Source organism: Mya arenaria, chromosome 2, assembly GCF_026914265.1.
Source record: "Mya arenaria isolate MELC-2E11 chromosome 2, ASM2691426v1".
Classification (NCBI taxonomy): Eukaryota; Metazoa; Mollusca; class Bivalvia; order Myida; family Myidae; genus Mya; species Mya arenaria.
The window spans coordinates 32,659,100-32,791,677 of NC_069123.1; the positions used below are offsets into that span (position 1 = coordinate 32,659,100).

The 132,578-nt window shown below is 34.9% G+C and overlaps 4 protein-coding genes across 4 annotated transcripts; 2 read left to right on the forward strand and 2 right to left on the reverse strand.

Annotated features, from left to right (window-relative positions):
- Positions 1–2,863: 2,863 nt before the first annotated feature.
- LOC128244555 (coiled-coil-helix-coiled-coil-helix domain-containing protein 1-like) lies at positions 2,864–16,807 on the reverse strand. The gene is made up of 4 exons (XM_052962553.1): positions 16,483–16,807; positions 13,090–13,205; positions 4,835–4,973; positions 2,864–3,495 (listed from the first exon to the last, which is right to left on the reverse strand). Exons 1-4 carry the CDS (start codon positions 16,637–16,639, stop codon positions 3,386–3,388), a joined length of 522 nt encoding a protein of 173 aa, XP_052818513.1. The 5' UTR covers positions 16,640–16,807; the 3' UTR covers positions 2,864–3,385.
- Positions 16,808–20,683: 3,876 nt separating this feature from the next.
- On the forward strand, positions 20,684–32,473 carry LOC128218868 (N6-adenosine-methyltransferase non-catalytic subunit-like). The gene is made up of 10 exons (XM_052926612.1): positions 20,684–20,786; positions 22,976–23,052; positions 24,750–24,825; positions 25,546–25,605; positions 25,744–25,831; positions 26,549–26,639; positions 27,076–27,214; positions 27,974–28,066; positions 30,494–30,610; positions 31,784–32,473. The coding sequence occupies exons 1-10, from the start codon at positions 20,721–20,723 to the stop codon at positions 32,318–32,320; spliced, it is 1,344 nt and encodes a 447-aa protein (XP_052782572.1). The 5' UTR covers positions 20,684–20,720; the 3' UTR covers positions 32,321–32,473.
- Positions 32,474–33,905: 1,432 nt separating this feature from the next.
- On the reverse strand, positions 33,906–47,307 carry LOC128242777 (cytochrome b-c1 complex subunit 2, mitochondrial-like). Its single transcript, XM_052960095.1, has 14 exons — positions 47,167–47,307; positions 46,865–46,924; positions 45,524–45,682; positions 45,174–45,238; positions 44,818–44,874; positions 44,288–44,421; positions 43,696–43,793; positions 43,349–43,520; positions 41,129–41,195; positions 40,238–40,379; positions 39,438–39,518; positions 37,842–37,918; positions 37,510–37,663; positions 33,906–34,299 (listed from the first exon to the last, which is right to left on the reverse strand). The coding sequence occupies exons 1-14, from the start codon at positions 47,206–47,208 to the stop codon at positions 34,204–34,206; spliced, it is 1,404 nt and encodes a 467-aa protein (XP_052816055.1). The 5' UTR covers positions 47,209–47,307; the 3' UTR covers positions 33,906–34,203.
- A 1,563-nt stretch (positions 47,308–48,870) lies between these two features.
- LOC128207850 (uncharacterized) lies at positions 48,871–110,855 on the forward strand. Its single transcript, XM_052911021.1, has 33 exons — positions 48,871–49,007; positions 52,193–52,356; positions 52,586–52,663; positions 53,110–53,235; positions 54,280–54,483; positions 55,260–55,322; positions 55,755–55,814; positions 56,433–56,525; positions 59,951–60,034; positions 60,485–60,547; positions 61,226–61,285; positions 62,365–62,553; positions 65,054–65,234; positions 66,859–66,956; positions 77,606–77,810; positions 78,673–78,764; positions 80,085–80,180; positions 83,342–83,525; positions 84,164–84,255; positions 86,646–86,741; positions 95,536–95,719; positions 98,363–98,439; positions 99,381–99,612; positions 99,887–99,975; positions 100,464–100,647; positions 101,054–101,142; positions 102,380–102,563; positions 103,287–103,372; positions 104,406–104,625; positions 105,338–105,480; positions 107,294–107,374; positions 107,649–107,804; positions 109,212–110,855. The coding sequence occupies exons 1-33, from the start codon at positions 48,971–48,973 to the stop codon at positions 109,245–109,247; spliced, it is 4,026 nt and encodes a 1,341-aa protein (XP_052766981.1). The 5' UTR covers positions 48,871–48,970; the 3' UTR covers positions 109,248–110,855.
- The last annotated feature ends 21,723 nt before the right edge of the window (positions 110,856–132,578 follow it).

Below are 132,578 nucleotides of genomic sequence, written 5' to 3' on the forward strand. Positions count from 1 at the left end.
TCTAATTTTTTGTCAGCAATCTTATATTATTGGTTTGCAGATATTTACGCCAAAAAATTGCTCTTTCAAAGACAAAAAATAAAAAAAGTTGTTAAAATGGTCAATCTGTGAGAGTGCAGCTTTAACATAGTGTACTAGATTTTACCTTATATTCACTTAACCAAGACCTAATAAAAACAATCATTCTGAGCAAGTTGCATAATGATCCGATGATTTTGTTTTTCATTTAAGCACTCAACTTTCAACCAAACGATGCGAGAGGTATGTACCAGGCGCCATGTATGTGTTTTCGAGTACAATACATATTATAGAGTGATATATAAAACATTTCATACCTTTGTCAGACGGCTTATTTGTTTGCAAAATCAACAAGTTGGCAATCTTCTGGCATTCCATGGTAGTAGATCTTTATCTGGAGAGATAGTCGGACCTCAAGCAAAGACGTCTAATGTAAAACCCAGCTTAAAGTGCACTTGATGGTATATTCCTGTCAATAATTATGATTTAATCAACAAAATTGTGCTCTATTTTGCAGGCAATGGAAATTCGTGAGAGTGTATCGTTGATCCCGATCAAAAATATTTGTATCACGTTACAGTTATTTAGAACTTTGTGATTGTTTACGCATATTTCTATTCCGCAAATAATACAGGATTCACATTATTGGGATTCACGTAACTATTACCTTGATGACATGGTACTAAATAGCCCTTTTTACTCATAAAATGGTGAAAATGAGTTAAGTCCCACTGCCCCCGGCGTACCGAATACACCGTATTTTTTCTATCCAATTTATATATACAAGTATGTATAACCATTTTGAGGAGTTGAATACCGAATAAAGCATACCGCTTACAACTAAAACACTCTAGTCTACCACGTTCGACAAAGGATGGCTTCATCGTCAGAACTACACAAACTAATTTCATCGTAAACATCAGAATCTTATTATGAATTTGAAGTCTCGCATCGTTTGTTGAGGCTGAGTATTCGAAAACTAGTTTAAACCAATTGACGCCTAGTTGTCATATCCGTACGTTTTCCGTACGACTTGTAAAATCGTACGATTCCACCATCTTCGTACAATCGTACAGCTTCTGTTAATATATGACTACGGGCCACGCAATATGTTTGAGAGGATCCAATCGTATGATGGTCGTACGATCATCGTAGACAAGTCGTGCAAGGCGCTAGGACGTACATCGTAGGATGCACGATAACGTGACTTGGGCGAATTGGGTGGGGGGGGGGGGGTCGCGCCGAGTGCCCCTCCCCAGATACGCTGGTGTTTATCGTTTTTGAAGCCACTTAACTAGCAATGTATTATAATATCATATTTTATTCAATTTTACAGACATATTGTCGTTAAAATTTCACTCTTGGGACCAAAATCGTGTATAAATATTGAAATATTCATCATCAGAAAATGACTCATTATATAAATACCATTGATAAGAACGGGCTACAGACTGGCATCCCCAAGGAACATTCGTCGTGTTGTGCTAATGACAGCTAAGACACGACTGCATCGCACTTAAACATATCTGTTAGTTTTTCGCATTTAAGGGTGTATAATAATCACATCTTCGTTGTTAGTTCAGCGTTTATTTGGTAGTCCGGTTACGCTGTTTCGTGGTATTTGCTGTCATTGTTTTATGGACTTTCAATACATAGAGCACATCTTCTGCAAACTTAATGATAACTTTATATGTCTAGAAAATGCAAAATTTGCATAATAAGCGATAATCTATACATTTTAAGCATTAACTTACTTTAATTAGATATTGGTAACTGCGCCCGTTTGCTTAATTGATTATTTCAGAATTGCAAGCGTTTTGTTGACATCATTCGAAGTTTAAAACCCGGGTCTTTTTTAACTTGAAATACTATAATATCCGGGAAGCGCATATGATAAAACTCATATTCAATTTGGTTGAATTTCAAATAATCGTTGTTGTTGAGTTAATAAAGTTCTGCCCGCGTCCTATATAAATGGCTTCCCTCATGTATTAGTCACAGTTCCTTCATAATTATTTATAAACCTGGGTAAACTTTTGCATTTTAAAATCGATATTTAGAGGGAGGGGGCGTTTCTATAGGATTTGACAACAGAGTTATGGCCCTTGACATAATAAAGATGAGTCCATGGTATTTAGTGTAAATCTTGTCTAAAAAAGTACCACTAGGCTGATATATATCACTCACATGGAGTTTCAGTCAGATCCGGGAAGTGATGGCATTTACTTTTTTTAAAAACATATGCTACACAGAGATCCTTATGTGCACTTCATCTCCAAAAGGCCGGGCCGGACATTGATAAAAACTTAACAGGTTTGATTTATACCAAGTCTAGTGGTGCATGCCTTCAGGAATATATGGAGATTTTTTCACAGAGTTATGGCCCTTTATTTACACTAGTGTACAATTGAGATTCAAGAAATATCATTCTGTGTCAAAGCTTCATGTAAGGGGAATTTTCATAACTCCTGTGATAGTTCTAGTTGAACAGGAATAATATTTAATTTATCACAATTACTTTAAGTAACATACTACTTTAAGTAACAAAACAATTGTTTCCAATGTTCATTACCATTGTGTGCATTAACATTTTATCAATGAAAGTACACATTAGGCTTACAGGAGGGTTTCAGAAATAAGCAGAAAATAAATATTAATATTTTCAACTTCACTCTAAGAAAATCTGCCCATTGGCAAATTAAATATTAGCTCATATATACATTTATAGATTTATACACTAATCTATAGTACCTATCAAGTTTGTTTTCTGTGCGTACAATACTGTTCATCTTAAAGACAGGTATGATTTTGGAGCAAAGGGTCATTATAAATAAGCAAAACTGTATTAAATGGAACTGTAAATTTATTCTTCATTTGCAGTTGCAACAAAATTGCCAAAATGTGAAATAAAGAAATCATGAAGGCAATGACATCAGTGAATAGATCATTCCTCATAACTTCTACTACAAATTTAACCTATGGATGAATCCAGTAAAAGTTCACCTACATGGATTTTAATGATGCGACCATAACATTTAAACAGGAATATACAAAATCAATGTTTAGCAGTACACGCGTACCCAAGTGACTTTAAACACCATTCAAAGGCATACAAAGCAAGTATTTAAATCTTATTATTTTCAAATTTCATTTTTATATATTGTCAGTATTTTACTATTTTTGATATTTTTCATACGATAGCTATTCAATTTAAAGCTACCATCAATCTGACTTGCACTGGCGTAAACTACTATTATTATTTTTTTATAGTATATTTTGCATTAGAATTTTAAATAGATGTAATACAAAATAAAATTCTTATCCTCAATGAAAATAAATCCTAATATGTGTCAATGTTATGTTATCCTCAACCTTTTTTTAACTTCTTCAACAAGAAATCCTGGTACCTCTCGTGAACTTGATTGGTGTCGGTTTTCCCTTTGAATGTTCGAGGTTTTGTCATTGGTTTACCAAGTTCTGAAAATATCGAAGAAAAAGTTTGATTGTAAGGTAAAGTGGTTAATTTAAGAAAGGAACTAATCATTATCAACTTTTTTGGCTTTTATGATAATTTTATTGCGAATATTGTACAATCGGTATTCAGGATAGAATTTTAATGATATTGCCAAAACACTGGTAGTCTGGTAAATGTTACAATCACAATAAATAAATAATCTTTCAATATCTTTCTGTATCATGTTTGAAGGTGTTTTCTTTGTTGTCATACATACATTAAATCCTATACATAAAAACAGGAACAAGTTGGTGGAGCCGAACAGTGCTTTAAAGATGCACTCTGAAGTTACTCCAAAATAAGATTTATCACAATTAATACAATTGTTTAAAATTATCAAAAGGGATGAATTCATGGCAAAAACAATGGTTCTAATGAAGGATACCAAATTTTGAAAGAAAGCACAGTATTTCTACATTCACCAATTATTTTATATGTTTGCATTTTCACCTATTGAATACAGCCTACACTCTTGTTATCAGTAATTAATATTTTCCATAAATGCATTATTAAGTATTTAAAGTAGTTAAAGGTTTCATCATTCAAAATTTATGTTTGTTATACATGTACAATTGTATTGATTTTGAATAAGAGTCACTTTAAATATCATACACTATTCACTTATATTTGCGCCCGTTATTGAACGTTGTCGTTGACAACATGGTACAAAACAGCTACTTTACAGACAGCCTTTTTGATTAAAATTATTTACTTGTGCTGAACTTGTGTGTTACTAGTATTTAAATTACTGGGGTTGTGGGTGCAGTATATAAACTATTAAAAAAATCAGAATCAGCTAGTCAGCACAAAACTTGTTCTACATTACTTTATCTTGTTTGAAGTTGAATAATGTTTACACCATATGCTTCATTTAAAGTCTAAACCCTAAACAAAAATAAAATTTCAACTTTACTGATAAGCCTTGCAACTGATAAGCCCATCCCCCCCCCCCCCGCTGTGTGTGATCTTATTGTATACTTTTTTAGCAGGGACTGAAGGCAAGAGAATAATGATGGGCCCATATAGCTTTTTTATACAGCTAATGAAGATAGAAATAACTACCAAGGCCATTTCCATCAAGTGACCAAATTGACTTGCCTATGAGAATGTTGGAACCCATGACACTTTTTTGAGAGGTAGACAACCATACACGTCCAAACCACTTTCACACTTTCGAAAGTTTCCATAAGTCAGGTAAAATTGTCAGCTAGTGTTTCAAACACAAAATATAAACTTGAACAGAAATATAAATAAAATTCAACTTTACTGATAAGCCTAATCAGTGATAAGCCTCTGTCTCACCGTGTGTGATCTTGACCTCATAGGGTGGTTGAGAGTACATGGAGAGAAGTCTGTTGGCAATTTTTGGATTCAGCCTCTGGTTAGCACCTTCACCTAGCTCTGTCTGCTCGCTGAACGCAGCCGCTGCTTCAAGTTTAGTCTACAAGTAATAAATAGATGTTGTAAAAGGACATGGAGAAAGGTTTATTGGCAGTTTTTGAGTTAAGTTTGAAGTCGCTGGCAACACCAAGGTCGGTGTGCGGGCTTAACATCATCACAGCATCAAGTTTGTTAAATAATAATGCAGTGTTCAAAATCAATAACAAAAGCTGTACAAAATGCATTTTCATTTACTATGGTTATTCAAGAACACATGACAATGCGGTTAATAGGGACTGAAGACTTTCAAGTTAATAATGGTGGTTAAAGATTTCTTTTGAAATAATGATGGTTTAAGATTTTCATGATGATAATGCTGATTCAATATTCACATGGTGATAATGAGGATAAAAAAATCCTTACAAGCCTAGTTTAATCCATCTATAAGTGACCCCTCCCCCAAAAATACAAACAAACAAAAAAACAAAACAACAACAAACAAAACAACAACGTTTATTGTACACAACCTCTGTGCACTGATCTTAAACTAATTGCCTTATTGTCTTATCAGATCTCTGATCTGAGTATCCAGCTGCAGCCTTTTATGGTTTTTCAAGATTTCCATGGTGATAATAGTGGTTCAATATTCCCATGGTGGTTCATGATTTCCATGGTGACAATAGTGGTTCAATATTCCCATGGTGGTTCATGTTTTCCATGGTGACAATGGTGGTTCAATATTCCCATGGTGGTTCATGTTTTCCATGGTGACAATGGTGGTGCAATATTTCCATGGTGGTTCATGTTTTCCATGGTGACAATGGTGGTGCAATATTCCCATGGTGGTTCATGTTTTCCATGGTGACAATAGTGGTTCAATATTCCCATGGTGGATTATGATTTCCATGGTGACAATAGTGGTTCAATATTCCCATGGTGGTTCATGATTTCCATGGTGACAATAGTGGTTCAATATTCCCATGGTGGTTCATGATTTCCATGGTGACAATAGTGGTTCAATATTCCCATGGTGGTTCATGATTTCCATGGTGACAATAGTGGTTAAATTTTCCCATGGTGGTTCATGATTTCCATGGTGACAATGGTGGTTCAATATTCCCATGGTGGTTCATGATTTCCATGGTGATAATAGTGGTTCAATATTCCCATGGTGGTTCATGTTTTCCATGGTGACAATAGTGGTTCAATATTCCCATGGTGGTTCATGTTTTCCATGGTGACAATAGTGGTTCAATATTCCCATGGTGGTTCATGATTTCCATGGTGACAATAGTGGTTCAATATTCCCATGGTGGTTCATGTTGTCCATGGTGACAATGGTGGTTCAATATTCCCATGGTGGTTCATGTTGTCCATGGTGACAATGGTGGTGCAATATTCCCATGGTGGTTCATGTTTTCCATGGTGACAATAGTGGTTCAATATTCCCATGGTGGATCATGATTTCCATGGTGACAATAGTGGTTCAATATTCCCATGGTGGATCATGATTTCCATGGTGACAATAGTGGTTCAATTTTCCCATGGTGGTTCATGTTTTCCATGGTGACAATAGTGGTTAAATTTTCCCATGGTGGTTCATGATTTCCATGGTGACAATAGTGGTTCAATATTCCCATGGTGGTTCATGATTTCCATGGTGACAATGGTGGTTAAATTTTCCCATGGTGGTTCATGATTTCCATGGTGACAATGGTGGTTCAATATTCCCATGGTGGTTCATGATTTCCATGGTGATAATAGTGGTTCAATATTCCCATGGTGGTTCATGTTTTCCATGGTGACAATAGTGGTTCAATATTCCCATGGTGGTTCATGTTTTCCATGGTGACAATAGTGGTTCAATATTCCCATGGTGGTTCATGTTTTCCATAGTACAATGGTGGTTCAATATTCCCATGGTGGTTCATGATTTCCATGGTGATTAAAGCGGTGCAATATTCCCATCGTGATAAAGGTGGGTTAAGATTTCACTGGAAATAATATTTTGTCAAGAATTCCATGATTATTTGAAATGTCCCTTCACCAATGAGATCGGCGGACAAATTATGATTAAATAATTCTGACAAAAACGACTGCCAAAGTTCCGTTTCGTCATTAACAGAATTTATAAATAGTCAGCTGTTCGCACTCACAAGCTAACTAGTTAAGAGACATTCATGCCAACACTAATATAGTTATTTTCCATTTCTGCCTTACTAAAACAATGTTATTTGCGGCTGGGCATAGGGGCTAACTTATTGGTATGATTTTTTTTTCAAATGTTTTCAACACAAAATAAATACAAATTGTGAGTAGTAAGTGTTTTCCATACAAAAGTTCAAAATCATTATTTTTTGCCTTGTGTTGGTGTATCCTTTGACTCTGCCAGACTATGTCAAATTCTGGTAGTCTCAGACTGCTGGTTATTTCACACAATGGTATTTAAGCATTATGTACCAAAAGCACCTAGTAAACGAATTGCAAACTTCACTAAATTTCAGATTACATTTCAATCTTCCTCATTCACAGGAGTTTCTTGAAATGCCACACAGATTCAATGGTATCACAAATCATGAAATCTTTCTCGATTCCAGCAATCTGTTTATGTGTTTGGCTGTCAATACCCGATTCCTTTCATTAATTTATAGTTTCATGATTTACTAAGTCTGTTTTTGCATCCATACATTACCTGGAAAAGTTCTATGTCGGGAAAATATTTGTAAAGGACAAGCATTGTGGGTAATTTAACGTTCATATTATAGGAGTAGATGTTCTTTGATGCTTACATTAACTAAAAAAATGCTGTAAGAAAATATACAGTTCAACTTCAACAGTGTCTGTATACTAGCAAGTGCGCACATGTGCTTTTGCTGAATAACACATTTAATAAGGTGACTATAAATTAATTGCTTGATTTTGATCACGGCCCACTCCCTCTTTTTCTGCCATTCATTAAATTTTATTGACTCAAATAAAAATGATGAACTAATGTTTGTATTTGTGTATCAGTCCGGAACTGTTTGGGAACGGCGTTTATTCATACCTACAGTGTCGATGTATGACATTCACGTGTAAAAAAGGAAAATTGACATGTATATGGTCCTTTATGCAATAAGGAAGAGCGCGATACAAATTCAACGGTGAAACAGTCACCTAATAAAACAAGTCAACCCCCGCCCCAATATAAAACAAGAGATGTTTGTCAAACATTATGCCCCCCCCCCCCCCCCCCCTGAGCGCCATGTTGTCAGGATTATATGGACAATTGAATGAAATATGCATGGACCAAAATGACAGCTGATTTGTCACTGACATTGGATGCTGTTTAGGCAGTTTTATGATTATGACCATTCAAAGTGTGAGGATAGAGTGTGTTATGACCATGACCTTTGACTCTATGAACTCAAAATCCATAGGATTCATCAGCTGATCACCAAAAATCTAAATGTCAAGTTTGAGGGCCATGGGTGCATGCATTGACAAGTTATCACACTGACAAAGCTTTTTTCGCTCAAGGTCACTGTGACCTTGACCTTTGATCTGATGACCCCTAAAATCATAAGGGGTCGTCTAGAGGTCAGACACAACTCCAAGTCAAGTTTGAGGGCCATGGATGCAGACATTGTCGAGTTATCACTCTAAACATCTTCGCATTCAAAGTCACTGTGAACTTAAGGGTCATCTTCTGGTCAGGCCCAACTTCCATGTCAAGTTTGATGATCATAGGTTCAGGCATTGTTGAGATATCACTGGGAGAAGATTTGTTAACTTTTTGCGTTAAAGGTTACTGTGACCATGCCCTTGACCCCAAAAGTCAAGAGGGGTCATCTACTGGTCAGGCCGAACCTTCATGTCAAGTTTGATGACCATAGGTCCAGGAATTATCAAGTTTGCTTTCAAAGTTACTGTGACCTTGACCTTTGACCCCCTAGAATCAATAGGGGTCATCTACTGGTCAGGCCCTACCTCCAAGTTAAGTTTGAGGGCCATGGGTGCAGGCATTGTCGAGTTATCACATGACAACCATTTACCATTCAAGGTCACTATGACCTTCACCTTTGGCCCAATGACCCCTAAAAACAATACGGGTCATCTACTGGTCAGGCCCAACCTCCAAGTCCAGTATGATGGCCATGGGTGCATGCATTGTCGAGTTTTGACTCGGACAACCTTTTATCATTCAAGGTCACTGTGACCTTGACCTTTGGCCCGATGACCCCTAAAAACAATAGAGATCATCTACTGGTCAGGCCCAACTTCCATATCACGTTTGATGACCATAGATGTAGGCATTGTTGAGTTATCACTCAGACAAGGTTTAAAATAATCTTACCATTAAAGGTCACTGTGACCTTGACCTTTGACCCAATGAGCCCTTAAATAAATAGGGGTCATCTACTGGTCAGGCCCAACCTTCATGTCAAGTTCAGTCGGACAAGCTTTGGTCTACCGACGGACCGACCGACCGACTGACCGACATGTGCAAAGCAATATACCCCTCTTCTTCCAAGGGGGGCATAAAAATATTAATTATATATTGGCCTAAAACCAATTAATGATTGAATGTAATGCAGATGCTTTCGTCAGAAGCTTTCGTACTCTTTTTTAAATCAGAATCAATCCGGCAATTGATTGAAACCTCAGCCTTAACACCAAGAATATTTGGAAATATTATTATGACCGGAATACACATTTGTGGATGTGGATTTTTTTTTTAAACAAACTGACAAATTGCTTTCCTTGAAGCTAATATTTGTTTTTATCTTAATCACATAATTCCAAAGCGATCTTGCACAATATGTAAATGACGACATTAAAACCATTAAAAACGTATCTATCAGATCAAGAACTCTCCCACACATACCAGAAATAGCAAAACGCTCATCAATAGTGGACACCTATAATACTTAGCAGAGACAAAAACCAGATTCTGTACGCATTACGCTAGCAGAAAATAATTCCCTAGAGCTGACCTCAATGCCCATTTATCAAAGTCCCCCCCTCCTCCCGCCTCTTCATTCAATTTCATTTAAAATCTTAATGGCAGTGTTAATGCACTTTTATATTAAACATCCCACTGCCAGAAGCCAAGCAATAGCTCCAGTAAGTTGTTTTTGTTAATGAATATTAGCTTCTAGTGTGAGTAATGTTGATTATGACAAGGCCAGTTATAATTCATGAATGGGTTCAATAAATCATCGAAAATGCCTGCAGATTTCCAGATACAGTCAACATTTCCTGTAGCCTAAGATTCTTTAATCTAATAATAAATCAATCACCCGGGAAGGGGCATTTACACTGTGTTATCGTATTTATGATAAATTTGTCATCTTAAGTTTTTTCCTTGTATTCGTTTGGACTAGCTGAGGAATTAAATTGAATATTGACCTCCTCAGGGAGGCTAATAAAGAATGTCCGTCTTTGACACAACTTTTGCTAAAAAGGATAATACTAATAAATAAAAAGCAGAAGAAGATTTTTGCTTCACAATAAAGTGACCGAACAAAACACCAAAGGCAGAAGTTGGCAGGGAATTGAATTTTCTGCACCAGGAAAATCCCTGACAAAATTTACTGACTTAAACCCCATTCCCATCATGCAGAAAACATTATTCCCTGACATAATTTACTGACATACACCCCCATTTTGAAAGTGCAGAAAATTACATTCCCTGACATTATTTACTAACTTATACCCCCATTTCCACAGAACTATAAATTCATGAATCCTGCACACACACCCCCACCCCACCCCATCCCCCCAAATTAACAGCTTTAGCTTAAAATTCCTTGGGTGAACCTTGCATCAATGTCTGAACATACATATCTATCAAGTTCAGGTTTAAGAGGTTTAAGGTGTGTTATGGTAAAGTTTATTAAATTTTGAAAGTGAAATTTGTATATGGCCTGGTAATCCCATACCAAATTGGATTTTAAAACAATATTGAAATTGGCCAGGTAACCCATATGAAATTGGCCTGATAACCCATATGAAATTGACCTGATAACCCATATGAATTTGACCTCGTAACCCATATGAAAATGACCTGGTAACCCATATGAAATAGGCCTGGTAACCCATATGAAATTGGCCTGGTATCCCATATGAAATTGACCTGATAATCCATATGAAATTGACCTGGTAACCCATATGAAATTGGCCTGATAACCCATATGAAAATGGCCTGATAACCCATATGAAATTGAACTGATAACCAATATGAAATTGACCTGATAACCAATATTAAATTGGCCTGATAACCCATATGAAATTGACCTCGTAACCCATATGAAATTGACCTGGTAACCCATATGAAATAGGCCTGGTAACCCATATGAAATTGGCCTGGTATCCCATATGAAATTGACCTGATAATCCATATGAAATTGACCTGATAATCCATATGAAATTGACCTGATAATCCATATGAAATTGACCTGATAACCCATATGAAAATGGCCTGATAACCCATATGAAATTAACCTGATAACCAATATGAAATTGGCCTGATAACCCATATGAAATTGGCCTAATAACCCATATGAAATTGGCCTGATAACCCATATGAAATTGGCCTGGAAACTAATATGAAATTGACCTGATAACCAATATGAAATTGGCCTGGTAACCCCATATAAAATTGGTCTGACAACCCATATAAAATTGGCTTGGTAACACCATATGAAATTGACCTGATAATCCATATGAAATTGACCTGATAATCCATATGAAATTGACCTGATAACCCATATGAAAATGGCCTGATAACCCATATGAAATTAACCTGATAACCAATATGAAATTGGCCTGATAACCCATATGAAATTGGCCTAATAACCCATATGAAATTGGCCTGATAACCCATATGAAATTGGCCTGGAAACTAATATGAAATTGACCTGATAACCAATATGAAATTGGCCTGGTAACCCCATATAAAATTGGTCTGATAACCCATATAAAATTGGCTTGGTAACACCATAAAAAATTGGTATTATAATAATAATATAATTGGTATATACACTATATGAAATAGGCCTTGTAACCCCATATACAATTGGCCTCATTATTAAACTTCATATGAATTTGGTCTGATATCCCATATGAAATTAGCCTTGTAACCTAATATAAAATTGGCCTGATTATTAAACTTCGTATGAAATTGGTCTGATAACCCATATGAAATTAGCCTTGTAACCCCATATAAAATTGGTCTGATAACCCCATATGAAATTGGTCTAATAACCACACATGGTATTGATCTAATTACCCATGTGATATAGGCCTGGTAAACCAAAAGCCCAGAAAGAAAATGAAATCTAGTTGCATTCATTGTCAACAACTTAAAAAACTTGGGTAGTAGGTACTGATTTGTGCATTCTTTATTAGCAACCAAAACCCTTCAAATGATACCATTATTCATAATTATACAGTCTACAGAGGTCACCAGACATTTAAACTTTACGTATATATAACCGACAGTTAAACCGTCAATGGAACTATGAATCATTCATCCAGCTTAATGATGTATGAAATACCTTTTAATATAAACAACATCGCCTACACTTCATTGCAATATCTGAATCAATATAACACCATGCTGCCTTGTGAAAATTCCCAGGTACATAATATATGAATCATAGGCATTCACTAATTAAGAGTTCTTGCATTGAGGTGACAAAGAATTCATATAAAAGGACCATGTGCAAGTCATCTATAGCTCTTCTGTACATATGTCACAAATTGGCATTGGAAAATGGCAGTTGAATGAGTATTGAAGAATGTGGCATGTAGAACAACAGGATCTGTATGAAAAAACTATAAACATCTTTCAAGTATCTCTTTTTGTGATGTGGTCTAAAAACAAAATATGTCTCGTTCAGGTTACCCGACCCTACCTACGAAATTTTTATAGTCAGTTGGTAACAAATTTTTATTTTTTTTATCTTTATTTTTTCAGTGTGTGTTTCAATATGTAGATTAAACATTTAAAGCTTTATACAGAATATTAATTTACCACAATTCTCCAATGATTACGATAAGGTTCTTACATGAAGCCTTATAAAAAAATTAAAAAAAATAATAAAGCAAAGCTAGCCTACCCTACCTGTTTTTGAAAAGGATGAAACCCTAATTAAACTAAATTTATTGTATTGGCCTGTTCATGATCTTACCCGGAATTTCGTCAGGCAGAGGGCATACTTTGCATACTCGTCCTGACAGGTGTTCTCTTTAAACTCATTCTTTTTCCAGCATGACAACATCTGTTGGAGAAGATCCTGACATGGGTCTGAAATAATAACAAAAGCTGAGTTTTGCTACTGCTTCATGTTTCATGGGATATACATTGCATAATCAGGCCTAAAAAACTTCTGGTAAGGTTTTAGCCATGCTTTAAAGGAAAAAAAAGACAGGGTGTTGAACAAACAGGACATGATGTTGTACAAATAGGACAGGGTGTTGTACAAACAGGACAGGGTGTTGTACAAACAGGACAGGGTGTTGTACAAATAGGACAGGATGTTGTACAAACAGGACAGGGTGTTGTACAAATAGGACAGGATGTTGTACAAACAGGACAGGGTGTTGTACAAATAGGACAGGGTGTTGTACAAACAGGACAGGGTGTTGTACAAACAGGACAGGGTGTTGTACAAACAGGACAGGGTGTTGTACAAATAGGACAGGGTGTTGTACAAATAGGACAGGGTGTTGTACAAATAGGACAGGGTGTTGTACAAATAGGACAGGGTGTTGTACAAATAGGACAGGATGTTGTACAAACAGGACAGGGTGTTGTACAAATAGGATAGGGTGTTGTACAAACAGGACAGGGTGTTGTACAAACAGGACAGGGTGTTGTACAAACAGGACAGGGTGTTGTACAAATAGGACAGGGTGTTGTACAAATAGGATAGGGTGTTGTACAAATAGGACAGGGTGTTGTACAAATAGGATAGGGTGTTGTACAAACAGGACAGGGTGTTGTACAAACAGGACAGGGTGTTGTACAAACAGGACAGGGTGTTGTACAAATAGGACAGGGTGTTGTACAAACAGGACAGGGTGTTGTACAAATAGGACAGGGTGTTGTACAAATAGGACAGGGTGTTGTACAAACAGGACAGGGTGTTGTACAAATAGGACAGGATGTTGTACAAACAGGACAGGGTGTTGTACAAAAAGGACAGGGTGTTGTACAAATAGGACAGGGTGTTGTACAAACAGGACAGGGTGTTGTACAAATAGGACAGGGTGTTGTACAAATAGGACAGGGTGTTGTACAAATAGGACAGGGTGTTGTACAAATAGGACAGGGTGTTGTACAAATAGGACATGGTGTTGTACAAACAGGACAGGGTGTTGTACAAATAGGACATGGTGTTGTACAAATAGGACAGGGTGTTGTACAAATAGGACAGGGTGTTGTACAAACAGGACAGGGTGTTGTACAAACAGGACATGGTGTTGTACAAACAGGACAGGGAGCTGAGGGACACAAGATCACATTGTATTGGGCAGTGAATAATTAAAGCATTATACATTTCATACAAAATGCTTGAAATTGTGACTCATAGATATAGAAAACATTTTTCTCATTCTTATGCAGGACTGGTGCTGATATGAAATATGACATTTGTGTTCCTAGCTTATGTGACAAGGTAATCCTTTTGCTTATTTATATACATTGTTTTAGGAAAGGGCTGTTACTGAGGTTGGACTCATGGGCAAATCCCTTTGCAAGTCCTTTTTAATATGATTTTAAACAATGTAACATTGTACCATTTCTGTTGTTTGATGATCTTTTTTGTCATATAATTATATTGCGTAAATGAATGTTCATGTAATAAATTATGATTAAAATGCAATCCTTCAAGATATTCAAAATGTATCAGGGTTTTTTAACTTGACATGAAGATACAGAAACTTGGTCTTGTACTGTATATATGAAAATCCAAATATTGTAGACTGCTACCATGCGACATATTATGACATCACTCTGACCAAACTCCCATTAGTAATAGGCATATTATTGATATTTTTCGAATATTATTTAAAAGTTATATTGCACAGACATACAAATAGATATTATCCCTATTATAAATTATAATGCACCCATATGATACCATTATGCACTAGTCAATTGTAACCACGCCCCCCAAGTTCCATGGGTATACAAGGGGTAGTGAGGGGAAATGGGTCGTTATTTACCTTTCCAGGTGGCCTCGCAGTGCCGGGTGAATATGGTGATTTTGTTTTCACACCAAAAATAGTGCGGAATGGGCCTTACATTAGTCCAAATAATTGTACGTTGACGGATTTTTTTTAGATTTTTGATATGGCAAATCCTTCACGTACAAATTGTTTAGTATCAAAAGTGGGTAGTTGTTCCGATCAGGATTCCGGGTTAAAGCATATAGCGTCTATAAAATATCATAAAAACAAGAAATATTACCAGATAATGTTATTTTATATTAGTTCCGTACACAAAAAATAAATATCCAACTTCTGATTATGAGTTTGACGGCTTTTCTTCATTTCATTCTGTCAAAACATAACGATATATACATGAAGGGCACCTGCAAGGCTTCAGGGCACAGTTTTAAATCTCTCGGAACATTTCGGCCATGGCCGAGTTGTTACGATTGTATAAAGAGGTCTATCTCGAAGCGGAGTTATTACGATTGTATCGAGTTGTTCCCCTTCGCATAATTGTTGTTTGTGTTAGTCAACTTTTGTTTTATTGCAAAGGTAAACAACTTGTTTTTATGCATTAAATGCTTGTTTAGTGCAAATTAACATTTCACTTACATGGTAAAATATGAATATTACTCTTTATGATCAATTTCAACAATAAAATACTTCACTTAGAACAATTTCAATATTTTTAAAACACCCCTGTTTTTTGCACATTCCCGTTTAGATGTTAGGGATTGGAAGAATCCCGTATAACACGTCTATTATTTAAGACTAGGCCTTACATAGGATGTCCCCGGGGTGCGTTGGCATTTCACAAGGACTTTACGAGCACTTTGTTCCCACAGAGCGGGAAATTTACCTTGGATAGGCTTGACAAAAAGTCAAAGAGTCCGCTATACCCCTGACCTGGGGCGGGGGGGGGGGCATGGTTACAATTGACTGGTGCATTACTTCATAGTCTTTTGACAGTAACATACCATATAAAATAACTCAACTTGGTAACATGAAGCAAACTTTTAAAAGTATAACATAGTTGCTTTATTTGCAACAGCAGATGATGTTTTTTCTTCTTCCACAAGGGGATTCAGAACAATATAGGAGAATTAGTTATAAACTACAACCAAAATGCACAATTTCGGGCCATTTCGGGAAATTGGAGTGCCCACAAATCCCCCTGCCAACACTTAAAACCAAATAAATTATGATTCAACTGGAGGGGCGCAAGTCAAAAGGTTGCACCACTAATCTAACGCCAAATCCTGGAACTGCCCCTGTTTTCTTAGTCAGTATTCAACATTTAACATGAACATGATAAACCTGATCCAGTTCAAACGGGTTTATTGACATTTTTTTTATCAGAAATTTACCTTTAAGTGCAGCAACGTTTGCCACAGCAACTTTGTTTCCAAGAACGTTAGGTCTTGCTATCATTCTATGTCGATAAGTTGGACTCTGAAACCATTTTGTTTTTATATCGCTACTGTTCCTAGCTTTCTTGAGTAGCACATCTGTTAATTTTGTCATTTTACTAAATAGTTCGTTCCGAATGGTCAATTTTGTTTCACTGAAGGCAGCTTGTAGAGTTAAGACATTTAACTACATGTTAAAATGTATATTAACTACTTTGACATTGAATTTGTGAATTGGTATCGCGAAAATATATGATATCAATCATGGGCGACCGCTTTATGATAGGGGCCTTTCTAAAACGCGGCGCATCCCGGTATCCTGAAGTTCTTTTAGAAGTCCCATATTATTGTAATATTCGTCCGTATTTAACTGCACGTGGATTGCACGTATGCTTAGATTCATTTACTCTGGGAGTAGGATTTTGTCATTGGTCCCAGATTCACTTAATAATTCATTTTAATCAGGAGCATTTGCCTCTGATCTACTCTATATATGGTTAAGTTGGCAAACATTTTTTCTGACTCTCATGTCGACATTAGGGCACTCTATTTCAAGTTACATGTCGCCGGGTAATTCCAAAATATTAACACCTCAATTTCTATTTCTTAAATATTAGGTATCCTCAATCTTAAACCAGCCCAACTGCGTTCATACCCCGAAAATAACCTAAATCGCCCAATTAAGTTTTTAAATACACTGAAATGCCTAGGTCGCAATAGAACTAAAACAAATAAATAATTAAAGAATTGATAAAGTAGGCAAACAAAAGTAAGTGGGTAAAGTTGGCTTCAGCATTTCGTCAGGAAAGCTCGAACACTGTTTGACAGCATATTATTTACTTTTTGTACCTTGATACAATCATTATGAGACTGTATAGATGAGCACATACTAAGAGTAGTTTTAAGTCTTGAAATTTACTAAGGTTCGCTATGTCCTTTGAGAAGTTGGCACTGCTCCGGTTGAATTTATTCTTGTACAGGTGATGTCTGTACCTGCATGGTCGTTTAGTACTTAATAATAGTTTATCAGGTTATATGTTAGTAGTAGTTCCACATTGTCGTCAATTTGATGCTGGCTACGATTACATGCTATAAACATTTGGACAAGTGTGAAGTAAACCCAATGAGTGTAGATTGGCTGGTTTATTGGGACGTAATCACTTGGCCATAACCTGTCTGTAAACGTGGCCCTGTAGTATAACATTCCATCACAACATTTTCGAAAAGAATCAATTATCAGGGTTTTTTCCGGCATAAAGGGAGGGCGAAGAAGGAAGATAGAGGAGATGAATATATAGAAGATGAAGGGATAGAAGAGGACGGATAATAGAAGAGAGGAAATATGTGAGAGGACAGATAGGAAAAAGCGAAGAGAAGATGAGAAACGGGGAGTGAGATTAAGCAGATTTAAGAGGTGTGGTGAGGAGGAAAATGGAGGAATAAGGGTGGGAGACAAGGTATGAAGATGATGAAACGAGAAGGATGATGAAAGGGAGGAGGACGGGTGAGATAAACGGTTAGAAAAAGAAATGAGAAGTAGAGACCATACAGGAGAAGACCGATGAGGAAAGAGAGGAGTGAGATATAAGGTAAGAAGAAGGAGAAACGAAAAGTAGAGATTGACGAAAAGAAAAGGGGTGAATAAGAGTGAGAAATAAGGTAAGAAGAAGGGATAGGGTGAAATAAAGACCATAAGTGCTAGTAGTAGTAGTAGAGAACGGCGATTGGATAGTTCTCGTAGCATGCGCGACCACATACGCATGTACGATGGTGACTGAGAGTCAATGGAAAGGCAGAAGAGAAGACAGATCTCGTACCATGCACGACCACACGTACGAGTGGTGGCTCTGAGAGCCAGGCTCGAAAACCAGCACCGCTAGTTCCCGTACAAATATGTCCAAGATTAGAAACCTTGGGAGGTTGTGTCATAATATAAAATTTTGAGGTTTAAATGGCGGATTTCTATATCTCTTTCCGTGGAAATAGTATTTGTATATAGTTAGCAGAGGTGCACAGAAAACCTACATGTTATATTATCATATTTATAGAGCTTTAATTTAGAGCGATAATTCTTCAAAATTGAGGGCTTTGTCCTATTTTATCTATTTAGTTATTTTTTTATGCTTTCCGGTTTTGTTTTCTTCAGTCTATTTATATTATTAATAAACGTAATACATATTCTATTAATAAAAGGGCGTTAGGCCATAACTATAAAAGATGCGAAAAAATGGTCATGGATGAGAGAAGCTTTGAAACTTAAGTTGTATATATTTGTTGTGCGTGTTTCTACTACAAATTTAAGTAACTGTAACTATGCTAAAATATGAATAAGAGTTAAAATAAGAATTCTTCTGTTAACAATTAGTTAAAAATATGACTTGTGAATGCTATTTTTTGCTAAAAGGCGTCAGTAACGCTATTGAAAATTGACTGATTTTAGGCTTGGGTTTATAAAATAAGTTCAAAAGTGTATTGTTGCGTGCTTGTTGATGAAAGTATATAAAATAATTTAATTTGAACAAAGTTTGCAAAAAAATAATAATGCCACCATTAAATCTGTAAACATATTATGAAGATGTTAGTTTATGAATAATTTAACAATGTCTATTTGGGGTGAAGTAATGTTATAAACAATAAAACGTGGCTGCGATTATAAACATTCATTTTGTATTCGCTCTAGGACACCATATTGATAGGGAGCCTTTAGGTAAGCGTCATTTTTTTGAGCGAGCATGTTAAAATATGACAATTTTATATCTGATGGGTTCTCCAATAATGATGTACCCTGATATTGGTCGGTTTGGTACATTATCACGGTTCCCAAATAGAAATACAAAAATATGCATGCCAACCTACCATATTTTTGGAGATGTTAGTGCAGACAAAGAATTATTTTTATATATATATATATAATCGGGGGGGGGGGGGGATTTAATTCCCAGATCCATGGGCTTGACAGGTTTCATGGTGGGTCAATTCATTTATGACGATTTATACCGTGGTTAAAGTTTAACTTGTCATTGTTTTACCATCATGTATTACAACTATGCGTGAATTTGAAAATAGCATATGAAAATAAAATGCATACAATGGACAAATTCATGAATATTTTCATAGAACTTATAATGCGAACGTTTAAAAATCCTGCTCACATCTTGTATCCGTGTTGCAACCATGGTGAGATTCCCTGTTTTTACCTGAATTTGTTCAGTTAGGCTCGCGTGTTGATACAATTATTATGTCTTTAATATCTACTGTAATAAAAACAACCACTCAAATAAGATCAAATTACTGGCCTTATCATTTGAGAAACAAATGTCTTAATTATTATCTGACTATAATTAATATTGCGTACTTGCATGTCAGGAAAATATAGTTGCGAGTGCATTGATTTTTTATATGATCTTTTGATGAATTGTGTAATTTTTCGTTGGTAACCCTTTTACTTATTAATGCAAAAAATCTGACGTATTTTTAAACTATCTATTTATAATGAACTTCAGGCTAAATCATATTCATAATATTTGGGGTGACATTTTGTGCACTATAAATTTGTTGGTCTAGTGTTTGAAATTGAGTTGTTCGACGTTTCGCACGTTGCTGACGTCTGTCGCGCGCTTTAATACGCAACCAAAAGTACATACGTAACCTGATGAAATAATATTAAATTAACACTCAATCTTATGAGTCTCACGTTTTATAGACACAAAAAGTCCTAGCAATATAATATAATATTTTGAAATGTTGCGTGCCATTTTCAACGCTTATCATATCCTTTAAATTCGATCTATTTTACATACATGTATGATAATGTATATGATTATATCTTTATCGAGACTCTGTCATAAAAAATATATGTACAGGTTTTCTGAAATATAAACACCACTATATGGAACAAGTTTACAATAAATTACCCTATTAAATTTATTATTGATTTTTAGTAGGAGGTAGTAGTTCTAAGTGGCTTCATGGGCCAAAAAATTGTTCATAGGTCCGTGATGGTTTAGGCAGGACTGAAAGATGTTATATGTAATATGCATCTTTTACTAAAGTTTCACTCTTTGTTACTGTATTAATTGTGTATGTCTGGAATATTTGGATCCCGGTTTTATCTTCACGATTATCGGATTACCAGTATTGTATCCGACATTTTGTATTTACGACATTGTCGATCCGGTGAGGCGACAATTTGCAAAATGAGTTGTCGACTGAAAGAGTTAAAAGAACGGTCACAAAAGAGAAAAGAACTGCTTGCAAAAGCTGTAAGAGATATCTTGTTCATTTCAAGCCAAGTGTCATTGTTTTTTTAAGCTATGTACATGTATTTCTTTCAACCTAGGTGTCCGATTTATAAGGTTATCCGAAATTATGTCATTTGCTAAAGTAAACCTAAGTTAATCGAACAACAGTTGTATTATCTGAATGTGTCAAAGCATTTGATCAGACGTCTTCAATCACTTTAGCAATAAATACCCATTTTAATGTTTCGATACAGTGCGTATGACTGTTGCTTCGGCTCCCCCGAGTGTCCCTGATAAAACTTTTTTGCAGCTAATACGGCACGATTAAAATACCATCCAGCAAATTTACATTGGGGCAGTAGAAGGGATTGGTTCGGGAGGGGGTCTCTCCCTCCCTTGGGGTGGAGGAATATGCTTGGGTTACCAATACAAAATATTAATTTTATAATAAACTTCTAGTAAAAAACATGGCTGTAATGTAGTCTAAAATAATAGACGTGTTATACGGGATTCTTCCAATCCCTAACATCTAAACGGGAATGTGCAAAAAACGGGGGTGTTTTAAAAATATTGAAATTGTTTTAAGTGAAGTATTTTATGGTTGAAATTGATCATAAAGAGTTATATTCATATTTTACCATGTAAGTATAATAAAAGTCCAATAAAACGAAAGTTGACTGACACAGACAACAATTATGCGAAGGGGAACAACTCGATACAATCGTAATAGCTCGGCCTCCTCCGACAAAGCTTCGAGATAGACCTCGTTATACAATCGTAACAACTCGGCCATGGCCGAAATGTTCCGAGCGATTTAAAACTGTGCCCTAAAGCCTTGCAGGTGCCCTTCATGTATATATCGGTATGTTTTGACAGAATGAAATGAAAAAAAGCCGTCAAACTGATAATTATAAGTTGGATATTTATTTTTTTGTGTACGGAACTAATGTAAAATAACATTATCTGGTAATATTTCTTGTTTTTATGATATTTTATAGACGCTATATGCTTTAACGCGGAATCCTGATCGGAACAACTACCCACTTTTGATACTAAACAATTTGTACGTGAAGGATTTGCCATATCAAAAATCTAAAAAAAATCCGTCAACGTACAATTATTTGGACTAGGCTGTAATGTTACATATTTTATCTATATTAGATATTCATTGAGTTTTGGGATCAATAACTTGGTAATCAAAAGCATAGACGTGATCATTAATGGCATATATACATATAAATTCAAGCATTGTTTAAAAGCTGTACTTACTGTTTAAATTTTGCTTAAAAAGCTGACACAACCACACTTGTTAACTTAGGTACACAAATATTTTTCATGAAAAATAATTCAAATCTAGGATATTAATTTTACCTCATCACAGTGTATCCAGGAGAGATTCTTAAACCACTGAGCGTTAAATGAACGCTGTTCTGGCTTCTTTTTTTTCTGGATTTTAGAAATTGCTACCTTGATTAGGTGTAGCCATGTTAACATTATGAACAAATGTTGAGTAGAGACAAAAAAACATCTTTCTGTGAGTTAATGCAATAAAAGATTGTATTTTCAAATATTTTAATATATATTATTAAGTTAACAATAATAAATAGAATACCTGACATGACTGGTGACACATCCTTAGATCAATAAGAGGTAACATTGATGAACCTCTTGTCCAGATATTTTATGTGCTAGATTACCAGTAGTACTTTTCAATGATAACTGCTATTTGCTTCACTTGTTGGACCTTAGTAGTATACTGTAAAGAAACCCCGCAAAAACACAACCTACACATGTACCTTTCCAGATTTTTTTACCAATATGAGGGATGTCTGGAAAGTTTTGAGACCTCCATATTTTAAAACGTTTTTAATATAAAACAAACAAACAATATATAGCTGTGTATATAGACTGTTCACAAGTTTCATTTTGAAAAATAAAATTATATAGTCTCATATTAAGAAAGGAAAAGGTTGTCAAGACCAGTTGTTAATGGTCAAAGGAAGTAGACAGGTAATTCGAAGATGTCGGAAAAACTTTAATGTTGACATCACGCAGCGTGCTGTGACCAAACACTGTGTTGGCAGCGTGATGACTCCTACAAATACTTATACCTTTCTAGCACAGGATAAATCAAAGCCAACATGTTCAAGGGTTTTGGTATTTGTGCTAGCATGGACGTTTTAGTGACATACTCTTATCCTTTTTTTCAGTTTGGTGTTGAGAAACCAGAGGACCTAAAGAATGTGTTAAAAAGCAAGGAAGAAATAAAACAATCTAAGGCTGCAAGGTCAGTCAAATGTAAAGATGGACTCCTCTCGAAAAGAATGTTTGTTTGTTTCTAAAAAAAGTCCATTAGCTGCATGATCCTGATATGGTTGCGATACCCTAGCTCCATCTGAAAAGTCCACTTGGTTGTTTAATGGTTGCTATTCTCTAGCCCTATGTGAAAAGTCCACTTAATTGATTAATGGGTGCTATACTCTAGCCCTATGCGAAAAGTCCACTTGGTTGTTAAATGGTTGCGATACCTAGCCCTATGCGAAAAGTCCACTTGGTTGTTAAATGATTGCCTATTATCGTAGCTCCATGCGAAAAGTTCACTTGGTTGTTTAACGGTTGTGATACCCTAGCTCCATGCAAAAAGTCCACTTGGTTGTTTAACGGTTGTGATACCCTAGCTCCATTTGAATAGTCCACTTGGTTGTTTAACAGTTGTGATACCCTAGCTCCATTTGAATAGTCAACTTGGTTGTTTAACGGTTGTCACACCCTAGCTCCATGCAAAAAGTCCACTTGGTTGTTTAACAGTTGTGATACCCTAGCTCCATGCAAAAAGTCCACTTGGTTGTTTAACGGTTGTGATACCCTAGCTCCATTTGAATAGTCCACTTGGTTGTTTAACGGTTGTGATACCCTAGCTCCATGCAAAAAGTCCACTTGGTTGTTTAACAGTTGTGATACCCTAGCTCCATGCAAATAGTCCACTTGGTTGTTTAACAGTTGTGATACCCTAGCTCCATGCAAAAAGTCCACTTGGTTGTTCAACAGTTGTGATACCCTAGCTCCATGCGAATAGTCCACTTGGTTGTTTAATGTACTCAATGTTAAGAACCAATACACACAGAGACATCTTTCCTGGGTTTAACCAGTACTGAGTACAGGACACCATTCCTGGGACTACCTTTTTAATGCCAAGTGCCAAGCAAGGAAGCTACTGTTACCATATTTTAATTGTATGGCAGTGGCGTAGCTACATATAGGCCTTGTAGGCCTGGGCCTACAACTTTTTGGTAAAATGACAAAACTTAAATAACCCGGAAATGCAATAAAAACTAATAGCTACTCAAACACTTTGAACGACTTAAAAGTTTGTTTTATTTTAACCAAAGCAAGCTTGGTGTTTATTTAAACTACATGCAGGGTGCATTGCTTGATTTTATTGTGATCATTGCAAGTTTTATTAAGTGTGTGTAATGTGCATATAACAGTCCCCAACTCACATAGACTCATCGGGCCTACAAGTTTTTAAGGCCCTAGCTACGCCCCTGTATGGCACAGCCAAAGATTTAGCCCAAAATCTACCACACCTAAAGCGAGTGATTAACATTCAGCTATTTGGGCAGTTTGGATGTTTGATTTTTTGGGGAAACATGTTATAGTAGACCAACATGTAATTATAGCGAACAGGAATTTAGGTTTGGATAAACCCTTAAACTTGAATGTAAAAATATTTAAAACTACATGATTTACAATATTTGATTGTTGTATTTTATTTCCTGTTTTTTTTTTTCTTATTAAAAAACAAATGGTATTAACAACTTTGTGTTAGTTTCCTTATTATTTAAATATAAATTTGATTTTTCAGAAAAAAATATATTATTATTTTTTAATTATTCTGAACAAAACAGTAGACTTTGTTCATTTAAGATCAAAACTGTTTATATCTGTAACATTTATTTAAAAGATTGGTTTCTCCTGTTTCAGTCAAGATTCCTCTGTAAAGAAAAAAGCTAAGAAGGAAGACTTACCTAGTGATGATGGCGCCTCTGGCTCTGGGGCGGTAAGTTGTCCAAGGTTCACTTAGTATCTGATAGAATTAGTATTGTTGCTGATAAATATGAAATTCTGAACCAGAGGGCCTCAATCAGTTCTATGATTAAAGCTTTTAATTTAAAAGACTTAAGAAAAATAAATCTCAACTTTATATTTGACCTGTTAGATGGTGAAGTGATACTCGTATTTAAAATCATTACATACACATGTATAACAAACATTTTGAGTGATAAACCTTCAACTACTTACTGAATAAAGCATTTATGGAATATATTAATAACTGATAACAAGATTGTAACCATACAGATGAAAACGCACATATATTAGATACTGCCGGGTCCTAAAAGATTGAAAGTGACCAACTATTGTCTCATATTGAAAGGTAGAAATACCGTTTTTTCTGCACCTTTCTTTGAAAATAAACAGGTTATCTTTCATAAGAACCATTGTTTTCAATATTTATTCATCCTTTTTGGTAAATTAAAACAATTGTATTATTTGTGGTACATCTTATTTGTGAGTAAGAGTGCATCTTTAAGTACATCTCTATAAACCATACATTACCTTATCATACATGTATGTTATCATGGACATATCTACCAGGTTTATAGGTCTGTGATGATATCTAACGTTCATATTTTCATATGTGTACATTATCATACATGTGCATTATTATACTTGTTGCTGTATACTGGATATATATTTATGTTTTTACTTTTTTTTGCAGAAAAAGGAGCCTGAATTTGAAACAGAAGAAGTGTACACAGACTCAAGTGCTTTTTTAAAGGTAAATTCTTAAACTCACTGACAGTGAGTCACTGTTGTCAAATGTGTTTTTCATAAGCAGCCAATGATATTGGTAAACTGGGTAAAAATCCACTGATGTTTATCGAATAAAGGCATTCTCTCTTTTTGTGTTTTGCAGGGCACACAGAGTGCAAACCCACACAATGACTACTGTCAGCATTTTGTTGACACGGGGGAGCGGCCACAAAACTTTATCAGAGATGTTGGTAAGTTAATGAAGGCCTCTTTCAGTTAGTTATAATGGGTGTTTTTTGTTCTTTCTGTATATGCATGAACTGAGAAGGGGCAGGGGCATTGGGGATCTAAGAATAATTTATGAAAAACTTAGTTGTGAAAGGATGATTTATTGAAAATTTAACTCTCAGTCAAACACATAGAATCGTTACAGACCTAATGTACAATGATATTTTAGTGCTTGTTATCTGAACTTCGGTAGTTCAAAAGCATTTATAGTTGTATGAGTTTTTTAAAACAACACTAAATTATTTTGGCAAAAGAAGTATCTTAAGTACATTATGATATGGTTAGTTACTGCTTTTTTTTAACAGGGAGGTTGTATTCAATCTCAATGGGTTTTTCTAATTAAATTGAAATCTGCAAAATCCACAAGAGTAGAATACGGTCGCCCAGTTTAAAACTATGTACTAATAAGCCTTTAATGGTATGTATTTCATGTAGAAAGTGGAAACATTGTTATTTACATTTTAATGACTACCTTGTTTGGTTTTTGACATTTTTCCACACACAATAGTACTTGTTATGACATCAGCAGAGTGATTGACATTGTTGGAACACAGACAAATGCATCTTATGATTTGCGTTGCTTGCAGATGTATGGTGCATATAATTAACAACGAAAGATAATGTTATAATGTATCGTTATGTCTAAGCTAAAATCTGTATCTTTTGTTTGAAATTTTCAGGTCTGGCAAATCGGTTTGAGGAATATCCCAAACTGCGGGAATTGATCAGATTGAAAGATGAACTTATTGCCCAAACAAGTATACCACCAACGTATGTGCTTACTCTAAAGTTTTAAAGTCAGCCTGAGAAACCAGTATACCCCCTGGTACCACCCATGTTCTAATAAGGGTGTAGGAAGGCTTGGTTTCTGTGTATTATCTATAGGAAAAAAAATTGGTCTCCAACCCGACCTTAATTTTTGGCACCTGAAGCAATGTTTTTGCATCTGATCCTTTTCTTTTGGGACAAAACTTTTACAAAGTTTATTGCACTGGAAAGACGCATACATGTACTGTTTTTATAGAGTACCGGTACTCTAAAATTTGTCTCAGTTTTTTGTGTGAAAATGATATACAGACACAGCTTGACATTAAATAGAATCCACAACCTACAGACTTTATTTATTCATATAAGTGAAATAAAAACAACAACATATTTATCTTATGTTTGGTTTGAAATACTTTCATATACGTTTTATATAATACAGGTATATGAAGTGTGATTTGGAGACATTTGAGCTGTCGGAGCTCCGCTGCCAGTTTGATGTAATTCTTCTGGAACCCCCACTTCACGAGTATCAACGTGCCCAGGGCATGGTGTTCGACAAATACTGGGATTGGGATGAGGTATAGTGTTTAAGAAAGGGAAAAAATGTTGATCGAGTATTATCGAAAATTGATTGTTTTGTATTGAGGTCGTCATTAAATCATTTGCATAATGCCTGAATCATTTAAAGCTATGTGGCTGTATTTTTTAAAAACAGAAAAATATTTGTAGAACAGCAGTATATTTTTTTTATATTTATCTAAAAAACTTAAGCTTATCAGTAAAAAATACTTCAAAATATTAAAAATACCGCAAAAGAATTTGCTTTCATTTATGTGAAGCTTTTAATTTTTTTCAACATTTTTATGAACTTTCCATTTTGATAAAATAATTGAAAATTGATGGAAATGGCTTGATTGATGATCGATTATGATATTGGACTGATTTTCAATCCCTAGTACGAGACAATTTCTATGTTGTATGTACAAACGTATTATTACTCAACATAAGACTATACTTTCCAAACCTGTTTTTGGAGTACCAAACACAGGGCAATGTGTTGATGACAGTTCATGAATAAGATACTAAGTTGCTGTATATACAGTATAGTGTAGCTTGCTCACAAAAATAACAAGAATTGAACAGTTATTTAAGGTAATAACAATCCTACTGATTCAAACATGATTCTCCTTTCTAAATTAAAAGCAACACTATCATTTAAGTCTTTTTAAGCTTGATCTTTCAATATTGCACGCGAAAATTGGAATTTTTCATTCAATACCATTAAAAAACAAAGTTATGCCTTTAACAAATATAACAGTTTCTCTTTATTTTCCCAGATTGAGAAACTAGACATTCCCTCTGTGGCAGCCCAGCGATCGTTTATCTGGATTTGGTGTGGGAATGCAGAGGGGCTGGAAAGAGGCAGAAAGGTACAATGTAATTTTAGCATGGCCCTTAGATAACACTAAATCAATATTTAATGGTCACTATTAAAATGTATAGTTACAGGGTTTTAGCAAGGTTTTAAAAAGGACAGGGTGCTGCAGAAAACTAAAAGGCTACACTGGACTTCAAAAAACTTACATATTGTAAACTTGGCAAAAAAACGTGAGAAATATTTTTAACTTTTAGGAGGTCTATGTTTTGAACAGCTGCCAGATATATTGAGTGTGTATATATTTATAATCATGAAATAAGCTTTTCAACAAAACATTTGAATTATTTGATTATCTAAAAAAATTCAATTCTAAAATGCAGAAGAGTGCACATGCTGGTGCCCATGAGGACAAAGGTTGCTACCAGAATAGGACAGGGTGTAGCATCCTCTGAAAGCTCATTAGTTAAAAGCATAAGATCTCTGACTGGGGATCAAATAATTAAAACTTTGAATATATTTTTTTTATCTAGACACAATAATAGCATATCTTTTTTATAATCACTCAAAACAGAAGTTTCTCATGACTTGGCATTTCTTTCAAACATTTCCATCAGACTTGAAAGCTTATACCATTTTTTGCTCGACTTTTCGAAGAATAAGGAGAGCTATACTACTCACCCTGGCGTCGGCGTTGGCTTCACACCTTGGTTAAGGTTTTGCATGTAAGCACCTTTAAGTCATTATCTCAGTAAATACATCAGTTATTGCATTGAAACTTTGGATATGTATTCCCAACTATCTTACATGCTAAATTAATGAAGTTAGATAACAATTATTTGAATATAATGCAAATAAAAGGCCTTTATTATTCGACTTAGAAATTCTGGTTAAGGTTTTGCGTGTAAGCACACATAGGTTAATATCTCAGCAACTACTTGAGGTATTGCATTGATACTTGATACAATGGTACTCAACCCGCCAACCTACTAAATTAACCAAGTTAGATAACTCTAGTTTGCATTTAATGCAAATAATTGCCCTTTATTATTCAACTTAGAAATTCTGTTTAAGGTTTTGCATGTTACCACATTTAAGTCAATATCTCAGCAAATATATCATGTATTGCATTGAAACATTAGATATGTATTCCCAGATAACACTTTTTTGAATATAATGCAAATTATGGGCCTTTATTATTTGACTTAGAAATTCTGGTTAAGGTTTTGCATGTAAGCACACATAGGTTAATATCTCAGCAATTACTTGATGGATTGCATTGATACTTTATACAATGGTACTCAACCATCTACTTAAATAACCAAGTAAGATAACTCCAGTTTGCATTAAATTAAAATAATGGCCCCTTTTTTATTCGACATAGAAATTCTGGTTAAAGTTTTGCATGTAACCACTTTTAAGTCAATACCTCAGCGAATACGTCATGTAGTATATTGAAAAAATACACACAGGCTCCCATCTATTTAACCTTCTTATTGAATCAAGTAAGATAACTCTTATTGAGACTTTATACAATGGTATTCAACCACCCAACTTAATTGAATAACCAAGTTAGATAACTGTATTTTGCAAATAATGGCCCTTTATTATTAGACTTAGAAATTCTCGTTAATATTTTGCATGGAACCACATTTATGTTTATATCTCAGCACACCATGTATTGCATTGAAATCTAATCTAACAGTGATCCATGCATGTTTCGCCAAAACTTTTCAATCCTTACATTGAAAAGCGGCGGAATAGTCGAGCGCGCTGTCTCTGTGACAGCTCTTGTTTTATAATCACTCAAAACAGAAGTTTCCCATGACTTGGCATTTCTTTCAAACATTTCCATCAGACTTGAAAGCTTATACCATTTTTTAATGCGTACTATGTGGAATTAAAAAACATAACATTAAATCTAGAATGGCAATGTTGACTTTCTCAAAACTTTACGCTACAAAATATTGAATTCACACAACAACAAAATAATTTTTAAAATCCTTATCAAACTTGGTTGTAATGCTTATTTACATACCATACTATTTTCACTGAATTTTATCAACAGCCAGATCACAGCCACATCATACCCTTTACTCAGGTTTAACAGCCCTTCACTTTTCAATTTTAACCATGTAGCATTCCTTACTCAATCATATTTTATCCAACCATTACTAAACTTGATAGCAATGTTAATAGACAAACTTTATCCCTCAAGTTTCATATCCTGTCAAATTGCAACATTCACTTAGAGTATTAGACTTTAATTTTCAAATTTAACCATCCATCTGAGGATAGATATGAAGAATTTGGTCCCATCTCCATTTGTATAGAATAATGTTTGGAGTAAATTTTTCAAATTTATCCTCAATTACATCAGTCCTAATCATAATCAATGACTGTTTAATCATTTCCAGTGCATTCCAAGCAGTCGACAAAGTAGATTTTTGTTTTATTTTCATATTTCTGTTCCATGTTGCAGTGTTTGAAGATGTGGGGATATCGTCGATGTGAGGACATCTGCTGGATCAAGACAAACATACAACGACCAGGGGACAACAAGAGCCTGGAGCCAGGGGCAGTACATCAAAGAACAAAGGTAGCTTTAAATATAGAGCTTTGAAACTGGGGGAAATGAAAACGTTAACAAGACTGCTTAGTATGTAAAACATCAATTTCTAGCTTTTGATTACTTCAACCACTCCTAGATGTGAAAATTTAATGAATCATTGTTTGTAGCTGAGGTTTTATTTTCTGGTATTCATTCGCATATTGCTTAGTCATAGTTTTCTCATATTAACGCCTAGATAAAAATCGCCCCTGTGATAGTTAAGAGCTACATGTCATTATGATAACATGTCGTGATTAACACAAAGAATAAAAAATGAATTAGACTTGGAAACAAAAGGGTCACACTAAATTATATTAGCTTTATTATGTAAGGTTTATGTAGGAAAGATATTAATAATAGATATTAATCATGAATTAATAACTGCAGAAATGTGATTTGTCTGAAGATTTCCACAAATCTAATTTCACTAAGATAAAAAATAAATCATTTACCGGTAATAAAAACAACAAAAAAACCTTAAAAACCAGTAAGCTTCAACCCCTTTGACCCCCACTGATGGCCTCAAGCGCCCCCAGAACTCATCACCAGAAATGGTCAAAGCCTTCGGCTGTCAGATCAATCACATCCCTGTGATGGAAAATGGTCAAAGTCATATCTAATGGAACGATAATGAAAGTGGACCATTAGGGCTCAGTTTCAATAAATCAAAAGGCTTACAATTGTACAATTACAGACAGAGTCTCGATTTCGGTGTAGCAGAATACTGAATTTCAATGAAAATATTGTAAGGTCATTTATGGCATAGATTCTGTCCGTATAAAGGTGTACCCAAACCCTTAAAAGCAGCGGTTTACGACCAAGATATCTTGTTGAAACAGGCGCCAGGCAATTCTCGGTTGTTACATGATTGAACATTTATATGAAAAACTACAGAAGCAAGTCCAGTAGTCAAAAGATTAAACATAAACTCCTATCAATGGCACTAAGGGAATACTGAGCCAGAAATACTGAACAACAACATACACATTCACAAGCCAGAATTGATGGATAGTGATAAAGGGTGGTGTGTAGGTAGCTTATGTGTTTATTAAGGATTGTTGGGTATCGCCTTTGGACGGTCAGTGAAATGCAATTTTACTGGGGTTGTAAACTAGTTTATGTGCTCAACCTCACCTCACACTTGTATATTTTCTTTTAAAGGAGCATTGTCTGATGGGCATCAAGGGAACTGTCAAGCGGAGTACAGATGGTGATTTCATCCATGCCAACGTTGACATTGACCTTATCATAGAGGAAGAGCCGGAATACGGCAGCAAAGAAAAGCCGGTCGAGATATTTCACATGATCGAGCATTTTTGTCTAGGTCGTCGAAGGCTTCACCTCTTTGGCAGAGACAGCACAATCAGACCAGGATGGCTTAGTCTCGGGGATGAGTTGACAAGCAGTAATTATGATCGGGAGAATTATATGAATTACTTCAAAACGGAGGCCGATAAGACTACAGGGTGTTCGGAAGAGATTGAAAGACTGAGGCCAAAATCTCCAGTATCAAAGAATAAGCAGATGGGTGGACCCCAGCGGGGAGGTAGAGGGGGTAGGGGAGGACCACAAAGGGGTGGGGCCATGGGAGGGGCCCAGGGCAGAGGGGGGCGTGGCATGGGGGTCAATAGGGGAGGCCCAGGGAGAGGAGGCATGAGAGGAATGGGGAGGGGACCACCAAGGGGTAACTTCAGATAGAAAGAGAATGATGACCTCGATCATATACATGTGTTGTAAAGATAGACAATGACTTTTTAGGAGATTATGTTTTTGTATTGTATATTAAAATATTTTTGTAGTGCCACAAATTTGTACATATTTAAATTGTATCATAAAGGAATAAAAACAGCCTCATCAATCACTTTTTCTTTTCTCTGAATAACATACCGTATACCCATTTTCAATTTTATTCACAAAAATTGGCCCCCAAAATTTCACAATTTTAGAGGGTAAAAAAACTACTTTGTTTACCCCGGTATATATTTTGTTGCTATTTTTACAATTCTAAAGCACCTTCTATTTGTACATGTTGCAACATGTTCACAGCCATGATACAAGTGTTTTGAATGAAGTGATGGATGCTCCCTGAATGCCCATGGCAGCAATTTTAATACACATATCAGTAAGATGGCTGTCTGCTGCATTTTTATTGACTGGTTAAAACACTATAATATGCAAAAGAATTTGCAATTTCCGGGAATGAAATTATAATTGTAATAAGCGAATATCGAATATTGTATAAGCATGAATATGGATATTGAAGCTTTTTATATTTTATAGTGCAAATATATTCTTGAAGATGGGGAAAGAAACATCCTGTACATTTCAAGAAAAGAACTGAAATGGTGACCACTTGAAGTTAGCAATGATATCAAAATGTTACAATTTATTTTTATTTTTATGTATTTTCATGTTCAACTCATTTGACTTTCATGATCAAAACAAAAGAAAACCTGTAATGTTATAGCACAGACTCAAAACATGAGTGAAATGTTCACACTTTCAACTGCCAGGGGAATTTGTGGCCACATAGCTATTTATTAAAAAAACAAGAACAGTCTATGCTGCCTAAAGAGCCCAACCTTTAATTGTAATTCATATGTACCATTACATAGGTCAAGCTGTTCTCTAGTTTTCAGACAATATTTGCTAAATAACATTGGCTGCAACCTTAACACTTAAATAATGCTTCAAACAATAGAGGTAAAGGACAACCTACTAAAGAAGTTTCATTGCCCTAGAGGTCAAACCATTCTCTAATAAAAGTGTGGCCAAACTTTTATACCACTATTGGCTGTGACCTTTCACCTTCTGACCCCTAAACCAATATGGGTCATCTACTGATCATGTACAATCTACTCCTGAGGTTTCACAATCCAAAGTTCAATGAGTTTTTAGGCAGAATAAGTTGACCTTATCCCAGATACAAAATCTACCACATTCATGGTCCTAGAGTGGTTAACCAAGTTCTCAACTTTATATTTCTAAACATAAGGGGACATCTACTTGTAAAGTACAGTCTACCATAGAAATTCCTTAGTCATAGAGCTGTCGAGTTTTTGAGCACACAAAGTTGGCCATGACCTTTGACTAATAAAACAATGCAGGGGTCATCTACTTGTTAAGGGCAACCTATCAATGAAGTTTCATGATCACATGTCAAACTATTCTGGTGTTATTTTCCGGCAAAGACTTGGTAAAGCCAGTTAACAAATGCACAAATGGACTCGGTTATTAATATGTGTAAATTTTACATAATGCAGGAGATGGAATTGAAAACAACTTTTAACAATAAATTATTTATTTCATAAAAGATGCATCGCATTCAAATGAATGCAATAATTCACAATTTTAAACAAACACTGTCATACTACAATTAGCACAAATGTTTACCTGGAATTTAATACCTTTACAGAAAAAGAACAAAGCACACTTTTCAACGGCCAAATAGGATCCAAACTTTTATCCAAATCTTTAAATTTTGCCGTAAATGTCCAAAAAATATTTTGTTATCATACTTCAATCACAGCTTGCAACACAATGAAATGAATTGTCTATAGATCTAGTTCTAGTATAGTTTGTCAGTTTAAATCCTTCAATTCGTCAAGGTAAGGTACGCCTGCCAGATTTCCGATAGATGACATCGTGAACTTTCCTGCGGAGAGCTGCTTTGCTACCTGTAAATAGGAATACAACCATGAATACAAAATAGAAGTCGTGTTTAAAAGGAAATTACTCATACTTAGTTCTATACTTGACTGATTTGCCCCTGCCCCAGATAAGTAGATCCCAATTTTTGGCCATGCTGGTAATCCTTATTTTGCCCATGGGCACAGATAAAAACTAGAAGCGCCGCAATGCGACGAAACCAGGTTTTTGTTATGGGCAATCAGAAATTATAGCCAATTAATTTGTTGTATGACTTTATCTTTACTTTAATCAAAAAGAGAAGTAACTGAAAATTACTGTTGGCGGAAACCATTTTTCTATTTTTAGTAATAGTGACCTTGACCTTAGCCCCTCCCCACTCAAAAGCAATCCCAAGCTAGCTCTTCACATAAGCAACTTACACACCAAGTTTCATCAATATCGGTCAATGCTAACTAAAGTTATTGGGCAGAAACCATTTTTATGCGATGGTAATGTGTACGTAGTATGTGCATCCGTGCGTCTGTAAACAATTGCTTGTGAACACGATACAGTCTTCAGTTTTGATTGTATCTCGAAGAAACTTGTACAGTATCTAGATATCCATTAGAGCTGGGTTCCTTTCGAAAACCAAGCCAGATCCACCCATGCATGCCTAGATTATGTCCCTTGATAGTATAAAAAAATGCTGTTGTGTAAACAATCCGCCCATGAATGCCTAGATTATGGGCCATGAAAGTTTTAAAGAAATGCTTTCTATTTTTAGCCAGGTCTGCATGAGCGAATTCTATTTTTAGCCAAGTTTACATGTACATGTAAATTCAAGTCTAGAGTTAAGATAGACAATTTGCAAGTCTTGGATTTTGAGAGACAATTTGCTTTTTGCTTCTGCAGTTGATTTTGTGAATTACTCTGCCTTGTTCTTGTTCAAAGCCCAAAGGCCATTTTTTAGCTTTAAGTTCTGTAGTTTGTGCATTCATCTTAACAAAATTGGTTGTGAATGTTTAAGTTATGCTATTGGTGTCATTACTGGCCACACCCAGGGTTCACAGGTTTGGTAAACATAAATCTGGAAAGGTTTGAAAATCTTTTTGTGTGTTGTGCACATCCATCTCAGCACAATTGATTGTGAATGTATGTTCAAATTGATCAACGTTGTCCTAGGATGCCCTTGACTTTGACCTTTTGACCAACTTTTTTTAACTTTTAAAACTACAGAATTTTTTACTATGAGTACAGTTTTGAAAGCAATTTTTTTTATCAGATGACTTTTACTTGGCACATATTAAAATAGTTCATGAAACTAATCTGCTTACAATACTTTCTGGGCTCAGATGTTGAATGTGCTACGTTTTCAGGTAACCCAAACACAAATCATAAACTATATGTCTGTTGCCTTTTACCCATACATACATGCTGTGGATTGATATGACCACAAAAGCCATGCCAGTAGAGCATGGGCCCTTTTGGGCCTCTTGTTCTATTTTAAGTAACAGTGACCTTGACCTTAGCCCCGCCCCCCCTCAATAGCAATCCCAAGCTAGCTCTTCACATAAGCTACCTACACACCAACTTTCGTCAATATCTATCAATCCTAACTAAAGTTATTGGGCAGAAACCATTTTTCTATTTTTAGTAAAAGGCAACCTTGACCTTAGCCCCACCCCCTCAAAAGCAATCCCAAGCTAGCTCTTCACATAAGCTACCTACACACCAAGTTTCATCAATATCTGTCAATGCTAACTAAAGTTATTGGGCAGAAACCATTTTTCTATTTTAAGTAACAGCGACCTTGACCATTTTTCTATTTTAAGTAATAGTGACCTTGACCTTAGCCCCTCCCCACTCAAAAGCAATCCCAAGCTAGCTCTTCACATAAGCAACTTACACACCAAGTTTCGTCAATATCTATCAATGCTAACTAAAGTTATTGAACAGAAACCAATGTTTGATGCCCGCCCGCCCGCCCAACGACAACCTCATTCTAATAACCCGGTTTTCGTTGAAAACCTGGTTAAAAATGGTACCCATATGTAATACAAGAGCTGTCACAGTATGTGACGAATGCCCCAGAATGTGACATTGACCTACGAACAAGGTCAGTACATGAAAAGTTGATCTTGCCTTCACGTGTCAAAAACATATGGCAAGTTATTTTAAATTGCCTCTGAACATAAAAAAATACCACCCATACTTGACAACCTACACTGTTATGTCCTTATATTCAGAATTCCCTTGTGAATAAACACTTAGTGTATCTTTCATCTAAGAGGTAGGGACATGGGTCTTGCACACCACACGTCGTCTTCGTATGTGGAATAAATGTAGCAAGTGATTTTAAAATCTGTCCATACAAGGGAAAGTAACAGCCCTGACACGACAACTTATACTCTATGTCCTTATATGCAGCACTCCATTGTGAATAAACACTAAGTGTGACCTTGACCTTTGAGGCAGGGACACGGGTCTTGCACGCAACACGTCGTCTTGGTATGTGGAACACATGTGGCAAGTTATTTTAAAATCTTTTCATACAAGGGTAAGTTACAGCCCGGACACGACAACCTATACTCTATGTCCTTATATGCAGCACTCCATTGTGAATAACCACTAAGTGTGACCTTGACCTTTGAGGTAGGGACATGGGTCTTGCACGCAACACGTCGTCTTGGTATGTGGAACACATGTGGCAAGTTATTTTAAAATCTGTCCATAAAAGGGAAAGTTACAGCTCGGACACGGCAATCTATACTCTATGTCCTTATATGCAGCACTCCATTGTGAATAAACACTATGTGTGACCTTGACCTTTGAGGCAGGGACACGGGTCTTGCACGCGACACGTTGTCTTGGTATGTGGAACACATGTGGCAAGTTATTTTAAAATCTGTCCATACAAGGGAAAGTTCCAGAGCCGGACGGACGGACGGTGCGATTTTAATATGCCCACCTTCGGGGGCATAAAAAATGTATCTTATATCCGTAAAACACCCTACACTCAGGTTGGGATGAACCTATCTTTCACTCGCAGCCATGGAAGATAACTTATATTCTTTAATATGAGCAGCCTGGGGATGCACTGTCCCAGAATGCACTGGGTTTTGTTAATATGATGCCTGGGACTCCAAATATTGCTCCTGACCCAAGGTTGTGAAATATATGAGTCTCAAGGGATGAACTTGAGCAGTTTGAAAATGAATTACTGAATTAACCTTTTAAAGTTAAACACAAGAACCCACCTTGTTGACGTCAGCTGCCGTAAGTTTGTTGATCTGAGAGATGATCTGGTCTGGGGTAGAAATTGGGAGCCCTGCCAGGGACTGTTCCGCTTGGCTAAACATACGGGCTTCCTTGCTCTCCAGGGTCATAGATACGGCAGTTGCTAGCTTTGTCCTTAAACATATTCATCTGGATGCAGTGAAGCAAAGGGAAAAATATGTAAACAAGACCTTACAGTATGAAATAAAATACACAATAACTCCCTTTTACTACCTAATTCAAACACACCATACAGCTTTAAATACCCAGTACATGTATAAATACCCAGTACATGTAAATCAGTAAGACTTACTTTCCGGCCTGCAGTTCCGCATCTGTGATGCCATTTTTCATAACATTGGCAAACGCCTCAGTGGTTGCACTAAGGGCCTGGAAAACAAATTGTAGAATTTGCATTGACCATTCCAAACCCTGAATTCTCAAACAATCCTACAGCTGCACTGTCTCACAGTTTGTATGTTTTGACACTCCTTCAAACATTTGTCCCTGAATCAGCCGATTTTGGCATCAATGTCTTTAATTTAGTCATATTAGATAACTCAAAATAGAACAGATATCAAATGTTTGGTAAACTACTGAACATTTCATTTTTCTTAAAGCATTAGTAAGGCTTTTTGCCATAAAACATCAACTTTCATATGAAAATATGATAAACTGAGATCTGATCTTATTTCAGCAGTCTTGTATCACTGGTTTCATTACACAAAAATTGGCCATTCAAAGATAAAAACCAACTAGAAATGTGTCCATAGGACACGGATGCCCCCACTTCGATTTTTTGTCACAGAAAATAAGCCATAATGATTATTCAGGATAATCTGAGGGCCCTAACTCCTAAATGATTAAAGCGATTTCCATGGCTATCGAACTTGATCAAGATATTATGGTCACAAACATGTGTTAAAAGTTTGGTGAGGATTGGACAAACAGTTTTCAAGAATTAGATCGGAAACAATCTTCGGGACGTATTTTTCAAGTCTTTTTTTGCAAATAAAGGGCCGTAACTCCTAAATGACAAAAGCGATTTCCATGGCTATCGAACTTGATCAAGATATTATGGTCACAATCATGTATGTAAAGTTTGATGAGGATTGGACACATACTTTTCAAGAATTAGATTGGAAACATATATTTTTGAAGTATTTTTGGCAAAAAAGGGCCGTAACTCCTAAATGACTAAAGCGATTTCCATGACTATCGAACTTGATCAAGATATTATGGTCACAAACATGTGTTTAAAGTTTGGTGAGGATTGGACAAACGGTTTTCAAGAATTAGATCGGAAACAATCTTCGGGAATTTTTGGCAAAAAAGGGCCGTAACTCCTAAATGACTAAAGCGATTTCCATGACTATCGAACTTGATCAAGATATTATGGTCACAAACATGTGTTTAAAGTTTGGTGAGGATTGGACAAACGGTTTTCAAGAATTAGATCGGAAACAATCTTCGGGACGTACGTACGTACGGACAAGGGCAACCCTATATGCCGCCACTTTGTGGGGGCATAAAAACATTGTCAAACCGACAGATGTGTGAGAGTCCAGCTTTAGTCACATTTTTTTTTGGTATGTTTTGTGTAATATTCTCATTTGTTTCATTAAATTATATTTATTATAATCATTGTAGATACGTTATTCATACTATATTACAAGTTTGTTTCAAGAGGGTTTAATATTCCAGATTTTTCCAAATAGATCTTTAAAATTCAAAAATCTAGCTAAATTTTAATTTGCCAACGATCAAATAATGACTTTGCGATTTATAAAGCATACAAATAGTATTTTCTGCATTTTTTTTTTAAATTTTAAAATTAATTTTAGTATTTCTTTAATGTCTCAAATGAATAAGATATAGCAAATGAAACTAGAAGGTCTAATTCACTCACTGTGTTGATTGAGTCACTGGGTGCAGCTACAACGAAGCCAAACAGTCCTGAATCTGAGTAGTTGATGTTCAATGCATTTGTCTGAAATGGAAAGGAATAATATGTGTAGTATATATTATGCATAGGTATCTATTTATCCATGGGTCGATTATTCTGAGTTTTGTTTGTTCACAATGCGATCACAGGTGTATCCAATAAACCAGAACAGTAACGATTCAGAAGATAACAGCTATTTCAACTTTAACTAAATTCTGAACATTCGGCCCATGGTTTATAGAGCAGCTAGTCATTTGTCAAAATTCAAGAAGCCTATTTAATGCATCGTAAATTCTCAGAAGTTAAAACCCAATTTTTCCATTTATAAGAATGCTCTGCCTATGGTGTTAAAAATAGTCACTGCTCTTAAGATGGCTGCTGCACTTAAAATCTCATATTAATTTATTTATTTAAATTTAAGTTTGCAGGAACAAAGATTTTTATTAGAATTACCAAAGCTCCACGCAAGTTTTGAGGAAAATACTACTCTGGGCAGTCTTTTGATGATTTTTTGGTTCCCAACATTTTGGTTAAAATTCCATTCCCTATCTTCAAAGATTGAACAAAATTATTGCAGGTCTAATGTTAATTAAAAAGTTCAACAATTATAAGCACATTGTGTACTGTGTTTTAATATATTTATTTTACATAAATTTGCAGTAAAATGTGTTTTTTGTTTGTTTCTGTCACGTTGCAAAATTCCCCCTAAATTCAACTTTTTGAGGGCCCCGGTCCCATTCCCCAAAGGCAGCCTTGTTACATACATCAAACACTGTGTCCCCAAGTGCCTTGGAGACAGCTGTATTCAGTCGAGGCCCTTCTGGGTTGAGGCTGTACTTGATACGTCGACCCTGTCCCAACACTGCCTGCAGAACACCGGCTGCAAGAGCCTCCTGGCTGCCCAGTCTGAAATGTACGAGAGGGGCTAGTTTAAAATATACAATAACAGCAATCAAAATAAGACTTATGGATGAACAAGCCACAGTTACACCAGGGCTGGGCATCAATGCTACAAGCTAAACCAGTTTAAAATATACAATAACAGCAATCAAAATAAGACTTATGGATGAACAAGCCACAGTTACACCAGGGCTGGGCATCAATGCTACAAGCTAAACCAGTGCAAATCATGATCACTGCAATATATACAATAATAATTTTATTTGGTAGCTTTCCATTTAGTGTCTACCCATCTTTTTTTTGCTACAATTCCTAATGAAAAAGAGTTATGGAAGGGTGCTGCACACTGTCCTTTTTTTAAAACATGCTTCTGCCCTAACGGTGCCCTGCATGGCACCTTCAAACTGCAGAACCGTCATAGAATTAAAAGCTAAAGACAGTCAAATATATAACTTCAATTAAACATGATTCCTAGATTTTCTGCCATTTTTATGATGCTCAAGACAGTAACTGTCAAGGGGTGAATGCGAAAAGGTTCTAAGTGACATTAATTAAAGAAGCAGACAGAACCTTTTCGCTTTCAACCCAACTTAGTTCTTCACAGCTCAATACAATGTGCCCTTTTCTTCTTAGCCCCTGTACCTCTTTTACAGCACCCTGTCTTTTTTAAAACCTGGCTTAAACCCTATGTACATGTATATGCAGCCTTAGGAACCAAATTATCCCTCATTTATCGATGTATTAGTTCCACTTACTTGGGTCCTTCAGTTGCCACGGCGACATATGTTGCATCTAGGTCTGGCTTTTCCTCCCTGGCTTCTCCTGTAACCATGGAAACCAATCTCATTATTTTGATATAATCAATACATTGAAGATACAGTCAAACCTGGTTGAACGGTCACCTGCTTTAAATGGCCACCTGCCTTAACGGGCCACTCCAAATTCCCCCCGTACGTTTTTACTATATAATGTACGTGCATTAACCGGCCAACTGTCTAACGCGGCCACGGCCACTAATTTTTGTCCCCATGAAGCCATATAATCACTAATTAGCAGCCACTAATCCCTTGTCACTGACACCTCCGCTGATATATTTGTCCGATACACAGCTTTAATTGCGAATAGAAGTTTACGGAAAAGAACGACGGCCTCGGGTATTTCCGTCATCCAATGAAAATGAATATTGCATCACACGATTGTCATGCGTGTTTACTCATCGAGAAATAATGTTTATTACATGTCGGCGAATGTTTTGATCAGAATTGACACAATTAATGACACAATTAATACGATAATTAAATAATAAAGAAGTTTATTATTAAATACCGACAAAAAAACGGTCATTTTAAATTCACAGTTTGCATTGTCATTCGACGGCGTGAAACGAGTTACGATTTTTCTATATTATTTTTCAAAGTGCACGGATTTATATTTCTACGAACGAATAGTCACAATGCATTGTTCTTAATATTTTTTTAACTTTGATTATGGCTGAATTTTTTTTTATCGAAAGTGTTTGACTCTAAAAGAACTTGTCGAGTGAATAAAGTTATTAAAAAACGGCCGTAGTGGAAAAAGTTTTACCAAGGAATTTAACTGTGGACGGACTGAAATCAATGGAAATCCTAACACAAAAAGACAGAGGAAATTACAAGAAATGTGTATGCACATGTAGTTATGTAAATGTGTAGACTGATATGTGGTGTCAGTGTGTTTTATTTATGCTATGCATCAACATTTATTTAATGTACGGACTACTTTAAAAAGTGAACTCAAAAATGTGTATGTACATGTAATTGTGTAATTGATATGTGGTGTGTTTTGTTTATGCCTTGTATCAAAATTTATCTTATGTATTTTATTTATAAATTTGAAATAAAGTTATCTTATCTATACAAATGTATTTGTATTTGACCTTCTTCAATAATATTGATACAGATGTTATTGATTAAGGTGTGAGGTGGTGGTCAAGATACATAATCCATCTCTGAATAAAGCTAATGTGGCGGAAATGTCAAACCTGGATTAAGTGGCCACCTGTCTTAAGCAGCCACTTTGATCATTTCCCAAGGGTGGCCACTTAATACAGGTTTGACTGTATGTGTAACTATGAAATTACATGATAAATGCAGATCAAGTTGAGATACAACCTTAATATACAAGGATATTAATTATTCAGATGGAAGACAAAAGAACTGCAAATACTATATACAGTTACTTTCATAAATTTGAAGTATCCGATTCAGTTGAAATATTGGATAGTTTCTTCCAAATAATACAAACAGTAGAACCCAAAATAAGAACACATTATTCATCACCAGCATTGTACTGGCAGCAATAGCCATACTGGCGGCTGGCTAAATAAAGGATTCTAGTCATAAATTAAATTAGGGCTATTCCAGGAATAGCCCTTACCTTAAATCAGTGTATACCGGAATAGCCCTTACCTTAAATCAGTGTATACCGGAATAGCCCTTACCTTAAATCAGTGTATACCGGAATAGCCCTTACCTTAAATCAGTGTATACCGGAATAGCCCTTACCTTAAATCAGTGTATACCGGAATAGCCCTTACCTTAAATCAGTGTATACCGGAATAGCCCTTACCTTAAATCAGTGTATACCGGAATAGCCCTTACCTTAAATCAGTGTATACCGGAATAGCCCTTACCTTAAATCAGTGTATACGTCACAGATTATATTTATTTCCTCAACTTTGTGTTAATTTTTTTTTTCAATGTTGACTTCAATTTTCACAAATATGTTGCAAAATGAAACTATGGGACTAAGATAATTTCAATTTACAACTCTAATCTTGATTGAAATAGCTCCCTGAACATTTATATTTCATATTTTTTAATCTTTATCTATTGCAAACTTTTTCAAAAAAATACCAAACCCACTCAAAATTTACGGTACCATACTGGGGGCTGTTGGTCAGGCAAGTCTTGCGATCACTAAATCATTGTTATTACCTCCGGTATAACGCGCCTTCTCATCGTTGGATTTTGCTCCCTTCCTATTGTACGCGTAATGTGGGAACCCGTCCAGACATCCTGTCAGTGACTGGTACAGTTCCTCATCCACACCCGATGTTACAATGGCAACCCGGTTGTTACTGTAGTGATTCTGAATAAACTCACTGGTCTGCAAAGAAAATATAAACAGAATTTGAAAAGCATCAAGAAATTTACAATTGTGTCAATGAATTTTTTAGAGTAATTAAGATTTTAAAATTTACAATGATCATGTTAACACCACTGTTAATCATAACAAATTTCTGAAAAATCGTCCCATTGTTTATCACAATAAATGCTCTTACCTGTTCCTTGGTGAATGAGCCGATGAAGTTTCTAGAGGCATACAGAGGATTTCCCAGGGTGTCTCTGTAAGCTGCTGAGTGCAAGTTCTCCATCAATTCTAAAAGAATACAGTGATTCCTATTATACATTCACATATTTATGATGAAGCTTTTAAATACTTATCACTTCAAAGATTTTCTGACAAAGGGATGTACCAGTAGTATGTTTAAACACGATATCAGACAGCCGAAAAACAATAATGTAAATGTACAAAAGTTTTAATTTTAAATATATTTATGACATAATCTAACGCAACACAATCATTTCATACTTCCAAGATTAAATGTACAAAGATTAATAAATTCATCAACAGTACCATAATCGCACGAACATGACCTATGGATGGATAGGGCAATTCCAGTAAAAATATAACCCACAGAGGGAAGGCAAATATTTAAACAGTATATGGGTGGGTGTCTTCTTTCGCTTTTTTGGACCCAAAACGGGTAAATTTGCTTCTGTAGGGGTTATATGTTTAAAAGGAATAGCCCTAATTGAAATTTGAAATTTTCTACATTTTGAACTAGCAAAGCAAAATCTCAAAATACTTACTGACATTAGGCTGGTTGCTAAGAATTTGCAAATCATGTAGCATTTTATTCTGACAACCTGCGAATGCGGCCCAGTCTAAATCGGAGAACCCAGCGCGGAAAACGTTCCGTAATACTGCCTCAACAGCTTCCATCCTGCAATGGAAACAAACAGTTGTCCCAATAACAAAAAGCTGTCACAAAAATATTACAAATATCCCCAATTTGGCTCCATTGCAGTGACAGCCAACTGGCCTTTTAGGGCGACATTGACCTTTCATGCAAATCAGACCTTTCCTTGCTGCTGTTTGCTTATGCATAGTTTCTTTTTTCTGCTACTATATAAGTGATATTGGTTGTGTTACAAGTTTAATGCTATAAGTGAAATGGACATCTTGCCTAAGAATTGTCTCCAAATTTGTCTTGTTCAAAAATCATAATAATGTATAACTTCTTAGTTCACCAGTCAGACCTCCGGGGTGCTTTCAAATGAATATTTTCCAGCATTGTGCAGAGTACATAATAGACAATCTAACTAGGCTGTTGACTTACCCATACTGATTAGATCCACTGTAACATAGATATGCTGTCTCTTTCCCTGTGTTTGTACTGAAACACACAATCATTCATGAAACTTAGCATTACAATGAAATACATATTCACCAATGTCACAAAACAAAATCATTTTGATGGTAAAGAAATAGCATTCATAATTAGACTTTTTGATCAATAAATAAGCCTAACAATATTTCTTGGCATAAAACATATTTTAAACAAGTCCTGCTATATAAAATTCATAATCTGAATAAGCCGGGTGAAAGCATTTTACCAGTGCAGGGCTTGTGCTAATTATGACCACTGAAGTGAATAAACATTCAGTAAATAAATCATATTAACATTGTACTCACGAGAATGTGCTTCCAACCACCTCCAGTGTATTGTAGAGGTTGAGGGCAAATGTGTTGGCATTTCCCTGAAGATGAAAGGCATTTGGGAGTTACAGTTTTAGTTTTGTCCATCTGGGTTGAAGGTTCCAACTTGGAACTATCTCTTTTTTAAATATCCATTCATATCTTTTGAATATCATAAATGAATGGATTATCTACAGTTTAAGGATTCCAAATTTTTAAAAAGTTATTCCTGAGTTTTCATTCCGAATTCATGAAGCAACAACTATTTTGTAAATTTAGGTGCAAATACTTCTCTCAAAATCCCTAGAAAAGACTTTTAAAAGGTTAAGAAATGAGTATTTACTTACAATCTGAATGGCATGTCTGAGGAAGTGTGTGATCCCCCTGTTTGTTCGACTCTCGTGTCTTGATCCAGCTCTCACAGCGACAACAACTCGTGTAAGTTGGGAGTCATCCAAGTTCTGAATGATCTTCCAGTCTTTGGCAGTGGTTTCAGCAACTTTTGCCTTAAGTCAAATTTTAACTCTTCAGTAAAGAAATAAATTGACAACTATGAATTTCCAGAATCTTATTATGGGCATCTAGTTTCTTCATTTAGTCACTAACAAAAAATTCATTCAAAATAACAGTTGATGCTGAGTCGGTCATCTATTTATTGTACTGTTTTAATCTTTTCTTGAATATTAAAACCTATCGTGCTTAAATTCTAAGGCATACTGGTTGACAGTACATTTCTGAACAGGGCACAAATCCCGAACACCAGCTAAAACACACGCTTGTTTACTGTAATCGATTATTTGATGATCTAGATCAATACAATGGCTTGCCTTGGTCACAATTGCGAAGTTTCATCTTGTTTTGTTGAGTATTTTTCTAAAAAAATGCCATTCAATGTTTATACGCTTAAAGATCAAAATGTAGCACACATCAGTGGGCGCACTCGCATATTTAGGTTTTGCAGTTATGTTGACCTACATTCAAGATATTTATAAATAGGAATCGCGCTTTACATTTGAATTGCATGTTTTGAAAAACATCGGAAACAATAAATAACTTTGCAGTAAATAACTTTGCAGCTAAGTGTTTATTTAATATAGCATACTTATTGATTATAATTGTATGCCCATGTATTTTCACTTTTCAAGTGTTCGGTATTTGTGCCCTCCATAGCATAAATTTAAGGGTGATTTACTGTCTATAAAATGAACGATTTTTGATATAAAATTGATGAGATCGTGAATCTGTAATTTGACAGATGTTGTCACATTAACCAAAGATGTTTCATCACAATTTTAACTTACTGCAACAAAAACTCCCCAAGATAATTGTGAAAAACTGCAAAAATTGTTCGGATTTGTGACCTTAGCCAGTAACCGTTATAAAGTTATAACAACATATCCCAGTCATCCAAAATTAGACTTTTGGATGAACGAGCCCGAATTCTTATACTATTGCTTGGCATCAAATTTTTGAACAAGCCCTGCTATATAAAATGCAGAATTTGAGCAAGCCCGGTAGACATTTTACCAGTACAGGGCTTGCGGGCTTCTGCTAATTTCGACCACTGATATCCTGTCAACAAATTCAATGCAAAAAATATGCCTAACCAGCTTAGACAGATAAATGTAATATAATCTGTGATCCAACTCAGAAAACGCCTGTTAGCACTGGTTAACTGTCAAACTAACCCTGTTTGCTGTATTAACAGCCGGGCTCACAGCACCATAATTCCGCACGCCAAATCTCGTCTGAAATTAGAAATAAATAAAATAAGTGAAATCAAATCCTCAATACAGAACATTATCGACTCAAAAATTGCCACGGGCTACACTGACTGTGTTAAGCTCATTTACCAGCACAAATTTTATGAACTGATGGTTTCCCCACCCAGATTGTTTACAACGCGGCGAGACTACTTTCAACCCCCTATAAGAAAACTGTGACGCAAGATATTAAATTAATATGGTACAAACAATTAATAGATATTTACTTTTACAGAATTGCATATGGCTCTTGAAATCGGAGTTGCCATGTTCTTTAAATTTGGCCCGATTTCCAAAGTGAAGGTGAACGACGGCCAAAATGGCGAAACTAAGCGGTCGACGCAAATCTTTCAAGTTGTAACATTTAGCATGGTCAAAGTGTAAGAATTTCGAAAACAGATAAATTTGTGCATTGTGTACACACCGGTCTTACCGAAACACACCGGTCTATTTTTGAGACCGGTACGAAATTTGTGCAGTTAAAAATTTTCAGCAATGCCTGCTTTTTAAAACGTTAAAATGATCGGCATTCCTCAAATTGTCTGAAAAGGGTGTACAGTACGTGTAGCAGCTATTTTTGGATCCTGCTCAGTAAAAGCAACTACGATAAAAAGTAAAGAACTACTAAGAAAAATAGCTTAGACGAACTAATAAGAGCTACTAAATACTACACAAAACTTATCTTATTGTAGTCCTCATTAACTCTTTAATTGTAGTTGAAAGGACTTTTAAATGGACCGATGTCTTTATCCTAATAATGTGTAAAAGGTGTAATTGTAAGTTTAAAATAAAACTGTTGAAAGTGCCAAGTTACTGTGTTAATAAATTAAATACATCTGGAGTAAAATATCAGGTTCTGATACAAATTTACCCATTCATTTTGCATTAACGGGCACAATGCCAATGGACCGAACGCCAACTCAACATTAACTCAAATACTAATAAGAGCTTTTTAAACAATTATATACTTCTTCAATTCAATTACGGAGAACTTAAATTGAATAAATGATATCATCAATTGAATTAAAGATATCTCCAAATCACTTGAAGAGCTGAAGATATCTGGAAATTAACTGAATAATAGAGCACACAATTTTAATTAGTCATATGGAGGTATTTCCAAAGCAATCAGAGTCCTCATATCATTTTAATACATTGTGTTGTTTTAAATTCAGCCGAATAAATGCTCAAGATTAACCATTGAATTAAGAGCTCATTAATAGAATTAGAAGAATCATCAAATACATTTTGGAAGATCAAAACTTGAGCTATCTATCAAATAATTGTTGCCCTTATTAATTAGAACTTTCTTCAATTGGTTTGAAGGTCTCTCTAATTCTATCAGTGAAAGCAACAGCTGCCATGGATGTTGCTAGTAAATGGGTCTCAATAATGTTCGTACTCCCATGCAGCTAACAATATAGCTATGTAATCATATTTTAAACAAGTACTTAATTAGAGACATCTTCAAATCAATTTAAGATGTCTTCAAGATATCTTTATTAAGATCAATTAACAGACGTTGTATTTTTATTTTATTTTTGGTGGGGGGGGGGGGGGGGGCACTTATAGAAGACTTAAACTAGGCCTTTAAAATTTAAGTTTATACCAAATATAGATATAGTACCGTAAATTATATGATATAAGCACCTTCATTGACCCTATTAAGAAATAGCCTTGACTCGCTTTAATATTATTTTTGCTATCATGCTATTTTAACACTTTTTGTTATTTGCTTTTAGCATTTCTTGCATTCTTAAAGCACAAACAGCCACAAGGGGGGAAATTGGAGGAAAACCTCGAAAATGTGTGGTCATGAACATTAATAGCAAAAGGCATTAACACAAGGCATGTCGTTCAGACGTTCTATAAAAAAAAGAAATGGGTATCTTAACACTGTTGTAAAACATTTCCTACACTGTTACCTTTCCGTGCAATAGGGCAAAAGGTCACGTGATACTCACATGATTTTTAGTTGTTGACAAAAATCACGGAAGATATTTTCTTTCTAACACGAAAATAACAACAACAATGAACGTTGTTGTCTTGCTTGCTTTCATTGGATACGGTAAATAAATCTTTAATGAACATATCAATCGGATTAACATTTTTTATATACTGAGTATTGTTTTTTTTTTTTAATTTTATTATTTATTAAGTTACAGTTATGTGTTTTCCTTTCTTCACTGTATGATGTATCTGAGTATGTTTATTGATGTTTGTTCAAAGGTAAGATTGTGGTTTGATTTATAGAGTGAAGGAACATATTTTCCAACCAGTGTAGTGTTTGTGGGTAAGAACCAGCCACCGGTTCGCTCAGTTTGTTGTGGCAGAGCACCGTGCTAGTGTAGTCTAAAATAATAGACGTGTTATATGGATAATAAAGGTTTATATATATTCATATTTTACCATGTAAGTACAAAGCTATTTTGCACAAAACAAGCATTAAACACATGATCTACCTTTCCAATAAAACGAAACTTGACTGACACAGACAACAATTATGCCAAGCGGAACAACTTGACCCAATCGTAGTAACTCGGCCACCTCAAACAAGCTTCGTGATAGACCTCGTAAATAATCTTAACAACTCGGCCATGACCAAAGTGCTCCTATTGTTGTAAAACTGTGAACTGCAGCCTTGGGTTATGTTTTGACAGAATGAAATGAAGAAAATCCCATCAAACAGATATTTATTTTTTGTGTACGGAACTAACATAAAATAATATTATCTAGTATTTCTTGTTTTTATGATATTTTATGAACGCAATATGCTTTAACCCGGAATCTCGATCTGAACAACTACCCACTTTTGGTACAAAACAATTTGTACATGAAGGATTTGCCATATCAAAAATCGTAAAAAAATCCGTCAACGTACAATGATTTGGACTACGTGCTAGTGCTCTAGTGGACAGGATTCAAGCCCCACACCAGACTTTTACTCCCAGGTATACTTTTATGGTGGCAATGGTAATTGGCAGGAGTGCCTCCATCGGCCTAAAAGTTAAATGAGGGGAGGAGTGTAGTGTGTGAGAGTAAGAACCAGCCGCCCAGTTATCTCTGTTGGTTAGAGCGCCATGCTAGTGTTCTAGCGATCATGGCTTCGAGCCTCCCTCCAGGCCCCCCTTTCGGAAAGTTTACTCCACAGTTTACTTTTCCAGTAAACCAGGAGTTCAAAAGATAATTTGGCCTAATTCTGATAAGTCAAAACTAGATTTTCAGGAGTCATGGTCTGTTTTTCTATTTTTACAATTTTCAAAGTTTTATAAATAGCTACTGAGGCTGAATAAGATTTAATTTTCATTCTGGTAAAATCTCAAGAAAAACAAAAAAAATATGCAATGTTTGTTTTGAACAAACAGGGCTTTTTCTGTAGTGCCAACGGGTCCGACTGTCAGACCCATTTCCAAAGCAAAATATAAGATATTTTTCCCAATCTTCAGAAAAATTCCCAATCAAAATTGAAAAAAAGAAGTTTTTTATTTTTGTGTTATGAATGACTTTTTGCCTGAACTGGTTCATTCAACATCATAATAAATTAAGATGCTGTAAAGTTTTGGGAGTAATTGAATGAAGAAACATTGATTTACATCACATTCAGAGATCAGTATGAAATATTATCTGTCATGATTTATTGCAATTGATATTTCAGCCTTTTCAGGTATTTTGAAAGGGAAAAGGAACTAATATTAAGTAATTTCCTCATACGCCAGAGACTGGAAAGCTTTTTTTTTTACTGTAAAATTTCCCAATTTTACGACACAAGTTTTCCCAAAATGTTTAGGGTCTTTTTCCAAAATGGGCAGAAAAAGCCCTGATTAGATGGTAAGAGATATTACATGATTGTTTTTTATTTAATGATGACTGTGTAACGCCCAAACATTAAGATATACATGTACAACTGATGAATTCCTGTTTATTGAGTATCTACCAGTTTTTGTCACAAAGAGGTGTTGGGTGCTTGTTAATAAAAGTAGGTAAAATAAATTAATCTTAAAAAAAAGATTGAAAATTAATGTTGCCAATATAAAATCTTTGAACAAGTGCCTTTAATGTATTGTCAGTTAAAAAATAATGTAATTATTTTTATGTATATAATTTAGAAATTTAAACTTATAAAAGCTGAACAACAATTTCATTTCATCAAACTTGTAAAAATATCAAGAAATTAAAATGTGCCAGTATTTAAATTAAAATGTGCCAGTATTTAAATATTTAATAAGTATTTGTAGTATATTTTCACAATGACCCATATTAAATACAGGTACATACATTTTAATGGCTAAAGATCTGTCATATATAAACTGAGTATCACATTTTTACCCCTGTGTCTAAATATAGCAATTCCATTATGTTGTTAGTCATGCGTTACAAAGTTCAAAATCACGCTCTTTGGACCAAGTTACATTTAAAGCACTCACATGGTCTTAATTCAGTTTCTTATGGTTTAAACAGTATTGATATTTAATGAATAATGTTTATGAAATATAAGTTTCAGAATAAACATTTTAAAACATAAACTTTGAAAGTCAGCTGTATCATCATGGTAGATTTTGTTCCGTATATATTACATTTGTTGTACATGTAGTATTTTTATATGAGAAATCTGATTGTGATGGTGATCTTTTTTGAAGGCAAGAACTGCTTTCATTGAAATTGCCTTGCATTTTTAAGTATGTTTTTTGCACTCAAAAAGGAGGCATGTGGTAGGCACTCCTTCTGTTGGTCATATTCACAATTCATTACTTCTAACAGTGTCGTAACTTTAAAGATGCACTCTTACTCCCAAATAAGCTGTACCACAATAAATACAATTGTTTTAATTTTCTAATAAGAATGAATAAATATCGAAAAAATAAGGTGCAGAATGCACAGTATTTCTACCTTATGAGATAATCATCGATTTTGTTAATATTCAAGGACTTAATATTTGTGCATTTCAGCTATTAAATACACTTTTACAATCTTGTCTTGTTGTCAGTTATTGATATGTTCCATATTAAAATCCATTATTTAGTAAGTAGTTTAAGTGTTTCACTCAAAATTTATGTTTGTTATATTGAATGATTATGAATACGATTATCATTTTAAACATTCTAAATTTTATTCAAATTTCGATCACTATTTTTTTGGACTTCAGAGAAATGTACAGCAACATATTGCTGTTGCCAAATTACCCAAGCCCAACAATGCCGAGTTGTCAAACACTGGGGAATCCCAATTTCTATTTATATCCATTTCTATTTATAGTTGCTGGGGATGCCCTGCTAGGCCAGGAAGAATGTGTGTGGGGTCCAACATATTGGTGCAGTCACGTCAGCCATGCCCGACAATGCGGGGCTGTCCAACACTGTATGGGCACTGTATGGAAGTACCAGATCCTGCCCAAACCTGCAGATGCAGACAAGGAAAAGGTGGGTGTGAGAAGTGACAAAGTTGAAGTTTGGTTTCATCTTTTATGATGACTCAGCTAAAATGTTAAACACTTTGTTTAAAAAATCAACTTAGTGGAGTACCGATAAGTTTGCCTAAAACCATAAATCTGCCCTAATAATTCCCCAGAATTTATAGACCAATGTGGCCGAGCATACAAATGGCAACAAACAGACTTTACTTACTTTGTGTTTGGTGTTGTTTTTTCAGACCTCAGTGAAAGCCTGCACCTACTGTGAATTGCTGGTCAATGAAGTGAAGGATGTCCTCCATGAAAAGATGACAGAGGTGAGTTCATTATTTGTGAAGGGTCATGAAAACTAAAGCACAAGGTCTAAAATATTTTCAAGCCTATAAAACCTGTACAGAATGAGCTGCTAACATTTGACGTTATTATTTTGAACGCATTGATGTGGGTTTTTTTCTCATTTATTTTTCACTGATATATGCACACAAAAAAGTCATGTATCAGTACACAGTTTTATAATAAATTCTCAACCTAAAAAACAAATCTATGCATTTTGATAGGATAAACATATATTCAGAAACAATAATGCTCACACACGCACATACACACGCACACACACACACACACATTCACATGCATACACACTCAATCATATAATGTTTATACGCATTGAAATTGAAAAAAAAATATTTGCATCACCCTATATTGTGCCCCTTAAAGAATAATCTTGACTATCTCATATTTTATTATGCATCTATATTTTCAGGCTAAGATCGCATCCCTGTTATCAAACGTGTGCACCTACCTGCCTAACTCTGATCTCATAGATCTATGCAAGGGCATTGTTACAGAGTATGCGCCGGAAATTATCGAAATGATCAACAATGATATAGTAAGTGTCTTTGATATTTGTAGATAATTTCTATTGTTAAATCATGCTGGTTTTGTTGAGTTCCTCGAGATTGTTAAGGATTCATGAATAGGTTTAAAGAGGTAATATTTGAATTGAAAATATGAAACTACACTTCAATTACCATTTTCACAAAGCATCTATGGTAATATTGACTGTATTTGTGGCAGATTTCAATATTGATCTTATCCTTATCCTTAGACATGCCTCAATGATTCCATTCAGCCTATTGGTCCACTAAATATACAGGCCAATCAAAACACTGTTTCTAATCTTAAATTTAAGTTCACTCTAAGTTGCTTATTGAATACAGCGCCAGATGCCACATTGATTTTTAGACAAAAAAAATCTGTATGAGTCTCAAACTTAGATTTTAGATTTAAGATGTTAGTAAATATGGAACCTGTCTACACAAATGTAACTAGTAAAATAGTATAACATACTTCACAGAATGAGCACCAAAAGATATATTTCATGAGTGGGATAGCCACAAGTGAAATATTCACTTTTGGTGTTCAAGAGGCGAAATATATTATGTCTTACACTGTAACAAACAAATTTCTTTTTATTGTATGCCTGAAGTTGGTTCATTTAATAACACTTTTGTAGAAAAACACCCTTATTCGCATGCGCAAGTAATGTGATTTAGAAAATGACTTCATTAAAATTGTGTCCTAGCCCTGTGCCACTGACATTTGATTTGGAACTGTGATCGGCTTAAAATTTCAAAACATTGAAAAATATCAATTTTATATTTTCACTGTTTAAAACAGTGAAATATCAATTTTATTTCACTGATAAACTCTATAAACCACCAGAAAACATATGTTAATTTTTTTTTCTACTCTTTGCATTTGAATACTCCACTATCTGACTAGCTCCAACTACATGTACATTTGTATGTATGTAAAGGTTAATATTAAAGCATTTACATGAAGAACATTTAAGTAGAATGTTTAATGTTACCGGAAATAAAAACACAAAAAAAACACTTCATGTATCTACCATGTCTCCTCCCCAAACCAGAGCACAGACATGATCTGCACAGCAGTCGGCTTCTGCCCGGGCTTGGAGGATGCCAGGACGCCAAATCCTGAGCCCACGAAGCTGTACACACCTGAAGGAACGCAGGCGGTCGGGTCACGTGTCGCCAAGAACACAACATACTGCCAGGATTGTATGAGATTCTTCCATGACGTACAGGAGAGCATTACATCAAAGGAGACTGAGGTTGGTGGCTTTGTAATTAAGAAAGGAAAAAGGAAGGTTTTGATAGAACTTGTTTCAATCAGATTATAAATAAACAACCACAGTCTGACCCCGTTGGCTGGAACTTCCAGGGATCAGCAAAAATACCTTTAGCCTCGGGGAGTTCAAGCCAAGGGGGAATACTTACCTGCAGTATGAAGAAATTGGTTCTTTAAATCCAGTTCGAGCTAATGAGGAAACCGAGCCAAGCTTGTTCGAGTCAACGGGGTTAAACTGTTTGAGCAGAATCAATCTAAGAGTATAATTTTGAATCATCAGATGCCAGGATCATACCAAATGTGTTTTGTGCAAAAAAGAAATGTAATTTTAACTAAATTATTGTAGAAGTAGCTATGACCCACACAACACTGTGAGCTGGTCTCTTCTGTTCTCAACAACAAGAAACGATGACATCATATTGTTTGCTTATGTCATATTTCTATTTTAGTATGAGACCTGTCTCCTTGTCGATGTTTGAATAGTGTAAAATGTTTCAAATTCTTGGGATAATCACATGAAACGAAAACTCAATGGAGGTTGATTTTTTGAGGATATTGTTTAGTTTGTTATTGTGGGTTTTGAGGGGGTGAGGATAGTGCTTGAAGTTTTAATTCTGTGTTCTTGAATAAATTATTTTGATGAGTCGATTTTCTGTGCCAGTTTGTACCATTTCCCAAATGTGGATGTTGCTTTGAATAAATTCTTAAAATGGCTCGATCTCTGTGCCTATATTTACCATTTACCAAACGTGTTTTCAGACACAGCTAGAGCAACTGTTAAACCAGACAATTTGTAGCCATCTTGGTCCGGTGGCATCAGTGGTGAGTATACCAGCTCGGATAGTCCATATCCTAAAAATGTACTACACAAAAAATATATGCTTACATGTATATGCCATTAATGATGATAGCGATTTAATTTAAAAATACAGATGTAATTTTGTAATGTAATTAACATTAATAGGTGACACCTAATGATTTTGATGTCAAAATGTTAAAGATCAAGGTCGTAGTGACCTGTGACTCATTTAAATTGGATTTTGATTTAAGTACATGTATAATAAAGTAGGTTCAGCAGAAAGGCGACACATCCAATTCGCAAATCACGTTATTCTAGTTTCAAAATTGTTAAATCTTTTTTAGATAATTATTAATAAAAAGCAAAATAGAAAAAGAGAAGAACTTGTGGTATATATCTAAAGTTCAGTGAAATAACTGAACCCAAACATTCTGACATGTCTGCTTTTGTTTCAGTGCATGGACCTGTTACATCAGTACCTCCCCATGGGTCTACAGATTCTCGCTAGCCAGATCGTATGTAGTTTATGTACACTTTTGAAGTTAAATGTATGCCAAAGCTGATTTTTGTTCTTTCGACATCCTTTTTACTATCACCATGAACACAAATTGTAGAAAAAATATGTCTCAGTCTATGAAATTAATGCATTTAATTGAATTAGTCTCATGCCAATGTGATATTACTACTGTCCACTGACTGAAGTACGATACTTGATTTTCGTTGCTTGAATTATATGATTTTTAAAAAGGATGTTCCACTGTTAAGGTCATCCATACATCATTTTAAAGTTACATAAATGTTAAGTTTGAATGTAAGATTTCACCGCAAGCTTTTTTTTTTATATAGGAATCATGTTATTTAAGATAAAATTGCTATAGAATCATTGTAAAATTTTGTCTTATTATCTCCCTTTAATATATCATATTATAATTTTATAATATAATAGTACCATCATTATGGTGTTATTCAAAAATATTATCCATCCAAAACTAATATAATGGTTAATCAATATAAATAAAACATAATAATAATAATATCGCTGTTAATTTTTCTAAAATGCACTCATTGTTGCATGATAGATGATTTAACTTAAATCAAATGGAAATATTGAAGTATTTTTTTTTTGTCCTCAGGATCCAGACATTACCTGTCGAGTCTTCGGATTCTGTTTTTCAAGTGGCCAACACGTGCCCGTCATTTACATCAAGAACGTTTTCATGGGCAGGGTAAGTACTTGGTGAATGATATCAAAATTGAACCTCGGGGAGGTGAAGTGTTAACCTAAATTAGAATTTGGATCAACATGACTAATAGACTTAAACAATTGTAAAAAGCTCGTCTATAATTGACTTTAAAAATAGTAAAAAGCTTGTTCATGTAAGTGTAAGTTTTTGTAAGCCCATTAAGCATTTTGGGCTTTTGCGAACTTGTGTACTGTAACTTTCGACTATTTAGCAGGGCATGTGGTCAAATTCATCCTGATTAAGGTTCATGTTAGCTTTGATAAAGATTCAATCTTATATTTCAAAATAAGTGGTAGGGTTCAATTTCAAGTGAGAGTGATAAAGTGGTATATGGGTCTGCCTGCCTCTCATCCCAGAAGGTTGGCCTAAGAAAGGACTCTAGTACTGGATTTTACTCCCTTAGAACTGATGGAAGAGTGATGCACATCAGCTGTCTTCGCAATTTGGCTATTAACAAATATGAATTCACTTAAACTATTTTCTTAAAATTTCCTCAATGTGAATTAAATCTATACTCTTTGATAAAAAAGTAACTTAAATTAGCGGTCAGATTTATTTCCTGGTCTGTCAAAACAGTTTAAATTTTTTCTTCCTTGTTTCAGTACAAGATGTTAATGATATAACCTTGGGATGTAATGTTTATGTTTTAAAGCGACTTGACACCAGATGGTCCAAAAGTTTGCTAATTCAGTATTTCCTCAAATAAGCCTACACTTAATATCAATACAAACTAGGATGCTTAAAGAATATTTTGTCTTCTTCCCAGATGAGTTAAACATTTAAAAATAGAGCATAATGGTTTCCGAGTTTATAGTGTGTGTATTTAACATTTGAAAGTCATGTGATTAGTGCAGATACATATACCGTCACCATTTCTAAATTTGCTGGGATTTACACACAAACGCAGTTAATTTCGAGTTGGAAAAATACGCAAAAACTTCGAAAGATGCATGTGTTGTATGTGATGTGATACATCAGTAAGTAAGATTGAATGCGTTGTACACAAAGATGTCACTGTTATATAAGTTTTTTACATTTTTCTTTTTTCTTGCAATGGTATCATCTAGTGTCTAGTCCCTTTGAATAGGATGTGAATCATTCAATTATCTTTGAAGTGCACTTGTTTTTTACAAGGAAATATATTTTATTAGTTTCAGTTTTGTAATTATTATTATGCCTGTTTATTGTTTATTGAACAATGTTTTTTAACAAGAATGTTAAGGTATTGTTATAGCGTTAAAGATTCCATCAGCAGTAGTTTGACATCATGCATTGTTAAAGAAAGATGATTCACATAAAAAGACATGGCAAATGTCAATGTTCAGTGAGTTATCCTTTAGATCAAATGGGGAAATGTGGCATCTACTTGCATTGCTATTGTCATAGTAAACATGATCAATGAGGACTGGGATATTTGTTGAAATACATATGTATAATTCAGGGTCTGTTGTAGGCTGAAAAGTGTGATATTTATAGTCATATTTTTTGTGATTTTTATGGCCCTTCAAATACTGAAAATTGTAATATTTAAATGCTTGTAGGGCTGTTTAAGGACAGAAAAGTGTGATAGTTATACTCCTGTTGTTATGATATTTTATAGCCCTTCAAGTGTTGTACTTATTCTGCCACTTTTTAAGGGCTATTTGAACACTGGAAAGTGTGATAGTTACATTCTGATTATAGTGTACATTATGGTCCTGTGAAGATAAAAAAAAGTGATACATGCATTCATTAAATCTTGTTTCAAATTGCTTGTAGGATCATTTGGAGTACGAAATTGATAATGTCAGGGGAAAGAGAAGTGTGATATTTATACATTCACTGTTGTATATTTCATTGCCCGCAGAAGAGTAAGGAGTGTGATATCTATATTTCCCCAGTTGTATATTTCATGGCCCGCAGAAGAGTGAGGACTGTGATATTTATACTTTCACTGTTGTATATTTTATAGCCCGCAGAAGAGTGAGGAGTGTGATATTTATACTTCCTCTGTTGTATATATCATGGCCCCTTGAAGAGTAAGGAGTGTGATATTTATACTTCCTCTGTTATATATTTCAGGGCTCCATGAAGAGTGAGGAGTGTGATATTTATACTTCCTCTGTTGTATATATCATGGCCCCTTGAAGAGTAAGGAGTGTGATATTTATACTTCCTCTGTTGTATATATCATGGCCCCTTGAAGAGTAAGGAGTGTGATATTTATACTTCCTCTGTTGTATATTTCAGGGCTCCATGAAGAGTGAGGAGTGTGATATTTATACTTCCTCTGTTGTATATATCATGGCCCCTTGAAGAGTAAGGAGTGTGATATTTATACTTCCTCTGTTGTATATTTCAAGGCCGCCATAAGATTGAGGAGTGTGATATTTATACTTCCTCTGTTGTATATTTCAGGGCCCCATGAAGAGTGAGGAGTGTGATATTTATACTTCCTCTGTTGTATATATCATGGCCCCTTGAAGAGTAAGGAGTGTGATATTTATACTTGCTCTGTTGTTTATTTCAAGGCCGCCATAAGATTGAGGAGTGTGATATTTATACTTGCTCTGTTGTATATTTCAGGGCCCCATGAAGAGTGAGGAGTGTGATATTTATACTTCCTCTGTTGTATATTTCAGGGCCCCATAAAGAGTGAGGAGTGTGATATTTATACTTCCTCTGTTGTATATTTCAGGGCTCCATGAAGAGTGAGGAGTGTGATATTTATACTTACAAAGTTGTATATTTCAGGGCCCCCATGAACAGTGAGGAGTGTGATATTTATACTTACAAAGTTGTATATTTCAGGGCCCCCATGAACAGTGAGGAGTGTGATATTTATACTTCCTCTGTTGTATAATTCAGGGCCCCTTGAAGAGTAAGGAGTGTGATATTTATACTTACAAAGTTTTATATTTCAGGGCCTCATAAGATTGAGGAGTGTGATATTTATACTTCTGCTGTTGTATATTTCAGGGCCCCATGAAGAGTGAGGAGTGTGATATTTATACTTACAAAGTTGTATATTTCAGGGCCCCCATGAAGAGTGAGGAGTGTGATATTTATACTTCCTCTAATGTATAATTCAGAGCCCCTTGAAGAGTAAGGAGTGTGATATTTATACTTACAAAGTTTTATATTTCAGGGCCTCATAAGATTGAGGAGTGTGATATTTATACTTCTGCTGTTGTATATTTCAGGGCCCCATGAAGAGTGAGGAGTGTGATATTTATACTTCCGCTGTTGTATATTTCAGGGCCCCATGAAGAGTGAGGAGTGTGATATTTATACTTCCGCTGTTGTATATTTCAGGGCCCCATGAAGAGTGAGGAGTGTGATATTTATACTTCCGCTGTTGTATATTTCAGGGCCCCCATGAAGAGTGAGGAGTGTGATATTTATACTTCCACTGTTGTATATTTCAGGGCCCCATGAAGAGTGAGGAGTGTGATATTTGCAAAGATCTTGTCACAGAGATTGACAATGCCATTAAGGATTCAACAACTCAGGTACTATGCCATCCAGTCGTAAAACAATAGGTGTTTTCTTGGTTTCAACACTGTCTTATCCAAGGGTTCTAAAGTTCCGGATTGAACCTGAAATCAGGATTGAGATCTTTAAACTTTAGACTATTGTGTTGTAAATATTGTTTTATACATGGACACTTGCATCAATAAACAGTATGAAGGACCTTGAAATGAATATAAATGATTTCGGAAACAATTTTGAAAGGGGTCTAAGCCCCTTTAACCTGCTAAGGGCATGAATCCCTCATACAAAGATCCCTAACCATTTTTCAGGATTGACTTTTATTAGCTGTTAGAACCCCTGTTAATATTTATCTGAATGAGACTTATCTGATATGCTTTTCAAAAGATGGCATTGTTTCCATATTTACTTTACAAAGATTTAGTCAACAAGCGCAAACATTTACAATACATATGTTATTTCTTCTGTAGGCCAAGGTGAAGGAGATTTTGGAGAATCAGGTGTGCCCAGAATTGGGTTCATTGCAGGATTCTGTAAGTACTGAAACATTTCATACCTGGATCTTTTCAATATATCAACACGTTGATGCAATAATGCAATTTCTGCTTCTATCTATTTATGGACTTATTGAGTTATTGCTCTAAGGTGTAGTTATATCTTCTGCAGTTTCATGGATTAAAGCTGCACTCTCACAGATATACTCTTTTTACAACTTTTTTTATTTTTTGTCTTGGAAAGAGCAAATTTGTGCGTAAATATCTGCAAACCAATGATAAAATATTGCTGTCAAAAGATCAGATGGGAGATTTTCATATTTCCGTTCGATAATTTATGTGTTATGGCTTAAACAGTTACTAACGCTTTAAGAAAAATGCATAAAACATAAATTTTTGAACTGAAATATAAAAACCTGGGATCTGATTTTTAGTCAGCAGTCTTATATAACTGGTTTCCATGCATTTTCGCAAAAATTGGCTCATTCGAAGACAAAAAATAAAAAAGTTGTCAAAATGTTCAATCTGTGAGAGTGCAGCTTTATGGTGACATTTACTCCTACTGTACCAAAAGGTTATTCCAACGCTCTATATAGCTTACTTTTCATGCTGTGTTTCTTGCTGTCTTAAAGAACTGCTTGTAACTTACATAATTATATATAGAAGTGATGTTTGTGTTATTTAGACCCAGTCATGAATGTATTTTCTTGTTTTCAGTGCAAACAGTTGGTCGAAGAATACCTTCCCATGGTGTTTGAGCTCTTAGCTAATGAACTTGTAAGTATGATGTAGATCTGTGGGGCATGTTTTTGATCTTTTTTGTAATATTAGATTTAATATTTTCCATATTTTGCTATATATCAGAATTTTTTTAGACACTTCTAAAATTGAAAACAGAGTTAGGAATACAAAATCTATCAACTAGTTGCCATTTCTAATGTTACTGAAAGTGACACTCTTATTCAAAATCAGTACATACACATTTATAACAAACATCAAATTTGACTGATAAACATTAAGTACTTAATATTAAATAATGCAATTATGGAAAATATTAATAACTGATAACAAGATTGTAACTGTGTATTTAATAGCAAAAAGTGCAAAAATATTAAATGATTGGTGAATGCTAAAAGATTTACAGCGGTCCACTATAGTCTCATAAGATAGAAATACCATATTTTAGGCTCATTTCTTTCAAATTAAACTTGGTATCCTTCATAAGAATCATTGTTTTCAACATTTATTCATCCTTTTTGGAATATTAAAACAATATTATTAATTGTGGTAAATCGTATTTGGGAGTAAAAGTGCATCTTTAAGGTTAAAGATTTTTGAAGTAACTGCTGAGATCCTCCATTAATGAAAAGGACCCTGTATGTAGAACTGTTGATTGTCTAAGTTTATGCAAATATTTAACATCTTATAATTTTCCACAATTTGGCGAAATTTGGAATGCTAAATCGTAGGTGAAAATATGACTGTATATTGAGATTTTTACATGAAATTCTTCATTTTTTTTACATTTATTTAGCATTCATGGGTATTATTCAAATACACCTGTAGAATAGCTTTATTGAACTATTTTATATTATACTTGTTTAATTCTTTTGAAAATTAGTTGTATTATCTAAATTCAATACAAAGTATTAGCAACAAAAAATAATGACTTACCATCAACTATTTTCACAATATATATATATTTATTTTATAATTTGTCATACTTTTTAATGTAAAATACAGTTTGATGAATTTATATAATTCCATGAAAAAAAGAGTCTCTGGCTTTCCTACTTCTTGCCTAGTTTTTATAGGGAACTCTATTATATCTTATTCAATTTCTCGAATTCTTCCAGGACCCCAAGACCATTTGTGAAGCAATCAGCTTCTGCACCACACCGCAGCTGGCCCCAGTAGTAGAAGCCGCCCTTGTGGAACCAGCCAAGATGGTGGGGCCAGGAATGGTGAAGGATGATTTGCCATGTACTGTGTGTAAATTGGTGGTCCAGGAAATTGACACCTTTCTGAAGCAAAACAAGACTGAGGTTTGTGATGAATTTTTGCTGATCTGTCTTTTTTTTTGAAGAAAAACATTCTACCGTATTTTCTCGACTATAAGACGGGGAAATTGGGTCCTGATTTTTAACCCCAAAGTAGGGGTCCCGTCTTATAAGCGAGTCGATAAAATATTAAAAAAAGATTCAAGTCAAAATCAGTAAAATTTTACATAGGGTATTCGTCTATCCAGTATATAGATAGGTATTATGATAGCCTTGGTGTTGTTTTCATGACATTAATTTTCCTGGGCTGGTATTCATGAAACATCTTAAGTCCTTCCTTAACTTAAAGTGACACTCTTATTTAAAATCAATACATACACATGTATAACAAACTTTTGGGTGATAAACCTTTAACTACTTTAAATACGAAATAATGCATTTATGGAAAGTATTAATAACTGATAACAAGATTGTGACTATGTATTAAATAGCTGAAAACACATTCTTAATGACTGGTGAGTCCTAAAATATTTACAGTGATCAACTATCATCTCATAAGCTAGAAATACCCTGTTTTATGCACCTTGCTTTCAAAGTTAACATGGTATCCTTCATTAGAACCATTGTTTTACATATCTATTCATTTTTTTTGGTAAATTAAAACCATTGTATTAATCTTGGTACATCTTATTTTGGAGTAAGAGTGGATCTTAAAATCAACTCAATTTCTTAACATTTTTATATGGTTGTTTGTTTTTAAAGCATCTATATTCAAGAAAATCAATGAAGATAAAGTATATAAGATAATATTAAGTTATTATATCATAAGTTCTTTACACATTAACTGAAATGGTCAAATTTTTGTTGGAATCTTGATTTGGATTTCCCAACCGATAATCAATTTAAGACAATTACTTGCATTTAATGTTTTTTTGGTACCACACTGCAGGAACATTAAAACGAGCTAATTATTACTGCACAGAAACTTGTAAAAAGTGCTGATTATTATTAACCAGGTGTGTTTGAGGGTCGGCATTTGACTTTATTTCTTTGATAAAATATTTAATCATTTGTTAACATTAACAAGATGAACCCTTACTGTGTTTTCACAGTTTTCAAAAATGCTTAATTGATATTTAATGGCTTAACTATTTTATATCCTTGATGTGAGTGCATTAATGACCCTAAATTTAACCAATCAATCGATAATTGACATGGGTATCTGGGCTAATTGGCATGTTGTCCAAGTATTTTTCAAACTATGTGACCTTGTTGATAGATAGCACAAGTAGTTTCATTTTGTATTATTCACAAAATGCAAATCCATGAATTTAAGTACCCATGAAATTTTCCATTTTTGTAAAATGACGAAATTTCATGCCCACGAATATAAAATTAATGATTTCACAGTATCACTAATCAGTGAGAAATCCCCTTTTAAATAATACCAAAATTATACATGGAAGTGAAAAAATGTGTTGTTTTTTTTCTAATTTGAATAATAAGAAAACTGAGAATAATTTTATACCAAAAATATGTAAAAAAGCAGAAACATGTTAAAATAATAAGGCATATGAATAAATTTGATGACATATAGATGATATTAAATATAGAGGTTTTAAAAATATTCAGAGATATAAAGAAAATCCCCAAGTTAAAAATTTTCACGAAGAAGCTTTATGAATACTGCTCCATACGTAAACATTTAAGATTAATACCGATGAGAAATTGAAGTGATAAGCTTAGTTGTACATCAGTTATTTTAATGCTGCACTCTCACAAATTGACAGTTTTGACATTTGTTTAGCATTTGTATCAGAATCATCTGATTTTGGTATCAATGTTTTCAATACAGCAATATATATGATAACTCGCAATAGAACAGACACAATTGTTTGGAAACTGCTGAAAATATCATTTTTCTTAAAGCGCTAGTAATGCTTTTAGTCAAAAACAATGTAAATATAAAAAACTGCGATCTGACAGCAGTCTGGTATCATCGGTTTAAAGACATTTATGCCAAAAATGGCTCATTCCAAGACAAAAATAAAAATAAAAAGTTGTCAGAATGGTCAATCTGTGAGAGTGCAGCTTTAACTGATAAAAAACAGGCGAGTGTTTGAATATATCCTGTGCCTCACTTGTATAACTTTCCATCTTCCCTAACCTCTTTAGTTGCTTTCTCTCCAGTAAAACACATATAATTATAAGCCGCTTGTTCAGACTTTTTTTTAAGTTAACAACGTGATTAATGACATCGTTGTTAACTTTTAAAAAGTAAAATATTTAATGACATTCTCGCATATTTAAATATAAACTAAAACAGCTGAAACAGTTGTCACAAATCTTGTTTGACATCCAGCAGATAGCAAGTGTATCCATTTAACTTACAGCGCAGTAACGACTTGAAAGTTAACAACAATGATTAACAATGTTAACTTTAAAATTGTTCTCAACAATCGACCCAATGTTATACAAATGTCACAGTATTTCCAAGGCTTAAACCCAGTATTTTTACTCCATCTAATATTTTCTTATCAAACAGGAAGAGATTAAGTCTCTTATAGATGACGTATGTAAAAAGCTGATGACAAAAGATCTTCAGGACCAGTGCAGTTCTTTTGTGGATGAGTATCTAGAACTGGTTCTAAGCCTTCTCGCCAAGGAGCTCGATCCTGTTGCTGTCTGCCAGGAAATAAAGCTGTGTTCTAAAACACTTCTTGATGGTAAGAACTTCCAATGTTTAAAGGGGTAAGACACGAGGGGCCATATTCAATATACAACTTAGATCAATCTTAAATTTAAGAGTGAAATCTAAGCTTTTTGATTGGACTGTAAAATAAATTGATCAGTCAACTGAATGGAATCACTGAGGCATGTCTAAGGATAAGGATAAGAACTATATTGAATACCACCCCCGGCCCCAATATAATGAAAATACTTAAGTCAAATCTCAAACTCAATCTCAACTCATTTTACCATATAATACAAACTTTATTAAAAACAAAAATATGTTGTTACAATTTTTTAAAAACCATCCTTTCATTGAATATGTTGATCAAAACCTTTGGTCTAGATTCCAATTGAAAACTTTTTTTATAGCCAAAAATGTACTTGAGTTCAATTCTTTGCCTTTTAACAATTACTTATGTATATTTTTTTGCTCTAGAATAAGATTTCTTTGCAAAATGTCAAGGGATTTAAGCTAGCATGGCATTTCATTGATGTAAGCTAGCAGTTAGCAACTGGATGTCAGAGTTGTAAGCTAGCAGTTAGCAACCATATGGCATTTTTGAAAATTGTCAAAATCTTTCAATAACACATTCTCTGAGAAAATAGGTATACAAAAAGTATGAAAACATGCAATGTTTTGAATAATAGATGCTTGTATGTGGTAAAATGAGTTGAGATTGAGTTTTAGATTTGACTTAAGTATTTTCGTGATATTGGGGCAAGATAGCACCATTGCAACAAAAAAAGAAAATTGTCAAAAACTTACATAAAACTGATATCATTGTGTACTTCTGATGTATCACATCGCTTAAGACACATGCATCTTTCGCAGTTTTTGCACATTTTTCCAAATCAAAATTTACTACAGTTGTCTACCACGTAAATCCCAGTAAATTTAAAAATAGTGTCGGTATATTTATCTGTACTCATAAACAGATATGATTTAAACTCAGAATTCTTTATGCGCTGTTTTAAACGGGGAAACACAGATGAGACAGCAACATGATTGTTGCGTTTATTATTTTAGTCATGTAAAGTGACTTATTATCGGCCTCCTGGTAGCTCACATTGACAATTCTGGGCTTGTTTTGAGGAAATAATGAATTTGCCAAATTTTTGGACCAACTGGTGTCTAGCCCCTTAAAAGCACATATTTTTCAATTTCATATTAAGAATAATGTTTCTCCCAGCAAAAATGTCAACCAATTGTGTCATTGTAAAAAAGAAAGTAATACTCAACTTCAGGCTTTCAATGTTTGTCAGGGGATTTTAGCTAGCATAGCATTTCATTGATGTAAGCTAGCAGTTAGCAACTGGATGTCAGAGTTGTAAGCTAGCAGTTAGTAACTGTATTTCATCATTGTAAGCTAGCAGATAGCAACCATATGGCATTTCTGCAAACTAGCAGCTAGCAACCGTATGCCAGTGTTGTAAGCTAACCATAATAAAAGATATCTCATTCTTGTATGCTAGCAGTTAGAAACTGGATGCCATTGTGGTAAATGAGCAGCTATGGTATTGTTGTAAGCTAGCAATTAACTGATGCATGTCATTGTCCTTGAATTGACCAGCAGTCTATTGAAATGACTTGTATGTAAAAATTATGTATTTTTCCAGTCGATATTCAAGCAAAACCACTGAAGGCAGGAGATGGATGTGACATCTGCATCATTGTAGTGCAACGGCTGGAACAACTTCTGGCCAATGCTTCTCAGGTAAGCAATTTATGATCTCAGGTAAGCAGTCAATTTCTCAGGTAAGCAGTCAAAGTTTTGCAGGTTAGCAGTCAATGTGTCTCAGGTAAGCAGTCAAAATTTCTCAGGTAAGCAGTTAATGTTCTAAGGTAAGCAGCCAATGTTCTAAGGTAAGCAGTGAATTTCTTATGTATTCTGTTTTTATACGCCTGAAGGGTCGTATTATGTTATGGCCTCCATCGTCTGTCTGTCCGTCTGTCCGTCCGTTAGCAATTCCGTGTCCGGGCCATAACTTGGTAACTAATAAAGCGATTTTCAAATAACTTTATACAAATCATCACTACATTAAAAGGATGTGTTGCGCGCAATTTCCAGGTCCATACCTCAAAGACTAGAATCACCATGGGGGTGCGTTAGCAAATCCGTGTCCGGGCCACAACTTGGTCACTAATAAAGTCATTTTCAAATAACTTTATACAAAGCATCATTACATTAAAAGGATGTGTCGCGCGCAATTTCCAGGTCCATACCTCAAACACTAGAATCACCATGGGGGGGGGACGTTAGCAATTCCATGTCCAGGCCATAACTGGGTTACTACTAAATCAATTTTCAAATAACTTTATACAAATCATCTCTACATTAAAAGGATTTGTCAAGCATGCTTTCCAGGTCCGTACCTCAAAGGCTAATTTCACTGGGGGGCATTAGCAATTCCGTTTCAATATTGGAAGTTTAAGCCTTTGATGTAAACACTTCACACCGAGTAAGCAGTATACTAGCATAACATAAATGTTTATTAAAGACCTCAAGCCGAATCTTCTTCGGGCGTATAATGCTCCGTTTCGCGGTGCTCTTGTTAAGGAAAGCAGTCAGAACTTTCACAGAGCTGTTAATGGGTAATTGCGAAAGACTGCTAGTTTACATCTTATCTGATACATAAAATTACAAGCGTTTTATTTATTTCACAATGTTCTTTGATTGTGTAGATAGCTCGGTTGACTCGGGATGGTTTAGAATTCAGGGTAAATTTTCCACTGTCGGGGATGTGGCATGTACCCTGTGTAACTGTTAGCTGATTTTGAGTTATGCTTGCATCTCTTTCCTGTGTTGAAACCATGCATTGTCCTTTTTAAGAGGTCAAGGGAACATAATTATAATTATCATAGAAGCTCGTAAGCATTGAAGCTGCAACGCAGAAAAACAAAACAGAAAATAAAAGTTTTTTTAATGTCTTTGTCAATTTAGCTCTGGGAGTAAGTTCCAGCAATTCACAGTTAATTAGCTCACCTTTTTCTTCTAGCTTGCAGATGGAACCCTCAATGTCCACCGCTTTTTTCAAATTTGCACCACCAGAGGCCATTTTTGTCTAATACTAATTTAAACTATAAGCAATGACCGCTCGGCTTGCGGCATGCATAGCAATGAAACTTAACTATAAACAGCGCCACCTATCAGAGAATTATGGGAAAAAAGTGACGTCAGAGATTGCTTGATAATTACCATATTTATGTCTAAACACTTAAATTTAATATGTATTTGTGATTCATGACTTGCACTTGGTCTTATTCAGCAATATTTCCTAGGTGTATACATGATTTATGGGACAGTCATTATATCATATATAGTTATAAATGGAGGCACCATATGGTTGGTTAAGTGATGAGTTGCTCTTTCAGTCTTAAGCAAAAAAGCTATGGAGCAAACTTCTTCCACAGTTTTAGCCGGATTGTTCTGAAACTTGGTTAACCTGATTACCATGTTGTGTACTTATGCCCAACACATTTTCCCTTACTATTGACAGCATTGTTAGATAGGTCCTTAAAGCTATATTATTTAATTGGTGTATTTGCTTAGACTGCCCATAAACTCGATAATGATTAATATACATTCTGTGTGAAATATAAAATAAGCAAAACAGGTTAAGTGTTCGTGTTTTATTTCTCCAAATAAATGGTCTTATTAGATAAACTCCTTAATATTAATCTTGTGAATGTCAGTATTTTTATGTTTTGTCTTTGATTTTCGAGCCTGGATGCAAAGAATAATATGGAGCCATGTTTTCATTGAGCATGAAAAAAAAAATGTGGAAATATCATAAAGTCAAGATTTTTAGTTAAATTTCATCTTTATGATAAAATGAAATGTCCATGGATGTTTTATTACGCAATCAAATGAATTTTGTCGAAACTGATGAATCAAATTAAATAATGATTTAAAGAAACAATTGTACAATATGCTGGCTGATAATGATTTTAAAATATTTCAAATCTTAAAAAGTTAAGTCACAAATTTCAGCACAACCTTTTTCGCTATTACACCAAAAAATTGATTTTGAGAAAAAAATAAAAAATTGAGTGGCAAAACGATTTTAGGGTGAATATAAAAAATAACATAATTTTTTCAAACTACTTTTAAAGGCACAGAATATAGGTTGATGCATAAACCTTTTTTTTTTATTTTAATGAATTATCATGTTTAACTCATTTGACGTTAATGATATAAACAAAAACAAAATGATGTGTGTACAGATAGAAAGATTTAGCCTTATGAATGTTTTTTTTTAAATTATTATGCACCAGTCAATTGTAACCACGGCCTCCCGAGGTGCAGGGGTATACCGGGGAAATGGGCCGTGTTTTTACCTTCCAGGTGGCCCCGCAGTGCTGTGTGACTGGGCAGGTTTTGTCTTCGAGCCAAAAATAGCGGGGAATGGGCATTACCTAGGGTCCCTGGGGTGCGGGGGCATTTGGCAGTGATTTTACCGGACTTTGCTGGACTGAAAGTCAAAGTCCCCGCTATTCACCCGACCTTGGGGGGTCATGGTTACAATTGACTGGTGCATTAGCTAAGTGGCCACAAATTCCTTAGTTATTTATTTGCATCAACTACATTATGCCCCTTTAATTATTATGTTTGATGTGAGTGAAGCTTAGCATCATGTCAATTCAAAACAATGGCAAATTGGGCATCAAAACATGCATTCCTTTAATGACAGGTATGGTATGACTGATGAAGTAAACATGAAATAAACATGAGTCACGCCCATACTGTACTGCTCTCATACATGTTTTTCATTTGTAACAAATTCAGCTGCTGTTAACAACAAAAAAGTGAAATTAGCATAAAATGAAGAAAAAAATCCGGTTCCAAGCAAATGATACCATTAAATGAGTCAAATTATGCTGTTATACGAGATTAAACAAATAAAATAGTGCTTTATATGAGTCTTAACCAATCAAATTTTGTCAATATACAAGTCTGAACAAATCAAATTATGCCATTATATGAGTTTTAACAATTCAAATTATGCAGTTATCTGAGTCTTAACGAATCAAATTATGCCAATATATGAGTCTAAACAAATCAAATTATGCCAATATATGAGTATTAACAAATCAAATCATGCCAATATATGAGTTTTAACAAATCAAATTATGCCAATATATGAGTCTTAACAAATCAAATCATGCCAATATATGAGTCTTAACAATTCAAATTATGCCAATATATGAGTCTTAACAACTAAAATTATGCCAATATATGAATCTTAACAAATCAAATTATGCCAATATATGAGTCTTAACAAATCAAATTATGCCAATATATGAGTCTTAACAAATCAAATCGTGCCAATATATGAGTCTTAAAAAATCTAATTATGCCGTTAAATGAGATTTAACAAAACAAATTATGCTGTTATATGAGTCTTAACACATAAATTTATGTCGTTATATGGGTTGAAACAAATCAAATTATGCTGTTATACGAGTCTTAACACATAGATTTATGCTGTTGTTTGAGACTTAAGAAAGCATATTATGTCGTGATATGAGTTTTAACAGTTTTAACAGAGATATGTCCTGTTAAAAGCCAATGATGCTTTTATGTGAGTTAACAAATCAATTTATGCCATTTTATGAGTCCTAACAAAGCAAATCGGGTCTTAATATTAGTCTTAATAGAAAAATATGTACTAAGCATTACTGTTGCTACACTTTTTCAAACAGAGTAATTTTAATATCTCTGATAAATCTCTGTCAACCACTGTTTAGCATATAATTTGAAGTTTAAATAGTGAAAACAATTGATAAGTCTAGTCTAAATATTTAAAGTATGGGAATTTCATTGGTTTGATGGGTTTTTTTACGGATGACTATCGGCATCTTTTTCCACCGTCGACATGGAACATTTACGATCTTTACTGATCGTTGGACTGCTACTTAGAAGATCTGGGTCCTGACTATTGTAGAGGTCATTGGTGCCGGGAAGCGGAACAAGAGCCTTTATATGGGTCAAACGGAACAGCATGAGGCGCAGCTCATTTCGGAAACGCTTTCCTGTGACGCAGTACAGGATGAAGTTGATCGAAGAGTTGATCACGATTCCAAGCTTGGCCACGGAGTAAGCTTCGTTGACCATCTCAAAGTTCATCTATTCGAAACAAAGTAATTCTAACTGTGGTAGCTACCAGATGTAAATAGTGCATATAAGACTGACATCAGAAAGGAAAATATTTTTTCTAGTTAGTTTAATTTTTTGAATGATAGGTTAGTGTACTCAATAATGATGTTTTGTCATGGTCCCATGTTAACCAATGATATGAAGTTCGAGCCTAAAGTTCAAACTTGTAAAATATGATAAATTTCAACATATGCAGCTAAGTTCTAAATATATTGATCTTGAAATAGCAATTTAACAATGAAACTAATATTCAAAATTTTAAGTCTTGCTTTTTAATCTCTGACTCCAAATGCTAGTGAAATATGTGGCCAGGTTTTGGATCCTGAGTACAGTATAGTTTTATTGGTGGCCACTCAGTCGTACAAACATTTTCTGTTGCAAGTATATTCTTGCTAAATGATGACCTAATGGGTGTGAGTTGGATGATGTTGAAATAACTCATTTCACAATCCTAAAATGAACCAGTTATGAAGACTAATCTGTAGGCTAAAACTTACGTTTTCTGGTTGCATCATGAAGAAACATTGAGTTACGCACTGAAGAGCAATAAGGCCAAGAAAGGTGAAGGTCACGGTGAGGAGGATGTTCGTCATCTGGTTTTCCTTACGTTGGGCTCGCTTCTGAGCTTTGTTTCCACGCATCTGCAGCATTTTCCTGAAAAAAATATTGTGGTTTAAATTGTTATTATGAAGACATAAAAGCTGTATAGATGATTTAAAGTTATTATGAAGACGTGTAATCAGTGGGGATAAAATACAGTTATTGTGAGGACATATAAACTACAAAGGATCTTTAACTAAGACTTAGGCTTTATGTTTGCTTACTTGCATTGTTGGAATTGACAAATTTTTATTGGTCATAATGCAATCAAGTAATAAAGAAATATGTAACGAATGCCCTGTGAAGATGATTTAACTTTTGAAATGTCACCATATTGCAATGCCTTACTTGTTAAGCTGGCCGACACGGAAGATGATGGCCATATTCATGAACATGATGCTGACCCATGGAGCAAGAACTAGAAACATGCAGTGGATCCAGAATTCGTAAAGCTGCGATCCAGCACCATGTCCGAACTCTGTATATTCATACGCTGTCTCGTTTGCGTCCCGCTCGTAATTGGGAACCGCTCGATAAGTGTTGAAGTGTGGCATGTTGATGATGAAACTGAGGACGGAAATTAGCGCTACTCCGATCTGAGCTGCCCGTTCGTTACAAAGTGTCTGCAGAGGGAAGATATAGAGGATCTTACATGATTGGAAATTTAATACAAACATTAATTGAAATGAGTTTAGTAAAAGTTCTAAAGTGAGTCCTCTGTTCAAGTGTTCAATATATGAAAATGATTTGCATACTAGGAATTGGGTCTTATTGATATTGGCCCACTAGTTGTTAGATCTGACTGAAATTGTCAAACTAGTAATTATATCTAACTGAAATCGGCACACTAGTTGTTAGATCTGACTGAAATTGGCATGCAAGTGATAAGATTTAACTGTTACCAGGATAATAGTTATAAGATCTTACTGAAATTGACATGCTAGTAATTAGATCGAACTGAAATCGGCATACTAGTATTTAGATCTAGTATTATTTTTCCCCCCCTTTTTTCAAAACTTCAAAATCGATAATTGTTGGGACGCTACAATTGACAATATATACAGATAGTATTTTAAAATGATAACAAAGAAAGAATAAACAGGGATAAAAGAAAAAATAATGATTTTTTTTTTTAAATATTTAACAATATTTGGAGAAAAAAAAGAAGCTGTTATTACCTTTGCCTGATCGATCCAGCAGACCTGGACGTATCGGTCGATTGTGACTCCAACAAGAGTCCAGATGCTGTTGACAACAAAGAAATAGAACATCGGGTAGCCAATGTATGCATACACGACCCCAAATATATTCGACATCTTCACCCATGGTGCTAGCTCAATGAGACTGTCCGTTAGGAAGAAAAATATCAAGACACCTATATCGTTAACCGCTTGAGCGATCAGGTATGTCCCTGTCGACGATTTCATCAATTTCTTCCGCCAAATCACGATTGAAAGGAGGTTTCCAAATAGGCCAAGGACCAAAAATACTGGTCCGATATATGCACTGGTGATATGATGCATTTGACGCGCTGTAAGCATGACTTCATGGCTCAGAATATGCCCTGTGTCAAACGCAAGCACTTCTGTACCATTAGCCATGTCAGAATGGTTCATGATGGCTGTCTTGGATTTGAGTGTTTTTTTCTCTGAATTTGCTGAAATGTTTGAAAAAAACTCAACAATAATATAATTTCATAATCAATTTCTTTTGTTTTAGTTTTAAATCACAATTGTTCAGATTTTTTAAAATAAAAATACAAGCATTTCTAATCTTGCGATATTTCCATGTTTTCTGTTGTATTGTGCTGTTCATGGTGTAAATATTTGATTGTTCTAAATTAAAAACAAAAAAAATATATAAATTAAGATACGATATACCTAATAAGTAATAAGTTTTTATTTACAATAACACAATAAAACAAATCGTTTTAATAAAAACCAAGTAAGTCATCACTTACTTTGATTATATGTTATGTCCGTCTCACAAATGGAAAAAGTTTTATGAAGAGTCAGAAGACAATACCCTTATTTATCGTTTTCCAAATGCCAGGCTCATGACGTGCACCAATTTGAGCATATTAATTATCACCAAGGTGACCATTAGCAGTAGTTCTTCTAATTGGTTTACACTTTCATGTACTGTTATACTTTCATGTACTGTTATTTTTGCCTGCTAAAGAACTATTATACAGAGGAATAAAGTTGATTACTCCTGAAATTAGGATCCAGTGTTTTTAACTTGGGACTATTGTACAAGTGTAAAGAGATTTTCTTTTATCTTTTATGTATTGAATGGTTATGTTATAAAAGCAGCCTGACGTTTAACATAGATTTGATTTTATATGGCCCAACATCTCCTTCATTGCAAGACATGTCTTTGCCTTGCTAGTCCCTGTTTAAAGAAGAGGGTAACATGTGCATAACATTAGTTGCAAAAATTATGAAAATAATTGTATAAATTTAAACAAGTAAATCCAACAGCCAAGAGGTGTGTGTGGGGTGGGGGGTAGGGTAAAGCCCTTTTCTCCCTCCCAGTACTCCTATTATTATCCTTTCAGCCTCACCTCTGTCTCACTCTCATAAACTGTCAAACAAACTTGCATTCCCCTACCTATTCCCCCCTCATCACATTGCCCCCTCCCCCATCACTTTGCCCCCTTCCCACGCATTGCCCTCTTATATCCCCTACCCATCACATTGTCCCCCCCCATCACATTGCCCTCTTATATCCCCTACCCATCACATTGTCCCCCCCCATCACATTGCCCCCTTATATCCCCCACCCATCACATTGTCCCCTCCCCCATCACATTGCCCCCTTCCCCCCGCATGGCATTATTATATTCCCCACCCATCACATTTTCCCCTCCCCCCCCATCGCATTGCCTGTTCCCCCTAATGGCCTTTTTTTTATCCCCCGCCTTGAAAAGGCGAGGGGAAATAGTAATGGTAGGCGCGATTCCGTGTGTGTGTGTGTGTGTGTGTGTGTGTGTGTGTGTGCGTCCGTCCGGCCCACATTCATTTCTTTGCATCTCCTCTTACATTTCTCATGCGATTTCTACCAAACTTTCCAGACTGATGATCATAAAGTGAAGCAGCGCATATTGTCGGGCTTTCCCGATTCGACCATTTTTGAAAGAGTTATTGCCCTTTGCTTATTTTACATTTAAAATTGGTTTCTTCGCAACTGCTCTTACGTTTTTCATGCAATTTCTACCAAACTTTTACAGATTGATTATCATAAAGTGAAGCAGCGCATATTGTTGTGCTTTCCTGATTCAACTATTTTTGAAAGAGTTATTGCCCTTTGCTTATTTTACATTTAAAATTGGTTTCTTCGCATTTAAAATTGGTTTCTTCGCAACTCCTCTTACGTTTTTCATGCGATTTCTACCAAACTTTCACAGACTGATGATCATAAAGTGAAGCAGCGCATATTGTCGGACTTTCCTGATTTGACCATTTTTGAAAGAGTTATTGCCCTTTGCTTATTTTACATTTAAAATTGGTTTCTTCGCAACTCCTCTTACGTTTTTCATGCGATTTCTATCAAACTTTCACAGATTGATTATTATAAAGTGAAGAAGCGCATATTGTCGGGCTTTCCCGATTCGACTATTTTTGAAAGAGTTATTGCCCTTTGCTTTTTTTACATTTAATATTGGTTTCTTCGCAACTGCTCTTACGTTTTTCATGTGATTTTTACCAAACTTTCAGAGACTGATGATCATAAAGTGAAGCAGTGCATATTGTCGGGCTTTCCTGATTTGACCATTTTTAAAAGAGTAATTGCCCTTTGCTTATTTTACATTTAAAATTGGTTTCTTCACAACTCCTCTTACGTTTATGACTATAAAGTGACGCAGCGCATATTGTCAGGCTTTTGCAATTTGACCTTTTTTGAAAGAGTTATTGCCCTTTCTTAATTTTACGCATTTCTTATGTTCCTGAGAAACTACCCTTACCATTGATTGGCTTTCGTTACAAAAAAAGCCCCATGAGGCGGGGGATATGGCTGTCTGTGACCGCTCTTGTTTTTATTATACAACAGTGTACTTTTCCTTTGGTTCTTAAATCAACCATTAATAGTGTTAAATACAAAATCATGACTTGTTTTGTAACAGATCATTTTCACGTGTTTCCTTAAATGCAAAAGATAATAACTCATTTTATAACAAATAAACTGTTTTGTGTTAGAGAGCTATTATTTCATGGTTTTGGATCTATGTGATAATGTCTCTTATTCCCCTCTGGATAATTTTCAGAATTAACTGATAATTTTATCTATATTGTTGTCACATTTGTTACACAAGTGGGCCCTATCGGTCACAGGTGGTAAAAACCCCATTTAGGTTAATGGAGCAAAGGTTTAAAACGGTCTTCAAAACCTTCATAATTATGTATTATATTTAAGGAATGAATTGCGTGATTGAAGTCATTATCAGGATATGTATGCATTTTGGCTGGTTAAAGTGTGTTATTATCAAGCCCAACTGCGTTCATATCCCCAATAATGACAACAATCACGCAATTCATTCCTTTAATTTACATACGAGGAAGGTTTTGAAGACCATATTTACACCAGTTGTTCATTACATGTATTTCTTTCCAGAATTGTTAAAACAAATACTTCACCTCATTTAAGGAAACGACCCAACTGAGCTTCAAACCTGTCCAATTTTCAAATATTAAAAGTGACAAATTTAAAAGATAGCAATTATCGGTATGAGTCCAAGAGTATAATGTTGATATCATTGGGCCAAAAAAATTGAACTTAAAACTAAACTCAGTTACTTAACAAGAAGAATAGACAGAGATAGCGTTATAAACCATCAATGTTTTTTTTTTTACTTTTTAGGAATGATGGAAAGGCCCTTTGACATGGGGAACATAGCCTTGTTTTGGCAATCCATATAATGTTCATATTGTTTTAAACCTTTTATTCAATAAACCTATAGACATATTCATGAATGGCTCTATATCGCTATAATTGCCAAATTTTAGAGGTCTATGCTCCTAAAAAAAGTGCTAATTTTTGTTTTGACCATTAAACATTTAGCAAATGTAGCAATATATAGCAACTGCTCTTCCTATGTCAAAGGTCAAGGTCAGACTTACAGGTTTATCATTATGGAATGGTGCTTATATGCATATGACACAGGTCTTATAACTTTTTCCCAGTCCCAAATTAATACCTTCTGTTTCTATATAAAACAATTCCCCTTATGTTGATTTTTCTATCTCAATTATTTGCTGTGTGCAGGGGGCGTGTTGGGGGTATTTCTCACTCCTGTGATAGCTTACATATACATTGTAAGATAATTGACAAATATTTATGAATATCTGCCCAAGGAATTACTTAATGATAAGTTCTGACTGTATTTGCAGCCTCTCATCCAGGAGGTTGCGAGGTCAATCCTCACTACAAAGGAGCACGTTCTCATGGCCTCTCAAAAAGGATGTACATGCTGGTTTCTATCTCGATAACTGATTGGAGTGTCTTCACAATCAATTTAAAAAAAATTATATGAATTATAACTAGGAGGTATAAGTGGAATAAGTGACTTATAATTTTAACCAGATTCCATATAAATTCCATTCCAGGAGGAGATATTGGCCGAGCTCGAGAAAATTTGTGCTTATGTCCCTGCCGAGTACACGACCCAATGTGAGAAGTACATGAAAGAGTACGCTCCCCTGATTATCAGCGCATTGAAAAGTAAAATGGATCCTCGTGCTGCGTGTGCACTCGCCCAGATGTGCAAGAGTGGAGCTCCGATGATGACCATTCCTATTCCGGAGGATTCTGGTAAAAATTCAGTATTTGGAAGCCAAAAAGAAGAGTCACTGTCGTAGCCTTGGCATCGTTGTTGTTAGTGTCACCATTGTTTTGTTGTGTCTGTGTTTGGAAAGAAAAAAGAAGAATCACAGTCATGGAATAGTCTTAGCATTGTAATTGTTGTCAATTTCGCAGTGCTCGAGTGGGGATTTGAAAAGGGTGGGGTGCTAGGTCAGAAAGGCACCTCTATTGACCATTTAGTGAGTCTTAATGGGGCACTTCAAGGGTCAATGTCTTATTCATATTGTGTTTGTGTTGTAACTTCTTTCAATACTAATAGTTTGTTATAAATATCTTAGCTGTTATCTTTAGTTGGGTGTCAAAATTATGCATATTTTTTATTTTTATTCTTAATTCTAAAAATGTTCACTTGACAATATGTCCAATATATATCAAATTAAGTTTATAACCATCAAATGCAGCTCTGACAAACAAAAGGGCACAGCGGGGCATAGTAAAAAGCAGCAGGGTGCCAGAAAAGGGTAGCAGGGCACTCCCGCCTGTTATTTAGGCCTAGCTGGAGCACTGCCTTCGCTGTTGTCAGCTACAATTTCAACCTTTTCCATAGCTCAAAGTGTTGAAACCTTTTATATATTCATGTTACCAGTGTCAATATGCACATAACCTATACCAATCATACACTGACAATGACTGTGCACTATATTTACATCCAGCAGTTCTACTTTTCATTTTAAATAGAAAGTAGAGAGGCACCAGTCCCCCGTGCATTATCAAAATACAAGAGCACAAACAAGAAGAGTTATTTAATTGAATTGTCTTCTGAATCAATCGAAACTATTTAACATAAACTTCTGATCTTAATATGTTGCAGTGAAGGAAAAGGCCGGACCATCGATGGAGTGTGAGTTGTGTGGCACTGTCCTGTATTACATCAAAATTCTTCTTGGGAACAATGCTTCAAAGGTTTGTTGATTTTTTTACTAGTTTTCGATACTTTTATAGGATATCCCTTTTCGGGTCACCTACTAACCCCATAACGTAAATTTCATGTTGACGACCTGTTTACATTGATCAGCTTATGGGCAGTGTTTTATCATTTCATCGGAATGGGGAAATAGACGCCACATTGGTACGATATGATTTACTTAACATGTTTGTCTCGTCTTTAAATGGAAACAAATAGCAGTTAAAAAATGTACTGACATTATGTCCCTTGTTAAGTAATTATGTCTCCCCTTCAACTGAAAGGGAGACATACTGTATTTGTCATTATTATTCTTATACTTATTCTTCTTTTTCTTCACCCAAATTTTGTCTATAGCATAACAGAAAAACTACTTATTATAATAATGGAATTGATTGATAATTATAAAAATAAAGATAGTGATGTCAAGTTGTGCACTTTACTTTGCAAGAATTATAATGCTGGGGCACTTAATTGCAAAGAAATCTCCCCTTGTTCATTTTTTATAATGCAAACTTTGTCCATGCGATTCCTCAAAAACTGTGTGACACAATTTATTGGAACTTGGTACTTACATAGGTAGCAATTCAAAGTTGACAGGGCTCTCACTAGGCTGAAAATTTTGGGAGAAGCGACTTCTCCCTTCAGTCAATTTAGGGAGAAGTGGGGAGACTTTAGGGAGAAGTGATACTTTTCATAACACCTGATACAAAAACTATGCCATACCACACACCTCAGTTTATATTCACATTCAAATTGATTGCTATAACTATATAAAATGTTCATAAAATAATGTATCATTTTTGGCTCAGCAAAAGTGTATTTGTCAATGTCACATAGTTTATCTCCAAATAGCATCTAAAATGCACAACTTGTGAACCCTGCATTTATAACATAAGGACACTTTATTTCAGAGTTATCTCCCTTTGTTCATTTTTTTGTATAATGTAAATTTTTCAGGGCACTTATTCATTAACTACTGAAAGGAATTGATTGAAACTTGGAACATATATAGATAGAGTGATGTGAAGTTGTGCACCTTGCAAGAATTATAACTCTGGAGCACTTTATTGCAGAATTATCTCCCATTGTTTATTTTTTATTATGCAATCATTGTCCAGACACTTACTCACAAAACCTACTTACCGTAAAAAACTATTTTTCCCCCTTACCGTACTTTAATATTATCTCTCTTCAAAGTTCCTGTTTAAGGGGAGACATTATTTTTCGAAGGCGGCACTTCTAAAACAACATTTCTAGTTTACTGTCAAATGAAGGTGTGTAGTTACATAATTAAATGTTCATATCTTTCTTTGCAGGAAGAGATTAAGACTGAAATAGAGAAGCTGTGTGATCAGTTGCCGACAGAGTTGACCTCCACATGCAAGAGTTTGGTTGAAAATTATCTCGACAAGGTATGTATACTGGTTTTGAAACCTTAACCATGATCATATAGTGATATTTATCTTCATGGACATTGATTGGAATAAACCCTAATTGCTAAGCCTGTAAAAATCACTTTTTGTCTTCTGTGTTTATATTCTGGTTAAAATCATAAAGCTGCACTCTCACATATAGGTAGTTTTGACAACTTTTTTTTTTTTTTTTTCCCTTTAAATGAGTAATGTTTGTGTAAAAGTCTGCTTGTCATATTTACATTCGAAAATTTATATTTTATGGCTAACAGCGTTACTAACCAAAAATGAATTTTTCCTCTTTAACAAACAATTGAGATGTTTTATTGTGAATTATCTTATATGACTGAATTAAAGGCATTTATGCCGATTTATGCCTAAATCAGCCGATTCTGAGACAAATAATTAAAAAGTGTCAATACTGACAAGCAGTGAGAGTGCAGCTTTAAAAATTGAAAGAATAAAGAATTTGATTTATCCCATGGGTTTTTGTGTTAAAGGGGCTTTGTCAGCATTGGTGAGTTTATTTGTTTATATTTAGGAATACAAAAATAAGTGACAGGTTGAATAAGCCCCTTTAAAGCTCCTCAGTACTCAGTTACTTACAAAATTGGTTCCTTCGATAAACCTATGGTCACCTGGCTAGCACATTGCTTCTCATGATGTCTGAGATTCGATTCCTGGCCTGGGCGTAATTGAGTTTGGTTTGTGATCACCAAGCCAAAGGAGTGGGTTTTCTGCGTGTACTCCAGCAATGTTTGCCCTAGGGCAAGCGTATACCTAATGTTATCAATAGTGATGTTCCGATGATCGATTATAATCGAAAAATTGATTGGTTGGGCCTGAAATTGGCAACAATCAATTATATTTGGTTATAATCGATCATCGATTCAACTGGCGAGTTGTTTTTAACCAGGTTTTCAACGAAAACCGGGTTATTAGAATGAGGTTGTCGTTGGGCGAGCGGGCGGACGGGCGGGCGGGCGGCAAACATTGGTTTCTGTTCAATAACTTTAGTTAGCATTGATAGATATTGATGAAACTTGGTGTGTAGGTAGCTTATGGGAAGAGCTAGCTTGGGATTGCTTTTGAGGGGGGTGGGGGTAAGGTCAAGGTCACTGTTACTAAAAATAGAAAAATGGTTTCTGCCCAATAACTTTAGTTAGCATTGATAGATATTGATGAAACTTGGTGTGTAAGTTGCTTATGTGAAGAGCTAGCTTGGGATAGCTTTTGAGTGGGGAGGGGCTAAGGTCAAGGTCACTATTACTTAAAATAGAAAAATGGTCAAGGTCACTGTTACTTAAAATAGAAAAATGGTTTCTGCCCAATAACTTTAGTTAGCATTGACAGATATTGATGAAACTTGGTGTGTAGGTACCGGTAGCTTATGTGAAGAGCTAGCTTGGGATTGCTTTTGAGGGGGGGAGGGGCTAAGGTCAAGGTCGCCTGTTACTAAAAATAGAAAAATGGTTTCTGCCCAATAACTTTAGTTAGGATTGATAGATATTGATGAAAGTTGATGTGTAGGTAGCTTATGTGAAGAGCTTGCTTGGGATTTCTATTGAGGGGGGAGGGGCGAAGGTCAAAGTCACTGTTGCTTGAAATAGAAAAATGGTTTCTGCCCAATAACTTTAGTTAGCATTGACCGATGTTGATGAAACTTGGTGTGTAAGTTGCTTATGTGAAGAGCTAGCTTGGGATTGCTTTTGAGTGGGGAGGGGCTAAGGTCAAGGTCACTATTATTTAAAATAGAAAAATGGTCAAGATCACTGTTACTTAAAATAGAAAAATGGTTTCTGCCCAATAACTTTAGTTAGCATTGACTGATATTGATGAAACTTGGTGTGTAGGTAGCTTATGTACAGAGCTAGCTTGGGATTGCTTTTGAGGGGGGTGGGGCTAAGGTCAAGGTCGCCTGTTACTAAAGATAGAAAAATGGTTTCTGCCCAATAACATAAGTTAGCATTGATAGATATTGATGAAACTTAGTGTGTAGGTAGCTTATGTGAAGAGCTTGCTTGGAATTGCTTTTGAGTGGGAAGGGGCTAAGGTCAAGGTCACTATTACTAAAAATAGAAAAATGGTTTCCGCCAACAGTAATTTTCAGTTACGTCTCTTTTTGATAAAAGTAAAGATAAAGTCATACAACAAATTAATTGGCTATAATTTCTGATTGCCCATAACAAAAACCTGGTTTCGTCGCACTGTTCCTAAAAATAGAAAAATGTTTTTCTGCCCAACAACTTAGTTAGAATTGATGGATAGTGATGAATCTTAGTGTGAATATAGCTTATATGAAGCTGCAGATTGAACTTGCTCATACAACAAATTAATTGGCTATAATTTCTGATTGCCCATAACAAAAACCTGGTTTCGTCGCATTGCGGCGCTTCTAGTTCTTCTTTCCTCTCATTATTTGCGTTCGGTTAATTTCCCCAAATTTACTCCATTGAGTTTGTTTATTCATTCGGAAGTTTTCAGTTGTTATCATTAACAATATGGCCGAAAGCAACAACGGCACTAAATAACTTCAAACAGACGCATAACATAAGCATAGTTAAGGATTACAAGTTATTGTACAAGAATAAAACTACAATTACGGTATTGTCAAAAAACGATTTGACTTTCAATAGTCGGTTACTTGAGTGGAACCGATTATCGATAGTCAAACTGGAACTGATTCCCAACTCTAGTTATCGAACTGTTTTGTTTTATATCACTTGTTTGGAACCAAGCAGCAAATTTTCACTGCAAACATGTTTACTGAAAGCATGGCTGTTTTGCCCACAGCGTAAGACCACACTCTTGCATACCATCATGCCAATAAGAATGATTAATGTTGGGGCGATTTTCAGAACTTTGTTAAAGTTAACAATGTGATAAATATATCATTGTTAACTTTTAAACATGAAATATTTAACGATGGGCTCACATATTTGAAAAAGCAAGTAAAGTTGAAACAATTGGCATATATCTTGTTAAAAACACTGCCGATCACAAGTGTGTCCATTAAACTACCAGAGGAGTAAAGATTTAAAAGTTAATAATGATGAAGTAAATAAAGTTGTTAACTTGGCCCATAGTGTAATAATAACAACTTTAACAATTATTGTGTAATAAGTCAATTCAAACAAAACCTATAATTATGAAATATTCAGGTTATTGATATGCTGGTCAAGGACATCGACATCAACACAATTTGTCAGGAAATTGGCCTTTGTCCTGCCCTTACATCGTCAAGCCTTGGGACCGATGTAGTTATCTCCCCCTTGATGAAACCCATAGACACTCTGCCTCTCATGTTGCCATCAGTTGGGAAAGAAACTGAGAATAACGTACAAGGTAGTGTGTTTAAAAAATTCAACTTTCACGATAAACATGAATAAGAATTGTATCCTGTCTTCTTGAATGTACAAGAACTGGATCCTGTCTTCTTGATTGTGCAAGAATCGGATCCTGTCTTCTTGAATGTACAAGAATCGGATCCTGTCTTCTTGAATTTACAAGAATTGGATCCTGTCTTCTTGAATGTACAAGAATTGGATCCTATCTTCTTGGATGTACAAGAATCTGATCCTGTCTTGTTGAATGTATAACCATTGGATCCTGTCTCCTTGAATGTACAAGGATTGTACCCCCCGGCTATTTAGGCCTAGCTGGAGCACTCCCTTCGCTGTTGTCAGCTACAATTTAAACCTGTTCCATAGCTCAAAGTGTTGAAACCTTTTACATCTTCATGTTACCAGTGACAATATGCACATAACCTATACTTGTCGTACACTGACAATGACTAAGCAGAATATTAACGTCGAACAGTTCTACTTTGATTTTCATTAAAATTAGCAGGAAGAAGACAGGAACCATTCCCCCTTGCATTTTCAAAATACAAGGCCACAAACAAGAAGAGTTATTTAATTGAATTTGCCTTCTGAATCAATCGAAACTATTTAATATAAACTTCTAATAATAATATGTTGCAGTGAAGGAAAAGGCTGGACCATCGATGGAGTGTGAGTTGTGTGGCACTGTCCTGTATTACATCAAAGTTCTTCTGGGGAACAATGCTTCAAAGGTTTGTTGATTTTTTTACTAGTTTTCGATACTTTTATCGGATATCCCTTTTCGAGGCACCTACTAACCCCATAACGTATATTTCATGTTGACCTGTTTACATTGATGAGCTTATGGGCAGTGTTTTATTATTTCATCGGAATAGAGAAATAAACGCCACTTTGTTATGATATGATTTACTTAACATGTTTTTCTGGTCTTTAAATGGAAACAAATAGCAGTTAAAAAATGTATTGACATTATGGCCCTTGTTTAGTAATTGTGTCCCTTCCACTAAAAGGGAGACAAACTGTATTTCTTATTACTTTTCTTAAAATGTTTCCCCTTCGACTAAAAAGGAGACATAATGAAATTGTCATTATTCTTCTTATACTTCTTCGTCTTTTTCTTCACCAAAATTTTGTCTGTAGCCTAACACAAAAACTACTTAAAGGAATTGATTGATATTTTGAACTTAAGAAAGATAGTGATTTCTCCCACCTCTGATAAGTAGATCCAATAATTTAACCAGGCTAGAAATTCTTATCTTGCCCACGGGCGAAGATAAAATGCCCGTATGGAATTCCTTTTTAATGGTCACCACATTGTAATTACCTCCCTTGTTGAAGACTGTCGTATGTAGCATCATGTAAACCTTGTCTTGTGGCAATATTTAGAACGCTAATTAACTTTTCTCACTTCAAGTGTCACCATAAAACAGTTTTCACGCACCTTTCAAGAAATAATGCTTCACTCTCCTTAGAACTATTTAAAGACCTATTTGACTATTAACATAATCTGAATCACTGCGCGCATATCCATGAAGACCAAGAATTTTCGCATATCCATATATATAGAAAAACAGTTGAAACTGAATAACTTTAGTTAGGGATGACGTATCTTGACTAAACTTGGTCTTTAGGAAGAGTTTATGGAGACCTATCATGGGATTGCGTCAAGGGTCCCTAGTTTCAAGGTCAAGGTCACTGTTATTAAAAATAGAAAAACGGTTGAAACTGAATAACTTCAGTAAAGGTTGACATATCTTGACTAAACTTGGTCTATAGGAAGAGTTTATGGAGACCGTTCATGGGATTGCGTTTGGGGTCCCTAGGGTCAAGGTCAAGGTCACTGTTACTAAAAATAGAAAAATGGTTGAAACTGAATAACTTTAGTTAGGGTTGACATATCTTGACCAAACTTGGTCTATAGGAAGAGTGTATGGATACCTTTCATGGGATTGCGTTTGGGGTCCCTAGGGTCAAGGTCAAGGTCACTGTTACTAAAAATAGAAAAACGGTTGAAACTGAATAACTTAAGTTAGGAATGACATATCTTGACTAAACTTGATCTTTAGGAAGAGTTTATGGATACCTTTCATGGGATTGTGTTAAGGGTTCCTAGGTTCAAGGTCAAGGTCACTGTTACTAAAAATAGAAAAATGGTTGAAACTGAATAACTTTAGTTAGGGATGACATATCTTGACCAAACTTGGTCTATAGAAAGAGTGTATGGATACCTTTCATGGGATTGCGTTTGGGGTCCCTAGGGTCAAGGTCACTGTTACTAAAAATAGAAAAACGGTTGAAACTGAATAACTTTAGTTAGGGATAACATATCTTGACTAAACTTGGTCTTTAGGAAGAGTTTATGGATACCTCTCATGGGATTGCGTTAAGGGTCCCTAGGTTCAAGGTCAAGGTCACTGTTACTAAAAATAGAAAAACGGTTGAAACTGAATAACTTCAGTAAGGGTTGACATATCTTGACCAAACTTGGTCTATAGAAAGAGTTTATGGATACCTTTCATGGGATTGTGTCCCTAGGGTCAAGTTCAAGGTCACTGTTACTAAAAATAGAAAAACAGACACAGGCTGAAGTTCTTCTGTCAATAATTAAAAACCTGGTTTCGTCGCATTGCGGCGTTTCTTGTTCATTTTTTATTTTTATAATGCAAACTTTGTCCATGTGATTCCTCAAAAACTGCTTGACACAATTTATTGGAAATTGGTACTTAGATAGGTAGCAATTCGAAGTTGTACACCCTGCATTTATAACATTGGGGCATTTTATTTCAGAGTTATCTCCCTTTGTTCATTTTTATATAATGTAAATTTTACAGAGATAGCGTGATGTGAAGTTGTGCACCTTGCAAGAATGATAACTTTGGAGCACTTTACTTCAGAGTTATCTCCCCTTGTTTAATTTTATTAATGCAAACTTTGTCCTGACATTTACTCAAAAACTACTTACCGTTTAAAACTATTTTAGCCCCTACTTGAAAATAATCTCGCTTCAGCTTCCCGTTTAAGACGAGACATCGTTTTTCAAAAGCGGCACATCTATAACAACATATCTAGTTTACTGTCAAATGAAAGTGTTGTTACATAGTGTTCATAACTTTCCGTACAGGAAGAGATTAAGACTGAAATAGAGAAGCTGTGTACACAGTTGCCGACAGAGTTAACCTCCGAGTGCAAGAGTTTGGTTGAAAATTATCTTGACAAGGTATGTATACTGGTTTTGAAACTTTAAGCATGATCTATAGTGATATTTAATAGGGATGCAAATGAATATTCAAATATTTGATCAAACGTTTGGTATTCGAATGTCAAAATCGGTATTCTATTATTCGAAAAAAAATGTTGAATAAATAGAATAATAAAAAAAACCTTGACCTACAAGCTGCTATTGTTTATAAAGTTTGTTTGTCATGTTTTTACAATAATTGGCCCCTAATGCCAGAGGTGTGAATGTGATGACAATACACGAAACACGCGTCATATGTCATTAAGGGACATATCGTCGGGTACTATAAAATGTCCCAGTAATTTTACAACTGGCTATTGGACAAGTGACACCAATTTTTTATGTTTTTTTCACTAAATTTAAATGCCTTTGCCAATTAAGGATTTAAGGAATCGGCCTTCACACTAATGTGCTGTCTTGGTTGCAAATTAAGCTGTGCAACATCGCTCAAATCGCCGTGATACTATGTATGGCATGTGCTACAATAATGTAGTTACATGTATGTGCTGTTAACTGTTTTCCATGTTTCGATGCACTGTTCTTGCTTTGAAATGTGACTGTATAGTGTAGCTTTTTAGGATATATTTCCTCTACTGATGTACAAAAGAATAATCAAATTCACATATGTTTTCGTTTTAATATTTTACTAGTTCCCGAGTTGGTTTGGTATATTAGCCATTTGATTAGCAACCCATCTAATTTCATATTGTTTTACAATATAAAGGCAGCGGAATTATTCGATTTTGATTTTTGATTGTTCATAATGTATTACCTTTTTCTTTGTAAAAATGGGCAATTTCAGAGGCTCATTTGGGGCATACTTGCTACGACAAAGTAGGATTAAAATGCCTTGGCTTTTACTTAAGCGAATGATAATAATAGTTTACTACAACTTCTTAAAGATGTATTTTGGTTATCGAATATTCAAATATTTGATCGAAAGAATTACCGAATATTCTAATATCAACTTTGCCATTCGTTTGCATCCCTAATATTTAACGTCATGAACAGTGATTGGAATAAGCCAAAACTCTCAAAGCCTGAAAAATCTCTTTTTGTCTTCTGTGTATATATTGTAGTTATTATCTTAAAGCTGCACCACACAGATTGATCGTATTGACAACTTCGTTATTTTTTGTCTTTTAATGAGCCAATTTGTGTATAAATTTCTGGAATCCATTGATATAAGACTGCGGACAGAAGATCAGATCGCTGTTTATCATATTTGTATTTGAAAATTAATGTTTTATGGCTGAAAGTGTTACCAACGCTTTAAGAAAAATGAAATTTTCGGCAGTTAACTAAACAATTGAGATCTGTTCTATTGTAAACTATCTTATATGACTGAATTGAAGGCATTTATGCCTAAATCAGCCAATTCTGAGACATATTAATAATTTCAAATGTGTCATTACTAACAATCTGTGAGAATGTAGCTTTAATAAGTGAGATAATATAGAATTTGATATTGCCCATGGTTTTTATTAGCTCACCTGTCACGTAGTGACAAGGTGAGCTTTTGTGATCACTCTTCGTCCGTCGTCCGTCCGTCCGTCCGTTCACAATTGCTTGTGAACACAATAGAGGTCACAATTTTGACCTAATCTTTATGAAACTTGGTCAGACTGATCATCTCTATAAAATCTAGGTCAAGTTCGATATTGGGTCATCTGGGGTCAAAAACTAGGTCACTAGGTCAATTAGTAGAAAAACCTTGTGAACACAATAGAGGTCACAATTTTAGCCTAATCTCAATGCAACTTGGTCAGAATGGTCATCTCTATAAAATCTAGGTCAAGTTCGATATTGGGTCATCCGCGGTCAATAATTAGGTCACTAGGTCAATTAGTAGAAAAACCTTGTGAACACAATAGAGGTCACAATTTTAGCCTAATCTCAATGCAACTTGGTCAGAATGATCATCTCTATAAAATGTAGGTCAAGTACGATATTGGGTCATCCGCGGTCAACAACTAGGTCACTAGGTCAATTAGTACAAAAACCTTGTGAACACAATAGAGGTCACAATTTTAGCCTAATCTCAATGCAAGTTGGTCAGAATAATAATCTCTATAAAATCTAGGTCAAGTTAGATATTGGGTCATCCGCAGTCAATAACTAGGTCACTAGGTCAATTATTAGAAAAACCTTGTGAACACAACAGAGGTCACAATTTTGACCTAATCTTTATGAAACTTGGTCAGACTGATCATCTCTATGAAATCTAGGTCAAGTTCGATATTGGGTCATCTGGGGTCAAAAACTAGGTCAGTAGGTCAATTAGTAGAAATACCTTGTGAACACATTAGAGGTCACAATTTTAGCCTAATCTCAATGCAACTTGGTCAGAATGATCATCTCTATAAAATCTAGGTCAAGTTCGATATTGGGTCATCCGCGGTCAATAACTAGGTCACTAGGTCAATTAGTAGAAAAACCTTGTGAACACAATAGAGGTCACAATTTTAGCCTAATCTCAATGCAAATTGGTCAGAATGATCATCGCCGTAAAATGTAGGTCAAGTTTGATATTGGGTCATTCACGGTCAATAACTAGGTCACTAGGTCAATTAGTACAAAAACCTTGTGAACACAATAGAGGTCACAATTTTAGCCTAATCTCAATGCAACTTAATCAGAATGATCATCTCTATAAAATCTAGGTCAAGTTCGATATTGGGTCATCCGCGGTCAATAACTAGGTCACTAGGTCAATTAGTACAAAAACCTTGTGAACACAATAGAGGTCACAATTTTAGGCTAATCTTAATGCAACTTGGTCAGAATGATCATCTCTATAAAATCTGGGTCAAGTTCGATATTGGGTCATACGCAGTCAATAACTAGGTCACTAGGTCAATTATTAGAAAAACCTTGTGAACAAAATAGAGGTCACAATTTTAGCCTTATCTTAATGAAACTTGGTCAGAATGATCATCTTAACATAAGCTAGGTCAAGTTCCATATTGGGTCAACCCAGGTCAAAAACTAGGTCACTAGGTCAATTAGTAGAAAAACCTTGTGAACACAATAGAGGTCACAATTTTAGCCTAATCTCAATGCAACTTGGTCAGAATGATCATCTCTATAAAATGTAGGTCAAGTTCGATATTGGGTCATCCGCGGTCAACAACTAGGTCACTAGGTCAATTAGTACAAAAACCTTGTGAACACAATAGAGGTCACAATTTTAGCCTAATCTCAATGCAAGTTGGTCAGAATAATAATCTCTATAAAATCTAGGTCAAGTTAGATATTGGGTCATCCGCAGTCAATAACTAGGTCACTAGGTCAATTATTAGAAAAACCTTGTGAACACAACAGAGGTCACAATTTTGACCTAATCTTTATGAAACTTGGTCAGACTGATCATCTCTATGAAATCTAGGTCAAGTTCGATATTGGGTCATCTGGGGTCAAAAACTAGGTCAGTAGGTCAATTAGTAGAAATACCTTGTGAACACATTAGAGGTCACAATTTTAGCCTAATCTCAATGCAACTTGGTCAGAATGATCATCTCTATAAAATTTAGGTCAAGTTCGATATTGGGTCATCCGCGGTCAATAACTAGGTCACTAGGTCAATTAGTAGAAAAACCTTGTGAACACAATAGAGGTCACAATTTTAGCCTAATCTCAATGCAACTTGGTCAGAATGATCATCGCTATAAAATGTAGGTCAAGTTTGATATTGGGTCATTCACGGTCAATAACTAGTTCACTAGGTCAATTAGTACAAAAACCTTGTGAACACAATAGAGGTCACAATTTTAGCCTAATCTCAATGCAACTTGGTCAGAATGATCATCTCTATAAAATCTAGGTCAAGTTCGATATTGGGTCATCTGCGGTCAATAACTAGGTCACTAGGTCAATTAGTACAAAAACCTTGTGAACACAATAGAGGTCACAATTTTAGGCTAATCTTAATGCAACTTGGTCAGAATGATCATCTCTATAAAATCTGGGTCAAGTTCGATATTAGGTCATACGCAGTCAATAACTAGTTCACTAGGTCAATTATTAGAAAAACCTTGTGAACACAACAGAGGTCACAATTTTGACCTAATCTTTATGAAACTTGGTCAGACTGATCATCTCTATGAAATCTAGGTCAAGTTCGATATTGGGTCATCTGGGGTCAAAAACTAGGTCAGTAGGTCAATTAGTAGAAATACCTTGTGAACACATTAGAGGTCACAATTTTAGCCTAATCTCAATGCAACTTGGTCAGAATGATCATCTCTATAAAATCTAGGTCAAGTTCGATATTGGGTCATCCGCGGTCAATAACTAGGTCACTAGGTCAATTAGTAGAAAAACCTTGTGAACACAATAGAGGTCACAATTTTAGCCTAATCTCAATGCAAATTGGTCAGAATGATCATCGCTGTAAAATGTAGGTCAAGTTTGATATTGGGTCATTCACGGTCAATAACTAGGTCACTAGGTCAATTAGTACAAAAACCTTGTGAACACAATAGAGGTCACAATTTTAGCCTAATCTCAATGCAACTTAATCAGAATGATCATCTCTATAAAATCTAGGTCAAGTTCGATATTGGGTCATCCGCGGTCAATAACTAGGTCACTAGGTCAATTAGTACAAAAACCTTGTGAACACAATTGAGGTCACAATTTTAGGCTAATCTTAATGCAACTTGGTCAGAATGATCATCTCTATAAAATCTGGGTCAAGTTCGATATTGGGTCATACGCAGTCAATAACTAGGTCACTAGGTCAATTATTAGAAAAACCTTGTGAACAAAATAGAGGTCACAATTTTAGCCTTATCTTAATGAAACTTGGTCAGAATGATCATCTTAACATAAGCTAGGTCAAGTTCCATATTGGGTCAACCCAGGTCAAAAACTAGGTCACTAGGTCAATTAGTAGAAAAACCTTGTGAACACAATAGAGGTCACAATTTTAGCCTAATCTCAATGCAACTTGGTCAGAATGATCATCTCTATAAAATGTAGGTCAAGTTCGATATTGGGTCATCCGCGGTCAACAACTAGGTCACTAGGTCAATTAGTACAAAAACCTTGTGAACACAATAGAGGTCACAATTTTAGCCTAATCTCAATGCAAGTTGGTCAGAATAATCATCTCTATAAAATCTAGGTCAAGTTCGATATTGGGTCATCCGCAGTCAATAACTAGGTCACTAGGTCAATTATTAGAAAAACCTTGTGAACACAACAGAGGTCACAATTTTGACCTAATCTTTATGAAACTTGGTCAGACTGATCATCTCTATGAAATCTAGGTCAAGTTCGATATTGGGTCATCTGGGGTCAAAAACTAGGTCAGTAGGTCAATTAGTAGAAATACCTTGTGAACACATTAGAGGTCACAATTTTAGCCTAATCTCAATGCAACTTGGTCAGAATGATCATCTCTATAAAATTTAGGTCAAGTTCGATATTGGGTCATCCGCGGTCAATAACTAGGTCACTAGGTCAATTAGTAGAAAAACCTTGTGAACACAATAGAGGTCACAATTTTAGCCTAATCTCAATGCAACTTGGTCAGAATGATCATCGCTATAAAATGTAGGTCAAGTTTGATATTGGGTCATTCACGGTCAATAACTAGTTCACTAGGTCAATTAGTACAAAAACCTTGTGAACACAATAGAGGTCACAATTTTAGCCTAATCTCAATGCAACTTGGTCAGAATGATCATCTCTATAAAATCTAGGTCAAGTTCGATATTGGGTCATCTGCGGTCAATAACTAGGTCACTAGGTCAATTAGTACAAAAACCTTGTGAACACAATAGAGGTCACAATTTTAGGCTAATCTTAATGCAACTTGGTCAGAATGATCATCTCTATAAAATCTGGGTCAAGTTCGATATTAGGTCATACGCAGTCAATAACTAGGTCACTAGGTCAATTAGTATAAAAACCTTGTGAACACAATAGAGGTCACAATTTTAGGCTTAACTCAATTCAACTTGGTCAGAATGATCATCTCTAGAAAAATATAGGTCAAGTTCGATATTGGGTCATTCGCGGTCAATAACTAGGTCACTAGGTCAATTAGTATAAAAACCTTGTGAACACAATAGAGGTCACAACTTAAGCCTAATCTAAATGTAACTTGGTCAGAATGATCATCTCTATAAAATCTAGGTCAAGTTCGATATTGGGTCATTTACCGTCAATAACTAGGTCAATAGGTCAATTAGTAGAAAAACCTTGTGAACACAATAGAGGTCACAATTTTAGCCTTTTGAACAAATCCCCCTGAATGGTCTCCAGAAAATATGGCATGTATGGAGCTTAGATATTTGGCATGATATATCGTCTAGTTGACTTGTACCAATATTGTTCAATCTTTGGCCCTGGGGTCAAATAATGGCCCCACTCGGGCGGTCATGGGTTTCCTTATATATGTATATGATGAAAACTTAAAAAATCTTCTTCTCCGAAACCAAAAGGCGAAGGCCTTAGATATTTGGTATGAAGCATCGTTTATTGGACCACTATTAAGATTGTTCAAACTTTAGCCCTGGGGTCAAAATTGGCCATGCCCCATGTTCATAGGCTTAGGTTTTCAATATTTGTATATAATAGAAGCATTAAAAAAAATTATCTCCGAATTCACAAGGACTAGAGCTATTTGGCATAATACATCATTAAGTGGACCTCTACCTTTATTGTCCAAACTTTGGCATTGGGGTAAAAAATGACCCAGACTTCTAAAAAACCTTAACTACTTTGAACCATCCAGATTTCTTATCAAACCAATGTGCAATATATGACAGGTGAGCGATTCAGGGCCATTTGGCCCTCTTGTTTAGCTCTACTGGCCAAAGGCCGGAAGAGCTTATGCGATGGTAATGTGTACGTAGTATGTGCGTCCGTGCGTCTGTAAACAATTCCTTGTTAACACGATACAGCCTTCAGTTTTAATTGTATCTCGATGAAACTTGTACAGTATCTACATATCCATTAGAGCTTGGTTCCTTTCCAAAAAACCAGCCAGATCCGCACATGCATGCCTAAATTATGGGCCTTGGTAGTATAAAAAATGCTATTGTGTAAACAATTGCTTGTTAACATGATACAGCCTTCAGTTTTGATTGTATCTCGATGAAACTTGTACAGTATCTAGATATCCATTAGAGCTTGGTTCCTTTCAAAAACCAGCCAGATCCGCCCATGCATGCCTAGATTATGGGCCTTGGTAGTATAAAAAATGCTATTGTGTAAACAATTGCTTGTTAACACAATACAGTCTTCAGTTTTGATTGTATCTCGATGAAACTTTTACAGTATCTAGATATCCATTAGAGCTTGGTTCCTTTAAAAAACCATCCAGATCCGCCCATGCATGCCTAGATTATGGGCCTTGGTAGTATAAAAAATGCTATTGTGTAAACAATTGCTTGTAAACACGAAACAGTCTTCAGTTTTGATTGTATCTCGATGAAACTTGTACAGTATTTGGATATCCATAAGAGCTTGGTTCCTTTCGAAAACCAGCTAGATCTGCCCATGCATTCCTAGATTATGGGCCTTGAAAAGATTAGATAATGGGCTTGATAGTATAAAAAAATGCTATTGTGTAAAAAATGCTTGCAAACATAATACTGTCTTCAGTTTTTAGTGTATCTCGATGAAACTTGTACAGTATTCCGATATCCATAAGAGGTTGGTTCTTTTCGAAAAGAGTGATGTTGACCACACAAACCCAGCCAGTAGAGCATAGGCCCTTTTGGGCCTCTTGTTTGTGTTAAGGGGGCTTTATCCGCTGTGGTGAATTCATTTGTTTATATCAAGAAATACAAAAATAAGTAAAGAGTTGAATAAGCCCTTTTATGCACTCTCACAAATTGAACGTTTTCACAACTTTTTTCATTTTTTTTTGTCTTGGAACGAGCCAATTTATGTGAAAATGCATGGGAACTAGTGATATAAGACTGCTGACAAAAAATCAGATCAAAGATTTTCATATTTAAGTTCAAAAATTGATGTTTCGTGCATTTTTCTTAAACCGTTACTAATGCTTTTAGCCATTAAACATTAATTTTGGAATGAAAATATGAAAATCTGCGATTTGATCTTTTGTCAGCAGTCTTATATCACTGGTCTGCCGATATATACGCAGAAATTGGCTCATTTCAAGATATTTTTTTTTGTCAAAACGGTAAATCTGCGAAAGTGCAGCTTTAAAGCTTCTAAGTACTAGCAAAAAGTGCTGACAAAAATGGTTCCTTCAATAAACCTATGGTTACCTGGCTAGCAAAATTGTTTCTCGCCATGGTGTCCTAGATTCGATACCTGGCTTGGGCGTAATTGAGTTCGTTTTGTAATTACCAAGCTGAAGAAGTGGGTATTCTCCATGTACTCCGGTATTACCCACAGCATTAGACGACACTCTTGTGTGTCATCATGCCAATTAGAATGATTAATGTTGGGCCGATTGTTCAGAACTTTATTAGAGTTAACAAGGTGAATAACGACATCTTTGTTAACATTTAAACATGAAATATTTGACGATGGGCTCATATATTTTAATAAAACAAGTACAGCTGAAAGAATTGGCACATAACTTGTTTAAAGTACTGCAGATCACAAGTGTGTCCATTAAACTTCCAGAGCAGTAAAGGTTTGAAAGTTAACAACGATGAAGTAAAAAAAGTTGTTAACTTTAACAAAGTTCTCAACAGTTGGCCCATAGTGTTATAATAACAACTTTAACAATCATTGTAAAATAAGTCAATTAAAAAAAAACCTATAATTATGAAATATTCAGGTTATTGATATGCTGGTTAAGGACATCGACATCAACACGATTTGTCAGGAAATTGGCCTTTGTCCTGCCCTTACATCGTCAAGCCTTGGGACCGATGTAGTTATCTCCCCCTTGATGAAACCTATGGACACTCTACCTCTCATGTTGCCATCAGTTGGAAAAGAAACTGAGAATAATGTACAAGGTAGTGTGTTTAAAAAATTCAATGTTCACAATACACATGAACAATAATTGGATCCTGTCTTCTTGAATATACAAGAATTGGATCTCTGTCTTCTTGAATGTACAAGAATTGGATCCTGTCTTCTTGAATGTTTAAGAATTAGGTCCTGTCTTCATGAATGTACAACAATTGGATCCTGTCTTCTTGAATGTACAAGAATTGGATCCTGTCTTCATGAATGTTTAAGAATTGGATCCTGTCTTCTTGAATGTTCAAAATATTGGATCCTGTCTTCTTGAATGTACAAGAATTGGATCCTTTCTTCTTGAATGTACACTAATTGGATCCTGCCTTCTTGAATGTACACTAATTAGGTCCTGTCTTCTTGAATGTACAAGAATTGGATCCTGTCTTCATGAATGTTTAAGAATTAGGTCCTGTCTTCTTGAATGTTCAAAAATTGGATCCTGTCTTCTTGAATGTACAAGAATTGGATCCTGTCTTCTTGAATGTACACTAATTGGATCCTGTCTTCTTGAATGTACACTAATTGGATCCTGTCTTCTTGAATGTACACTAATTGGATCCTGTCTTCTTGAATGTACACTTATTGGATCCTGTCTTCTTGAATGTACAAGAATTGGATCCTGTCTTCTTGAATGTACACTAATTGGATCCTGTCTTCTTGAATGTACAAGAATTGGATCCTGTCTTCTTGAATGTACACTTATTGGATCCTGTCTTATTGAATGTACACTAATTGGATCCTGTCTTCTTGAATGTACAAGAATTGGATCCTGTCTTCTTGAATGTACACTAATTGGATCCTGTCTTCTTGAATGTACAAAAATTGAATCTATCTTTTTCAAATTTTCACAATCATGAATAATTTAAGTCATATCTGGGACTATATGTTAATTGTGTATGAAATGTTTCATTTCGTCACATCAGGTGACATTAAATATTGTGTCCTATGTCTCTCCAAAAGTATTGCACCTACATACATGAAACATCATAGGAATGTTGGTCAGTATAAGAAATTGTTGACCAGGCCCCAATATCACCAAAATTCTCAAGTCAAATCTCAATCTCAGTCTCAACTCTTTTTATCAAATTACAGCATCATATGATTCAAAATTGTAAATGTTCTACTCTTTTCTGAAATCCCATTCTCTCATTCATTATGTTGATAAAAGAAATTGTCAATAGTTTATAGAAAACAAAAATTGAGAGTAAAAATTGTACTTGAGTCCAATTTATTATTCTGAGTTTTACTCAAGTACATTTTGTGCCGTAGAAAAAAATAAAATATTGAGCAATCATGTTAATCAACATAATGCATGTGAGAATGTGTTTTTAGCTCGACTATTCGAAGAATATGGAGAGCTATACTACTCACCAAAGCATCGGCGTTGGCGTCACACCATGGTTAAGGTTTTGCGTGCAAGCACACATAGGTTAATATCTCACCAACTACTTTAGGTATTGCATTGAGACTTGATACAATGGTACTCAACCATCCAACCTACTTAATTAACCAAGTCAGATAACTCTTCTTTGCATTTAATGCAAATAATTGCCCTTTATTAGTTGACTTGGAAATTCTGGTTAAGGTTTTGCGTGCAAGCACACATAGGTTAATATCTCAGCAACTACTTGAGGTATTGCATTGAGACTCGATACAATGGTACTCAACCATCCAACCTACTTAATTAACCAAGTTAGATAACTCTTCTTTGCATTTAATGCAAATAATTGCCCTTTATTATTCGACTTAGAAATTCTGGTTAAGGTTTTGCATGTAAGCACACATAGGTTAATATCTCAGCAACTACTTGATGTATTGCATTGAGACTTTATACAATGGTACTCAACCATCCAACCTACTTAATTAACCAAATTAGATAACTCTAGTTTGCATTAAATTCAAATAATGGCCCCTTTTTTATTCGACATAGAAATTTTGGTTAAAGTTTTGCATGTAACCACATTTAAGTCAATACCTCAGCGAATACATCATGTATTGCATTGAGACTTTTTACACGGGCTCCCAACCATTTAACCTTCTTCTTTAATCAAATAAGATAACTCTATCTTTCATATTATATAAATTTTGCCCCTTTATTTTGCGACTTAGAAATTCTGGTTAAGGTCTTGCATGTTAGCACACATAGGATAATATCTCAGCAACTACTTGATGTATTGCATTGAGACTTTATACAATGGTATTCAACCACCCAACGTAATTGAATAACCAAGTTAGATAACTGTATTTTGCAAATAATGGCCCTTTATTTATCAGACTTAAAAATTCTGGTTAAAATTTTCCATGTAACCACATTAAGGTTAATATCTCAGCACATCATGTATTGCATTGAAATCCAATCTAACAGTGATCCATGCATGTTTCGCCAAAACTTTTCAATCCTTACACTGAAAAGTGGCGGAATAGTCGAGCGCGCTGTCTCTGTGACAGCTCTTGTTTTAAAATAAGTAAAATATTAGTAATTTTTAATAATATACTGTAATGTGGAAAAATGAGTTGAGATTGAGATTTGACTTAAGTATATTCGTGATATTTGGGCCTGGAGTTTGTTATGCTTGAATTTTTCACGAGAAATTGGGACCAAGAGTATGTAGTCATGATTTTTATATTTCCGACAGCCAATGCTATTGAGTGCGAGGCATGCCAGGAAGTGATGAAATACTTGAATAGTCAGCTCCAAGAAAACAAGACTGAGGTAAAATTTTGCTTCTTTTCTCCATTATAAAAAAAAAAATCTTAAAAATGTACTCGTAAAATTAGTTTAAAAAAGGTAAAAAAACTGTTTTCTGGAAAATCTCTTCATTCATAGATATTGTAGTGAAATTCCCCTGGGTCAAGGTTTACGCTTACTAAAAATCTGCGTCAATTTCGGGTCATTTTAAATTTCTGTGCATCATGAAAAAGCTCATATATATCTTTTTTCAAAGATAAGAAATTGAAATTGTCATGGTTTTGGTTTTATTTAGTGGAGCAAACTTAAGATATTATTATGAAACTTTGTACACATGTTCACATTTAAAGTATGCCAATGTTCAGCAAGTTCTATTTTCTCTGGCTAGAATACTGTTGAGTTTTCCCCTTCACTGAGAAAAAAGATACGCCTTGGTTAGATCTGAAGTATTTAAGTTACACTATTGCAATAGTTTTGCACTGATAAAGGGTCGTTTTTTTCCTGCAAATATTTTAGCTCCCCTGTTGTTGGTTTTTAAAGAAAATAAATCAAGGTATTTGGTTATCCTTGGTGTCTTCATTGTCGTCCAAACTTTAACGTTAGCCATAACTCAAAATACTGTTCAAGACATCAAATAAAACTTGGTACGCATGTTGCCAGTAACAATATGCACATATGAAGCAAGGCCTATAACTTTGGCTTTAGAAACTGTTGAGTTATGCCCCTTAGACTTAGAGAAACAACAGATCAGTATTGGCAACATTGGCCATAAATCACACTGTTCAAAATATTCAAATAAATCTTGGTATACATTATGACAGAAATAATATTCTCACAAAATCAAGGCTTTTGCTTTAAATCTTGTTGAGTTATGCCCCTTTTCCACAGAAAACAACAGACGAGCATTGGTGTTCATTCCGCGGTCCTCTTGTTTTGTAATATCTATCATCTTTTTCCATCCCCAGGAGCACATCAAAGAAGTGCTGAAGGAAGTCTGTTCCCGAATGCCGTCTGCCATCAGTGGGGAGTGCTCCAAGCTTGTAGATCAGTACACCCAGCTTATCATTGACTACATCCTGCTCAGTGAGAGCCCAGACGCCATCTGTAAAAGTCTCCGGCTCTGCGCCCAAGCTAGTGTGGCAAGCATGAAACAGCTGCCCAAACCTGTTCATGTGAAACTGGTGAAGGATCCACAGGGTAGGCATTAAGCTACAGATGATTGCTTAATCTCCATTTGGCCAAATATCATAATCGATAATCAAATTTTATTTTGCATTTTATATTTAAGAAAGATTGAAATAATATAAATTAGAGAAAGTATTTGGTTACTGGATAATTTATACTGACAAAAGAAATCTTTACATAAGCTGGTCCATGTTTGAAGACAATGTCTTCAAATTCACATGTTTACCCATTCATTCAGAAAAAGGTTCAGCATAAATTATTTCCTCTCTGCTATATTTCTCCACAGAACGTCCTTTGAAGGCGGGGCCAGAGTGTATGCTGTGTGAGTTTGTCCTCAAAGAAATTGACAACCTCCTCAAGGGAAATATGTCCGAGGTAGTCATCTTGTCAAAGCTTTCTTTCTTGTTTTCTTTGACTTCTTGTCTTGTCTTATTTGTTTAGTTAATTTACCCCCTGCTGTAGAAGCGGTTTATTGCTTTACTCATGTCGGTCATTCCTCCTTTTCCAATGGATAATTAGAGGATGCTAGGGCCTAAGGTCTTTAAAACTTGGAAGGGAGGTTGTCATGACAAGCACATGACCCCTATTTATTTAGGGAAAGTATTGAGAAGGCTTACCAATTACAGTAACATATAATGATCCTGAATCCTGCATCATGAAAGCTGCTGTACTCTGCATAAACATCTTTTGCAAATCCTAATAATAATAAATACACAATGCATAATGTTCTTAGAAACATTGACATTGACATTCATTTAAGAATGTTGTACATGTATAAGCATTAGTTGTGATGGTGTACTACAATGTTCAACAATTTCCTACCTAAATTAACTTGACTCACAATTTATTTTGTCTCCTCACAGGCTGCCATAAAATCTGCTCTGGCTAAAGTCTGTTCGCTGCTGCCGGAAACAATTGCTGAGGAATGTGACACCTTTGTTAACCAATATGCTGCACAGATCATTGATCTCCTGATCCACGAGATTGACCCGAAAACAATCTGTACCAGTATCGGACTGTGTGCGACCAAGGAGGTAGTTTTAAAAGGTGTGTATCTTTGTAATCTACTGTGCAGTGATCTCCCTTGATGAGCAGGCTCAAAAATTTGGAAAAATCAAAAGCATAAAAAGTTAAGCACCTTATTTCATTACGCTGAAAGATGTACTTAAATTTGTTTTTACAGAATGATAGTTTTCATGATTATCATAAAGACATATTCCTTTTAAAGACTTGGAACTCTTTAAAATGAAAATATTACACAAATAATACCAGAACATGAAAAGTGTGCTAAGCTTGATCATGTTATAAGAGACTCGAGATGTTTCATGACATTGGGGCCAGATAAGATCTATGCCCACTTTGTACAAAAATAGCTGGATTTCAGCCATCCACTCAGACACTCAGAATAAAGTTCAGCAAATTATTATATCCTTTTTGCTATATTTCTCCACAGAGCGTCCTGTGAAGGGAGGGCCAGAGTGTGTGCTGTGCGAGTTTGTCCTCAAAGAAATTGACAACCTCCTCAAGGGAAATAAGTCTGAGGTATACATGTTGTCATAGCTTTATTTCTGGTTTTTAGCTTGCCAAAGAGCTAATGCACTGGTTCATGTTGTCCATGGGTCTGTTAATAATAACTTGTATACATGATTATTTTGATTTTATCTCAATCAAACTTATGCAGTAGTTAGATATCCATTGGAGCTCTGTTCCTTTCGGAACCAGCAACATCTGCCCATGCATGACTGAATAATGGCCCTTGAAATTGGCAACATTTCTGTATTCAATAGAGCTTCAATTTATTGTCCAATGGTTGCTAATGCTTGCACAAGCTTAACACTGTTAAATGTCAAAGATAGTCTACAGTTTTACTCAAACAGTAAAATGTCTCATAATTCAACAATTCAGAAACATATTTGGGTTTATTGTGCCAATATCAGTAAAAATCAGTGCAGTGTCAGCAATTTTGACAAATGCATAATGAAATCATCAAGTTCCATGTAACTTCAGCAAACTCTGAGAATCCTTTGTATCAGTTACACCATTTCAAGAATTATATTTCTCCCTTTCACTTGGACCCAGGAACGTCATACTTTGTATGCAGGTTGGTCAAGACCAGTAGACGATCCCTATGTTGGTTTGTCTTCAGTACAACAGTAAAAGTTTTATTTCCATCATAGATTATTTCCCACCTACGACCCACACAACAGGGGCAACAAGAGCTTGTTCAAAAAAGCAATCTTTAGTTATTAGGTGTTTTCTGCTAATTATGGTTTATTCGCAGAAGTTACCGTTTATTTACAAGGTAATTTATATAAATCGCCAAATTCACATTGCATCATCGATGTATCACGTCTTTAATGGCTGTGCCCATGAACTAACAGAAAACGTTCCAAGTTAACTATCAGTAATGTTGCCTATTACCCATATGTACATGCCCTGGATGAAAAATACAACAAGTCATGCCAGTAGAGCATAGACCCTCATGGACCTCTTTTTTTTATTTGTGTCTGGAGCATTTGTTGTTTAATCCCCCTCATGGACCTCTTTTTTTTATTTGTGTCTGGAGCATTTGTTGTTTAATCCCCCTCAAAGAAGCAGGGGTATATTGCTTTGCCCATGTCAGTGACTAGACAACGTGAACATATGCTTTGTGTTCTTAGAATGCTTGACATTCATTTAAAAATGTTGTAAGAGCTTGAAGTTGTGATGATGTACTGAAGTGTTAAAGATTTTCTTACTTAAATTGACTTGACATACAGTCTATTTTGTCTTCTCACAGGCTGCCATAAAATCTGCTCTGGCTAAAGTCTGTTCGCTGCTGCCGGACACAATTGCTCAGGAATGCAACAACTTTGTGAACCAGTATGCTGCACAGATCATTCAGCTTCTTATCCAAGAGATTGATCCTAAACAAATCTGTGCCAGTATCGGACTGTGTGCGACCAAAGAGGTAGTTGTAAAAGGTATGTATCTTTGTAATCTCCTGTGCAGTGATCTCCCTAGATGAGCCCACTATGTACTAAAATAGCTGGGTGTTTTATTTTATTTTTATTTTCATTCAGCTACGTAAAGATTTTTTGGAAAAAGGGGAAGAGTGTTTACACATATTTATGCAATACTTTATTAAGGTTCCATTTAATAACATAAATTTTAAAGACTAAAATAAAACAAATTCGAATGAAAGAACATTTTGAGGTTTTGAATGATGTCACATGACTGATAATCATCATGTGATTTGTGGACAGCAGTGAATGGCAAAGGGAAGTGATCACTGTGTGGAGTTTGGTATCTTTATTGTTATGGATGAGTAGCTAAGCTTAAACTTTTAAAAGTTAAAATGAGAAAATTCAATTTCAAAAATGCAAGATTTTGAATCACATTCTGCTTTTGTATGGTAATTTTTAAAAAGTGACTTTTTTGCTCTACTGTAGACAAAGTTGTCTTCAAAAAATTGACAAGAGTTTTTATCAACCTGTTCTATGAGGAAATATGGTTTTAGAATAGTTAAAACATACAAGATTTTGAATCATACTATGCTTTTATGTGATAAAATGAGTTTCACTTGAGTATTTTTGTTACATTGGGGCCAGGAAATGCGCTTAAGTGTGATTCTGTAAGATATCATTCTGCTTACAATAGAGATAAAAGAAATAAGTATTAACTAAAATTATCTGCATTCATTTTAGATGTCGTGGCTGCAGGGCCGATCTGTGTGCTGTGTGAATTTGTCATGAGGGAGTTAGATGGTATGCTGAAAGGGAACAGAAGTGTGGTAGGGAATTGATGCTTTATTTTATATCTGGATGTGTTTTGTTCAATATTGAATGATTTTAACTGTTGAATATGGATCCAAAAACTGAATTTTCAATATTGCTTAGTGTAATCAGAGTTTGTCCCACACATAAAACTACCAGTATTAATGTGCTTGCACAAAACTATAACCCCTTTTTCTATGCCTTGAGAAAAATTATGAATATTGATCGATTTTAATACCCATGAAAAAAGAATATTATTTTTTATTTCCCCTGTTTTTGGAAGTTGAGGTATAGACCTCCATTATTGTCAGTTTGCAAAACTTTAACTGCCGTCTGGGGTAAAGACTATTCTGCATGTTTTTTATAGCAGGTTTTATTAGTAAAAGTGATCCATCCCGACCCCCAGGGATTTTGATCAATTTCTCGGCTGCCGGGTCGTGATATAATGTCTACATACCCTTGATGGAGTCATTTTGAATACTAAGTATCTTCAAGTTCAAATAAATGATGAGAAAAAATGCATATGATTGTTGCATGTTAGAGAAAAAATATTTCATATAATAATTAAATGAAATATTTTTTAATCATAAAAAAATCTGTGCCTATCAAATTTGTTACATAAACAAGCTATGCTTTATATTAACATTTACTTCATTGTAACACATTTTCTTCTCGATCCATAGCTTCATAGATACAGATATTCACGCATTATCTGTAGGTTCATAGACACAGATATTCATGCATTATCGAAAGGTTCATAGATCAGGATATTCACACATTATCTATAGGTTCATAGATACGGATATTCACGCATTATCGAAAGGTTCATTGATAAGGATATTCACGCATTAATGATAGGTTCATAGATACGGATATTCAAGCATTATCGATAGGTTCATAGATACGGATATTCATGCATTATCGATAGCTTCATAGATACCGATTTTTACACACTCGTAATGTAGGGTCATTTATTTTCATACCTGTCACTTGTTAATTTGCAGTCAGCAAAACTAAGAACGTAATTGTAAACTTCTCTGTATTACACAGGTTGCCATTGAAGAGGCCCTGGACAAGGTTTGTAGCCTTATGCCAGACACCCTGTCCGCTGAATGCACAGACTTTGTGAAACAGTACGGCAAGCTGGTCATACAGTTCCTAGTGCAAGAACTGGATCCGAAAGAAATTTGCACGAAACTTACTCTATGTTCTGGGGATCTGATTGGAAATTTCGCTGCTAAAGTGCAGATTATCAAAGACACACCAAAAGGTTAACTGTACTTTTAAGCAAGTGTTATTGTAATATATAAAAATATTAATGAATTTCATAGGACATTTTTGCATGTAAATAATATCATGCTTTTTTTACTTTTATAGAGTAATTATCTTTTATAAAGAAACAACATTGGTAGAAATAAAACATAGCTGGGATTGAACAGTACAAATCTATGTTATAAATGTCCTTACCAGGTTATGCCTGGAAATTTACGACATAAAGCCTTACCATCTTTATTGAAACCGGGCTCTTGCCCTGACTCAAGAGGTCTTTGGTTCAAACCCCACTAGGGATACTGTCATGGCCTCTCAAAATTGATGCCAGTACTGGTTCTTCCCAGGAAACCGATTTGAGCGTTATTCTTTAAGCTACCGGTATGTGTAGGTTGTCTGATTAGCACAGTGGTTAGTGCACTCACTTCTCACCAGGGTGACTCAGGTTCAAATCCTTGTCTGGGCGAATGTGAGTTTGGGTTTATCCGGGTACTCCGGGTTCCCTAACATCACAAGACCACTTTTGCGCAAAATAGTGCCAACAAGAGTGACTAAGTATAAGTTATTATAACTTTCTTCACAATCATTGTAACATATATAATGTTTAAACTAAGCGATCACTAATATCAGCTTATGTGAAATTTAAGCTTACAAGACGTTACATGTTGTTTGAATTATATGAATTGCACATAAAAAATCATTTCTGCTTGCAGTAAAAAACGAAGACCTGTGTGAAGTATGCAAACTTGTGGTTGGGGAAATAAAGCAGTATATTAAGGAAAACCACACAGACGCCGAGGTTGAGAAATACCTAAAACAATTGTGCAATATCCTGCCTGACACCGTCACAGCTCAGGTATAATCTCATTCATGGAATGCTAGTAAATGTTTAACATTGATAATTATGTAAAATAACCTTTTAGTTTTCCCTTTTTTATACCTTTAGATATATGTATCATCTGAGAATTTGCTTGTACTCAATTAAGTCCCGTCCTTCTTATTCATCCTTAGGGCTATTCCATTTAAACATATACCCCCTGGGGGGAAGGCACTTATAAATTATGCCCCCCCCCCCCCCTACAGAAGCAAATTTACCCTTTTGGGGTCCAAATTAGCAAAAAAGACACCCACCCATACACTATTTAAATAATTGCCTTTCCCCCGGGGGTTATATGTTTTACTGGAATAGCCCTTAGGTGGTATAATCTGTATACAACTTATGTAAATCTTTGACTTCATTTCCACTATTGGTCAGTTATTTATAACAAGTAATCCGGTTAGCTACATCGTTCTAAGATCATATTAAGATCAATACTAAATACCAGTCCTGGTCTCACCTAACTAAGAAATAGGCTAGACTTTAGATGTCAGTCTATACCATATAATGATATTATTGCATTTGATATGCATATCGAGTGATTTAATCTGAAATAATTTTAAAATGTGTTTATGCAGTGCTAATAAATGAACTGAACTATAATTGTGCATATTAAGTATCATGAAAAAATAATGGATATTTGTGCCTATTTAATAACATAAAAATGAAATAACGGGTAACTGTATATTTAGTGACATAAAATAAATTAATGGATAGGGTGAATATAAATCCATTGCTAAGTTTTCATCCCCGCCCTCCCCCGTTTTTTTCTGTCGCCCCTTAAATTTTATTGACTTAAAGTTAAATAAAAATGTTGGACTAGGAACTGTATTTGTGTAATGGTCCAGTACTGTCAGGTACCGGTGTTTATTCATACGTATAGTATAAAATTCACATGTTAAAATGGAAAATTGTTATGACTGTGTTTGTGATTCATCTAGGAACACTTGTTTATGGTCCCTTATGCAATAATAAAGAGCTTGAACACATATTCAACAGTGCAACAGTCATCTAAGAAAAATAAAAAGTCATCCCCTTCCTCCATTTAAAAAAAAAGATGGATGAAAATTTAGCAATTAATTTATATTGGCCAAACAATGTATATACAGTGTCATGAAAATAAAATAATAGGTAATTATGCATATTTAGTGCAATGAAAATGAAATAATGGGTATCTGTGCATATTAAGTGCAATGAAAATGAAATAATAGATATCTGTGCATATTTAGTGCAATGAAAATGATATAATGGGTATCTGTGCATATTTAATGCAATGAAATAATGGGTATCTGTGCATATTAAGTGCAATGAAATAATGGGTATCTGTGCATATTTAGTACAATGAAAATGAAATAATGGGTATCTGTGCATATTTAATGCAATGAAATAATGGGTATCTGTGCATATTAAGTGCAATGAAATAATGGGTATCTGTGCATATTAAGTGCAATGAAATAATGGGTATCTGTGCATATTAAGTGCAATGAAATAATGGGTATCTGTGCATATTAAGTGCAATGAAATAATGGGTATCTGTGCATATTAAGTGCAATGAAATAATGGGTATCTGTGCATATTAAGTGCAATGAAATAATGGGTATCTGTGCATATTAAATGCAATGAAATAATGGGTATCTGTGCATATTAAGTGCAATGAAATAATGGGTATCTGTGCATATTAAGTGCAATGAAATAATGGGTACATATATTCAGTGTCAGTGAACATATATTAATGACACATTGTAAGATATGTGCATGCACTAATAATGAATTGTATCCATCCATTTTCAAGTGTCATGATATCGTGAGCCAGTATGTGCCAGCCATTCTGCGATTGTTGGAAGAAAACTTGAACGAAACTCAGGTCTGCCAGGTATGTAGTCTGGTCTCATCAGTTTACACATACTATTTTAAATAGCATTTCTTTCGTTTTTCCCATAATAATTGGCACTTCTTCAAATTGGATTTAAATATTTTACATTCTTTATTCTTTTTAAAAAAAAACTCCAGTAAATTGAGTCTAGTGAATCTTTAGCATGCCTGTGTTAAAATGTGAACTTGGGTCTATCGAACAACATGATGAAAATTAGAAGTAAAAATAGTTACTATACATAATAATTTATTTCCAAATATTTTCTCCCACACAGGGAATAACTCTGTGCCCGAAGGTCCAGACCGAGACTTTATCCAAGGCCTCTCACACCCTGTTCTTCCACCCCAGCAAGCCCCTTTTAGGGGCGAAGAATTGCACTTGGGGCCCATCCTACTGGTGTGCATCAAAGGAGAATGCTCATAAGTGTGGGGTCAGTAGATAGCATTTTTCGCATTTGTAAATTAAAGCTGCACTCTCACAGATTGACAGTTTTGACTTTTATTTTAATATTTGTCTCAGAATCAGCTGATTTTGTCATCAGTGCCTTCAATTCAGTCAGATAACTCATAGTAGAACAGATCTCAATCGGGTTTTTTAAAGCGTAAGTAACACTTTTTGCTATAAAACATCAATTTTCAAACGTAAATTTGAAAAACTGTGATCTGATATTTTGTCAGCAGTCTTATATCACATAAAATAGATAACATTTGAACTTTTAAACTTCCATAATCCATATCATAAAGGCAACGAGTGGATTTTTGTTTTATTTCCGCAGCTTTGCGTTCATTTGATATATTGGATTTCGTTCAATTTTCAAAAATATAAGCAAAATAATTTGGCACTAAGAAAATTTTAATTTTACGAATAATTCAGGTAAGATCTTTATTGAAATTGGCCCCTGATTCAGTTTGAAGTGGCACATGGTCAATAGAGCTTGCCTCTTAGTTATTTATTATTATTCCCAATTACGATACTTTATTACTTTCAATAATACTGAGACTGACCGATTTATGGCCAACTAAGAGCGCATATTCACGTAAGCTTCTTTAATAAATTAAAATAAATACTGAGCCAATCATTCAGAACTTTGTTTAAGTTAACATTGTTGTTTCAGCTGTTCTTGTTTTACTTGAATATATTAGCACATTGTTGAATATTTTTGGCTTAAAAGTTAACGATGATGTCGTTAATCACATTGTTAACTTTAACAAAGTTTTGAACATTTGGCCCATTGTGTTTTTTAATTCTGTAAATGTAGATGTCCGTTGTAATGCATGTACACATTGGCCACATTGTTTAGAACTTTATTAAAGTTAACAATGTGATTAACAACATTGTTGTTAACATTTAAAGGGGCTATACACGGTATGCTGAAATTGCGGAAAAAAAGAAAATTGTCGAAAACTGGCATCAACTTGGTATCAATGTTTACAATGCATTTAAAATAACTGAAGTTTTTACATTTTGGTAATTTTTTTAACAATTATGAGTAAAAAATTTGATTAAATAATTGTCCTGAGATTCGTTATTGAAAAAAACTTCATTTGGTGCCAATCTAGTGTATAGTCCCAGTAAAGGCAAAACTTTTTATGACGTGTTCATAAATTTGAATAAAACAAGTTAAGCTAAAACAAATATCTCAAGCCTTGTTAGATTGACCGGGGATCATAAACATATCTGTAAAACTTCCAGAGCATAACATATTATAAAATTAACAACAACAAGGTTAACAATGTTGTTAACTTTAACAAAATGCTGAACTTTCATCCCAGTGAGTATTAACAAATTTTTGTTATGCCAATCAAATGTTTTTATTAATAACATTTTAATTTTTCAGGCGGTTGAACACTGTATGAAGCATGTTTGGAACTGAGGAGTTAGTTACTACGGCAACAGATGGAAGAAATTTTGATTATTTTTTGCAATTCCAATATGCAACTTGATGTACTTCAAAGAAGATGCTCATGAACAATTTTTTTGTGTATTGGAAAGTTTCATTTGTATTTTGATTTTTAAACCATTTTGAAAATACTTTATAAAATGTCAAAACTGTGAAGGTGTTTCAAATAATTTAAACATTTGTTTTTTTATATATTAAGTCAATTTTTGTACTTCATGTATTGTTTCTTTGCAAATTGTATATAAAAGCGAACTAGTAAGGAAAAATGTCCAAACCCATATGAAAATAATAATTCCACAGATTTTGGTAAATGAAGAAAATACAACTTGTGAGCCAAATGTTATTACCCAGGACGTTTACAGTCCATTTTGTGCGTCAATTTTTCTAGATCAATATTGTTATCATAAAGTTTTAAGGAACGTGTTTTTTTATATTGGATAAACAGAAAGCAAAGACAAACATCACCACAAAATATTGCTACCCGGCTACCAAATTCAGGCTGAGCTTGTGTAATCGTCCCAATGTGAATTATTATGCCTGTGCTGTTTGACAGAGTTATATGCCCTTGATGTTACTTGCTAACTAGACTTTGCTGTCAAACCATTCCACTTGAATTGTATGTTTCATTTCCTTGCTGTGGTATATCAATCTCTCTCCTAAGTTGATTTTGTTGTAACCTAGGGCCTGTATTCAGTTTTAATCTTAGTGGGTATTTTCACTTAAAGCGATTTTATGAACAATTTATTTTCAATTTTTTCATGTCAGTTTAATAAGATTTTTTTTAATTTCTAACTAGAACGATCCGGGTTCCCGCTGGCGATCACCATTTGCGACAAAAATGCATAAGTGACCACAGGTTTTAAAATTTTATGCCAACAATTTTTCATAATATTTTCTTAAAATTACGTAAACACCACCCTAAGTGGACAATATGATCATCTATGAAATATTGATTATGAAGGAAAGTTGGGGCTAAGTATTGAATAAACTGAATTTTGAGGCCTTGAAAAAGATAATCTTGAATTATATTGTATATGGGCCCTATTCTTGTGTGTATATGGAAGAGATGTTTAAAATCTGAAAAACCATTAGAGATTTGTATTTGTTCAGCTGTATTGCATTTCTTTCTTTTTGTGTGGATGCATGAATTGTCCTGTTCGATAATTTATCTGATTAAAGTATGGTAATTTATTTAAAGGTTGTTTCAAGTTGAAAAATAAGTTGTTTATTTGTAACATACACATGTTTAATAATTTTATTTGAAATATAAGACAAAAAAAATGTACATGAATATTTTTAAAGTGTAAGGGGAACAATCGTGAATAACTAAGTTGTGTTACTAGCAGACTTATTTCCCTTCGTTGTTGTTTTCTAGCCTATGTATCACATTTATTTCTCCACATTTTGTACAAATTTAATCAATGGTTGAAGTTTTGGTTGTATTGACCCATTTAGCGAAATTTACACTAAGCTGGCTGTTAATTTAGGTAGTAACTGTTTATTGTGTGAATGCAGAACGATTCTCTTTTTTCAGTTCACTTTGTAACCATGTGATAATGTTTCATTAAAAAAAAAAACGATGATGTATTTTTGTTTCATAAAACGGTATGTTCCTGCATTTTTTCCCCTGTAGCTGCTAGAGTTTATTTAACTCTCTGAAAACCAGTACAATTTCTAAATAGAAGGTTTCAGGGGAAGAAATTAAATTGTCTGAAATTCAATTTTTGTAAAATTGTATTTTTATTAAGGAGTCCTTTTTATTTATCAAATATTAGAGAAAGCATTCGGCGCATTAATATTCTAGTGAAACTAACAATATCCAGACTGCCTGCTTGAAAATGCGATATAAAAATCTAATAAGAAATCACTCTTTACTTGAGTACGAATATTAGAAATTAAGGCATCCTACCAACAAATAAGTTTCTCTCTGATAGCTCCATTAACTGTTAGATATTGATGTTTGATGACCCAATATACCTTATGTATGATTGGAAAAGAAAATGATGGCTGATTACTACTATGTAAAAGGTATTTTAAACAATGTTTTTAATATAATTATAACAGTCTGTAAATTTTCCTTTTATTTCAACTGAAATCGGACGGAAAATGACCTGTTTAATATCGTTCAAGGGCAAAAAGAAAAGTAACATTGAGTACGTTGTCTTGTTTGTACTGTCTTCAAAACTCAACATTATTCTGTTTCAAAATCTCTCAAAGGACTTGTATCATAGCAAAGAAAAAAACATTTTTATACATTACTGTCCGCTTTTTCGTGTATTAATAATTGCATTATAAATTGAACAAGGTGGCACTTCGGGGGCGTTCGTCACTTACTGTGACAGCTCTTGTTATCTTCAATACCGTTGTCGACTTCATGGACACATTTTAATCGCCAATATTCTACTGTTTTAATTTTAACTTTGGCATTAAACAAAGCGTTTTGTCATTACTGATAACTATCAAACCTGGCCAAAAGGTCATGTGTTGCTGACCACACATTGCTAGTCATACTAAAGTTACCAGACGCATGTACCCAAAGGCTACTCATGTCAATGACTATTCGTGTCACGTGATGCGTAGTGTGCACGTGCGCACGCGCTATAACTACGTTGTTGAATTACAAATTACGTAGAATTATGGCTCATTTGATAACTATGAACAATGTCTGTCAATTAAAACATATGTGAAGCGATTTTATTATGTTAATGTTTATGAAGCTTTCAATGAGTCGATGACCAATAGCTCGTGTCACTCACGTGCAGTGTCCAGAAAAATAAGTGCTTGAGGCCTGTGTATTAGCCGGAACCTTGTAGGATACCGGTTTCCCATTTATCGGCCGTTTTTATTACCCGGGAACCGCAAAATAGACTACTGACAAGTTAAATAAAAGGGCATTTGATGAGTATGATTTTAATTTAATATCTGGGCAGCGGGGTGACTAATGTTACAATTTTTATAGCAGGGGTTATGATAAGGTATTCAAGTATTGAATATGACCACGCGCTGTTTTGAATATAGGGAGATATCGGACAATGAACGCTGTGTCACTCGATGTTTTCTGACTGTCACGATCAGGTCTCTGGTCTTTTTAGGGACCTGACACCGTTGTTTACAATGTAAACATAGAATTAACAAAAAGCCATATCATCTGCCTGTACTGCTGAATAACTTCCGATCAAAATTCAATTTAGAAATAATTTTCGCATTGTCTTGTTATCATATTTCTAACGGATTTTGGTTGAGGTTGCCTCTTAGCGATTTCGAATTTTACAGACACTTTCTACGAGTGTATGCTGATAATGACAGTTTTGATCTTAACAAGAATTAAGTACAAAATATTACCATAATATTAACAAGAATTTTATTATTAACGTTTGTTCGGTGCAATTAAAGGGACAGTCCATTTTATCAGGATGATAACATTCAGGATTAAAGGAGCACAATATCGATTACACTTCTTCGATGAAAAAACATTAAACTGGGGATTTGTGGCCACGTAGCTATTAATTGAAAACCACAATTACGAATAAAGGCTTATATGTTTCAACTGTACACAAATCATATGGGTTTTGTTTTGTTTTTATCATTAAAGTCAAATCAGTAAAACATAATGCATTAAATTTAAAGATATAAATACGTTCATTCGGAACTCCTCGGCCATTTTTTTTTCAAAAACAACCTCGGATCAACCTCGGATGTATTTGGACGGTTTACATACTCAAAAAGTGGTACGTTTAAGTCCGCCGCAAGTAGATCGCGTAGTAATTTTATTTAGCAGTTAAACTTTGTGACTTAACTCTTGGGATTCTTAATAATGTTTGCAATAATTCAATGGCAATCAATTTAATCGTAGATCATTAAATACAACTCTAAAACACTACAATTAATGAATGATATTATTTAAAATTTTACGAACTACTTCAACTGATGTACCGGCATACATCCGAGGTTGTTTTCGATAATATGGCCGAGGAGTTCCGAATGAAATACGTTTGCATCAGCCTGTATTGTGTCCCTTAAACCCTGATATGAGGATTGTGAGCTTCAATGTAATATTGTTTGATACGCAGATTGTACAGTTTGATTTGTGTTATTAACCATTTGCAAATGAATTAGTAAGAAGTAACGATACATGGCTGATCTAGAAATTGACGTTAGAGGGGCCTTACTAAGGGTCACAACCTTTTGACATTCGAACCTCTCTCAGAATCAAAATTTAAAAGGTTTAAAATGTTGGCAAGGGGGGTTATTCCCCAAAGAACATTTTAACAATTTCTACTCCGAAATGATGCATTTTGAACGTAATTTATTGCCCTTTTCTGCGATATTGACATAAAAAGTAAACTAGGACGATTTTAATCCGCTAGTGGGACATCCAAGTTTTTGAAACCCATTTAAACGGGGATGTAAACTTTATTCTCATCCGTTATTACCCAGTGTGTGTAACATGTTTTTCAGTAAAAAAAATACTTTAAGTAGAAACGTTGTCTAATATAATAATGGAACGAAATATTTCTTGAAACTACATTAAAAATCCATTGCTCACTGTATTTCCACGCTTAATTGATGCACACTTCTCTACCCGCACTATACTTGTGGAATTCAGAAACTTATTAAAGCTACAACCTGATTACTAATTATAATATTCAAAGTCAACTGCCGCTATAAATTATAGCAAAGGAATCATTTTCTTTTCAAGTTAAAACGCCGAAACTTTCTCTTTTCCGCCAATGCCCCAAACTGTTTTCTCGCTCAATTTGATTTAGTTTTTTAAATGTCATTTTCACGGTCTTTAATTAATCACTTTTGAAGTAAGTAGTGTTAATTCGTCGAGCGGGCCCAGCTAAGGTCAGGCCGGGTCAAGTGGTCTTGGACTTGTGGTCATCTAGCGTGTCGCGTGACCCGGTGTCCGAAACTGACCACGGGAGGACAGACTGCCCGACCATTGTCCAAACTGACCCTTGGGTCATCAGAAAAATATCGTTATGATTTGGCACGCGTACATGCGGAAAATGCGCCATATTAGAATATGCGATCGCATTTTGACTGATATTGAAATTTGAAACTACTTATGAGAAAATTTAGTCTTTTGAAGTTGACAATTCAACAACTAAATATACACAGAAATGTCAAGTTACTTGTAATTAAAGCTTGGGACATTTTTTCCTATTCATTTCTTGTTGGGCACTTCACAAGCAATAACAGTAGTTTCCACCTTACTATATGTATATATTTATTTAATTCGTGCATTTTTTTCCCGATAAAGGCATATTCTTTGTACGACTTGTTATCATGAAGTGAGTAAAAAATACAGAATTTAGAACATTTGACTAAACACTGCGATATTCACTTTGAGCTATTTCGCCCCTTCATAATAATACAAATGAATACAGAATCTTGATGGCTATTTAAAGAAACCGGGTTATAAACTTAGTGTGACGTCACAAGCATTTGTTTACATGGCAGACGAACTTTTTAATTTGTAGTTAAAACCTTGTTTGGGAATATCACAAATAAGATAAATGTAAATTTCACATTTGTAAAATATACAAGATTATATGTGCAAGTGGAATATACTGTATATTGAATAATCGTAAAATTCATCATATTTTTTAATTAATTTAACAAGCACCTGTCGTCTCACAAAACACCTCAACGAACCAAAGGAATCCAGATGGCACCGAATAGGTAGTCGTTATTACCCGCCCCTTAGTTTGGCATGAAACCAGACAACCGAAGAGGTAGGTAAACTGAACTGCTCTTCCTAAAATCTTAGCCAATGAATCAGGCTAATATTAAATTATTAAGTGGAATGTTTTTTTCAGCATGTCCTGTTCTATGATGAACTATGTATAGGTCTATATGTTACAGACCCCCTCTTACAGACCCTCTCCTACGTCGACCATACTCTGCTGCTTTGTTTAGTTGTACTAACATAGTTTGTTATAAAAAGCGTTTTGCAGTATGTGTTATGGTATTTAATGAAAAATTATATGAAGCATCATTGTTTAACTTTATTTTCAACGTAGTTTTTTATACTCCCACTCCCTCCTCCCCCCTCACCCGAAAAAAGCAACAAAACTACCACAACGACAGTAGTTCAAAAAAACAATGCAATGTAAACAAAAACAAAACAAGAGACACCATTACAATGTTTGTCCATGTCATTATTGCAAATTTTAGAAGAGAGTCGGGGAAAATAGTGTTGCTTTTTATACAAATGACATATAAGATATTTTAACACTTTCTCTTTGGTAAGGAACGGTTGGCAAAGCTCAACTGGCTCCCTAGCTAACAAAGGTAAACTATTTATATTGAAAAAGATCAGCAACAACAACACCAACAACGACAGAACATTATAGAAAGTCTATAATTGTACACAATACTGTAGTATGTACTTTTTAAGGCCATCCAAGGCGCAGATGTAAATCCAGTCAACCTCCTACTGTTTAGCACACGGTCAATTTGTCCGAAATCCCCTCAACTTAATGGTATTCATCAAATCACACTTTAAAACTTAATTACTGTAATAAAATGCCCATGCTGTGTATTTTGCAATTGAAAGTAGTGACACTTAAAGTGTGCACATGCTATAAGGGCAACCTGCAGAAAATGCATATTTAGAATTGAAATCATTTAACATGGCAGATTGTATGTTTTATCCTTGCAGTCAGTAGAAAAGGCGCGCATTTCGTGGGGTGAATTTAAATTAAAATATTTTGTTTTGACTGTAGCACATGGTGTATAATTTGGCTTGCTAAGAAAAAAACGAAACATTGGTGACAAGACACATTTTTGTCACTTTGCCTTTCATAGTTTTTGCCTTAGTAATATCTTATTGCATTTATAACAATGTCTTGATAAATAGAAAAATAAAATGAGATAAACAATGTTCGACCGAATTTCCAGACCACGCAAACTGAGTAACATGTTAAGGTTTGGTCCAAAAGAAAGACACGGAATGAATAATTGAAGACAAACAGTGACTACTAAAACGTTTTTCTAAGAACAAATGTTACAACAATAAAATGTCGAACTGGTGCGCACGCGCGGTCAGCAGACGACACGAGCGCGAGCCCCGAGGTCAGGGGATCGATTAGCCCTTCTGCATTTCATCAGTAGAGCCAATTACTGGGAAAGAAAACACGTTCGTCCGAGTGTAAACACTCCAATGAATAGATGCATTGAAATCCATTGCCAAATTTGAATAATTTGATTGAAAATTATATCTCCATTCTTTCAAAAAGACGATACTGACCCCACGTCTTCTGGCGTCTTCTTCGACTGTTGGCAGTTCGGCCAACTGTCCATCCGTCGGCCGGGTTGCGCTAGAAAGCATGTCACGGGGTTCACTGAAGGACTTTGTCACTTACACAATGCTTAACAAATAGAACATTTCAATGACGGCGGTAAATTAGTTGACTTTTTCATTAAGCGTTTTGTTAGTGTCCGAAAATAATTCAAAACGAAATACCATGACACTTGAATATGGTTAACTCTCGCGAGAAGCGAGATGTTAATTGCCCGGGTGTCATGCGCAGTTGTGCAACTTGCAATTGCAAACCGCCATTGTAAATTAAACAAAGTAGCGTCTTGACTTTCGTGCCTTAAAAGCATTTCAATCATTTTCTTTTGAAGAGAGTAACAGTATTGGTACTTCAAAAAGTCATACCTGACAGCCTATTAGCTTCATTTTTTTATTGAGCATGTCATTTTTAAGAAACTTGAACTGGAGTGCTTTTTGTTCGCGGTTCTCAGGTTAATCAAATTAAATGGAACCTGTCATTTTTTAACATCAAGATGCTTGCTAGAATGGTCTAAAATGCTAGGTTAGAAACGTTTTCACCATATGTTATTTAGAACAAATGTAATTAACAGTAATTCTCATGGCTCATACGAAAATCACACAAAAAAACGTTATTGCACAATTTTAAAAACTGTAACACTACCTTTTTTATAAATAGAGTCTAATTATATATGCTGAAAAATAACAGTCCTCTTTTCTTTTCTTTTTTGACAGTTAATGAATCCCGTCTGTCCATACTTTTACAGCTATTAGTAAATAGTCTCTTGGTGGCATCTAACCATAATTGTTCTTGTTATTGAAAAGTAATGGTGCTTAATTAATGCCGAAATATGGAAACCAAAACGAAGGCTGTATTCTTACTATTATTCTCTCGTTTACTTTAAAGTGGTACTCGTATTTAAAATCAGTACATACACATGTCTAACAAACATAATTTTTGAGTGATAAACCTTTAACTACTTACTACATAATGCATTTATGGAAAATATTAATTACTGATAACAAGATTGTAGCCGTGTTTTAATAGCTGAAAACGCACAAATATTAAATGACTGGTGAGTGCTAAAAGATTTACAGTGATCAAATATCAACTCATAAGGTAGAAATACCGTGGTTTATGCACCTTTCTTTTAAAGTAAACACGGTATCCTTCATAAGAACCATTGTTTTCGATAGGTATTCATCCTTTTTGTTAAATTATAATAATTGTATTAATTGTGGTACATCTTATTTGGATGTAAGAGTGCATTTTTAACTTCATATGCAGGTTTTCTAAACACGTGATTGCAAGACTGAATCCCTTTATAGTCATTTTTTTTTCAGTCTTCGTCGTTTTTACTCCTTTCATAGTCCTCTGAAAACGTAGCAGTAAATAAGCTGGAAATATTTTGCCCGGGGCCACCCACTTTTAAACAGAATCATTTTTGTTTGATTCAACTCTTGTCTCACAGCATACCGCATATTATATAACCAACGAAACTTGATATTTCCAATTAAGTTAGGTTTTATGGACTTTCTTTTACTGTTGAAATAATCTCTTCAGTCATTTTACTCTCATTGAAACCCAATTAAAACTGTTTTCAACGAAAATGCACGCTGTCTGCGGTGCCAAATTTCGATGATGGCAGACGACATTTTTTTAGCGCGCACGTGCCAGCGTTCTTGAAATCTGAGCCGTATTTCAACTTCCGTTACGGTCACATGACAAGGTCATGAGCTTTTGAGTATACGCGAAAGATCGAATTTTACGTAACAATTCGTTTCCAAGGTCTTCCGAAGCATCCCATTTTTATCACTCGGCTGGATTTGATTTCAATTGAACTTCATTGAAAAAAAGTGCGTTGACTTTGAAAAAAGGTCGCGTGCTCACGTGACATCGACAAACGCAGGACTCATTAAACATTCTGGCATTCTCTTTTACTTGAGTATTGAAATAAAAAACAAACTTCACATATTTCTAATAAAAAATGATTTATTAAAAGAATAAAATTTGATTTTTATTGGGGTCACATTTTACAGAATGGACGTGTACAGTTTGCGTCAGTTTTATTCAAAAGGTCATTAATTATCAATAATTTCATAACCATATTTAATTATCTTGTATCACAAAATTTATTACATTTAGTAAAAAGGTTACACACAAAAATGTAAAAGCCTATTCAAGAAGGAAATTTATGGCCCACTTTTTAATGCAGATTTGATGCAAAATAGCCGTGTGTATGTGGTCGAATGAAACCAATAAATGGTATTTTTATTGAGAGTTATGATTTTTTATTCTTTATGGCAAGATTTTGAATTACTTTTCAGACGTTTAGAAAAAGGATATGCTAAATAATGATATCAGATATTTGACCATTGATCTTTCTAACGCGTAAATAATGTAATAACACTATTATTTCTCAGTATGATGTCTATTTCTTTCAAATAAGATCCAAACTTTTCAAGGTCACGATACCCTTATATCTTCACAATCTTTTAGTACCGCTTTTATTAATGTTTATACACACATTTTTACGATAATTCGTGCTATATATGCAATGTACTACTACGTCAATTTACTTTATAAGGAAGCTAATGAAGGTGCAATTTTGCACATGTGTGCATTTGCAGCGTATATGTATGCATGTACGTGCTCATGCAAATACTATCTGAAATACATGTTTATGAATCTTTTAAGAAAAGTATATTGTATAACATATTTTGATAGATACTTTTAGATACTTGCACTTTTTCTTTTTTCTTTAAACATGTCATGTATAAATTAATCCATCTCTCTTTTTAGACCGCTTGTTTTCCTGTTACTGGATACGCTATGTTGTGTCGGAAAACAGCTATTAGCTAGTGCTATTATGTTTATCATAACCGACTTGAACTAAAGCTTATCTTATCTTATCTTATCTTAATATCATTATCTGTTTAATACAATGAGTAAAAGCAGTTTTAACTATTCTAAAAAAAGTTTGAGAGGCATATTTTAAACGATGAAAAGATATCAGCACCCTTGGGGACCTTTAATGGGGCAAGAAGGGGAGGCTCAATACCTCAAGTACATGTAGTAGAATTTTGGAAGCTCTAACCAGCGTTTGTCATGACTTAGCCCGAAATTGCAGAAACATTTCCCTACTGTAAACAATGTTTACAATTAAACAAATATAAGCTAGACAATTTCTGTAAAAAAACACAACACTTTTGATAAAGTTAAAATTCGTCAAGTTAGATTATTTCTATTTTTATGCGGGATGAAGCTTGTCAAGTATGCTCGTTTTGTAAAACAATTAATGTTTATAAATGCTCTTTTGTGTGCGCGTGTTTTCCCTTTCATCATATATCATATGCAGCTTATGTGCATATTCATATGTTTTTGTACTTTGCACAGTAATTAGTTTTTTTGTAAATACACGATTCAAATGCTAAATGTCATTTTGACACAGAGATTTGTAGTAATGATATACTGCATGTTTAATGCTTGTTAGCAGATTTTTGCTCTTGTTTATTGCGTAGGAGGTTTGTATCGTCATGTTGAAATGTTAGGTAAAGATCATAAGAAATGTATTTACAATAGAGTCCCAATAGATCACTTTTGAAATAAGGTAAATAAAGGCTAATCTTAAATGTCCTCTTTCTGGGCATGAATGCTTCATTAATAGTATTAATTCATTGTAAGTTACTAGCGGTCATTGTCAGCATGTTTTCTAACGCAATCACTAACATATACCCTATAAGTGCTATCGTGTAATGTGCATTGCTTCAGTTTTTGTTTTTTAATCACTTTGGTGATTTGAAAGGAGCTTAAAGTCATTGTAAATGTATAGTTTTCGCAATGAAAAGACAACCTTCAATACTGTATTCAAGGCGACTTATTAAACAAACATTAATAGCACGTATCCATATTGCACGCAATGCATGTGAATATCCTAGTGCACCAGATTAAAGCAAAAATCGATCGCATTGCGCATGCGTTTGGATGCAACATGGCGGGAAGTTTGAACGACAATATTACGTTTTCTTGAAAAACGTACGATTCTGGGCGTTTAATTAGTAATAAAAATTCATATCCCTATAAATTAGCTAATTAATACACACTGTTGTATTATTAATCACATTAAGAAGTGATTGTGCGGCGTTTCACCCCGATTTTTTAGCTTGAAAGCGGTTTTCTCAGCAGTTGCAACACTATACCGTTTTTGAACAATTATTTGTGTTGTTTTCCGGGCATAACGACATCTGGTTCCATTTTTCTCATTTGTTTCTTCGCCTTCTATATTCAATATGCTCGTCCATTAAATTCTATACCTAATCGAGATAGAATTGATGAATTAATCACTGAAGGACCAGCTATAAAGTCGCACTGGTGCCCACCTGCATGGAAAAAAGAAAAACACTTCGAAACCCTAGCGCTCGGGTGAATCAAATTTATTAATCTATGATAGTTTTTGAAACGCCTTTTTTAGGTTTCGTGGAGCGCAAATGATAATACATTCACTGGAAGGGCGAGATAAGAATCGCAGGAGTCGTTTCTTGTACGGCGGTGCACGTGTTTGGTGCACGATCTGCGCATGTTTGACAAGGCGGGACCCTTGACGGCAGTCATTGTCATGGGCTCCTGATAAGTAAGAGTGAGCGAACACTTGCCTTGTCTAGTTTCCTGCTGTTAACGACGATAACCGCCGCCCATCTGTCGGCGCCAAGGAGCGACTTGGACAAACACCGACGCCTGTAGGGGATTTTGTGGTGGCACCAACACGTCAGTGCAGTTGCAAATCATATCTGCAGTTTGGCGGCTGCAGTTGTGAGCGGCAAACTACCCTAGCTCTTTGTATGCGTTGTTTAACCCTGATACAGTAACGTTTCAACGATTAGCAAGACTCGCAACCGGTGTGCATTAAGTCAACAAAAATACGAACGTTGTGCAACTTTGAGAAGCCATAAGTGAGTTATTGCCATTTGGATTGACTTAAGGTCAAATCTATTCGACGATGATTACAATATGTCCACGTTTCCTGCAACATAACCTGACATAAATCGAGTCTGCAGCATATGGGTTGATAAATGAGCATAGGGCGACAACATGAAAGTGAATGCATAATGTTTAAACGAAACAAAGAGACTGCTTTTCACGTGGCTCTTCCTTGAAAAACGTTCTTTCGTCGAAGAAGAATGTGCAATACATTAAACGACTCATTGCGAAATAACCTGTCAAAAAGTGACACTCCTTGCATCCCAAGTGCTTTAAAAAAGAGCCTGCAAATTGCTTTGTTCGAAGGTCCCAAGTTAACTGTAGCTCTGTTGCGTTCATCACCGTAACATTCATTTTCCATGTGGTTCTGTGTATCTTTATGATGCAGACGTGTTGCTTCCACACAATGATTTATTTGCATTCGTTGCAATGGTTCAAGAAACACCAACTGTACCGTTAGTATAAAGTGATGTGCTTTATAGCAAATACTAAGCTAGTTTATCATGCGTGGCTTACAATTATACAGATTTTACTTACAGCCTTGTCATTTTCTTCTTACAGTTCAAGAGATTTAACCGAAAATCCCTTCCCCTTCAGTACTTTTCAGCGCTTTGATTTGGACCATTTCGGCACTTTCATGTAAGTGTTTTACTACGCATGTCGACAAGAAATAGTTATGTATATATCAGCTTAATTATTGTTAATTTCTTCAACATATTTGAGTGTTTTTAAGAAGTAGTTACGAGTATAATGTGTGCAGTCTTTGTGGCTAAGAGAGGCGGAGTGAGCAAAATTTAATCAATATGACTTTACACAGTATGTTCTAACTGACTTAGATTATAACGGGTTGCCACCAGGTGGTGGACCAAATGGCGACGTCATATATGGGTTTTTTTCCCACTTAATTGTTGTATATTTCTTCAACATTGAGTTTTAAGAAGTTGTTAGACTATTATGTGGGCACTTTAAAGATAAATATATATTATGTTCTAACTGACTTAGATTATAGCCTGTTTTCACCAGGTGGGGAACCAAATCCTTCTAATAGCGACGTCATGTCATTATTGTTGTAAAACTGTATCTCAACGATTAAGCGCGATACATATTAACGGCCGATAGGCGATGTCATGATGGTTCAATATTTACAAAGTAAAGAGGATACTATTGCATCCGCAGATTGGATGCTAAACTTGGGGTTGAACATTTACAAATGTAAATATTGCACATGTATTTATGAACAATGTTAAACACATACACATAGCATGTCTAATGAAGCGCGTTTAGAAGTCGAAATGCTGCTATAGCACACATATACTTGTAGAACTTATACATGCATGGGAATGTTTCTCTAGCACACGTATACTGCTTAAACATATCTACCGAATAGAAATGTTGCACAAACACATATATAAAGCATAAACATATTCAGCCAATGGAAATGCTGCATAAACACACATTTACTGCTTAAACATATTTATCCAATAGATATGTTGCACAAACACATATATTAAGCATAAACATATTCAGCAAATGGAAATGCTGCACAAACACACATATACTGCTTAAACAAATTAATCCAATAGAAATGTTGCACAAACAAACATATACTGCTTACACATAGTTATCCAATTGAAATGTTGCACAGACACACATAAAATGCTTTAACGTATTTATCCAATGAATATGCTGCACTAGCACACCCATACTGCTTTAACGTATCCATACAATGGAAATGTTGCACTAGCACACCTATACTGCTTTAACGTAATCATCCAATGGAAATGTTGCACTAGCACACCTATACTGCTTTAACGTATTCATACAATGGAAATGTTGCACTAGCACACCTATACTGCTTTAACGTATTCATCCAATGGAAATGTTGCACTAGCACACCTATACTGCTTTAACGTATTCATCCAATGGAAATGTTGCACTAGCACACCTATACTGCTTTAACGTATTCATACAATGGAAATGTTGCACTAGCACACCTATACTGCTTTAACGTAATCATCCAATGGAAATGTTGCACTAGCACACCTATACTGCTTTAACGTATTCATACAATGGAAATGTTGCACTAGCACACCTATACTGCTTTAACGTATTCATACAATGGAAATGTTGCACTAGCACACCTATACTGCTTTAACGTATTCATCCAATGGAAATGTTGCACTAGCACACCTATACTGCTTTAACGTATTCATCCAATGGAAATGTTGCACTAGCACACCTATACTGCTTTAACGTATTCATCCAATGGAAATGTTGCACTAGCACACCTATACTGCTTTAACGTATTCATCCAATGGAAATGTTGCACTAGCACACCTATACTGCTTTAACGTATTCATACAATGGAAATGTTGCACTAGCACACCTATACTGCTTTAACGTATTCATCCAATGGAAATGTTGCACTAGCACACCTATACTGCTTTACGTATTCATCCAATGGAAATGTTGCACTAGCACACCTATGCTGCTTTAACGTATTCATACAATGGAAATGTTGCACTAGCACACCCATACTGCTTTAACGTATTTATCCAATGAATATGCTGCACTAGCACACCTATACTGCTTTAACGTATTCATAAAATGGAAATGTTGCACTAGCACACCTATACTGCTTTAACGTATTCATAAAATGGAAATGTTGCACTAGCACACCTATACTGCTTTAACGTATTCATACAATGGAAATGTTGAACTAGCACACCTATACTGCTTTAACGTATTCATCCAATGAATATGCTGCACTAGCACACATATACTGCTTTAACGTATTCATCCAATGGATATGCTGCACTAGCACACATATACTGCTTTAACGTATTCATCCAATGAATATGCTGCACTAGCACACATATACTGCTTTAACGTATTCATATAATGGAAATGATGCACTAGCACATATACTGCTGAAACATATTCACACAATGGTAATGTTGCACTAGCACACATATACTGCTTTAACATATTCTTACAATGGAAATGTTGCACTAGCACAAACATACTGCTGGAACACATTCATTCAATGGAAATATTGCACTAGCACACATATACTTCTAAAACATATTCATCCAATGGAAATGTTGCACTAGCACACATATACTGCTTTAACATATTCTTACAATGGAAATGATGCACTAGCAACAAAAAATACTGCTTAATCATATTCATCCAATAGAAATGTTGCATTAGCACACATATACTGCTTTAACATATTCATTCAATAGAAATGTTGCACTAGCACACATATACTGCTTAACCATATTCATCCAATGGAAATGTTGCACTAGCACACATATACTGCTTTAACATAGGCATCCAATGAAAATGTTGCACTGGCAGTATATACAGATTAAACATAGTCATACAAAGGTAATGTTGCACTAGCACACATAAACTGCTTTAACATAGTCATACAAAGGTAATGTTGCACTAGCACACATATATTGCTTTAACATAGTCATGCAAAGGTAATGTTCAATAGCACATATCCTTCTTCAACTCACACATACAGTGGGAATGTTGCTTTGGTGCACATAAAATGCAAACAGTGGAAATGTTGCTCTTAAACACATATTTTCGTTAAAATTTAAATTGAATAGAGATGTTGCTCTTGCACACATTTACTGGTTGAGCTATGCATTCATTGGAAAAGTTGAAATAGCCTACATTGAACAGAACTTGTATTTCCAAGAATTCCATAGACCCATCTGGCAAAAAGTGTACATATACAATTGCGACAAAAAACAGCAATAACACAATAAACACAATACATGCAAAACAATACATTATTATGCAATATTGAAAAAAATGCATGGACGCAGACACAAAGAGGTGCACTACTTTTTATATTTATCTATAGATGGCTTCATACGAGTGCTTTTTCACGTAAAATTATTGGTTTATTGTTTACAAATAAATAAATGACAATAACACCTATCCTATGCAGATTACATGGAGTATAACGTAGTGTTTCTTGATTCAAATGATTTAAATATAAACACACTAACATTTTTCAAAATACATGTAGCTCCGTTTTCGCATACTGGGGCGTTGTCTATAATAGCTAGGTAAGTTTCTACATTTAACATTCAAACTTTTGAGTCCTAAACATGACACGTTGGTATAAAATCTAGCTCTGCTCGACGCATTCAGTCGACCATGCCAATCTTGGATGAAATAACAAAAATAGTTCAATATGACCTAATTCCTGATCATTCGAATAAACCTACCCTACAAATATTCGAGTTGTTTCAATTTCGTTTCATTTGTAAGCATTTTATAAACCCCTTGAATGAATTTGTTACTATCAGTTTTACCCAGTATTTAATTATATTCATACATATGATAATTTAAAACTTAATTTCTCTATATATCCGTAAATGATTCTTTGTTATCTTTTTTAATACCGAGAAGACGTTTTCAGAATAGTAAATGAACTCTTTCAACTGCATTAACCTGAACAAAACCCCGAACTTGTTGAACTATGCATACAATGGAAATGTGGCACTTATGCACATAATTCTGATAAACTACAAGAGCAATGGTGCACTTTCACACTTATAGTGATTGGATTTATAGCTACAACATACATATTGCACTAGCACACATATGGTGATGAATCTATGTATAATACGTAAATGTTGCACTAGCACACATATTCTTAATGAAATTATAAATACAATGGAAATGTTGCACTAGCTCACATTGTGATAGATCTTTAGATACAATGAAAATGTTGCACTAGCTCACATTAAGTGATAGATCTTTAGATACAATGAAAATGTTGCACTAGCTCACATTTAGTGATAGATCTTTAGATACAATGAAAATGTTGCACTAGCTCACATTAAGTGATAGATCTTTAGATACAATGAAAATGTTGCACTAGCGCACATTTAGTGATAGATCTTTAGATACAACGAAAATGTTGCACTAGCGCACATTAAGTGATAGATCTTTAGATACAATGAAAATGTTGCACTAGCTCACATTTAGTGATAGATCTTAAGATACAATGAAAATGTTGCACTAGCGCACATTTAGTGATAGATCTTTAGATACAATGAAAATGTTGCACTAGCTTACATTTAGTGATAGATCTTTAGATACAATGAAAATGTTGCACTAGCTCACATTAAGTGATAGATCTTTAGATACAATGAAAATGTTGCACTAGCGCACATTTAGTGATAGATCTTTAGATACAATGAAAATGTTGCACTAGCTCACATTAAGTGATAGATCTTTAGATACAATGAAAATGTTGCACTAGCTCACATTTAGTGATAGATCTTTAGATACAATGAAAATGTTGCACTAGCTCACATTTAGTGATAGATCTTTAGATACAATGAAAATGTTGCACTAGCTCACATTAAGTGATAGATCTTTAGATACAATGAAAATGTTGCACTAGCTCACATTTAGTGATAGATCTTTAGATACAATGAAAATGTTGCACTAGCGCACATTTAGTGATAGATCTTTAGATACAATGAAAATGTTGCACTAGCTTACATTTAGTGATAGATCTTTAGATACAATGAAAATGTTGCACTAGCTCACATTTAGTGATATATCTTTAGATACAATGAAAATGTTGCACTAGCGCACATTTAGTGATAGATCTATTGATACAATGAAAATGTTGCACTTGCTCACATTTAGTGATAGATCTTTAGATACAATGAAAATGTTGCACTAGCGCACATTTAGTGATAGATCTTTAGATACAATGAAAATGTTGCACTAGCTCACATTTAGTGATAGATCTTTAGATACAATAAAAATGTTGCACTAGCTCACATTAAGTGATAGATTTTTAGATACAACGAAAATGTTGCACTAGCTCACATATACAATGAAAATGTTGCACTAGCTCACATTTAGTGATAGATCTTTAGATACAATGAAAATATTGCACTAGCTCACATTTAGTGATAGATCTTTAGATACAATGAAAATGTTGCACTAGCTCACATTAAGTGATAAATCTTTAGATATAACGAAAATGTTGCACTAGCTCACATTTAGTGATAAATCTTTAGATACAACGAAAATGTTGCACTAGCTCACATTTAGTGATAAATCTTTAGATACAACGAAAATGTTGCACTAGCTCACATTTAGTGATAGATCTTTAGATACAATGAAAATGTTGCACTAGCTCACATTTAGTGATAGATCTATTGATACAACGAAAATGTTGCACTAGCTCACATTTAGTGATAGATCTTTAGATACAACGAAAATGTTGCACTAGCTCACATTTAGTGATAGATCTTTAGATACAACGAAAATGTTGCACTAGCTCACATTTAGTGATAGATCTTTAGATACAACGAAAATGTTGCACTAGCTCACATTTAGTGATAAATCTTTAGATACAATGAAAATGTTGCACTAGCTCACATTTAGTGATAGATCTTTAGATACAATGAAAATGTTGCACTAGCTCACATTAAGTGATAGATTTTTAGATACAACGAAAATGTTGCACTAGCTCACATATACAATGAAAATGTTGCACTAGCTCACATTTAGTGATAGATCTTTAGATACAATGAAAATATTGCACTAGCTCACATTTAGTGATAGATCTTTAGATACAATGAAAATGTTGCACTAGCTCACATTAAGTGATAAATCTTTAGATATAACGAAAATGTTGCACTAGCTCACATTTAGTGATAAATCTTTAGATACAACGAAAATGTTGCACTAGCTCACATTTAGTGATAAATCTTTAGATACAACGAAAATGTTGCACTAGCTCACATTTAGTGATAGATCTTTAGATACAACGAAAATGTTGCACTAGCTCACATTTAGTGATAGATCTTTAGATACAACGAAAATGTTGCACTAGCGCACATTTAGTGATAGATCTATTGATACAACGAAAATGTTGCACTAGCTCACATTTAGTGATAGATCTTTAGATACAATGAAAATGTTGCACTAGCGCACATTTAGTGATAGATCTTTAGATACAATGAAAATGTTGCACTAGCTCACATTTAGTGATAGATCTTTAGATACAACGAAAATGTTGCACTAGCTCACATATACAATGAAAATGTTGCACTAGCGCACATTTAGTGATAGATCTTTAGATACAATGAAAATGTTGCACTAGCGCACATTTAGTGATAAATCTTTAGATACAATGAAAATGTTGCACTAGCTCACATTTAGTGATAAATCTTTAGATACAGTGAAAATGTTGCACTAGCTCACATTTAGTGATAGATCTTTAGATACAACGAAAATGTTGCACTAGCTCACATTTAGTGATAGATCTTTAGATACAACGAAAATGTTGCACTAGCTCACATTTAGTGATAGATCTTTAGATACAACGAAAATGTTGCACTAGCTCACATTTAGTGATAGATCTTTAGATACAACGAAAATGTTGCACTAGCTCACATTTAGTGATAGATCTTTAGATACAACGAAAATGTTGCACAAGCTCACATTTAGTGATAGATCTTTAGATACAATGAAAATGTTGCACTAGCTCACATTTAGTGATAGATCTTTAGATACAATGAAAATGTTGCACTAGCTCACATTTAGTGATAAATCTTTAGATACAATGGAAATGTTGCACTAGCTCACATTTAGTGATAGATCTTTAGATACAATGGAAATGTTGCACTAGCGCACATTTAGTGATAGATCTTTAATTACAATGGAAGTGTTGCACTAGCGCACATTTAGTGATAACTCTTTAATTACAATGGAAGTGTTGAACTAGCGCACATTTAGTGATAAATCTTTAATTACAATGGAACTGTTGCACTACTACGCATTAAGTGATAAATCTTTAGATACAATGGAAATGTTGCACTACTACACACTTAGTGATAAATCTATAGATACAATGGAAATGTTACACTACTACACAGTTAGTGATTAATCTATAGATACAATGGAAATGTTGCACTACTACACACTTAGTGATAAATCTATAGATACAATGGAAATGTTGCACTACTACACATTTAGTGAAACATCTATAGATACAATGGAAATATTGCACTACTACACATTTAGTGATAAATCTAAAGTTACAATGGAAATGTTGCAATAGCAGACGTTTAGTGATAAATTTAAAGATACAATGGAAATGTTGCACTAGCACACATTAAGTGATAATCTACAGATACAATGGAAATGTTGCAATAGCAGACGTTAAGTGATAATCTAAAGATACTATGGAAATGTTGCACCAGCACACATTTAGTGATAAATCTATAGATGCTATAAAAATGTTGCAATAACACACATTTAGTGATAAATCTATATATACTATAAAAATGTTGAAATTGCACACATTTATTGATAAATCTATATATACTATAAAAATGTTGAAATTGCACAAATTTATTGATAATCTATAGATACTATGTTGCACTGGCGCACATATACTGACAAAATTATAGATGCATTGAAAATGTTGCACTGGCGCACATATTCTGACGAAACTGTATATACATTGAAAATGTTGTACTAGCGCACATATATTGATTGGAATTAGAAATACAATGGGAACATTGCACTAGCGCTCATACACTGGTTGAACGTATGTATACATTGGAAATGTTAATCACAGTTTGAACTTATACATACAATTGAAAAGATGCAGTAGCACGAATATATTACAGTTGAAATGTATTCATAGCATTGAAATGTTGCATTAACACACATATACTGGTTGATATTACACATGCAGTCCAAATGTTGCATTAGCGCACATATACTGTACGAACTCATACATACAATGGAAATCTTGTCCTAGCATATATATATTGATTTAATTGATTCATTCAATGGTAAGGTTGCACTAGAAGATTAGTGTTTGGTATAGCTGCATGTGTACTAGAAGAACAAATGGTCCTCCATTAGTGTTTGGTATGGCTACATGTGTACTAGAAGAACAAATGGTCCTCCATTAGTGTTTGGTATGGCTACATGTGTACTAGAAGAACAAATGGTCCTCCATTTTGGTTTTTGGTATGGCTACAGGTGTACTAGAAGAACAAATGGTCCTCCATTAGTGTTTGGTATGGCTACATGTGTACTAGAAGAACAAATGGTCCTCCATTAGTGTTAGGTATGGTTACATGTGTACTAGAAGAACAAATGGTCCTCCATTAGTGTTTGGTATGGTTACATGTGTACTAGAAGAACAAATGGTCCTCCATTAGTGTTAGGTATGGCTACATGTGTACTAGAAGAACAAATGGTCTTCCATTAGTGTTTGGTATGGCTACATGTGTACTAGAAGAACAAATGGTCTTCCATTAGTGTTTGGTATGGCTACAGGTGTACTAGAAGAACAAATGGTCCTCCATTAGTGTTTGGTATGGCTACATGTGTACTTAGAAGAACAAATTGTATGGCTACATGTGTACTAGAAGAACAAATGGTCTTCCATTAGTGTTTGGTATGGCTACATGTGTACTAGAAGAACAAATGGTCTTCCATTAGTGTTTGGTATGGCTACATGTGTACTAGAAGAACAAATGGTCTTCCATTAGTGTTTGGTATGGCTACATGTGTACTAGAAGAACAAATGGTCCTCTATTAGTGTTTGGTATGGCTATATGTGTACTAGAAGAACAAATGGTCCTCTGTTAGTGTTTGGTATGGTCATATGTGTACTAGAAGAACAAATTGTCCTCTATTAGGTTTTGGTATGGCTACACGTGTACTAGAAGAACAAATGGTCCTCTATTAGTGTTTGGTATGGCTATATGTGTACTAGAAGAACAAACGGTCCTCTGTTAGTGTTTTGTATGGCTATACATGTACTAGAAGAACAAATGGTCCTCTATTAGTGTTTGGTACTGCTATATGTGAACTAGAAGACCAAATGGTCGTCCATTAGCGTTTGGTATGGCTACATGTGTACTAGAAGAACAAATGGTCCTCTACTAGGTTTTGGTATGGCTATACGTGTACCTGAAGAACAAATGGTCCTCTATTTGAATTTAATATGGCTATATGTGTACTAGAAGAACAAATGGTCAATAGAGGGGACTTGAAAAGCCTGAAAACGCTAGGTACTGCACAAATGAAGTCCTCGTGTATTTGTGTTTCAACATTTTGTATTCCATCAATCTTAGTCGCCGTCTTAAACTTTTGTTAGACTCTCGCACCTTTGACATAAAGGCAATCCTATCTGTTTCTTGCTCGGCGAACATTTAAATGTATAAAACTCAATGTTTACTGACGCCTGTAATTCGTGTGTAGTAATTAGTTTTAGTTGTCATTCTAATATTGCAAGATCATGGCGCAACTGCCGAAATGATTCTTGGTACCAGGTCAACTTGTTTCGCCTATATTTTTATAAAAACACTCAATATTCCTAACCGCAAGTCTCAGATGGTTATGCAGAACAGCCAAGCAGTCATCTTATTATATTCAAAGAATTAAATGTTTTAGGTTGTCTTGTTCTCGGCCCTTGGCCAAATGCCCAATTATCTACTGACCACTATGGATATTTAGGTGAAAAATAACACTTCTGAAACTGGTTTGTGGAGGGTTAAAAGTTGTTCATTTACTATTGGCACCATCAACGGTAAAATCTCAATTCAAGAGACTTCTGATTTCAAACTTTAGCTGTATCAACTTCTTTTTTAATGGCAGACTCTTCCGAAAGGTATTTAGATATTTGACATGCATACATACTCGTACATTGTCGTGCTTAACTACCAAATCAGTCAAAGCATATATAGGTTCAAAACATGTCACGGTCAGACGGTTATATGATTTTATTTATTAATAGACTTACAGAAAATATAATGCTACACAAGTTGCCATAAATTCCGATCTCAGACAAATAGCTGGTAAACACACTTGCAGTTTCCCCCGAAGCATGCTCTTATCTTCAACACTGGACCCGACCTGGTGGTTACTAGGTTTGAACAGACGACGATGTGAACAATGCGGTTGTAGTCATATTGTTTACAGCCGCATTGTTCAGATATCATACAATCTGCTGGTA

Excerpts from the sequence above, each read along its gene's own strand:
- LOC128244555 (XM_052962553.1), bottom strand. The coding sequence starts at position 16,639 with ATGACAAAATTAACAGATGTGCTACTCAAGAAAGCTAGGAACAGTAGC. Across the intron at positions 13,206-16,482 it reads AAACGTTGCTGCACTTAAAG|ACCCATGTCAGGATCTTCTC; the intron begins GTAAATTTCTGA and ends TTATTATTTCAG. Across the intron at positions 3,496-4,834 it reads TGAGGTCAAGATCACACACG|AACTTGGTAAACCAATGACA; the intron begins GTGAGACAGAGG and ends CGATATTTTCAG.
- LOC128242777 (XM_052960095.1), bottom strand. The coding sequence starts at position 47,208 with ATGGCAACTCCGATTTCAAGAGCCATATGCAATTCTGTAAAA. Across the intron at positions 44,422-44,817 it reads AGTGGATCTAATCAGTATGG|GATGGAAGCTGTTGAGGCAG; the intron begins GTAAGTCAACAG and ends TTTCCATTGCAG. Across the intron at positions 37,919-39,437 it reads CCAGTGACTCAATCAACACA|GCCCTTAGTGCAACCACTGA; the intron begins GTGAGTGAATTA and ends TTTGTTTTCCAG.
- LOC128218868 (XM_052926612.1), top strand. The coding sequence starts at position 20,721 with ATGAGTTGTCGACTGAAAGAGTTAAAAGAACGGTCACAAAAGAGAAAA. Across the intron at positions 24,826-25,545 it reads GCGCCTCTGGCTCTGGGGCG|AAAAAGGAGCCTGAATTTGA; the intron begins GTAAGTTGTCCA and ends TTTTTTTTGCAG. Across the intron at positions 25,606-25,743 it reads ACTCAAGTGCTTTTTTAAAG|GGCACACAGAGTGCAAACCC; the intron begins GTAAATTCTTAA and ends TGTGTTTTGCAG.
- LOC128207850 (XM_052911021.1), top strand. The coding sequence starts at position 48,971 with ATGAACGTTGTTGTCTTGCTTGCTTTCATTGGATACG. Across the intron at positions 53,236-54,279 it reads AAATGATCAACAATGATATA|AGCACAGACATGATCTGCAC; the intron begins GTAAGTGTCTTT and ends TCCCCAAACCAG. Across the intron at positions 80,181-83,341 it reads TTGAAAATTATCTCGACAAG|GTTATTGATATGCTGGTCAA; the intron begins GTATGTATACTG and ends TGAAATATTCAG.